Raw genomic sequence first — 131,762 nt, forward strand, 5'->3', positions numbered from 1 at the left:
CCCGCTGAGCTCTCGGCTAGCTCTCTCACGCTCTAGCCTAGCCGAGTTGAGCGCGATCGTGAGTGAGCTTTGTCGACCTCCGGGTAGAACAACCGACCATACGACCGCGGCGTATACGCTAGAGAATTATTCGTCTTCGTCTTATCTCTCCAATCGCGGACGTTAGGGGCAGTATGGATGCTCGGTTGTGTTGTTGTTGTCGGTTTTTCATTTATCATCATCATTTCTCAGCTTAGTCGCGGCATACAACCGCTCACACGGCGAATCGATCTTGGCAGCAGACGCCAACAGGAGGTTTGCTCGCTTTCCGATAGAGGTCGCGTTGTGTCCTCGCGGTTGCGCAGAATGCGCGCGACGCTGCGCGGAGGCCATTACAAAGCGCATGAGCGCTTGTGGCAGTGGGTGTTCGGCGAAGGTTTACGGCGTTATGCCGGCTTGTTTGTGTTTGATGTTGCACGGGAGTAGATGTCACAGATCAAGATAATGATGTAACGGGTGGTTTCCGACGAGACGGACGTTCGACGTCGCTAAGGTAGGTTGCTTGTGTGTACATTTCATAGCCAGGGCCCGGAGTTCAAACCGCACGATTGTTTCCTCACTCCACAGAGGTAAAAAGCGTCGATGCTTGGCCATTGACTGTAATTGACCATTTACTTACAAGACCATACTGGCGGCTCCCTGGTTCTGGGCGTTATGTGAAATGTTTTACGTTTTCCAGTCTCATGAGGGAACATGTTACATTGCGCGAGTGGACGAGCAACATATTTCGGAGGTCTTGCGCCGTCAAGCACGCGCAAGCGAATAAAAAAATCGAAAAAGAAAAAAAACTTGTAGAGGTTTTTGCGGGATGAGTTTGGCTGTGACAGCAGCACAATACTGAGACAAAGTTTTATGAAACGTACAAAACCTCGGGCATGCTGCGTGCGATCTATTTGAAATTTCGCCAATTAACTCTGGGTACCTCTTTCTACCATCTTGGGCTGATATGAGCGAATACCCTTTTAGCCACTAATCTTGGTTCAGTAAATCGTGCTTGAGAGCACATCACGAGGGAATCTGGTTATAAGCGTTCACCGCATTGGAACTCCTGGCGCGCGTCATAACATTTTGGAAGCTTCGTCGCTTTGAAAAGATCCAAAACTGTCTACGAAGGGCTGCATCTTCATCAATTGCGTGGATCCGTACTTTGCGGCGTTTCGAGGAGTTCCGAACAATAACGCGCGCAATATACACGGAACATAACTTCACCGCATAGCACGCTTATGGTTGTCACCCTTAATTTGTCGAAGGCGCGAGGCGTACGTCTTTTTGTGGCAATTAACGTAACTGCGTCACAAAAAGGCGTACGCCTCCCGTTTTCAACAAATCAAGTTAATAAACAATATTACGTGGATGGTGACTATAGGCTAGGAGCGTACTCAACTAAAAAGAAAAAAAGAAAAAGAACTTCGCCGCATAGCACGGTTGTGCGCCAACGATTGCCACGAATGATTGGATCATCGGTTCTGAAGAAAAAAAAGAGAGGGGGCGCTACGCCTTTTTATGGCATTTGGATATATGATACTTGTCGTAAAAAGGCGTACGCCCCCTCTCTCCTCGAATAAGAAGGGATAACCCTATCATCCGTGGCAATGGTTGCCGCACAGCGTGTTATGCCGTGAAATTCTGCTTTTACAGTGTACGCGGTGATGTTCTGAGTTTGCTTTAGTTGGGGTGCAGCCGGCCATACCCCTGTCGCGGTATACCTATTTACAACAGCGTACAGTGTTCTTTCTTCTATTTTGTCGTACAGAAACTGTTCGTCACAGCATTATGCGCAGAAAAAATAACTGCACGACACTTCATTTTCAGGAGCATTTACTGTCCCCTCCCTATAGCACTTCCGTTTGTGTAATATATGTTTGTTCTACACACGCTGTTTGTACTGGTCCGATAAGAACTGTTTAATCTGGGTGGGAGGGGGGATGCACGCAGAACACCCTTGTATATCTCTCCCTCCGTCACGCAGACGTCTAATTATGCTTCTCTTTGATCGGTTCACGTCATATAGATGCTCCGTTACACGCATCACCAGCACCGTATCACCTCCCTTCGCCTATACACAATAAAAACAGGACTTTACCGCATAACACGTTGTGCGCCAAACATTTCCACAGATGATAGGGGTGCTGCTTCTGATTCGAAGACAGAGAGAGGTGTATACCTTTTTGGTGGTAATTATCATTCAAACTGACACAACTGTCTCTCTCTTCCCTTCCGCTTGACGCAGACAGGAAACACAATGAGACAGTCTGTCAGTGCCCCTTGATACGCGACGTAAGAAACTGGCGCAATAGCCTTTGCGGAACATGAATGACCACCACCCAACTTCAGAGTTCCTTGTCTTCAAAATTACGAGGAGTGGGCAGTTCTAGTACGCCTACGGCATTGGGTGCCTTTGGATTGGAATTATTAATAATAACCTGTAGGTCTTTGGAAATAATGGTGGGTGCCCCGTCAGTACATAACAGTCACGCTGTACGCGTACTGGCACTGCTCAGCAGGTGGATGTAATGCAATGACCAGTGATGCTCAGTGATGCTACTACGTAGTGCAGAAGAAGCAGTGAGAGTACTAGTGTAGAAAGTAGTAGAGTGTAGAGTAGTGGCAATGAAGTAGTGGGTAGTGGGAAGAAGAGGAACAGTCTCCGTTCGAAATATCGGCGGCTCTGCAGAATACATAGTTCAGTGTTTCTCAAACTTTTCCAGTACGTGACCCCTCTTAGTAGTACCAAATCTACCGTGACCCATGACATTATTTACTTTTTCGACGACGCAGATACATTTACATTTTAATTTATTTAAAAGACGTTAACCGCAACAGAGAAAGAGAGAGATACCAGAGATTATTAATATTATTAATAACAACGAGAACAAATAAATAAATTATTAAAAATATATCAAATCAATCAATTAATCAATAATAAATTATTAATGTTTTTTAACTACGTTCGATTTAATCGTGTATTTTAATGAGAAGGATGTATTTGATTTCTTGATACAAGCAAATCAGTACATGAGTCTGTGTGGTTCAAGACACATGACGTGTCTGCTTCAGCATCCAACCTGTTTCTGGAGTTTGATTTGATTACTACACTCTTAAAAATGAACTTCACCGCATAGCACGCTCCTAGCCAACCATTATCTCGAATGATATCGTTATCTGCCCTGATTTCCTGAAAACGGAAGGCGTACGCCTTTTTTGTGACCATTATAAACAGCATAAGTGTCACAAAAAAGGCGTACGCCTCCCGTTTTCAACAAATCAGGGCAGATAACGATATCATTCGAGATAATGGTTGGATAGGAGCGTGCTATGCGGTGAAGTTCATTTTTAAGAGTGTAGGAGAGCCGAAAAACCACTTTCGCAGACTGAAGTTGATGAGAAAGGAAGAATAATTCAGGGCCAATTTGGGGCTGGTCTTGGGGCAAGCGGAAAGCATTTTGGCCCAGCAATTAGAGTTGCTGAACCGTTGTTATTCCTGGAACTCTTCTTTGACTGCAGTGTTGTTGATGAGTTCCAAGAACTGCTCTTGTATGTCATCAGGAAGATCGTAAACAATGCATCGGCTTCCATATATGTATATATATATATATATATATCGAGTGTTTCAGTCAAATCACCGGGCTAAATAATTCGCGAACCGGTGCACAAATCGAAGAACTTTCTTTTTTACACGTGTCTGTCTGATACCGCCTACAAGCTGCGCACCCTGTGAGTGAGAGGGAGGCGCTCATTATTTAAATAAAAATTCAAATGAGTTTCGCTCAGGAAAAGAACGCTCTTCCGCTCCCTTATCCACCAATGGGTTACGTCCTTACACCAATGAATAACGTCCTTTTACGCTTCTTCGCGACCAGCCGCGACAAAAATATGTAAACTGAAACCAATAGATCACCGGTTTCGGGGACAGATTTTTCTATAAGAGGTGTCCACTTAAAGTCCTAAAAGGGGTAGTACCCATTTTAATGTCTACGGCGCCCTGCTTCAGAGGTTACATTTTTTCAGGAAACTAATTTGAATTTTTATGTAAATAATGAGCGCATCCCACTCATTCACACGGTGCGTAACTTGTAGGTGGTATCGGACAGATACTTGTAAAAAGGAAAGTTCTTCGATGGGTGCACCCGTTCGCGAATTATTTAGCCCGATGATTTTACTGAAACACCCGGAATATGACTCTTTAAAAAAGCATTGTTGAGAGAGACTGAAAACAAATGTACAAAACTCTGGTACGTCCAGTTCTGGAGTATGCTTGCGAAGCCTGGAACCCTTACCGCAATTCCGATATAGAAAAGCTCGAGCAGGTCCAGAGTAAGGCAGTCAGATTTATCTTGGCGAGGTACGACCCTTTGTTTTCGCCTAGTACAGCGCTTCACGATCTTGGTCTCAGACCACTTAAAGCCAGGCGCCGAGCCCTCTCTCTTAGGACTTTTCACGCGATCATTAACAACAAACTGAAGATTCCTTTTGATAAATACCTTTCTTATGCCGGAGCGTCCTCTCTCAGAAGTGCTCATCATCTTACTAAATAAATATATAAATATATATATAATTGAATTATGTAAAAATATATAAATAAATAAATCTTACTCAGTTTTCATATCGTGTAGACTGCTTCAAGTATAGTTTTTTTTTTTTTTTTCGTGTTGTGTCACCATCTGGAACACTTTGGACGGCACTGTTAGCGAACTGCCTGTAGATCGTTTTTTTTTTTTTTATGCACTCCTGCAATAGCCTCTAGTGAGGTTGCAGTATATGCAAATAAAATAAAATTCACGAGCAGAATGCACATAGAGTAGTTGGACCCTCCATGACCCCCAGAAAAAGACTCATGACCCATTTTGGTTCGTGACCCACAGTTTGAGAAACACTGATGTAGTGGTTGTTGTTGTTTTTAAGTGTTTAAGTGGTTTCGGGCAATTGCAAGGTGTTAACAACAACAACAACTTCTTTTGGAGTTGATGAACGGGGAGTTTCACCGCCAGGGGCGATGAAACTCTTGAGTAGCTAGTCAGAGAGTAAGAAAGCTGGAGTGAACAAAATTAATTAAATTAAAGCAGTTTAAAAGTACAGACGGTGGTTGTGTGGTTTCTTATACCGAGCAATTTCCACGCACGGACTCCGCGCGTCCGACATTATAAGGGGTTGTGTTCAAATATGGCCTCTGTAAACCTTCATCACATAAGAGTTTCGGGGCAAGTATTGTATCGTTGCTTTATCCTCTCGTTCGTTCGGGATCACATATTCCTGTAACGCGCTCTGCTTGTAAAGACACACCTTCATGCAAAGTGCTACAAGGAGACGAGGAACTATTATAAGCACTCCTAAAAATGAACTTCACCGCATAGCACGCTCCTATCTCAAATGGCATCGTTCTCTTCCCTGATTTGTTGGAAACGGGAGGCGTACGCCTTCTTTGTGACACTTATGCAGTTCATAATTGTCACCAAAATGGTGTACGCCCTCGTTTTCAACAAATCATTGGAGAGAACGGTTGACTAAGAATGTGCTATGCGGTGAAGTTTTGGTTTAAGAGTGATAAAAAAAAAAAAAAGAAACGAGTTGGCCGGTGGTCTGTTGCACGGTTCTGCTTTTAGAACGTCCGATCACTGTATCAAAAGCTCACACTTATACGTTGTATCTTGGCGTCGTGCTTCCGACGGTGGCCTATGTTGAGCGATAGACCTGCATGGTGAAAAAAAAGAAAAAAGAAAGCATATGTCAGCGAACTCTAAGAAGGAGACGTTCCGTTAAATAGCTTTTAACAGTTAAAAATAGTTTATAATAGTAACAGCTCATCTCATTAGCAACGTACTTAAGAAGTTGTGAACGAGCATAGTTTATAGCCTGGGTGTCATCCCAGTGCCCCCTCCAGTGTTGAGGTCCACAAATGTGAGCTCATCACTGCCACGTTACTACATACTTATTGGGCACGTTCAAACTTCACGAATTAATTACGGTATCCGCCTGCTTCTCTCTAAAGACAGAACTTCACCGCATGACACGCTGAAGGCCATTGCACAGAATGATACCTTTGTCACTTTTGACTTGTGGAAGGCGCCGGGCGTACGCCTTTTCGGGAACCTAAACATAACTGCGTAATTGTCCCGAAAAGACGTACACTCTTAGAAATCAGCTTCACCACCATAGCACGCTCTTAGCCAGCCATCATCTGGAATGATATCGTTATCTGCCCTGATTTGTTGAATACGGAAGGCGTACGCCTCCCATTTTCAACAAATCAGGACAGATAACGATATCATTCCAGATGGTCGTTGGCTAGGAGCGGGCTATGCGGTAAAGTTAATTTCTAAGAGTGTACGCCCCTCGTTTTCACCAAATCAACAGTGTATCATTAGAGTGTACGATCAGTACACTCTAATGGATTATGGACGATTATAGGATCAACCGCATCCAGAATTGGGCTTCTCAAAATAGGTGTATTTGCATGCGCACAGCTAGTCATTGTATCCACACAATCACACACATATAGAGACCATGATGAGATGGGGCTGATGCCGGCCAGCAGGCACATCCACAATCGTTACATTCGTTATGAAAGAATATACAAAGTGCACGTGTTACGTGAGAAACGTTTTTATCTTGGAGCGCACAAGCTGTTTAAACTCCTAAAACAGAGGCGGGGGGGGGGGATATGTTTATTAAGAAAAAGCTAAAACAGAGCTTCTCCACATAGCGCGATCTTTGTTCCCTCCTGATTGGTTGAAAACGAGAGGCGTACGCCTTTTTTGGGGGGGAGGGGGAACTTATGCAGTTTTGATAATTGTTCCAAAAAGGCGTACGTCCCACGTCATTGTCATTCACAGTCGTCGAATAGTTAGAATATTGTTACATTGTATAGTCAGTATAATAATAGCAATTACCATCACTGTTAATGATATTTACGTGCGCATCAGAATGGACGTTACGGTTATTAGACACGCTTATTTCGGATTCACTAAAAACACTCGCCTACGACTTGCTTAGTTGCGGATATAGTGGTGCAGACATCCATGGCGGGATATCCCCCTGTATATCCGCGTTTCATTCCGCGCGAATTTGAAGACGTTTCTACGCAAACCAAGATCCGCTGAAGATCGATTGAAGGAATAGCAACACCTAACCTTTCTTCTCCATATCACTCCCCCTGAAGATCTCGCACAGAAGTTACACCCGCACACAACCTCCATCAACCTCATCTCATCTTTCCTTTCGATTGCTTTATACACCTTCGTGCCTGCTGTAGAGAATTTTAAACACGAAGCGCAGATCAAAGGGAGCGCTCCAGCCTTTCCATTCATAGCAGTGCGCCGGCTCGAACAGAAAGACAGAAAGACACGAAAGAAGTGGACGAACACGAGTCCCGTAATTGTCGACGCAAATTTGCATGGAAATTGGTAGCGCCAGTGGGAAGGATGTGGCTTCTATTCTCGGAGTAGACGGTTTGCGCAAGTCCTACTCCGGCGGCACGGCAGGTATTTATCCCGTCCTACACCCCGCACAGCGGGGTGACCAGTGGCCGGGTCATCCGTGTCGGATTGATGCTATACGGTCATCGAGTGAATGGCTGCGTTCACTTTAATGGTGTCTTCTTTTGAAGTCGTCCGCTGCTATATAGGCGCCCTGTCGATGCTGCATATAGCGCTGTGTTGTTCTCCCATAACGACGGAGAATGCTCTCTGATGTGGAACGGGATATTGTTCTACGACGAGAAGTGGCTATTATTCGGGTCCACGTTGCGTTCACTGGTTGCGTATCGTATACGATGCGTCATAATGCGTGTCGTTGGCGATGATCATGCATCGGTGGTGACTTGTTCGCAACATGTTACAGTGATGGCAGCGAATGCTGTCTGTTACAGAGTGGTACCACATCCGCTGTCGCGAGAGTAGGTGGGGTTAAGTAAGCGGCTTTTTAGTAGCTCTGCGCGAATAAAAGCCATTTGGGAACCCAAGTGTACAGATAAATATCCGAGACAAATACGAAGTTGACCGCACTGCTACTTAGGTTCCTCAGAGAAACAAAGCTTCATGGCAAGCTATGATGGTTTCAGCAACGGTGAATAGTGAGTGAAAGGAAGGGAAGGAAGGAAACATATCCCTCCACCGCGCCCATCCCTGGATACGTATGAAGCATATCTATACGGGTCGGAGGTGCTTGTAAATCCAGCTGACTCATCATGCTCACTCACTCCGTTTGCTAATTTGCTCACTCTTGCTCGGCTTAATCGCCACATGGAGCATGAGTGGTATGCTCATGAACGAGTTTTGTCCAGGTATATGTTACGGACGTGCAACATGCATGTGGTTGTAGGTCACCGCGGTCAAGTGCACTACCGATATACCGTGATTTTCAGTGTACACAACGCGCGAGTTATACACGAAAAGAAGTTTCAAAAATAGGCTGTGCGTGTTATCTATGAGAGCGTGCTATGCATCGATACATTTCCGCATACACTCTTAAAAATGAACTTCACCGCATAGCACGCTCCTAGCCAACCATAATCTCGAATGATATCGTTATCTGCCCTGATTTGTTGAAAACGGTAGGCGTACGCCTTTTTTGTGACAATTATGAGCAGCATAAGTGTCACAAAAAAGGCGTACGCCTACCGTTTTCAACAAATCAGGGCAGATAACGATATCATTCGAGATTATGGTTGGCTAGGAGCGTGCTATGCGGTGAAGTTCATTTTTAAGAGTGTAGGACTGCCAGTGACCCTGAACAACACGCAGCGTCATGTCGGGTCAAACTCCCGTTGAAATCAACGGGTGCGTGTTATACATGATACCTGCTACACACCGAAAATTACGGTACGCCCACGGATCTTCGCATGAAGCGGAACTCACTTTGTTGTCTACCTCCACTTGTGGCGTTTTCGGGTTTATGGGTGCCGCTTTGGACCCACATTCCAATATGTACATTCGGTTTGAAAAAACCGCTCGATAGATTTGCAACTAGGATAGAATTTCACTATTGGATACGGAATTCGAACCAAATGCACAATTATTCATTTCGGTACTTTGCAAAATCGGAATATTCGCACAGCCTCACCTTCTTTGTAGACATCAGAAAGAGAGGGAGAGCGAAAAGACAGGTGATTTGAATTGGACGTAGCCCGGTAGACGTAATGCGTGATTCAGCTGCTTTTGAATGTTTTTGCGAACGAGAGACGTCAAAGCTTCCGTACGATTTCAGCCGTCTGCATTGCTCATGCAGAATCGTGCAAGATATTACGAGCTTACATTCGCTACCACACGATTGGTTTTTATCAGCGTCTATCAAATTTATCAGCGACATCATCTATTTGTAAACCACCAGTATACGTGTTCCTCCGTGCACCTGTGCAAAAACATAGATGTTATCGCGCAATCAACTCCAGCTGCGTTAAAGTGTGTTCCGACAGCCAAAGTCACTCCGTGCAACAGCTGTGCAGGTGCTATCCACCCTCAAGCGAGCCCCACCATCCGGCGGCGCCGGGCGTCAACCACCGACTTGCCGCCGCCGCTGCCGCCGAACCAAGTCGGAAGGCGGAAGATCGTGACCTTTTCCCGGTGGGGCGGCGTAGGCGGTCACTTTCTGTCTGACGGGGTCTTCCTGGTGCCTTTCTCCGATGATGCGCCACTCGATTAATTTTGCAGTTCGTTGGAACGCCCAGACAATGTGTTCGCCTTGGAAAGTCGGACCGCCTCACTTGATTGCGTATGGGTTCTGTAATAAACGATATGGCTGGCGAAGACGGCTCCCACACAGAAAGAAGGTGTAAAATTAGAGAAAACATTCTGGGAGAGAGAAAAGAAATAATACCCTAGCCACACGGCAAACTTAATGCATTAAACGGATTAGCAGTAACTTCACCTTCTAACCAGCCATCCATCTCGAATGACATCATCCTCTCCTCTGATTTTTTGATAACAGAAGGCGTACGTCTTTTTTTGTGACAATTATGCTGGACATAATTGGACAGACGAGGCGTACGCCCCCTGTGTTCCAGAAATCAGGAAAGTCAAATCAAGAAGTTATAACTTCGAGAAGCTAAAAGCCATTATGTACAGGGCCTTCAAAACAGTATGAAAAATAACCCGCACAAGTTCTGGAGATATTTTAAAGAACATATTTTATGAACAGAATAATACTGAAATAACTGAAATTGAGCACACACACACATAGAGATACGATGATGAGATGGGGCTGGTGCCGGCCAGCAGGCTGGGCGATGCCCCAGTGCCACTTGTACGTGATGAGAGATGATGATGGAGATGATAAGGGGTCCGGTAATCAAAACAGCGTGGACAGGCCTGTTGATGACAGGAAATCCCAAAGGTGACGCAGACCTTGGCGTGTATGAGCGGGACTGAACCATGGGGGGGGGGGGGATATAGGTTTATTGCAAAACAAAAAAAAAAAAAACGAAAGAGGGGAAAGGTTAGCCTGGCCCCAGCAGCCGACTTGCTATTCCCACTTACAAAAAGGAAAAGGGAGAAAGGGAAAAATAAAGAGAAAGAAGAAAAAATAAAGACGAATCGGAAAGAGCGAAAGAAGAGGCGCAGTCACAGGCTCAGCGCGAGCCCTGTGTCGGTAAGGAAGCGTACGAGTTCCCTTCCGACGCGCCACTGAATGGGGCGTTGCAGAGGGCCCAGTAGCGTTGCCAGCGTGACCTCCCTGAGCCCTAGGGCAGCTAGCCGCTCCATCAGAGTGGCACGGGGAGCGGCGAACAGGCGACAGTGGAGGAGTAGGTGGGAAGTGTTGCCCTCGGTAGAGCGGGCTGCATATGTAGGGGTGTCAAGCGTGTTGAACTGAACCATGGGCCCAGCACCTTGCCTATGGTAAACGGGCGATGGTCGATCGCATGCAGTTCGTGCTGCAAGATCTCCCGCTCCCGCTGGTAGTCCGGGCAGTCCATAAGTAGGTGGTGCAGGTCTGCACGCACATTGCATGCTGCACAAAGGTCCGAGGGCGCACGGCCAAGACGTGCCTCATAACTGGTGTAAATGCAACATTCAGCCGCATGCGGTGAAGAAGGGATGCGTAGTGTCGCGGAAGGCGATGAGGAAGCGACAGTGCAAGAGAAGGATCCACTGCGTGGAGCAGAGAGTAGGGTGTAATGTCATGCAGCCACTGTGATCTTGTCTTGTCTGCAGAGAGAGCATGGGCGAGGGCCTGACGATCACCTTTGGGCAAGATGATAGAGTGGGCTGAAGCTATATGATGACCCGCAAGGCCGCCCTGTCGGCCTCTTCATTGCAGGGTACGCCGACATGACCAGGTACCCACTGTAATACTATGCAGTGGCGCAGGTCCAGCAGCTCCTTGTAAGTTTCAAGCACGTCAGCAACAATGGACATGAGAGGACTTCGAATGCCCATTGTTGCGAGGCATTGGATAGCAGCTTTCGAGTCTGTGTAGAAGACCCATGGCCGAGCTGAACACTGCAGGATCTTGCGCATGGCAAAGAGCAAAGCATGTAGCTCAGTACATTTTGACGACGAAGATGCGAGAGACGGAAGATACCAGTTATGTCTTCGGACGGAATAATATAGGCGCATGCATAGAGCTGGCTTTTGTGGACGGGCCATCCGTAAAAACAGGAGTAAAGCCTGCATACAGCTCGCTCATCATATCCAGTGTGAGCGCCTTGGACACACCTGCAGCGACATCATCCTTTCTCTGCAGCCCGGGAACGGATAGTGAAGCAGATGGCAGAGGGAGGGTCCAAGGTGGAGTTGAACGCGCCTGGGGTTCAACTTGAAAACGTGGCAGGTCAGGCTTTAGCTGTTGAATGCAGGACCTGAACTTGTTATTCCTGCGACTGCTGAAATTCAGCATGAAGGTGTACTGGTAACGGACAATAGGGAAATCGCTAACGCGTTTAATAATTGTTTTGTGTCTATGTACACCTCGAACACGTTGGTCGTGTCCCAGGAATTAGCCACAGAATCACATGCTTAAAAATGAACTTCACCGCATAGCACGCTCCTAACCCACCATCATGTCAAACGATATCGTTATCTGCCCTGATTTGTTGAAAACGAGAGGCGTACGCCTTTTCTGTGGCAATTATGAATAGCATAAGTGTCACAAAAAAGGCGTACGCCTCCTGTTTTCACGATATTTTCACGATATCATTCGAGATGGTAGTTGGCTAGGAGCGTGCTACGCGATGTCGTTCATTTTTAAGAGTGCAGAAATTGGTCTAATTCAAAGGCAGGGTATACTTTCCCAATTGTTAACCACCGTGGAAGCAACCACAGTGCACCGCGTCCCGCTTCAGTTTTCCGCTACAGACGCGGAATACGAGCGGCTCCGTGCACTCCGGCGACGCGCAGAACGGCGAGCACGGCGCACCCTCCTACCCCATGACCGGCAGGCTGCGAGACGGATTCAGAAGGCTGTTCAGCGACGCCTCCAGAAACTCACACGGGACCGTTGGCGTAACTTTGCATCGTCCCTATCGCCCCGCACACCTCTGTCTCGTATTTGGGGTGTGCTTAAAGGCCTTTCGACACCCGTAGCGCAACGCCACCCGTTCCGCTCCTTGTCTCTGGCCACATCACGCACCGAAATTGACGTTGCAGAGGACTTTTGTGCCCGCCTCACCGCCCTGCCTGCTTCAACTCAAACTGCTACTACTCCGATGTCATCTACCAGCAACACAGTCCTGGACTTACCCTTTACACTAGAGGAGTTAGACTCTGCCCTATGTGCCTCGCCCCAACATACCTCCCCAGGTGCAGACCAGATCTCGTACAAGGCGCTCCAGCACCTTCCGCATATGGGGAAGCAGCACCTCTTACGATTCTTCACTGACAGTTGGCAGCAGGGGCGAATACCCGAGGAATGGAAATTGGCGATGGTTGTCCCCTTGCTCAAACCCGGCCAGTCGCCCCATCACCTCGACTCCTTCCGCCCGATAGCCCTTACAAGCTGCGTGGGTAAAACTCTGGAACGAATGATTTTCACCCGTCTCATCTGGCACCTTGAGAGTGCTCGTTTCTTCCCGGAAACAATGATGGGCTTTCGCTCAGGCCGTTCGTCACTCGATAGTGTCATTGCTCTGGTCAGTGAGACGCAGCAGGCTCGCGCAGACGGCTTCCTGACCGCTGCTGTTTTCCTGGATATCAAGAAAGCCTATGACAGTGTCCAACACAATGCAATCCTTACGGCTCTCCAGGACGCTAACGTAGGGGTATGCCCCCTATCATGGATACGGGACTTCCTCACAGGCCGCTGCCTCTTTGTCCGCACTGCTGACGGAGATACCACCTTGTATCCCGTTCACCGAGGCGTCCCGCAGGGAAGCGTACTCAGCCCCCTCCTGTTCAACATCATTATGGCCTCCCTCCCTGCACAGCTGCCCAGCCACACCCACATCACAATCTATGCAGATGACATTTGTATTTGGACCTCTGCTCTTCGTCGTGATGTGATTCAACGCCGTCTACAACGCTCCTTGAACACAATCTCCAACTATCTTGCCGACCGCGGCCTAGCCATCTCACCCGCCAAAACTGTCGCCGTGGCCTTTTCGCGGAGATCGTTCCACAAATACCCACTCTTCATCGACGGTTCGCCCTTAACCTTTGTGAAAACCTGCCGCTATCTGGGCTTCACAATCGACCAAGGCCTCACATGGTCATCTCACGTGAAGGCGCTTGCCACGAAAGTCTCCAGCCAGGTCAATGTCCTCAAACGTATCGCATGTGCGTCCTGGGGCCCGTGTTGCCAGGACCTCCACCGAGTTCATACGGCTCTTGTTTTGGGCACACTGCGATACAGCCTCCCGAACCTTCATGACCTCAGCTACACACGAGAGCAGGAGCTCCTGAACCTCCAAGCCCGCAGTCTCCGTGTTTGCCTTGATGTCCCTCGAACAACGGAGACATATTCCGTACTCGCCGAAGCTCATGAGCACCCTATACCCATTCTGCGGGACTCAGCCACCCTTCGCGTCTACGCCCGCTGCCTGACGCAACCCTCTCATCCTCTTCGCCGCACTGCTGTGAGCTGCCCTGCATCCGCTTTTGCAAAAGCAGTTGCCCGCTTACGAGACTGTCTCCCGTCCTCGACACCTGCCACTACCTTTGCGCCAGCAATGTGGACCTTAAAACGGCCTCCCATTCACGCCACTATACCAGACTTTCCCCGAAAACAGGCAATCAGCCCTGTGGTAGCCCAACAACTCGCTTTGGTCCATCTCACCTCTACCCATCCCCATTGCCGACAAATCTTCACCGATGCTTCCGTAATGTCTGACGCAGCGGGCGTGGCCTTTTACGTTGCCGATACAGACCATGAACAGGTCTACAAACTGCCCTACCCCATGTCGTCCACCGAGGCTGAACTGTTCGCCATTCTTACTGCCCTAGAATATATAACTGACTTGCCACCTGGGAAATGGGTCATCCTCACAGACAGCAAGGCGTCTCTCCTCCGCTTGATGTCGGCCCGCTCCAACCTCATACAGGGTATACCCAGCTTGATCATTCAGAGGTATAACGGACTCCGTGCCAATGGTCATGCTTTGTCCCTTCAGTGGGTGCCCGGTCATGTGGGCCTGACCGGTAACACACGCGCAGACGCGGCTGCTAGACGAGCCGCCGCAGCTGTTACTCCTGCCACTGCACGTCCACCACTTACACTTTCGGCTTGCCATTTAGCTATTCGCCGTCGGTGTGCAACCCGTGCCCAAGCATTTAGATCACAAGCCGTCGCCTACAACAGTCACGTGCAGTCCATCGACCCCTGGGTTAGCTTTTTCATTGCGTGTCGCTGCAGTCGTCAGGACGAATCATTGCTGCACCGCCTCCGTCTCAACGTTGCCCGCACCCCATTGCTCCTGTACAAAATGGGCCAATCCAGCTCCCCCTTGTGTTCCAGCTGTGGCGAGGTGGGCGACATTGCTCATTGTCTTCTGCACTGCCAGCAGCACATCCCGCAACGGCAAGCCCTCCATCGCCGTCTAATACAGCTGGGCTACAACACACTGTCCATGGCCACCCTCCTCGGTCCCGTCCCTCGGCCTACTCAGTGGGCCATAACCACAGCCCTGCTCCGCTTCTTAAATGACTCTGGCCTTGCGTCTGCCCTCTGACTGGACGTTCTTCGAACTTTCCTTTGTGCCTGTGCTGCACTGCACTGCGTGCCAGTTTTTCTGTCATCTTTTCCTTTCTTTTATTTCTTTTGTTTATTCGCAGTTCTTTTCTCTCTCGGAATAGCAAGCTGGCAATAGCCTGGCTGACATTTCCGTTTTCTTTTTCACTATTAAACATATCCCCCCCCCCAATTGTTAGCTTTGAATGAGAAAAAAGCGTCAGGACCTGACGAAATTCCCAATGCTTTTCTGAAAAGATATGCGGAACGGGTTTCTCACATTTTGTTCGTCATCCACAATAAGTCTTTAAGCTTGGGATCTGTTCCAGATGATTAGAACAACAACAAACAACAAATAAGTTAATGATAATGAATGGGGAAATTCGCCACTTAAGGTGCACTCTTAAAAATGAACTTCACCACATAGCACGCTCCTAGCCAACCATCACCCCGAATGACAACGTTCTCGCTCTAGATTTGTTGAAAACTGGAGGAGGAGCCTTTTTTGTGCCATTATGCACGGCACGAAATAGGCTCCACCTCCCGTTTTCAACAAATCAGGGACGAGAACGTTGTCATTCGGGATGGTGGTTGGCTAGGAGCGTGCTATGTGGTGAAGTTCATTTTTAAGAGTGTGCGGCCCACTACCCCAAGGCACAATGGGGCAGGATGTGATGTGTCCTGATGATGAGGTGATGAACGATGCTAAATAGGGATAGTCAGTGGAGTCAGTATGACATCAGAACGGTAGGCAAAACCACAGCACACAAAAATACACACACAGCACACAGGTACGCAGGCAGATCATAGGGTAGAGAGGAGACCAGTGTCCCGGAGAAAAATCTTGAAATACTCAAGAACTTGACGATGGTCAGTCTGGTTAGACCCAGGGCCGAGAATGGTTGCCAATGTGAGTGGTGCGGCCGTGATCGACTGCAGGCGACACTGTAGAGCTGCTCTTTGGGAGGTGTATAGATGGCAGTCGAGGAGCACATGCTTGGTGTCCGCCAAAACAGCACAACGAGAGCAGAGCATCGAGTCAGAGCGGCCGATCAGATGCTTGAAATGGGGGGTGAATGCAACCCCAAGACGAAGCCTGTGTATCAGCGACGCAAAATGGCGAGGCACACGAGAAGGCATGGTGAAGCCAAAGTCAGGGTCCACTTCACGCATCAGAACTCTTGATAGAACGTCTCGAGACCATTGCGCATGTGCTAGAGGCCTCACCACATCATTTAGGAAGGTTCGCCTGACGCCTTTGGGGAGGGTAATCCGCACGCTTGATCGGGAATGATACGCAGCTGCTGCAGCCTCGTCAGCCTCTTCATTGCCGCGGATGCCGCAGTGGGCAGGAACCCACTGGAAGTAGATAGAGTGCCCGCTGATCTCAAGACGGCTTAGTTCCTCCAGTATGTCCACCACCACAGGCGCAAGTGATCCACGAATACCCATGTTCGCTATACACTGGAGAGCTGCCCTGGAGTCGCAGTATATCACCCAGCTGCTGATAGCGGCTGATGCAATGTACTCGAGGAAGAACAAAATGGCATGCAACTCTGCAGACGTAGATGAGGTGCGGTGCGAGAGACGGTATGCGTGGCACGACGACATAGTCGGGATTGTAAAGGCAGCAGTGGAGCCGTGTAAGTTGGTCGACCCATCTATTCACAGATGATTAGAAAGTAGCGAAAGTAATCCCAGTATTTAAGTCCGGGAATAAGTTCAACGTGTCCAATTATCGTCCAGTTTCTCTAACCAGTCAAGTGTGTAAAATAATGCAACACGTATTGTGCAGTTATGTGAGTCGATACCGTGAAAGCATTAACTACTTCTATTCTAAACAGCACGGATTCAGGAAAGGTGTGTTCACGGTAACACAGCTTGTGGAGACTTTTCATGATTTGAGTTCCATTCTCAAGGATCGTGGACCAGCGGATGTAGTATTTATCGACCTTAGGAAATTTATTTATTTATTTGTCATCACTAAAAAACAAGGAACACACAAATCATTTGACAAGGTTTCCCACTCAAAAACACAAACTTGCACAGACCAGAATTGATTCAGCGGTTATTGCCTGCACTCTTAAAAATGAACTTCACCGCATACCACGCTCCTAGCCCACCATAACCCCGAATGATATCGTTATCTGCCCTGATTTGTTGAAAATGGGAGGCGTACGCCTTTTTTGTGACAATTATGAACAGCATAAGTGTCACAAAAAAGGCGTACGCCTCCCGTTTTCATCAAATCAGGGCAGATAACGATATCATTCGAGGTTATGGTTGGCTAGGAGTGTGCTATGCGGTGAAGTTCATTTTTAAGAGTTTGGATCTCATCTTACTTACACCTGCGAAAACAGTTTGGAGTAGCTTCTGGAGTAGCTTGGAGTAGCAATGGAGTAGCTTCTGGAATTTATCTAGTAACATCCGGTGTGCCCCAGGGGTCTGTCCTTGGACCTTTGTTGTTTTTAACTGATGACTCAATGATCTTCCATCTGTAGTTGATCCACGAGTGTGTATGAGGCTGTATGCTGATGACTGTATAATCTACATGCACGTAAGAAATAATAATGATCAGAACATTTTAAGTCAGTCATTACAGGAAATATCATCTTGGTGCAAAGTGTGGCAGATGGAGATGAATCATGATAAAACAGTCTATTCGCGTATTACAAACAAGAAAGTAATTTTAAAGTATCACTATGTAATCGATGGCTACCCACTGAATGAGGTTCAATCTTTTAAATACTTAGGCGTTACACTTACTAGAAACCTAAAATGGGACATTCATATCGATGGTATATGCAAAAAGGCGTGCACAAGCTTGTGGATGTTGCGATGTAAATTAAAGCTTGCAACAAGAGATGTCAAATTAGCTGCTTATAAGTCTCACGTTAGGCCATGCTTAAGTATGCAGCGGAGGTATGGAATCCACACACAAGTACACTGACAGAGAAAATAGAAAAGGTACAAAGGTTTGCCGCTCGTTTCATTTTGTCACGCTATTCCAGGACAAGCTCGGTCACGGAGATGCTCCAAGAATTAGAACTACATCCCCTGCGTGCTCGTAGAAAAGCAAACAGACTAAAATTATTCTTTTTGTGGTAGAATAGGTCATTAAACACAGAGGTGGACAAATTTATTACTAGGTTTGCGTCTCGATCTTTAAGACATACACACTTACAAATGGTGAGGCCCTTAACAGCACGAGTAGACAGTTTTAAATACTCCTTTTTTCCAGAAACCATAGACAAATGGAATTCACTGCCTTCTGTTGTGGTTGAATGTAACACTGTCACTGAATTTTTGAGTGCTTTATCACAGTGTGGTATACTGTACGTACTTGCATATCCCACTTGTCTTTGTGAATATTCCCTCTCCTGTTTGGTCCCATAGGGACTGACAGTATGTATTACTTAATTAATTAATCAGGGGAGAGAACGATGTCAAGATGACGGTTGGCTAGGAGGTGAAGTTACTGGTACTCCGTTTAATGCATTCAGTTTGCCGTGTTCACTACACTCTTAAAAATGAACTTCACTGCATAGCATGCTCCTAGCGAACCGTCATCTCGAATGATATCGTTATCTGCCCTGATTTGTTGAAAACGGGAGGCGTACGCCTTTTTTGTGACGCTTATGTTGTTCATAATTGTCACAGAAAAGGCGTACGCCTCCCGTTTTCAACAAATCAGGGCAGATAACGATATCATTCGAGATGATGGTTTGCTAGGAGCATGCTATGCGGTGAAGTTCATTTTTAAGAGTGTACACTCTAAAAACACAACTTCACCGCATAGCACACTCCTTGCCAACCATCTTATCTAATTGTGTCGTTATCTGCTGTGATTTGTTGAAAACGGGAGGCGTACACCTTTTTTGTGACAATTATGGACAGCATAAGTGTCACAAAAAACAAACGCCTCCCGCCTACGCGTACGCCTCTCGTTTGCAACAAATCAGAGCAGATAACGATATCATTCGATATGATGGTTGGCTATAAGAGCGTGCTATGCGGTGAAGTTCATTTTTAAGAGTGTAGGGTATTAGTATACTGGGTTTACGGTGTATCCTTATTGGCTTCAGCTTAAGACAGCTATAAGGAATGTTTCGTCTGATCAGAGGTGTATCGCTGTTGCCCCGTGGTTATGCCTAAGGCGGGCGGCATCGGTGTTCTCATCGCGGTTTCTCTCTGAGGTAAGGGCGAATGGCGGCAGAGTTACTTTCTGTGGAGGCCCGCAGAGTCGCTGCCGTCCGTCGTTCAGCCTTCGTTGCATCGCGATGCTCATGCATGAAAGAGTATGGCTGCAAGAGAAAACGACACGCCGAAATAATGGGCGAGCAAGGAGGCTTCGCTAAAAGGAAACGAGCGATATAAAGTGATAGAAAAGGCTGTGAATATATCGCCGGAGATTGACATCTTGATGAACGTGTTTCAGGTATTCAGAGGAAATTCTTGACGTCGAGAAAATGAAAGAAGACAACCTGACACTTCCCAACAGTTAATAAGTATAAGGTGACAACACTCGACTTTGTCATATTGTCGAGAAAAATGTTTATTAATTTATGAAGGCCGTCAGGAGTCTTCCGTTTTAAGCTGGAAATCTCATTGTGGAAGCTGTCATTACATCACGCGATCCATATTCAGTGTCCGACATGTTCTTTCTCTCTCTCTCTCTCTCTCACATTGGACAGTTTTATCGAGCTTGGTTATTTGAACATTATAAGCTATAGGATATAATGTAATGTGCAAATAACCGAGCTCTATAAAACTGTCCAATGTGAGAGCCAATGTTCAATGCTGCAGAGATAATCTGATTATGCTGTCATTACAACTTCAGCATGAGAGAAGGATATCCAAATTGCTTCGGACGTAAGTGATAAGGTATTTCGGAGTACGAAAAAGAAAAAAAGAAAAGAACATGTCGGACACTGAATATGGATCGCATGATGTAATGACAGCATTCCAGCATGAGATTTTCAGCTTAAAATGGAAGGCTCCGGACAACCTTCATCAATTAATAAAATTTTTCTTATTATATTATATGGTATATTATGTCATTTATATGCTATATATATAACAGTATATGCTATAGGACAGCTCTAATGCTCGATGGCTGACCGTTCCGAAATAAACGTATATCCCCCCCCCCCCCCTCTAATGCTCGATACCAGCTCCCGTGGTTCAGTGATTAGCGTGCTGGTCATGCCACGTCGAGACTGGGAGGTACCCGGGTTGGAATCCAGGTGCGCGCTGTGCTGTCTGGTGTTCTTCCTGGGTTTTCCTCAGACGCTTTCAGACGTATGTCGGCACAGTTCCCTTAGAAGTCGGCCATGGACGCACATGCCCCTCAGGCCGTCAGTCGTGACGTCGCTCCACCTCCGTGAGGCCGACAACGGCTAGCCCTTTCACCAGCATCCACCACCATTCACTCCTAATGCTGGATCATGGCGTCAGAAAATGTATCAAAAAGATGAGGACGACAATCGAAATAAGGACAAGACCAGCATGTGTCAATATGCTTTCCTTGTAGACACCCATATTGGAAGAACGTAATAAAAACGAGAGAGTCGAACCGAACCGTTATTTTTGGCCGAACCGCAACTGAACCGTTAAACAAATACTAGTAACCGGTTCAAATTACGGTTCATGCGGAACTAATGGCGAAACTTTGCATGTCGTTCCTGAGCATCAAAACTACTTTTTTCTTTCTTTCTTTTTTATTTATTTTTTATTACCTTCTTAGCCTTCCTGTTCGAAAAAGTCGTGCCCTGCAGGAATGCTCTGGATTTTCTGGAGTCACGAAATAGAAACGAGAAAGATAATGTCAGAAATATAATGACTTGAATCTGTAATGACCACATGAGTATACAAGGGTTAGGGAACAATGGGTTGCGTGCATGAAGTGACATATTGCCTCAGCTATACAGGGTGTGCGTAACTGATCGCTGACACATAGCGCGCGTGAGCTTACACGAGCCCCCTTACAAAGTAAAGGGCCAGCCCACCTCATGCTGACCAGAACGAAAAGAAAATACAAAGTATTCGCGACTTACTGACTGGTACTCAATAATTTCAATGACTTAACTGACTTAGGCTGATGTAGCAGGCTTGGTTGACCGTTATGTTCCTGCCGAGATTCTTCGAACAACCCAGTGGGTACGTTCACCACCGCGACATGAGCTACGTGCTGTGAAAGTCAACCCAAACTGGTAATCCATGGTTATGCTCCATATTAGTTCCATATTCCATTAGCTCCATATGCTCCATGATTAATGTTATTATTCATATCGAGCAAAATCTTCAAAAATCCTGAACGATGCCTACCTGTCAACTTCAAGCACTGTACCGCACAAACGGAAATGTGCTTTAAGCTGCCTGTTATGCTTCATTCCCTCATGTGACCCCTGAACCGGTTCGTGAGCCGAACCGTTTGGAGAAAAACGGTTCGAACCATCATAGTTGCCTGCCGGAGTTCAACCGGAACTGAACCCTTATCATCGAACCTGAAGGTGAACTGAACCGGTAAACGTTTTGGGTTCGACTCTGATAAAAACACATCGACGGGCTACACGTGAAATGCGTTCAACTATATTCTCATTTATTTCACTTTTTGTTCCGCTACAGCTCACGCATCGATCATATAGGCAAACTTGCCCCATGCTTAACAAGGTCATCTCACGATTCTTTATTTATTTATTTACTTTTTTTACTTGGAACATAGTCTGAGTGGAAATGCTTTCCTGGATCTATCGCATCGATCATTGATATCAGAGCTCAAGGATGGCTTACATGGCTACTTTCATGTTTAAACAATCAATTCTTAGCGCCGCATATATTTTATATGTACTGTGTATGTACGTCTCCTCATAATGCCTCATGGTCTCGAGGGCACAAAAATAAGTAAATAAGTAATCAACCGATGTTTATTACCTGTCACACCGCCGAACATTATCCAGGATTAGGAATCCAGACCCTCCACCTGCTAAGTATACGAACTAAACCAGGAAAGCATCTCGATCTCGATAGTCTTGATTTGACCTACACCATGAGGGGAGCAAAAAGTACATCGGGAAGTAATTGCAGCTTGTAGTCTCGTAGATTACTGTTATCCCTCATTACACGTATAACGTAGTCCCCTATGCCTAAAATTTAACCCCTCAGCACTGCAAATAGTCCCTGAATATAGTCCCGAAATTGGGAGTAATGGTTGTGCGAATGCATCTGTAGTCCCAAAAAGGACAAACATATTGCTCTCTCTTCTTTTTCTTTTATTTATTTTTTGTTAAGCGTGCACGTGTCCTTGACATGTTGGATTTTCTCCAGATGTGACACCAGGAACATGCCATTATATGTATAGTGCGCGTCGAGACTGGGAAGTGTTCGAACCTCGGCGGCATCTGCGCTATCCCGGTGTTTTTCCCTGGGTTTCCTCCGACGCAGAGTTCCTTAAACAGTCGGCCCAAGAGGCGGAATCGCTTCCAAGTATCCTGCCGCCGAATCGGCGGGCAAACACATAACTCCATATCGACACTATACTTTTTCATGCTGACCACTTGTTTCGCGGTCCTAACACGGAGCTTATAATAATATTAATAATTAAAAAAAAAAAAGATACACTGCGTAATTCGGTGATCGCAGATGCTTCCACGGAATCGATGTATCGACGTATTTGTGGAAGAGTCGATATGGACCACATATATCAAAACAGCCGTGTGCCCACTTCTTTCTTTTTTTCTTTTTTCGTTTTCTTTTATCCGCGAGTGTCCTCGCCAGAAACCCCTAATTAGCGTGGGCGACCTCTCCGCAGACTGCGTCACGGAAGTCGGGGCGCCGACCGACCTGTCCCCGACACACTGGCCTCACCCCTCTCTTCAGTCACTGATATTATACTTCTTTATACCTACAAAAACGAGATAATCACGTTTCGCAAACTGTCGTGCCAGTCGTGCACCCTGTTAGCGGTCATCTTCGTCACGAATTCACTACTAAACTTTGACTTTCTTTCCCGGGGCACGAAAAAGACTCCTTATAGCCTGTTGCGCGAAATGTGAAGCATGAAATGGAAGTATGAATGAAAGCTGCATGGTGGCGTCTGTGAAGCTTTGAATGAAGCACACTGTCGACGTTCCCGTGACAATCTGAAAAAAAGAAAAAGAAGGAATAGGCGGACGTCGTACCGAACGGAAACCACCCCCTCGACACCTGTAACATGAGACAATTGATGTTCTGAGGCTCGAACACATAGAAAGGACAAATACATACAAAGCCTCAACTGCCTAAGAACTTAATGATGAAAGACGGAAGTCACTGAAAAGGTTAGCCAGCTGTAGGACACGAACCCACATCCTCTGGATTGCCGGTCCAGGGATCTACCAATTGAGCTAAGCTAACACACCTCCCCAGCGACTTCCAAGGGCGCGTCATCTGAAGGGACAAACCAACCACTCCCTCTCACTCATCCTCCTTTCAATCTTACATTTTTCTCACACATACACACATTCATATGACGGGATCGATCGACGGCATCGACGGGACGGACCGGATCGCCGATCCCGTCGTATGAATGTGTGTGTGAGTGAGAAAAATGTAAGAGTGAAAGGAGGATGAGTGAGAGAGAGAGAGGTTGGTTTGTCCCTTCAGATGACGCGTCCTTGGAAGTCGCTGGGGGGGGGGGGGGAGTGTTAGCTTGGCTCAATTGGTAGAGCCCTGAACCGGTTATCGAGAAGATGTGGGTTCGAGTCCTACAGCTGGCTAACCTTTTCAGTGACTTCCATCTTTCACCTGTACCGTGTAGCATTATGGCGTCGATTTCAACGTAATAGAGCTGCATGTGCTTTAAAAATAATATTATTTTCTTCCAAAACACGGCAAGTGGGACCAGGGTGTGACCATTTATACTGGGTGTTCAACCTAAAATTATAAAAAATTCTAAGTGGCGACGTACTCGCCGAAGGATTGTGGGACTTTCGGCAATTACATTCTGGAAACCTTTGCCGCCGTTTAGGAAGGTATGGACAATTTTTAATTTAGGGGAATTTTTTTTTTCAATCCAACTTTAAAAAGATGCCCGAAAACCTCACTGTTTTTTTTTACAGAAATATGAAGTCCTCCACGGATAACCGCAGACCCAACCAAAGCCATGCACAGTATAGCAATAAAAAAATTGTAAAAGTGTTGCTTTAGCCCCGCCTGCTTGATTGTCGCGAAACAGCGCGCGTGGAAGGTGCGGCGAGAGGAGGAACTATTCCCGCTTCTTGTTTTACCTTTCTTTCCTCTGCTTAGAGCTATGCTGGTGACTACCGTCGTATTACAAAGAAAAGAAAACGACGCCTTATGAAAAAGAAAGCAAATGAAGGCAGGGACACTTCCTCCTCTAACCCTTTCTAATTGCTTTTCGACTATTTCTGTTGCTATACTGTGCATAGTTTTTGTTGGGTCTGCAATTATCCGTGGAGGACTTGATATTTAAAAAAGGGAGGTTCACTTGGCAATTTTTAAAGTTCGATTGACAAAAATAAATTTCCCTCAATTACAAAATGTCGGCGGCAAAAGATTCCAGAAGGTAATTGCAGAATGTCCCACAATCCTCCGGCGGGTACGTCGCCAGTTAGAATTTTTTATCATTTTAGGTGAAACGCTGAAACACCCAGTATACCTTACACTCTTAAAAATGAGTTTCACCGCATAGCATGCTCCTAGCCAATCATAATCTCGAATGATATCGTTATCTGTCCGGATTTGTTGAAAACGGGAGGCGTACGCCTTTTTTGTGACACTTATGCTGTTGATAACTGTCACAAAAAAGCGTACGCCCCCCGTTTTCAGCGAATCAGGTCAGATAACGATATCATTCGAGATAATGGTTGGCTAGGAGCATGCTGTGCGGTGAAGTTCATTTTTAAGAGTGTACACTGTGGGTAGGACAAATGAAGCAGTGCCGGAAAAAGGCGATTGTGTTGTTTCCAGAAGCATCTCGCTTAACATAGGTGGTGCCCCGCCCCCGCTTCGTAATAAATCAATTGGAGTAAAATGTGCGCAGTTTTGGTGGGAGACATTTCGTACACATGATCCTGACAGCCTAAACGTTACAGATTGTAGTGATTTTGTGGCGGTGTCGCACATTAAGGGTGTCATGAAAGGGTGTCGCACATCCCTCCGCCTTAATATATGCCGGTTTATAGCTCTTGAGAGAAAGAAAGCGTGTACTCAATGTCTTCTTTTTTTTAACGGTTTGTTTCACATCCAAGAAAATTGGTGCAATACCAGTACATATTGAGGAGACTTACGCGCATTTATGGCGGCAACATTTAGACTCCGTTTTAGAAATAAGAGGATTTTTGTAAAAATGGGATGTCCTATCATGCGCCTGTGATCTCTCCTCGGATGCGTGGCTCAGTAATACTATAACACGAAATAACACCATGCTATTTTATGTACGTGTATATGATAACAACCTTGATAACTTGCACAACCAAATATAATTTATTAATTTTTTATTTATTTAAAAATTCTGGCAGCTTCCATTGGAGCTATGGCTCCAATGAAACATAGGTGTGGGGTAAATTGAGACAGAAATTGCGAAAAGACACAAGTGCTGAATACAGCAGATATACGGAACACAGCACATATGCGTAATCACTGAAAACAAATATGCACAAACTCAATAATACATCAGATTCAACTATTTTTTCTCACTATTCAATTATCTATATTTACGCTATTTCATAAATATCCCATTATAACTTGCGATTCCTGCCCTTCTCTTGAAACTGATTGATTGATTGATTGAAAAAGATAAAAACCACACCAACAAAAACAATTTCCTCAAATACGTAACATTCATTCATAACCATTCGCGACGTTTGTGTCCTGCCTTCTACTCCTAATACCGTCTCTGTGTTTGCTTTAATTTCGATTCCTTTGTGCTTAGCTGGTTTGTGTACTGTTGTTATTCAAGCTCTCGGGGCCTGGTATGCATGACCCTCCAATAGTAATGCTAGTTTAGTAAATAATTCATTTAATGATCCGCAATAAGAACGGCGTTCCGTGACCTGGTGGCTTTCTAACGCAAATCTGTGTGGAAGCACGATTTCCCGAGGTACTGTCATTCTTCTATTTCCTTGGCCTAGTTTCGTTGTAAGCGTCGAACGGGGCACTATTTGTCTGCTTCTCCGCAACGAGAGGTAATTTACTTTCAAAAGAGCTCACGTCCCAAGTGTGCAGTAACGGCAGCGCATAATATCTTGGGGTCTTTAATAATAAGGGTGTCAGAGGCACGCAATGTCAAATGACTAAGAAAAATATAGGCGGCCCCGGTTGCGGTGTCCAATTCCCTTGGGCTGGGGCGCGCGTGCGTTTACATCGCTACGGGTTAAACATTCATAGGCGCGCACTTCGACTCCTGTGAGCTCCCAATGCGTTACTGATTCAGCGTAAGTGACCGTGCTCACTAGTAGAGGTGCAATTTTAAGCTGGTTGTAGGCGTGCGCCAGCGTGGTGTGGGTGTCTGTTGATCCCTCGTGAAGTACAGCAGCGTATGGTAATGCTTAAAAACTTGAGTATATCAGTGGAGTGCTTCGGGTACACATTTTAGGTCCGTGTATTTGATGTAAGTACTCCAACTAACTGTACAGAATGTATGAGAAGGGTACGTACAGATGCATCGCGGGTTATCTAAATTCTATGCACATGTATATACCCATGGCAATGCGCTGTGGTACCTCCTAACTGACTAACGCGCGTGAGAGATAAAGGAATACCTGTTTTCTCTGTCCGGTTTTGTCAGTTCCAAAGCGAACAGTATCCATCACTCCCATATTTCCCGTCCCTTCAGTACGGTTAAAACAGAATTTCACATAGTACGCTCTTAGCCAACCACCATCTCCCCCCCCCCCCCCGGGAAGCGCACGCCTTCTTGTGTCACTTATGCAGTTATGTTAATTACTTGTCCCAAGAAGACGTACACTAGGCGCTTCTCGTGCATCAGGAACGGTAACAGTATCGTCATCGGCATGGCCGAGCCCCGCTCATCGGTAGTATAGCCTATGCAGTCAAGGTCGTGCTGAAGACTGGGAGGTGGTGGGTTCGAATCCTACCACCGGATGTGCTGTCTGAGGTTTTCCCAGGGTTATCTGAAAACGAATGTCGGAACAGTTCCCCCCTGAAGTCGGCCCAGGACGCATACTAACCCCCTGTCTCCCACTACTTCCTGCTGTCCTCTCTCCATGTGTCCATATCTGTACGTCGCTCATAGCCACTGTTACTTCGCGGCGTTAACACGGAATGGAAAAAGAAAAAAAAAAAGACAGCATGATTCTGTGCAATGATTGGCCTATAGCGTGTTATGTCGTGAAAGTCTGTTTCGAGAGTGCGAAATAGTGTTCCCTGCGTAATACAAAATACACCGTTTAGACAGGTGTTTTGCAAGACACCCGTGACACACCCACAAACACGTACGTATTTCATACGTCAAAACATTCACACTCGAAACCGTTAAACATTCAGTTCTACGTTCCTTTTTTTTTTTTTTTTTTTAGAAAATCACATTTGCTTAAATAAACACTACGTGACTGTTTGCATCAACCTCATGAACGCGAAACATCCTACAGCACTACACGCCCCATCGTGTCTGTATGCATGATGCAACGGTCCCTGATGTCTACCTCGATACTACTTGGACACACGCGCAATGCGATTCAGTCTTCCTGACACGCGTGTTGTCTGTCGGGACCCCTCAACGTCAGAGGCAGTCAGCGGGTGACTCGCCGTTCTACTGGATAACCTACTTGTTTTTTCTCCTGACACGTATACAGTTCACCATATGGCGTGTCCGAGGCGAGCATACACGAAGTTTGATGTAGGGCTTCTTATTCTTTACGTATAAGCGCACAACCTCCCCCTGAGTTTTGGCGTGCGTATTTCTAGCCTGCACAAATGGGCGTATATTGTATAAAGCAGGGCGGCCGTCGTATATGTATACGTACCAGGAGAGACTCGCTGTTACCGCGATTTTTGAAAGCTTGAGTGACGTGGATAGTTTACTGGGTTGAAACGTTGCGAAACGCCTCGTCCGAATGTTTCGAAGTGCATGGGATTCCGAAGCGTGTATCAGCATTTTTACCAGTCTGAATTGGCGCGTACGTAGCGTAGCATTCTCTAATCCGCAAATTTGCCGGGATGTGGCACCAAACACGCATCCATTGAGGCCTATACAGCGACTCCTAACGCGGGAAAATGAGCTTCATCCGTGCTGCAGGCCTCATATATTATGCAATGCGCTCGCAATCTCGACTTCGTATGCTCTCCTGTCTCTCCCATGATTCATGCGCAGTGCCGAAAAGTGTGCAGCCAAATGAAAAGGAGTTCAGTCACTTCTTTCTAAATAATAAACGAGATAGAGCCACGGTAAATATGGTAGGCGTACCCGACACGCAACAACAATTTTCGTGTTACTCGTTGGAGGCGGTATAGCGTACATTTCTACTATGGAAGGCTCCCAAAGCAGCTATTGCTGTTTATGTCTTAAGACGAGCCATCTCTAACACTATACGAACGAACCCCTGGCCCCAGGGACAGGTGTGTCAGCGTGCATCTCTCCCACGAGATCTATTCAGCTCGCCTGATGGGTTTTACGCGCTCGTGCTCGCTAAAGGTCGTTAACGACTTGTAACAATGTACCGATAGTGGGCGTTGGAACAATAGGAGATGCGCTTCTCCGGAAATTCATCCGCGAATACCCGTGAAATGCGCTGCCGTTAGCACATTGGCGGTATTTTATTGTTTGATGAAAGCAAGCGCTTTTTCAAGTACTGATTAATTTACCTCGAATACGCGACGGTTTCGTTAAGGCGCTGCTGGTGCATCTTTTGCAGTGAACGCTGTAGCCCGTAAATTTTCGTCGGAACAGCAGGGCGGTTACCTGCGAAGGTGTTTTACTACCCGCCCATAACCCCCCGTCGGTTCCCGGGTAACGTTCCTCCGCATGAGTTCTGAATTTGTTCATTTCGCTGCAAACGAAGATGGGGTACTTGAGGCCCTGCAAACGTCGCCAAAGAAGATGCAACTGAGACTGCTGGAGTGAAAGAACGCAAGATCCGGCGTTTATTCTTTCTTTTTTTTTTCTCTCTCTCTCTCTCTTTCAGACTCTGTATTTCGCAAAAGTCACCCACTGCGCAGCCAGCAGCCCCACGTCCTACACTCTTAACATAGAACTGAAAATTAAACGGGAAGTATCCAAAATAGGCGGATCCGTAGAAGATGACATCAATGCAGGCAAGGTGGCGGATGAACGTCCGAGCAACGCACAGACACAAGCACACGGTATTCACTCAAACACTCAACACACCGGCCCATATACGCAAACGCAGTGGGAAAGGGAAGGAATACTTCCTTTTTAGTTTTCATTTTTATTTTTTTCGCCAATATCACATCCCATCAACTTCTCCCTTTCCTTGTTGCGTTTGCAGGCATATGTGTGTGTCTAGGTTATAAAATTAAACGTTTGCTGGAGTTGAGTCTTGAGTGGTGCGTCTGTGTCTGCGTTGCCGAGTGGTGGTGTACATGATGGAATAGGCGGATCCACCCTATATTAGACAGAAGGATGATCATCCTGAACAGCTGTTGGCTCCATGCAGTGTCATGTGGCGAATCCAGTGCCGGAGCCTGTTATGCGGTGAAGTCCACCAGTGATTATGGACCCTGACTAATCAAGCTAAAGCAAGCGTTGAAGCTTGTGAACGTGCGCTCGTCTCCGAGACCCGATAAAGTCACCGATGCCGCACCGCGGAACCTTGACGGCCGGTCACTCCAAGCTCTCTTTCATGTCTATAATACATCTTGGCAACAGCAACCATATAGCTGGAAGGAGGCATTAGTTGTTCCTATTTTGAAACCAGGCAGGCCCTCTAAATGCCCTCTGGTCTTTCGCCCTGTAAGTAGGACGAGAGGTATGGGAAAACTTATGGAAATGATTATTTTGCACCGTCATGACTGTGATACGAAAAACAAGGGGTGCTTCCTCACGAAATCGCTGGATTCCGTCGCCCCCGGAGCTTTCTGGATCAAGTTCTTGACCTGGTCTCTACAGTTCAGCATGCTCGTGATCACCGACAGATCGTGGTATCAGTTTTCCTGGATATCAAGCGCGCGTATGATATTGTTTCGTACATTTGTATACCGCACGCCTTGCGCATTCTTTGCGTAACCGGCCGGCACTTCAACTGGCTCCAAGTCTTTCTTTCGGACCGAACTGTCGCTGTCGGTCCATCCCAAGGCCAAATCCCTAAGCAGCATGTTCGTCAAGGAGTTGCGCAAAGCAGAATCCTGAGTCCGATCCTCTTTATGTGGCGATGGTCGGCCTAAAATCGATAATCCGCGTTTATGTGTTTTACGCGTATGCACAAGACATTGCCCTTTCGAGAATGCCCTTTTCCTTTTGTTTTCTTCCCCCTTTTCCCTTTTTTGGAATAGCAAGCCGACCTCTGTCTGGCTGACCTTTCCTATCTTTTTCTTAATAAACATACCCCCCTTTTTTTTCGAGAATATGAAAATCACGACTAGCCGTGCAGCGCCACTTGCAGCTGGATTTAAATAACATCGTCAAGTGCTTCACGCAGCTTGGAATGGATGTCAGTTCGCCCGAAAATCGCGTCGGGCTCCAATTCACAAGCAAAGGACAAACCTCCCTCTGTGGGTCGGTACCAAGAAGCTTGACCTTGTACCTTTCTATCGCTTCTTTGGCGCAGCCATGGACCGGGACCTATACGCTGGACTCGCCACATTAAACGCCTTGAAGCATACACTGCAGCGATGGCTCCCTGCTATTCTACATATCTTTCTCGCCCAGGATGGGGCTGTGATCAGTGCTCCCTTCTTTCAGCACACAGCATTGCTGCTTGCAACTCTGCTTTACAGCCTTCCAGTTCTGCACAGGATTTCCACAACACCATTAAATACTCTTCTGAACCTGTTCGCTCGTAGTCTTCGTCGCTGCTTTGGAGTTTCAAGAATGGCTGAAACACGGGTTCTGGCTGGAGCTGGTGAACTCCGGATTGAGGTTCTACGCGAACGTGAAACAGCTCGACACTTCGTCCGTTTGTGTGCGCACTATCGCAGACACCCGCTCCTCAGGAAAATTCGATACCGCCCTGAAAGCGACTTTCATCGAGTGGCTCAGATGACACACCAGTGCCTCACTGGCTTCGTAGCTAAGGACGTCACATCGCCGGAGGCCCCGTCGTCTCTATCGGTCCCACCCACCTTCGGGAACGAAGAGACCAAGTCTGCCCCAGGTCCTTCGAGCCTATTTTTATGTTGCGGTAAGAAGAGAAATTTACCACTTCTGTAGCAATATATGCATGGATAGCGTTTCCAGAAATAGCAAGTCTGCCTTGTAATTTATAATACCATCTGAAGGCATATTCAAGGACGACGCCTTTCGCGTCCAACCTCAGCCTCTCCTCGCCTCTCTGCAGAACTCTATGCCGTTCTACTCGTGCCGTTCTGCAGCGCATAGTTGATTTTCCCCACGAGAGTGGACATTGTTCACCGACTCAAAGTCTGCACTGCAAGCTATTGAGAACACAGGTATACGAGGCTCGTCCGTACCACAAGTGACGAATGTGTTAATGGCTAACCAGCATGTCTACGAAGTAGAACACAAGCTGGCTTCTCCAGTGGGTTCCAGCTAATTGTGATGTCGTAGAGGAATGAACAGGTTGACAGCGCCGCAGCAGCAGCTCTCTCATCTACGAGACGGGCGAGTATTGTGCTGTTGAGAGGAGGCCGGCCGTCGTTCCTTTCTTCGACGTCTTGAGGCACCTCTGGCTTCAGTTGACAACTGACGTTCTTCGTCCATCCATGCTTGCAAGACGCTGCATTAATTCTTCGGATGCGACTCAATGTGGCTGTTACAGCTCAGTGACGTTACTGCTTGAGACAAGTTTACTCTCCCAGAAGCGGTGATCACTGCGATGGTCTGGAAGATCTAGTGCACATCCTTCTCCATTGTCCGCACTACCAACCTTCCCGAACAACCCCTTTTCATGAAGCAAGGGAAAGGGTGAAAGCTAGCTGGTGTAGATCTATGAAGAAGACTGAGAGACACGGACACTGAAGACGACACACGCAAGTTCTCTTGCGTGTGTCGTTGTCTGTGTCCGTGTCTCTCGGTCTTCTTCATGGAACCCCTTGTCTCTTAACCAGCTGGACTCTGGCCTTTTCACTATGTCAAAATTTCTTGGTTCCTGACCAAATCCAGCCCACGAACGCTCTGCCCTCAAAGCGCTTGTGACCTTTTTGAGCACCATAGGACTTCGGTTCTTACTGCGAGCGACTCAAACATTACCACAGGCAACGGGGTAGAGTACCGCCCCTGGCGATAAAACTCCCCGATTCATAATCACCAAATAAAAACGACGATACCAGCTCGCCTGCTTGTACCAGCTCGCCTGCACTCTTGCACTTCTACCAAATAAAGTTGTTGTTGTTGCGGTGTTCTGATGCTGATGTGACAAAAAAGTTACGTTTTAGCAGTATATGGATTCGTTGAAGTCCTTTTTTAACCGTGTATAGATGATGCGGTGAGGTTTCCTTTTTATGCAGTCGGTATAGGACCATGCTATGCGGTGAAGCTCTTTTCACAATGTATTTCGCCGCTCCCGCTGTGCTAGCTGCACGAGGAAGTCCGGTATACGCTTTCTCCGTTTCCTTCATCGGGTTTCCTTCCCCATTCTAATTGTTCCCTTCTACCTTTGCGCTTTTGTGCCGTTATGCCACCGCGATCAAGGGAAGAAAGCGGCTGTGTAGCTCGGCTGCGTGTGCAGATACGGAAAGCTGGTAGGATATTAAAATCTGCGAGCGGAAGGCACACCGGTGATGGCGTTGTCTTCCCTGTCAGTCCTTCCCTGTCTGTTCCTCTCTCCTTTTTCTTCTTTTTCTTTTTTGAAGGGGAGATGGAAAGGGGATGTTTTCTCCCTCCAATTTCCGCTGAAGAATGAGGTCGTTTCCTGCAACGTCTCAAGCGCGGAAGAGCGGGGTAGAGGGAGAGGGTGGCCATTGTGTTTTTACCGTTAGTTACTTCTTCCATTTTATCTCCTCATTCGTTCCAGTAAAATGAGGGAAGTGGAGGAGGGGAAAGGAGGTTGAATTAAAAGGAGGGACGGATCTCTCTTCTCTGGATGGATTAAGACGAGATGGGGTTGCCGAATATGAGGGGTTAGCACAAAGGACAGAGGGGCAGGGAGGCACAAAATCATTAGTCAGCCGAGTAGTATGTTTCTGTCGTGCTTTTTAGGTAATTTACGAAAATCGCTTCCTCATCTTTTCTTTTTTGACAGTTGAAGGAGATGGGGTCTCGAGAACGGCTGCCTTCTTTGGATAACTGCAAAGAAGACATCGTCCGCTCTTACAGTTCGTAATATTTAATGCCCAGGATCGTTTGCTCCAGTTGTATAGTACAGAAGAATAGTGGATGTTTACTTAATTTTATTCCTTCTTGGCAGCTACCGTTTTGTGTTGGTCGGGTCGCTTTCAGCGGCCAGGAACATATGCTGTTGGGTTGGAAATGACACGTACCACTGGCACGTGGCACTGTTCAGAGAGGTTGTAAATTATGTACTTGTGAAAAATCCTAGCACGGATCCCACTTTTAGTCGTCAGTGCAATCAGAAGTAGCTTGATGTTTCAAAAATACGACGACGAAGACAACAGTATAGGTATGGTTCCGCGCCTTCGGTTTAAATAAAAAACACCGAAAAACATACGCCGGGTAAATTTTCCTTTATTCGGTTTTAATCGAAAAACACCGAATACATAGCGACATTCCAGGACACGACAGAGATAAATTGCTGCACGTGCCCAGTAAGTTGTTGATGCAGATCAGAAAAATATACAGAAATACGACGGTTGTGAAAAATGTAAATGTGTAAATCTACTCCCAATTTGAATTTTTTATTTTTGTGAAAAATGTCCGTTTACTTTTTCGTGAGCCGTAAAACGCCACCGCGGCGAACAACGCCAACATGCGTCAAATCCACCCAAAAATAAAAGCCGCAAACACGGAACCCTAAGTGTATGTAAACTTGGAAACGGACACACATTGCTTCCAGCGCCGTGTTACGTGTAACATCACCGATACCATTACCATTATGCTCCATCTCTAAAGTAGAAAAACATGCATGCGTTTGCCACATGCCTTTCCTAGTCATGTGCGTTTGTGTGTAAACCCGGCCGTGAGACTGCTTGGAGTCTTGAATCGAATGACACGTTACTTTAAAGGTTTTCATCGTTTTATTCATTTGTATTGTACTATTGTACGGTCAAAGCTTGAGTTTGCTTCAGTGGGTTGGAACTGTTTTTGTCGAAGTGCTACGAGATGGAGATGGAGAAGGTACAAAAGGTATTGTATATGAGAGATATTTTCAGGGTAGGTGTTACTATGATTACGTATATATTTTGTCTCAACTCGGTCTTAGTACACACTTTATAGCCGCAGACAAATGCGGGACGCCTTGCGTTTTTTCGAGGCTGTGAACGGCATTACTTCGAACGAGCACTTCGTTGTCGCTCTAAATTTTCATGTTCCTTGTAGACGTAACAGGAGTGTTTTACTTTTTTATCTGGCATATCACCGTCGTCTAGGATGCAGATTGAGTACAATGCATTTCCCCAGCATTTTTTTTTACCTTTTTAATGCTTTCTCTTTATTTATAAGTGTTGTTTCTCGTACTACTTGACACGGTGTCTATCTATAAGTTGATCGTTCTTAAATGTTAGTGCAACATATATCTGGCTCTTGTGCTGTTATCTGCACTTTGAATAAAGCATCTATCTATCTATCTATAAGTGGGCGGACTCAGCTTGCGCTCTTAAAACAGAACTTCACTGCATAGCACGCTCCTAGCCAACTGTCATAGAGAAAGATGTGTTGAAAACGAGAGGCGTACGCCCTTTTTTTTATGCAGAAAAAGGCGTGCGTCCCGTGCTTTCTACGAATCACCTACGATAACGGTATCATTCTGGGCAGTGGTTGGCCTTCAGCATGCTATGTTTTTGAGAGTGTACGTATAAATCTATCACGCTTAAAACCGATGGTGGTGGTGCTGACGAAAGGGCTCGCTTAAAACCGAACTTCACCGCATAGCATGCTCCTAGCCAAGCGTCATCCCGAATGACATCATTCTCTCCCCTGATTTGTCGAAAACGAGAGGCTACGCCCTTTTGTGACACATATGTAGTTATGGTGATTGAGATAAAAAGGCGTACGTCCCGTGCTGTCCACAAATCAGAGGTAGGTATCATTCTGGTTTACGTGTCATGGGGTAGTGAATCACTCCATGTCATAGTTACGATTTATTTGTTGTGGTTATTCTGTGCAATGGTTGGCCTTCAGCGTGCTATGTGGTAAAGTTCTGTTTTAAGAGGACGACGCCCACTTCTGTGTGGCCAACAACGGCGAGCCTATCCTGCCATCACCCCCCCCCCCCTCTGTTTTAAGAGTATACCCCCAATTGTTGTTATTACTACTGTGTATATGCGTACACCTACGAAAAACAACGTGGCTTTTTCGTTACCTTCTTCACGTATCGTACACTCTTAAGACATAGCACGCTGAGGATCAACCATTGCACAAAATGATACGGTTGGCTATGCGGTGAAGTTCTGGTGTGTGCTAGCGAATGTGTCCAAAGCAGACAAAATCCCTCCCGATACCATTCACTCGTCATCGGATGGTGACCTACTTCGTCACTCGTCCTACCTAGAATCTAGTCCTACATAGAGTCACTAAGTAAGCTAGTCCTACTCAGCTTTGCATGTCAATCACAAACTGAACGGCAGAGTGGATAAAGCCCCTGCTAGCTCATGGCATGGCTTTCGCCAGGGTCGCGCTAAGGACTGCGATGTTGCGGGGTCAGGTCCTGGCAATGACCAACTAGATTATAACGACCATATCATAATCGGCAACCCCTATGAGGAGTCCGCCCGGCCCAGTCTCCGGCGCCGTCTCGCTCATATTGGCTTCCGAGAGCTTTCCCTGGCGGTGCTACTTGGCCCTACTCAGCACTCTGAAGTCACGTCTGCGCTGACACGATTCCTTCGGGAATCTAAACTCTTGGGCACTTTCTGATACCTCCTGTATGACCGTCCGCACAACGATTAGTGAAGGGGCTGTCTTTTCCTGTATTTCTTCATAATTTTCTGTGTCGCTGCTTTATCTTTCGTTTGTTGGGATGTGTTTGCTTTTGGGAATAGCAAGCCACACCATGGCTAACCTTTCCCCTCTTTCCCCCTTTTTTAACAGCATTAAACATATCTCCCCCACCCCTCGTCCCCACGATCAGCTATAGGCCCGCGAGATCTACATAACGATTGGACAGTGGAAATTTGAATTTTGATGGCGCGGAAGCGGGCAACCGTAGCAGACGACAGCAAGAGCTCCTACGAAAACGCGTACAATGATCATGATAATGAACTTTGGAAAGAAGTATCTCCCGTGGGACATCCGCCGCTTCTTCGAAAATATTAAGGTGAGCTGAAGTGCGAAGTATTGTAGAGATTTAGGAAGCAATAACTGGGCCAATGAGTATAGAGAAACTGCTGGCCTCCAAATGCGGCGATGGGATAGGGTGCCTATGACATGGTCGCTATAATCTAGTTCGTCGTGGTCCTGGCTGTGCTGTTTCCTGTGGGGTTTCTTCTGCTGCCTGCTTTGCGCCTTCTTTCTCATGTGACACGCACTCTAAAATCAGAGCTTCACCGCATAGCACGCTGTGAGCCAACCATTGCCACGAATGATAGGGTTATCGCTTCTGATTCGAGGAGAGAAGGGGGCGTACGCCTTTTTGTGGCAATTTGGGTATATGGTAATTGCCACAGAAAGGCGTACGCCTCCCTCTCTCCTCGAATCAAAAGCGATAACCCTAACGTTCGCGGCAATGATTGGCGCACTACGTGCTATGTGGTGAAGTTCTGTTTTTAGAGTGCGGATCAGTAGGCGGATCGAACTGGGACAGTCTGCAGCATACATTATGCTTATATGGGACCCCCTGCAGTTCGAAGTCCGTGAACCTGCTGAGGGATGGCGAGATAATTCGATAAAAAGCATTAGGCGAAATGGGAAGACACTGCCCTCAGTAACCCGTATCTCGTTTGGGCACCTACACTCTTAAAAATGAACTTCACCGCATAGCATGCTCCTAGCCAACCATCAACTCGAATGATATCGCTATGTGCCCTGATTTGTTCAAAACGGTAGGCGAACGCCTTTTTTGTGACACTTATGCTGTTCATAATTGTCACAAAAATGGCGTACGCCCCCAGTTTTCAGCAAATCACGGCAGAAATACGATATCATTCGAGATGATAGTTGGCTAGGAGCGTGCTATGCGGTGAAGTTCATTTTTAAGAGTGTACACTCTTCAAGATGAACTTCACCGCATAGCATGCTCTTAGCCAAACATCATCACGAATGATATCGTTATCTGCCCTGATTTGTTGAAAACGGGAGGTGTACGCCTCCCGTTTACTACAAATCAGGGCAGACAACGATACCATTTGAGATGATGGTTTGCTAGGAGCGTGCAGTAAGATGAAGTTGATTTGTAACAACAACAACATAGATGAACGGACGATGATGATGACGTGGGATGTTTCCCTGCGTTGAGTGCAGGACCCTACCCCACTCCAAAAAGGTTCACATGAAAGGATGAAGAAGGAAGGAAAACATTGTAAGAGTGTATGTGACGTCTGCAAAAGTGCGGCAGCTCACTTTCCGCACCGTAAGTGTCCAGTAAGATGTTTTTTTTCTTTTTTTTTTTTTTGCCCTGTTCTACCCAAAAGGCTGCGCGGTTCTATTAAACGCTTTATCGTGCGTATGACATCTCATTCAGCTTACAGAAAATACATAAAAAGCTGACTCGAAAACCACCCCTTCGACTCCATGCCCAACACACCTACTAAGTCAGTCCCCTGCTACGCGGTTCTTCTTCCTGCTGTGCTCCCCTCATATGCGTTGCTCACAGCCACAGTTGCATCGCAGTGTCAGAATTAAGCACAGTTAATCGCAGAAGTAACCACCGCACTGCCCCAAACCGTTCGCCCATCACACGACTGTAACTGTCGAGTGACCTTATTTAAACAACGCTCGAGTAGCTTCCTATACCTGTATCGATTTCTCACCCGCGAATCTGTCGCGGACATGCGACACGTCGCCGCATTGTTTCCCCGACATTGTTTCCCGAAAGCGTCCCCGCTGTACAAATGTTGAGCGTACAAGAGACGTGCGTAGGAACGGACAGATCGGATGGCATTTATGTAGACATTCACCCAAGAGAGGATCATCTGTCACCTGGAGCGTGGGCATCCCTTCAGCGGCCGATGTCAGGAGGATTAGCGAAAGAGAAATTGCTCAGCGTCCTCTCACGTATATATGAAAGCCCGGCAATTATTTATGGCTGGATGAATGAACGCGTGCTCTCCCCTCCCGTGGACTTTCACTCTCGTCGCTGACAACGCGGTGAAGACCATCATAATAAGACCCGCCTCCTTTCAGATGTCTTTTTTTCTTCTTCTTTTTTTTCCCCGTCACTTTGGTTGACAAATTCTGCTCCCGGCCCTGCAGAAGGAGGAGGGCGCTGATGACAGTTAGGGACTGTTTTTTTCGCTCGCTTAGCGTCGTATTTAACACACAACGTACTCACAGAAGATATATTACATTCTTATATTTACGAATAAGGTTTTATTATTTATCTACTTCTCGACAAATACCATCAAAATATTCGTGGCACGCTGTCGTATGCCCCTTTTGATCTTATTACTGCAGTACGAAGTGCTTAAAGTATTACCTCCTTCAGCTTTCCAAGGTGGTCGGGTGGTGTGGATGAATGACTATTTAGTGGGGGAAATATAAATGTATATTAAAGCCATAGAATGTCATGGAATATATGTATGTATGCGTATTACCTTATATGTTAATATAATATTCTAATACCAATTTATATTTAAAATAAATAAAATTTGAAAATAAAATTTATTGCTTTCCGTGCTCTTCTGAGAAGACCAGTGGCGGTCCTCTGGGAATTTTACCTGGGTCTTCCCAGACCGCTTTCGGAGAAATCTCGACGCACTGCCCTATGAAGCCAGCCAGGGGTGCACAACCGCTAAAGCTGGATGTCTGAACAATAAATTGATAGTGCTCACACCTATATAGGGTAAGGTGAGGGCAAGATGAGACATAAATTCGCAATTCAATATGAAATTTTTATTCTTCCTGTTTCTCAAAAATAAAATAAAAAATAGCCACAAGCGCATTCTCAGTGGTCCAGAGTTCCTGACCTGTAAATGCAGAACGGACGTAACCCCTGCAAGGTAAACACATAGCAAGAAACTCAAAAATGCAGATTGTCTCGTTTTGTCCCAACCCTCGGGGCAAGAGGAGACGTCGCACGGGGCAAGATAAGACACGCCCTGGTAAATGGACTATACAAACTAGTTTTTGCAATCCAGACAGACAAAGTAAAGCCTGTGGGACCCTACACAACCCCCTTGAGCCCACCGCCCACATGCTGCGCATTGAAACCACGCAGAACCCGGTGCTATTTTGCTCCGTCGTCCTTCGCAAACAAGGCACCGCAAGTCTGATGTGTCGCTGGTCGCTCGCTTTTGCGTGCGCTTCTGCTTTGCTGGAAATAGACGTCTACCCGAGAAACATCATCATGACGTTGGTAGGCAGACTGAAACCGAAACAAATCGGAAGGGCTGGGTTCCACGAATGGGCGCTTGTTCGCTGCCTCCTATTGAAGGAAAAGTGGGATCGAAGGTCTCGTCCCTTTCAGGGACCATCGTAATCCTCTCAAGATCCTGGCTCTCGTGCGTGACCTTGTTCGCCCCTATAGCTTCGAGCGTAGTTCAACTCTACCAAATTGGTGGCGCTGTGGAACATTGTAACGTCATTCGTTTACAAACAGTCAGTATGCAAAAAAAGAAACATCTGAGGAACAAGCATATACAGCCGTTTCTAAATTACATTAAATTTAAATTACATGAAATTTAAAGTACATTAAATTGTCGCTTCTTGGCCCGCGCATATCTTCAGATCAATTAATTTTCCTGTTCAACACCGGAAAACCAAGAGTGCCCATATTTTGCATATATGTAGGTGAATGAATAAAGAAATAGAGTCTGGACCTACATTGAGTCATTGACAGAATCCTGCGAAACGCTGCTAATGACGACAACAGAAATTCGCGTCTTTTTTCGTGTCTTTACATTCCAGGCAGAGGTAACCGATTTTTTTCTCTTCACCGCATACACCAATTCGGACAACTCTCACGTTGAATAAAACGGACATGCAGCGCCACCTATATGTAAGGTTGCAAGCGCATGGAGAAACGCGTCTCTGAGACAGGCGGCGTCGAGCAAAAAATGTCGCGTCTTGCCCGGTGTCTCATCTTTCCCCACGTTACCCTAGCTTTTTATTTTATTTTTTGAAGTACATAGATTAGGAAGAATTAATATTGGTGGGTCACTTTATGTCGTGTCAAAGCTTAACAAGAACAGCCAGAACTATATAGCGATGATGGACTACACTATATAGTTTACTCCGTGCAGGTGTGTTTTATCCGTTGAGCTTGCGTAATAAAAAAGGTGCTTACTTACACAAACATCTTCTACGCGCTGGAGGATGTAAAATAAAATCGCTGTGAATATCAACCAAGCTGTTGTAGCGGTGGAAAACGCATCGGGGGGGGGGGGGGGGGTATAGTAATGACATTCAGGCAATGGTAGAAAGCAAAATAGCGACGTTTATCAACTCTCCTAAGAATTGTTCACTTCGAAATACGCAACGCAGAATATAAAATATTTTCTCAGTGTGACTTATGCAGGTTGCACATTAACGAGGGTACGCTTTGTTTTGCTGTTCGCAGCGGAAGCTGCAATTTGCTGTCTTCGCGTGCAGTTCATGGAGTATACTCTCCAAGGACTGCTTTAATGAGCACGGAAGAACAACAGCTCAGTCCAGCATCACGCAATATAGCGAGCACGTAAGGAAATTGAATGCACATAAAGGGGCAGTCACTTTTGGCGTTTTTGCGTGTCTGCACAAGAGATAACGAGTTCGTTTTGTGATGCTGACTTTTCATATCGTTGAATTACAATGAACTTCCGCCCCTTTTGCTGCCCATAAACTCCATATGCATATAGCAGCCGTGCCCACCATTCAAATAATGCAGTAGCAGTGAGGTTAGATATGCGGTCGCCTTTTTTCCGAGTAAACACGCCACGTTGAAACGGCTGCTTCATATACCCTATCCCTCGCAATGAGATGGCGTCTCATTCGCTGTCACTTTTCTTTAGGCGCTAGGAACGCTCCACTTACGTTGATGCTTCTAGACCATCTTTCACGGCAGTATATATCAACGACGTCTCCACAGAAGAGGCTTCCATTGGTGAGAGTCTGTATCGACCTGCAGTGACATTTCTTTTGTTGCAAAAAATGAAGCATTTCAGCCACTTTCGCAATTTAGTTAGCGTTCTTTCGAGGGTGTCTTTCGGCACTTGACGATATTGTACTATTTTCGAGTATTTGTTGCGTTTGACGTCGCCAGGATAACTAATAAGCCCAACGGCCATGTCACACGCCGCTCGCCGTTTTGGTAAAGTTGGTAACGACCGCGCATGCGTCGGTTTCTCTTTGTCGTTTCCATGCCTTCGTTCGTGGACGTACCGAGAGGGGGCAAGGGGGTCTGTGGCTCCCCCTGGTGCTCCAAGGCCGCCTGTGAAAATAGTGCACTCTTTAGTCATAGGTCGTAATGATTATTCTCAGGTGTCATAATATAGGAACATCTGAACACCCACACAGTTCGCAACGTCCCGCCCTAAAAAAACGTGTGTGTGTTGGGGGGGCGGGGGGTTGCACGCTTGCACCCATGAAAGCACTTTGCCCCCTCCCCCCTCTTGGGAAAAAATCCTGGAAACGCCTATGCCTTCCTTGTGTTGTATATACTGCCAGAAATAAGGCTGTGAACGTTGTCGTTTGTATTTGACCTGATGAACTACAGGCTCTTTATTAAAAGAAACTTCTGTCGAGTGCTTCATTTCTTGTATTTTGCACCACCACCCGAATCGCGCCTCTGCGGAACAACACTACTATAGCGCGGCATTCATCGCGAGGTATTCTTGATCGAGGACATTTATTGAACGTCAGCATATTCTGTATAGCGCACAGACTATCTGCGAGCTATCTTCACATAAACTTTCCTTCCATTGCACTTGTTCTCACTTTGCTCCTTTTCCTACATGCTGGACCATCTCCTGGTCAGCATTATCACTAAATAAATAGATAATAAAACGTTGCATGTATCTGTCAGCAAATTCAGCTTCAACTTTCGCTTCGCCATCATTTGTTACGCGAGAATGATACGTTTCGTCGCTGACGTTAGGCCTAGCGAGGACATCGACCCCAAGAAAATAGCAGGAAATACGACACTGATGCGTAAAATTTTGCGTGCTTTTGTCGAACTTTATTTACATATACATTTTTGTCTGTTTCCGGTTCCATCTGCTTATGTTACGTAATTAAAAGTTCATACCGGCAGCCGCATGCGTACGAAGAAGCGATTTGTGCAGCTCTGCGTCTTCCCGAAATGCCTCACTCCATGCAGATGGCGTTGATAAAAGTAGCAGCAAAATCCATAGTTTTCGTATGTCGCTAGAGTTATCCATTTCAATCCAAACCAATCCAGTTTCCCCAACGTGGTGGCGCCCAGTAAATAATGGCGAAGCTTAACTTTGGATAGCCTGTATAAATATACCGGACTGTATTTCGACCGGTGATTGGCCACATACCCCAAAAAGTGTGTGGAGCTCCAAGTATAGACAGGTCGCATTAATGTCCAGACTCCCTTTTTTATACACGGCTCACGGCTCTATGCAAGGGGGATACTCTCAGGCAATTCGCCTCAACCTGTGACTTAGAATATGCGTGCGCCTTCTCCTGCGTTCCCATATTGCGTCACATCGTCACGTGTGCGCCTCTGACCGTGTATTCACACGAGCGACATTCCCGAGACAGCGGAAGATGCGATAAACGTCATTGCTTTCTGCTTTGACGCGGGCGCTTAACGTCGTGTATTCACGTGCAGTGCTAACCGTGGGGAATATCCTGGGACACAGCCACAAGATATTCCGTAGCAGACGACAGGAAAAGACGCTGACGGTGTCGTCTGCTAAGTGCGCGCCGTACGCGTCATTCCCGATATTCCGGCACCATGTGAATGCTCACCATAACACATGCAGGGCGGAACTTCTGCTTTGTGAACAGTGTTTTCGCTGTTTCTTCCACTAGAATATTGAGTGAGGACGCCGCTCGTGTGAATCTACGGTGAGTGTGCAGGAAAGCTCGCTTCGTGCGTTGGAGTTGGAGTTGGACGGACTAAAAATAATACGGAGAGGTTGAACTTGTCACCTGACAAGTTTTGCTACACCAAGAAAAAGCTACGAAAAACAACAACAAGGAAAGAGAGATGACTATAGGCTAGGCTATACGGCGCACTGTTCACGGGCATACGACCGTCAGAGGATCGCGTCACACAGGAACCAGGACGTCACGTACAGATGAATTAGTACTGAACATCAAGAGAACAACTTGAGATGAATCATATGAGAGCTTTGAATGCGGCGTCTCTCTGGTTGGCGTCCCACGTCCCCAAGACCTTCTCTATGGAGAAAGCTCTGTTGTCCGGACGAGTTAGTGCGGCCCGCAATGTCTTGCGTTGGGACTGATGTCTTCTGCACTCCATAAAAATATGTTCAGTATTTTCTTCCATCCCACACACTGGGCGATCCGGGGAATCCGCCTTGCCCACCATATGCAGGAAATGCCGGCCATGCAGGACGTTCAGGCGTGCACGATGTAGAAATGTTTCGATACTTCTGGCAGTCGAGGGAGGGATGCTGAATTTTAGTTCCGGGTCTATTCTTCTGAGAAGAGATGACCCACCATCACTTTGTAGTCATTTGCGTTTGCACATGTCGTCTGTCATGGACCTTAGTAGAAGTTTGATGTATACATCACGACGTATTTGGTGGAAGCCAGGTGTGCAATTCCAGCTAGCTCGTCTGCAGTTCGTTACCGCGGATGCCAATGTGCCCCGGTATCAATTGGAAGAGAACGTCATGTCCCAGGTCCGTGCATCTCTTGTATTCCGTTAGGATCTCCTTCACCGTTGAAGCTGTCCAACTGTTCCCCAAGAAAGCCAACATGGCCTCCACACCAGCTTTTGAGTCGCTGAAGACAAATCCAGTGCGCAGGTCGCGCGTGCGTGGCTATGTATCTCACGGCAAGGTGCATAGCTACCAGTTCCGATGTCGTGGAGGAGGTCCTATGAGATAACCGCACTATGCCCTCCTTGGAGTGCTGCGGTACCACGTATGCCGTTGCAGATTCGGATTTCGTCGTGGAGTCATAGGTGAACATAGCAATTCTTGGTTGGTTGTTCTCCAACATGGACAGGCAGTATTGTTTCAGGGCCGAAGGCGGCAGATGGGACTTTTGATGATGGACACCTGGCACCGTGGTGTAGATGCGAGGACAGCCAAGCGACCATGGAGGATGTAAGATCGTACACGGAGAAGGCCTCTTAGGCAGAGTCTTGCGGTATGGGGAAACAGCCTCGGAGAAAGAAGAGTTTCTACGGTGCACTTTCCGTACGAGAGGATGTCTGTCGTGTTGCGTGCGCAGTCGGATGTAGTGCCGCAGAGTCTCTTGCGTCCACATTACATCCACCGGTGGTTCTTTGGCCTCCACTGTAGACAGTGTGTTGGAAGAAGCAACGGGTACACCTAGGCAGACTTTGAGACTTCTTGCCAGGACGCTCTGGAGCGTCTTCTCCGAGGTCTCGCTAATGCCATGCAGGACCGGTAGATGATATGCCATCACCTGCCGAATAAGTGCTTTATGAGGAGTGAGGAGGGACAAGGTCGACATTCCCCAGCTAGGACCTGCGAAATGACGCAGGATGTTGGTACGCGCGACGACTCTGTCCTTCAAGCACTTAACGTGAGCAGCCCATGATAGCTGACGGTCGATGACAGCTCCTAGGAAACGGCGATGTGGCACTCTCTTATTCGGCTGATTGGCGAGCTTCAGTTGGAAGTTCGTCATCTCCTTCCTAGTGAAAGGCAGGTACACAGTTTTCTCAGGGGATATGTCCATACCCGTTTCAGTCAAGAATGTGTGTGTGCAATCAAGGGCTGCCTGAAGCCGCCGCTGCTAGGCTGGCAACTGAACTCCTGATGACCATAGGCATATATCATCGGCGTACATACCGATATGCACACCCTTAGGGAGTTGCTGAGGAAGAAGTGCCATAACTACATTGAATAGTAGGGGACTAAGTACACTCCCTTGTGGTACACCGCTGGAGACGTCGTGATTGTCACTGCCTCCGTCTTCCGTGTGCATGTGTACGGAACGGCCTCGTAGGAAGTCCGCAATCCAGTGAAGGAGCCGACCGTGGATTCCACAGATGTACAGGCCATAAAGTACATGGTGATGACTAACCGTGTCATATGCTCTGCGAATGTCTGAAAAGGCCGCCACCGTGACACGACCTTCGGCTCGCTCATGCTCGACGAAGTTGACCAGATCCAATATGCCGTCCATGGTGCATCTGCCCTTCCTGAAAGCGGACATACAGTCCGGAAATAATTTGTTAGTTTCTAGAATCCACTCGATTCGGTGTTGGATCATTCTCTCCATCACCTTGCAGACACGGCTGGACAGGCTTATTGGTCGAAAGGCTGCTATATCACGAGGCGACTTTCCTGGCTTAAGGACTGGGACCAGCTTCGAAACTTTCCAAGCGGGGGAAAGCGCACCGTCATGCCAAATCTCATTGAAGATCTTCAGCAAAGCTTCCTGCGCCGCGACGCCGAGATATTGGATGTGTTTGTAGGTGTCCCCGTCGGGACCTGGCGACGATTTGCTTCGTCTTGACTTTGACGCTTCGTGCATGTGTGTGAGGGTTCTGCTCTGCCGTGTGCTCTGCGGGTGTGCTATGCTCGCGTAAACAGAAGTGGAGACTCAAGAAAATAGTAAGGGGAATTCTTTCTTCCAACACGTTTTTTTAAAAAAAAGGCAGAAGCAGAACCCTTAGCGGGAAACCTACAACATCGACTTTCTGCAGTTGTGTTTCTCTGTTGTGCCAGTCACGTCCCAGTTTGCTGCCGTTATCGAAATCTAATAGACATAAGTCAATACCGGCACAAGCACGCCCTGGCTTGTTGATTCGTTTCCCCAAAAGACGTCTGCAAAAACGGCCCAAAGTTTTTGTGTGCACAACTCTGGGATAACGTACCATTTTATAACGCGGAAAGGCAGAAAACTCGGTCCGAAGCGTTGTTGATCGACTGAATGAAAAATATATCACTGTTATTCCACGACGTGACTCTTTTTCATATATATTTGTAACCGCGCTCCGTCGCATAGGAGTCTTTGCACTGTTGGACGGTAGATTCATAGATTCACTTACTCAATGTGAGCGTAAACGATAGAGATAGAGGAATATGTTTATTTAGCTGCCCCGTATGTATGGGGAAAGGGTAGTGAAAGAGAGAGCTAGAGAAAGAGAGCTAGAGAGACGACGAGACAGACATCGCTGTATGTAAAGTCAAAGGCAATAAAATCTGCGGATGTCTGCGGCACCGTACGAATCCGACGGCTACAAGGTCGTGTGACTTTGTTTACATGTCGTTTTGCCGCTTACCGACTTATTTCCGTCGTCATAACGCCAAGAGATGAACGTATTTTGCCGGCGTAAACTATGCGGTACTTCTTCTGCAACATGGTAGACCATTCCTGCTTAGTTTAAATCGCACCGTCTGAGTCAGTTTTAACGCGCGATCATCATCACATCTTTGGAAGTCGTCAATAGTACGAGGCCTTATGTGCAAAACTGTGCGTTTTACTGAGATTATCGGATCAAAATAATTACCGTGATCGAAAGACACCCAAAATGTCGCGCAGAAACAGCAACCGCATTGTTTACAAACGGTTTGGCCGCCGATCAAGGGCGCCGCCATACGGTGTACGAGACCGGTCACGTGTACCTTGACGTTTGCTGTGACGTGTGACCAGGACCTGTCCAGGATCCACTGCGTTCGCCCAACACGCTTTTGTCTACGGAGCAATACATTGGATGCTACCACTGTGGCCAATGCAATTTAGAACCCTGCTCGGCTTGAAGCGTTTTTACGCAGCGAGCTCGACATGACACGTGGGATGAAAATGTCAAGTGAGCGCGCTTGGGCTACCTTGAACCCGACTTGGATAACGCTCCAGTACTGCAGCTTCGGGAAGCCACGTGACACTCAGAATATTGCCTTGGCTTGGCTTCACATGAGCTGATGCGTCATCAATTTGTGTACAGGGACTATGCACAAGCATTGCTGCCCGATAACGAGTGTGACACATATTATAGGTCCCGACGCTAAGAGATGTCACGTTTTCATACTGCATAGCAAAGTTTAGTGCAAACTTGAACGAAAACATCGCTCCCAGACGCACTTAAAGTTAGCAGACTGCAACATGACGAAGTAAGCCACCGGTAGGGTCCATGAAAGACGCAAACCGCCTTGGGCGAGGACAGGTCCTAGCCCAGACTTGCACTAGTCACATCGATGAATTCGGGGGTGAGCCTTGTGTTTTATCGCTTAGGAAGTTTATTGTCGCGCTGGAAATGAATTCAGTGAACCAAGTCCAGCTTCATTCGGCTCTGCCGTATACTATAGACGTAGTAAAAACCATTTTCTTTTATGTATCCCGCGAATATACGCAACGCAGAAAAGAGACTGACCCTTTGTGGCAGCCGCCCATGGATCGTTTACATTCGACCTGTAATGGTCCCGACAAAAGTTGCCAAATGATAATATGGCGCAGGTGCGTTCTTTTGTTCAGTAGGAAGTGTTCGTGAAAGGCCCGGCTATCCTAACGCTTCAGGGGAGGGAGGCATTGCCCGCGTAGCAGTGCGTTGTGTAACACTCTATAGAGGGAGGATGTTATTGTTGCACGTTGCGATTGTGCCGGTCGGTTCGCGCATTAATGTGACGGACGACGAAATCTCGTCGCAGACACTCCAACGGCCTTCGCGAAAGCGACGCCAAGCCACCAAATTCGTGGTGGTGGTTTCTCTTGGGAATCAAGCTGGCACCCGTTAAAACACGTGTCTTACTGTTGCGCGAGACGATCGGTTTTGTGAGATGGCAGTGAGAACGGTGTCTCGAGACAGGAGAAATGTAGGTTGCAGTTGGGTGTTTCATAGCTAATCTAAATGTGTAACGGAGAAGGAAAAACGGATTGTGAATCCCTGGTGGTCGAAATTATCCGCATTCGTACCCTGCGGCACGTGCAGCCAGACCTCGACAGTTTTGACTTTCGTTCACTCAAGTTCACTCACCACCCACCCAGTTCTCGGCTCGCTCACTCACGCTCACTCACCGTCTGCTCAGCTCTCGGTTCGCTCATTCACGCTCACTCACCGTCCGCTCAGCTCTCGACTATAGCTCAGTCAAGTTCACTCACCACCCGCCCTGCTCTCAGCTCGCTCACTCACGCTCACTCACCGTCCGCTCAACTCTCGGCTCGCTCATTCACGCTCACTCACCGTCCGCTCAGCTCTTGGCTCGCTCACTCAAGTTCATTCACCACCCGCCCAGTTCTCAGCTCGTTCACTCACGCTCACTGACCATCCACTCAGCTCTCGGCACGCTCAATCACGCTCACCCAACGCCTGCTAAGCGTCTTGCGGTCCTTATCTTTCATGACCCCCGTGTGTCAACCGAGCGCATGAACACGAAATTGCCAGCTGGATAGCTGATCCAAAGAGAGCATTGGTGCACTGCACCGCGCAAGAAATATGTAAACCGAAACCAATTAATTACTCGGAAAAATCACTAAGTGTCGACGCGTTTTTTTTTTTCTTGCAATATTTTTCGCTGAAGGTCCCGATGCGTAAAACAGAGGTTCGGTAAGCGTGCGAAATTAAATTTAAAAGGATGTTGATTTAATTAGTGAGCGCATGCAAATGGCCGCTCACTACTCAGTTCATAGCCCCACTGGCCACTCAGCTCCAGACTCGCGCACTCACGCTCAGTCACTGGACGCTCAGCTCTCGAATCGGGCTCTCACGTTCACTCAGTGCGCACTAACGCTCACTCACTCACTCCCATCTCAGCTCTTGGCTCGCTCACTTACTCTCAGTCACTACCCATTCACTTCTCGGCCCGCTCACTCATGCTCACTCACATCCCGCTCAGCTCTCGGACCGATCACTCACCGCACGTTCAATTCACGGCTCGCTCACTCGGGTTCACTCATGGTCCGCTCAGCTCTCGGCTTGCTCACTCAGAGTCACTCACCGCCTACTCAGCTCTCGGATCGCTCACTTACGCTCAGTTCATTAGGCGAATTGAGCATGAGTGAGCGCGCTCATGAGTGAGTTTTGAGTGAGCGCTTATGAGTGAGACTACTGCTGTGCACAATCATCCACACCTTCATGAAATCAGGTATATATACGCGCTTAGCAACATGAAACCTGTACGTGGCTTATCTGTGAGCCCCCACTATAAAGCGCCTCGTTAGTCGTTACACGTGTCACATCCGATCTGCAACTCCACACGAGATAAGCTACACGGGGGCGAGAAGTGCCTGCAACAGCCTGCTGGCATGCCGATATCATCTCTTATCATGGAATCACGATCGTCCAATCGACCGAGCTCAATGATGTAACCACTGTATTCGAGGCGTGAGACAAAGCAGTATAGGGTATGCTCCTTGTCTTTGACGTCGATACCACGCAGAGGTTGCGCACCTTTTCCTGTATGAAGAATCGGTGCAGTACGACTCAGCTTTTTCTCTAGCAGTACAGTGGCCGTGAGCGATGTACGGAGGGGGAGATGGAAACAGAACAACAAGGAGCAGGAGGATAGGGCGCCTTCGACTTTGGGGGAGGGGGGGGGAAGGGTTGTGCCTCACATTTACGCGAAAAGCGTGCCTGAAAACCCAGAAAAAGCCTGAAACTGCACACCTGGCGGTGGGATGCGACCCCACCACATCCCAGTGTCCAGCATTACAGACAAGGGGTTGCTGTATCCTTCACTTGAGAAAATATCAGTTGAAGGAAAGGCAGCTTGCAGCAGTGGGATTCGAACCCATACCCTCTGATTGCCGGTCAGATGTTCTACCTTCGCAGATATGCATTTTTTTTTTCAACTGCCATTATTAAATTGAAGTATGTAACTGGGCGTCGTGTTTGCCCTTCTATGTTTAATTGCCTCACTTACTACAACGATGCTGTATCCCCCCGGCCACACCACCACTGCTGAAATTCATTTTGAAACCCGTATTGTCTTGTGCAAGAGTGGCTTTCTGGTAATGTCTTACTGACGAGAATTCAAACGCCAGGCTAGCCAGGCCTCCAAGAGAACGAGGCGCACGTGGTCGATCCTGTGGGAGCGACAGGATGGATGTTGGAGTGAGGCATGGAAGGACAACGGCGCAACAACAACAACAACAACTAAATCATGACTATGGCCTGGGGTGATTCACCGCTTGAGAGCAGTACCCTACCCCATTACACGAGAAGCATGAGATGTGAGATATGAAAATGAAGTTATGTGCAAGTCCAACTCGAACTCCCGTCGTCTGGTTGCGCAACGCTATACGTCGCACAAAAGGAAAAAGCACATGAAAGAAGCGCCAATGGTCCTTGAGATGCAGGGGTGGACCCTACAGCGTCTGGAGCAAGCCGGTAGCCAAGAGGAACTCCAAGAACATCAGAAGTCCTCGACGGTGTTGGACATGGCTCTGACATGGGCCAAGAATTGCAGCCAGGTTGAACGTCTGCCGGCTAGCACCACTCAGCTGAGCACAGAGTTGCCGCCTCTCCGTTTCGTAGAGCTTACATTCTATTAGGACGTGCTCAATGTTCGCTTCAACGCCACATTTGGAGCATAGGCAGCTGTCACAGTATCCGATTCGGCACTTGAATTGGGGAGTGAAGGCAACGTTGAGACGAAGCCTGTGCAGGAGGGACGTGAAACAGCGTGGTAAACGGTCAGGAACTGAGAAGGACATAGTGGGATCCACAGAATACATGAGAGACCTGTCAGTGATGTCCCGACTCCACTGCTGGCGAGCTAGTGGCTGAATGAGCTCATTCAGAAGTGATCTCCTGTCTCCTCTTGATAACACCGTTGGTACAACAGCCGGAGACTGTTGGGCAGCCGTTGCCGCTCTGTCGGCTTCTTCGTTTCCGCTCAAACCACAGTGACCCGGGACCCACTGCAGGGATATATGATGACCGTGATCGCTTAGAAGCTGAACCTGATGGAGGATATCAGTGACAACTGGGGCGAGCGATCCACGTATTCCCATGTTGGCTATGCATTGAAGAGCAGCCTTTGAATCTGAGTAGATGACCCAGGCCCGCGGATCGTCACAGGGCGTCTTACGTAGAAACAACAGGATAGCATATAGCTCAGCCGACGTTGATGATGTGCGGTGTGAGAGACGGTATCCATGTGACACACCGTCAGTTGGAATAACAAATGCAGACGATGAACATTCATGACTGGAGGATCCGTCAGTGAAAATTGCAGTGTGGTCAGAATAGCGATTGTGCATCATATCCGCTGCAAGCTGTTTCAGAACTGATGTAGGCACTTGGTTTCGTTTGACATTAAGACCAGGAATTGACAATGCGATCGATGGTACTGGAAGCGACCACGGAGGCGTCGTGGGCACCAGTGATCTTGCAGAAAACGGGGGAACCTTAGGTTTCACTTCCATGAAACAGTTGTATGCGTTACATTGCTTCCGGCGACAAACTTTTGCTATTAGTGGATGGCGGCGGTGGTGTGCTCTGAGGCGCAAGTAATGGCGAATGGTCTCCCTCTGCCGTAAGACTTCAATAGGTATTTCGCGGGCTTCTGCTATCACCATCCGCGTTTCCGCGGCTCTCGGGACGCCAAGACATACCCTTAAGCTCCGTGATAGAATACACCGCAGTCGATGTTCTTGCGTCTGTGAAATTCCGTGCAAGACTGGTAGGCTATATAGCAGAGTCCCTCGGACTAGGGCTTTGTGGATGGCCAGAAGAGACTTCTCATTCATTCCCCACTTCGGCCCAGCAAAGTGGCGAATGACGGAAATCCACCGGTGTGCCTTTGTGTCCAGGTGATCGATGTGTTTCTTCCAGGACAAGTTGGAGTCTAGGATGACACCCAGGAATCTATGGTGTGCTACCAGCCTAAGGGGCGTATCGCCAAGGAAGAGCTGATACCGATGCATATGCTTCCGAGTAAAAGCCATGACTGCTGTTTTCTCAGTTGATATATCCATGCATGCCTCCGTTAGGTACCGCAAGATGTTATCCAGGGAATGCTGAAGACGGCGTAGGATTGCAGGCCTCGATTTCCCAACAGTCCAAATGCAGACGTCATCAGCATAGATAGATATATTGACTTTAGGGGCGATACAGGACTTTAGGCCTGCCATTACAAGGTTGAAAAGGATAGGACTTAAAACGCTGCCTTGTGGTACGCCCTGAGTCAAGACAACTTTCGAAGTGACTCCTTCTTTTGTGCGAACAGAGAGTGTTCTATGGCGCAAAAAATCAGCCAGCCAGAAGAACATTCTGTCGGGAACGCCTGCTTGCAACAAAAGATGCAGAACGTTGGCATGACTGACGGTGTCGTAGGCTCTCTTGACGTCCAGGAACACTGCCATGACTATTTTCTTCTGGCTCCTCGCTTGCTCGACGGTGGTGACGAGATCGAGAACAGAGTCTATGGAGCTACGATTCCGACGGAAGCCTGCCATCTCTTCGGGGAAGGTACGATGACCCTCAAGCCACCACTCCAGTCTATGCAAGACCATTCGCTCCAAGACTTTACCAAGACAACTCGTCAGGCTAACTGGACGAAAGGATGACAGGTCAGATGGGTGCTTGCCAGGCTTTAACAGCGGGACTACTGCGGCATCTTTCCAAGACTGCGGCACTTCACCGCTTCTCCATGATGTATTGAAGACATGGATCACACAGGAAACACAGCCGTCGCTAAGGTTTCGGATGGCTCGATAGGAGATTCCGTCTCCACCTGGCGTCGATTGTACTCGTGACAGGCACACCGCGGCTCTGAATTCACCCAATGTGAAGTCCATATCCATCTGTGCGTTCACCACTGGTTCTCTTCGTGAGATCGCCTCCTGTATCTCGGAAGTGGAAGCGCGGAATACGTCAGTGTTTGAAGCTTGCGAATTTGCGGATATAATCTTGCAGAAGTCCAGCGCAACAGAGTTCTCGGACCGCATGAGAGACAGCGCTAGCACTCCCAAAGGATTTTTGGGCGGGAGGGTCTCTCTCAGACTCCGGGCCACGCTCCACACTCTGGCAGCGCGGGTAAAAGGCGACAGCGTTGCGCAGAATTGACGCCAGCGCTCTCTGTCAACATTCTTTAGTTCCTTCTGTACTGCCCTGGCAGTATGCCGGGCTTCTATGATGTCCTGAAACAGCCCCGATCGTCTAGCCTTTCGTTTAGCTCTCCGCCTTTGCGCTCGTAGTTGTTCCACGCGAGGATTTGTTCCCATATGTCCTGTCGCGACCTTTACGGTTCGCGAACAGCATCGAAGAGAAGTAGTCAGCGTTTCGGTTAGATGCTCTGCTGACATGTTCGGCTGCGCCAATTCTGAACAAGACGATCGAAAGTCCTTCCAGTTAATTAACCTAACAAATTTGGTCCTGGGTTGGCCAGTATACCTGTCGCATGAAATGTAGATGGGCAAATGGTCACTTCCTTTCCCATCGACATCAGTCGACCACGAGAGACTCCTGGAAACATCTTTTGAGCAGATGGACACGTCCAGGACGTCAGTTGAGAAATCTCTACGCAGGAACGTTGGTGAACCATCATTGAGCAGACACAGGTCCATTTCGTCGATGACGTCAACCCATCTTATTCCCCTCCTGTCTGTACGTGCACTTCCCCACCGTGGATGGTGGGCATTGATGTCCCCCACTACCAGGAACGGCGGTGGTAGCCCAAGAAATATGTCCCGTATGCTCTGCTGCGACAAGGTAATAGAGGGCGGGAGATACAAACTTACAACAGTAAGTACAATGTTGCCCAGTCGAACCTTGCATCTCACTTGGTCAGCGGAAGAAATATGCGGCTCCTGTAATTGGGCAGCCGTTAGGTCCTTCCGGACACAAAGCACAGTCCTTGATACGCCTTGGCTGCCAGATGTAAATACGTTGTACCCGCTGAGTCTAAAGTCGTCCTTAATGTACGCTTCGCTTATGGCAAGTATGGGAATGGGATATTTTAGAAGAAACAACTTGAGGTCGGGGAGCTTATTGCGAATGCCCCTCGCGTTCCACTGCAGCACTGTGGCTCTCCTATAAAGACTGTCCATGCAAGGAGGTTAGCACTCCTTCCGCAGCAAGAAGGTGCTGAACTTCGGGTAAGGACGCAGCAGCAGGGAAAGAGGACACAATCGCTTTGAGTGCGGCCAGAACTAGAGGGAGGAGGACAGACATTGTGGTACTGTCACTCGATACTGCGGTGTGTGCGCGCTTCGATCGTCGGGAAACCACTGGCTTCGGCGTAGCGCATTTCCAAGGCCTTCGTATAGCCTCAGCATAAGTTGCCCGTGAAAGCTGGGGTGTATCGGCGTCAGGTGTAGGTGGTATTAGCGTCTTTTTCCCATTACTACACAGTAAATTTTTTTACGCCCTTCCCGGTGTGAAAAGGGTGTACTATGGGGACAAACCCGAATTACACTTATACTACACTCCACTAAGCACCCGTGTTGGTGTAAAAGGGGTGTAATGTACCAATACACCCCGATCACACTTCCGTTACACACAATGCTAAATTTTGGAACACTCATATCAGTGCAAAACGGGTGTATGCCGCACAATACTCATAGCTCACGTAGTTTTCTTTTTAATTGTGATAATGTTCGTAATATATATAGATAACTTAGTACAGATGGACGCGAAAAAGATATAGACTACAAGTAATGAAGAGACTTGGGAAGCCGTATAAGGATTAGAAACAATTGCTGCTTTTATTACATTAAATCTATTTCTAGTAATTCTCATTTAATTTTTTTACAGTCGTGTTGCCAACTGTAGGGCAACTGTAGTTACAGTTAGGGGTCGACGTTTCGGCTGTCAGCGCTGCCTTCAACAGGACTAAACTTGAAAATAGCTGACAGGGGCTTCACCCCTGGCTGAAAGGTTAACTGGTGCGCGTGATCACGAAATTGAAATACATATGTGTATGTAAGTAAAGGGCTAACTATTGTGGATGATTGTGAAATTAATATACGAAAAGAAAAAGTAGAAAGAACCAAATACCACGAACAGCTAGGAAAAAACAAGGGAAGCACAAGGAAGACAGCAGCAGCCTTCAACAGGGCTTGCAAATGGCAAAGGCAGGCTGCTGTTGCAGTGTCGACTTGCCCCTTAATCTTTAATAAACCCCCCTTGCATTTTCTGTTTGTAATCTCGAATTCATTCTACCTTTTCCTTCGCATATATATGCAATATACCTATATATGTATACCTATTAGTACATTTAAGCAGTGTTCATGCGGGAAGAGCGTACATGTGACATAATGAATGCTAACTTAAGCTTCCACAAGAGGTTAAAGCGGAAGCAACTAGCTAAGCTCTTCTAACCTCCCGTGTCATGCTGGTTAAGATGATCGCTTTCCACGCCGGTGACACGGGTTCAAATCCTCACACCGTCTGTGTTGCCTGCGGTTTTCCCTGGGTTTTCCGAAGATTTTCCCGACGAATGTCTGCGCAGTTCCCCTGAAGTCGGCCCAGGATGCACGCTAAGCCCCCCCCCCCCTGCTGTCCTCTGCCCACGTCTGTACGCCGCTCATAGCCACAGTTGCCTCGTGCCGCTAACACGGAAATAAAAAAAAACTCCGAAAGCCTAGATAGGTAAGATGCTCACACTAGCAATTAAATGCAGAGCAAGTGTTTTTTTTTCAAGAATTTTTAGGGTTAATACACCCAATAAACACCCTTCTTTTGGGTGTAATATGTGACACCTCTGTTACACCCATCACTGGGGTGTAGCATTTACACCCATAAGGGTGTGAGTTATCTAACACTCATTTTACACTCATAGGGGTGTAAATAAATTTACTGTGTACTGTGGAAGACGCGAGCTGCGTCGCCATCAAGCTGACGAGGGGACTTCTGTCCAATTCGAGAAGGCCGCGGTGACATAGCGGGGCCCTCAGACACATGGGGGCGGTGATGTTGCACACGAGTATCGGACGCATGATGGTCTCTCACAGGTTGGGATATGCTGATAACAGACTCTTGAAAACGCTTGATAGCTTGGCGCTTATAAGGGCATTGGGAATGCGAGACAACGTGGGGTCCTCTACAGTTAGCACATTTCGGCTGACGCCAAGCCGTGCATTCCTTGAAATTATGTGGGCAGGCGCAAATCTTGCAGCGTTGGGGCCAGCGACAGTTGCGTGCGAGGTGACCAAACCTTTGGCAGTGAAAGCACTGTAGCGGGCCTTCTACGTACTCATGTACCTTATGGATTGAAAATCCCAAGTGAACTTCCATAGGTAACTTTTGACTGGACTGAAACGTCAGGATCACACTTCTCAAAGGGACGTAGCGATCCGAGCCGTCGTCATTGGAGACGTACCGCATTTGCCGACGAGCCGCTATGACGCCTTCGCCTTCTAGGTAGGAGGTGAGATCCTCATTGGTATAGGCAAGCGGAACGTCATTGATTTTTCCTTGGTTCTTCACATATGACGAAGGGATGCTGACTTCGACGTCAATACCAGCGACATTTCGAAGTGAAAGGAGGTTGGAGACTGCGCCCTCCGTGGTGACGAAGATGCACATCGAGCCGTCCTTATTTACACGATGGTGCGCTATTAGCTCCTGCGCAGCAGACCGAATGTCTTTCGCAATCAGGTTGGGGTTCACCTTCCAGAAGGACTTGTCCGGTTGCACCGGCTTGAACAGAACTGGGATGCCTTTTTGTACGTGACAAGGGTAAAAGGATCCCCAATGTCCTGCTCCTCTTCCTGATCATTCGCGGGATCAGTGACAACAGTGGTGTACATTTGGGTCGTCTCGGACCAATCATTGTGCAACATCTGACCTTTCAACGTCAACACGCTTGTCAATCCTCCGTCGCCAGAACACGGTGATAGAGATAGGCTGGCTTGGGGTGATACAGGTGGTCTGGCGGTGGCGGAAGACGGAGGTGACGGCGGTTCCGCTGCTGGGTCTCGAACCATCGGAGAGCGACTACGCTCACGTAGAGGCGGATGATGAATCGTGGAAGGATCATCTCCGTCGGGTGGCCGGTCCATGGCCGGCATGCGACCGTCCCGTCCTCGCTCCATTGGCACAAAGGCCTACAGAGCTGAAGCCGAGGAAGGCCACAAATTTGAAAGCAATAGGGTTAGGCTTAGCAGGGAAAGCAGGAGCAACAGAATAAGCGTCCGTGCTGAGCAAGCGCGAGCACGAAGTCCCCGACAACGGCGCAGTGATCCATCAGGCTTCCCTTTTCCAATGGAACACATCTACAATGCTTAAACTTTCACTTGCCGGAGCACCGTGCATGTTTTCTTTCTTTTCTATCTCCAAGATTGGGCAGTTGCTCCAACATGATATTTTATCACTATACCAATCTCCGCAATATCGCCGTATACTGGAGCTTTTCCTCGTCGAAACTACTGCAAGTACAATTCCGCACGATCTCGGCATTAACGAAAATGTCGCTTATGAGTCATTCTTTAGTCGCCCACTCCTCCGAAATAGCTCTCCCGTATATCTGCACTATCCCTTACCGCCGGAATTATCCCCATCTCCGACCGCGATCTCTGTAACCGAACGTCTTCTATCATTTCTCTCAGGAACGGTAGTTTCCTTTCTATGCAGGGAGTAATACCGGGATTGCCTTTCACCGGCCTTACATAAAGTCACGTCCCACCGTTACACAAAGCCCTTCACCGATGTAGGCTCTCCCCTCACAGCTGCGGATCCTCGAACACAGCCTCCGTACATGTCTAGAAGCGTGTATTCCAGAGGCAGTACATGTGGTCAGAAGAAGGATTCAATGCTTCCAAATGTATGCACCCCTCCTTCCGAAAGTCCCGAAATTCTTTCGTTGGAGGCACGCCGATTGTTAGCTGCACGGTGCTGTGCTGTCAGAGGGTTGAAAGTGTTCCCTTTCGCTCGCTGCCTGTAATGTATAGTAGCATTGATGCTTGTGCTGTCCTATGTTGTAGAAAGAATCTGTTCGCTTGGAGAACAGCTGGAGTGTTTTTGCGTGCTGTATCGGTGTCCGGATAATTTTGTGTGACGCTGCATGGGTGAAATGCGCACCTTCAGAGGCTATGGTTGCCAGCGTAGTTTCGATGCAATCGTTTCTCGTTGTTTTATTACCTGCACGGCCCTCTGAAGGACTGTGAGGGCTCCATTGACTGCTGCCACTACGGATTAAAAAAATATGTAGATGTTTTATCGCATGTAAAAATCAACCTCGTTCAACGACTCGGTTCGCAAAATCTAAATGCCGCCAGTGAACATGGCGCGTTTGCACGAACAGGGTGTCGAACCGAAACGTTTTTCGTTCCGGTTTTCGTTCCGGTTACATCATAAACGATCCGGTACCGGTTCTGCTTCGGAGCAAAAAAATAACGGTTCATACCGGTTTTTAACCGGTTCCGCTTCTGCTGCGAATATTCATCCCCACAAAAAAAATCAACGTTACAAAATGTAAACCCGTTTATTCCGCATACATGGTATTTAATATTAATAGACAGCTGTGAAATTGGTAGCTCCCGGTTCCTGTAGGTTACTGTCTGCTCAAATGGGCTTTCTCCTATTTTGAAGCGCGTGCTACAAACGGACTTGTTTGTCGTGATGTCATACGTAAAGTACTTTCTTGCTGGGTTGGAGCGATCGCGTCCCATCCGAATGTCTGTTGCTACTGTCTAGCCAGCAAGCACCACCGCACGAGTACGACGCACATCGAGGAACACCTTCATTCACAAACGCGCTTGACGGCTCCGTTTTATTTTCTTCGTGTCCTGTCCACAAAAGAGTTGCCACTTCGCACGGGCTTGACCTCGCGTATACGTAAACCTATTCAACTTAGCTGCTCTCAAACAAGGGACGCGTTGCGCGACATTACCGATAAAGAAGCCGTTATGCAGCCCCCTTTGGTCGCTGTTTGGTTGAGGAGAGTTTGGGGGGATCAAATTAAAACGAACACTACGGCACATTGCTAGAGAGTCACGTGTACCTCTAAGTCTGTGTACGTGCGCGAACGATAAACCATTACAAAGGGAGCATAATGGTCATAGTATACCGACATACATTCCACCGTAACCCTGACCCTCGTATAGTATCCATGACATGACTTCAGAGCACACGATGTCTGTTTCATTCGCCTATCCGTAGTCCAAACCGGCGAAGTTTTGTCTTGGACCGAAAACCGTTAAATGTATTTTTCGGTTTCCCTCCTGAGCGAAAAAGCGTATACGGTTTCGATTCCGTTCCGGTTCGCACCAAAATAGCGGTTGTTTTCGGTTTTCAGTTCCGGTTTTCGGTTCGCTCCGACACCCTGTGCACGAATGTTCGAAAGAAGAAGCAAAATAGAGTTTCGGACAAGCTGAACGGTCTGTGATCCAGGAGCCTCAAGTTGGCGTCGAAGCGTCCGTTGTTCGCACGTGTACCGGCCACAGACCTCGATGACGTGGCGAATCGTAGCTGTATGGGGTACGGCAAGCACCCTTGCGCATCAGAGCCGGGCTGGGCTATTCGCTCCTTCTTGGTCTTCCAGCAAGCTCCCGGCCTCTTCCAAGGACTCTAAACGTCCGACCTGTAATCTCTTCGTGATCCCCCTTAATGCATTCTCTCATATTGACCTCTTTGAGGTCCTGCGATTCCAGCGGTGAAGCACTCATGATCGCCTGTTCATTTAATTATTGTTATAGTTTCGGATTCTCAAGAACAGATGACGTCATCGCGCGCCCTATCGTTTGTCTCCTAGCAACAGCACGCGCAGCTTCCTTTCGCCTGTCTTTGTGGACGTGTTGGTAGATCGGGAGCACGATATTTTGGGAGAATGCGGTGTGGTCACATGGTTTGCAATGACACATACTCGGCAAGATTTTTCGGCATATATTTTGGGGATATTTTGGGAGGTATTTGGGACGTATGAGATTTTTGGCGTATATATTCGGCAAAGATTTTGAAGATACGAGATGTAGTCCCTAGTGGCACTTTCACGAAACAGGTCGGGTACACACACATTTCTGACGTTTGGTTATGAAACTGTGATGTCGCATAGGAACCAAACGATACACTGGGTACACACTGATACAGTCGTATAGTTACATACGGCACTATTTCGTTGACACTTCAGAGGTGGCGACGACACCTTAGCTTCCAGCACCATTTTGGTCCCCTCCTGCGAGGTAAATTTCAATCAGACGTATGTCACACGTCGCGGTTTATCAACGGCGACAGATAAGGTGCACGGTAGCCAGAAGTGAACTGAAAGGAAAACTCTCATTTCTTCACCCGAAGACCAACGAATGAGTAGCCCAAAACCCCCACGGGGCTTGAACCTCCCGAGAGACATATGTCTCGTCGAGTGGAAACCACCGCCGACAAAGAAAAACACCGTCGGTGATGTTTTCAGCAGCATCGTGAACAGCATCCCGAAAATCATCCCCCTTCCCTCTCGCCCCACAGCTACACGGAGAGAGGTCATTTACAATCCACCCCATCCTCCTGTATGGGGTCTCCTGCCCAGAAACAAAAACAACGTTAAAACTCGTCCGAAAGCAGCGTTATTCGCTGCATGCGGAAAGGCAACCGTGTTCATCTTCAATCTATCTTACGGACATTGGATTCTGCCCATCTGTATCCGTGACAAGTTTTTTTCTCTCTCTCTAAGAATTTTGAAGGAGGCCACATAGAGTGCGCTTCCCGTAACGCATACGGCATACCCCTCATACTGATGGGAAAGCAATTGAATAACATTATTTTCTCCCACCTCGCATGTATGCTGAATGTTGTGGATCGATGCTGTGGAGACAGCGGGAAAGCTAAATCGATGTGCTGGCAACGTTGGTTTCTTTCCCATCCCGCCCCCCTCCCCCGCCGTCTCTATCCCCTGCTCGGGTGAAGAGTTCCTCCCCCAAACTTCTGTTGACATTTTGGAGAGCGTCGATGGTTTGGAAGAGCGCGGCTTTGGGCGGTCACGTGACTTGTGTACGTGTCTCTGGTACGGTTGTTGAACGTTGTGGGGCTCCCGGGTTGATGTGAGTTTTGAATGCAAATAAGGAGAGATTGGCAGAGCTGGGAGGCAGAGGAAGGAAATTAGCTGAATCAGGAACGGACACGCCCCAAGGAGAATGACTTGTTTGGCAAAGGGCGCCGTTATTCGAGCGAATATATGTTGTTGTTTTTTTTTTTCTTATTTAGAATAATTTCTTCTTTTTACCCAATCAGGGCGCCGAGAGCATGTTGAAGTGCACTCATATACATACCTACCCTGACGAAAGCACTGCGGGTAAAAGAGCATGCGGCCACACTGCGGCTGCATCCCATCACTAAATGTCACGCGAGCTAACATAGCTGCAGTTTAGTGTTGGTCGCCCATGTTTATGCACATGATCTTGAGTACTATTGTGTAAAAGTCAGCTACCTCTACTGGTCCACGGCGAAAACTGAACAGAACATTACCTCGTTTTTCTGACTCTTATTACAAAAGTTGCTCCACTGAAGCGACAAAAGGTATTCTCGCTGTCCTACACCAACCGTTTAATTAATTGCCACTCGAAAGGCGCGTGAGGCGCGAAATTCGCGAAGGAATGCGATGGCCTGATTCATTCTGCAGACGCGTAGTAAAGGGACGGTCTCCCACAGCCGGGGCGATTCCGAAACTTAGCCAAAACCAGGGATGGGCATAAATAAATTTTTTGAGTATTTAAATATAAATACAAAATACTTTGTTGAAAAAGGTATTTAAATACTCTTCATAAATACTTTTCAACATGAGTATTTAAATACAAAATATAAATACAGTATTTAAATACCGTAACTACTCCTATAAATACTGCGAGGAAAATGTCATCTAGAATTACAGAAATAACGATGATCATAACAACAAATCAACGAGTCTGTGGCCAGATTGTTTGGTAGAACAGAAACCAGAAAACTGACCGTCATGTCACGAGAGCCAAAATCGCTGGATATAAAATTCAATTACAAACAATTGTGAATTAATTTAATTGAAATACCCGCACTGTGACACTTTACATCGCAAGGAAGTATCTGACAGCGTTTCTTTAGCTTTCGTTCGGGTTCGAAATGAGAGACATTGAAGTGAATAGACCTCTGGCATATAGGCATCGTGACATTGGTAGACAGACTGAAACGGTAACAAATCGGAAGGGGAGGGGAGGGTTCCACGAATGGGCACTTGTTTGCTGCCTCCCATTGAAAGAAAAGTAGGACCGAGCGTCCCTCTCAAGGGCCATCGTAATCTTCTCAAGACCGTGGCCTTCGGGCGTGACGTTGTTGCGACTCCCCTAGCTTGGAGCGTAGTTCAACTCTACCAAATTGGTGGCGCAGTCGAAGAGTATGGTGTCATTTGTTTACAAACAGGGAGAGGTTTTCTAAGAGAATCCCGAACTCTATCTGCGTTGGCTGTCTTTTGAATACGTATAACAGTAAATAGAGCCACCATTGGCTAACATCCCCATATTTTCAGGCAATGCGGCGCAGGTCAACCCTGATTGCTGATAACAGTCCTATGACCCTTGTATATATGTGTGTTTCACAAACCAAAGCATAAAAAAGAAGAAAACTAGGTAGTTAGAGTAGACTTTACACATAAGGTGACTCAGCCTATAGTGTGGCGACATGCTGCACGTGACGCAGGGTAGGGCAGCGGAGAACGAACACCCAGGGATCTTCTGACGTGCGCGGGAAATCTCCGACACACGGTGCTGAAAGCAGTGTTTACCTCAGTAAACTTGCGAAGTGGGGTAGTTGGTAACGTACACTGATCTTGAAGCAGCAACGATGACAAATGAACAGGGGTACCGCTCTACTTACAATTACAGGACAACTCAACTCTCGTTTTTATACATTCTTTAGAACTTGGTGCTGCGAGTCTTGAACCTGTTCCCCTCGAGGGATGTTGACCTTCTTGGTAGCCCAGATATCTTATCTCTGAAGACAACAAATCAACGAAAGTAATACTTTACCCGCCTTTTGTAATAAATATGCTTCTTGAGCTGATATCTAAAACGTGCTTTTGTAACCGTGTCTCTGAATTGAGGCGTGCACTTGTAATTCTTGCGATGTAATGCCAACAATCCTGATTGTGTGGACGCGTGTGTTCCCTTAGGCTAGTGTTTAGGCATCTGCTTGTCTGGCCTAAGTATATTTTCCTACACGTTAGTGGAATTGAGTGAACCACTTGCTGTGAGCATTCTACATATTTGTTCTTGTGGTTCATTTGACATTGAAGGGTGCCTTCTCTGGATTATTCGCTTTGATGCATAAAGCTCGCAATTTGTGAGGAGCGCTGAAAATCAGTGGGACTTGTTGCTGCTCTGCTTTCTTGCTTAAATCACAGCCAATTTTATGTACGTATGACATGCTGACTGCTCGAAGGCAAGGCTTCTCCCTCTGTTATACACCCTTAGCTATGCTCAACGAGATGAAAACCAGGCAAAGATAATGGTCATGGTGTGGGGAAAAGAGATGAAAGCCGGGTAAAAAGAAAAGAATGAAGAACATTCTTTTTCATTTGTCTGTCCGTGAGCTCAGCAAGCCAACACGTAGTTAGCTTCTAACTAGGTAGCTTCCACCACAACTATGGTGAGCTAGAAGGATAACGTGTCAGCTATGGCGAACTTCATTTTAAAGGAGATACTGACATCTGAACGAGCTTTTTGTTTGTTTGTTTTTCAACATTGGGAATGTTATTAAACTGGGGGTTACTGAGAAGGGAGCACCAACCCTCGGTGACATACGGCCTAATGGTTATGGCACATACTTTCATCCGCTGCCTCAAATCCCTCTCGAGAATTCCATCTCAAGGCAGACATTTGCGATGACCATCCAGATACTACTACATTTTTGTCTTCTTTTTCCGAACATATACCAGGAAAGGAAAAAAAAAACGAAACAAAAACAAATGGAACGGATAACACAGAGACAGGGAAAGCAGATACAGGAGCAGGCGCTAAGCGAATCTCACTTCCGCGGTAATGGCACCGCGGAGCAAGTTGCGATACTTAATCAATAAAAGAGAGAGAGAGAGATGAGGAGGCGGGAAAGCAACCGTGAACGACGCGCGTTTCTATTCGAAGCGACATGTTCTTTCGCCGAGAATCTGGCAGGCCGAAAATGAGAGGCGGAAGCATCGAAGGCACAACCAGAATTGGGGGACCCAAAAGAGAGAGAAAAGGAAATAAAATATGTGCGTGCATCTTCGTGGATTCTTAATTGCGTTTCACCGTCCTTCTTTCATTTCTCTGCGCGACTTAAAGTTATTTTTCTCTTTCGCAAGTTCTTCCTGTAATCGATGCTACCTCGTCTCGAAGATATCTTCGGAATGGAATGTCGAGCGATAACGTTGGAATGAAAAAGAAAAGAGAGAGAGAGAGAGGAGATGACGAAGTTCAAAAAGAAAACGAAATAGGGGAGAGGGTAAAGCTCGACAAATGGCTACTATCGCGAAAAAAAGGAAGTAACTCGATTTTGACGCTATTTCCGTTACCGTCTAGTGTGTACACCTGAAACGGCAGGAGATCGAGAGAGAATCGTATAGCAATAGGAAAAGGAAGAAACTGATTTGGTGATGCGAAGAGACTCCGAACTCCTCCCCCCCCTCCCACCACCGCCACCAAAAATATAAAAAAATAACCTTTCGAATGGAAACGCAGGACATTTCCACCAAGGTTAACGCGAATATGCATCGCACGTATCGTGAACAAGACACGGGCTCCACTCTCTGCACACTCTCTGTATTTTTCTCAAACACGCACATGCCCATGCATAGACACAGCGAACGCAAAACGAACACAATACAAAGCGTATTACCATTTCCTAAACGTCTTGAGGTAAGACTGAGAGGAAATAACTGAAATGAATTCCAATAAGTTCGGAGAGAAAAACGAAGAGGCCAGTATGCATCGGACCTCCGTAGCAAAGACAACATCTGTGCGCAGTTCATGTACTTCAAAACCTTGAGAGAGAGAAAGAATCCGGGGACTCGGAAGACGGAGGGAGGGAACATCAGCTCAGATCATTGGAGGGCTAAGAAGGCCTCGCCCCTTTCATGCATGGAGATAGCACTGGACAGTGCCAATCCAGAACCCCCCCCCCCCCTAAACGTCGTTTGGCAATACCCCTAACTTTTTTCCTGTGTACTACTGTTACAATGAGCTTCCAATTTTTTTGCAACCCCCCTCCCCCCGAGGTTGCGGTTCTGGATAAACTACTGGCACAGGGTGCCTCGTATTCTGCTCTTATAAGGCACGTTCAGTTGTATAAGTATTGGTCATTGCGAGTAATTTTTAATAGGTTAGGAAATTTTGCCACTTGGAAAACGCCACATTATCTAAGTGACACAGGACGGATTTTAAACGTAAAGATGTCACTTTCTGTTACTCAGAAAGAGAATGTCTAAAACCATTTCGCGATAGGACCTGATTCGCATGTTTAGAATCATCATCCACTCAGTGTAATATTTGTCGTTCTATCACGCTTTTTTTTTCTCTCTCTCTCTCTCTCTTTCCTGTTTACAGAAAATTCTTAACGCACGAGTCCTTCAAACTTCAAGCGTTTCCTTCCCGCTGTGGGGACGACGCCCCTGAGCTGAATACAATTACGTTACGCTCGCAAACATATGAAACGCGCGAAACTCTTTCTACCAGTAAACGGCATATACTGTGCTTTTGTAGCTCGATAATTGGTACTGTCATGACACCTGACGCTGTTCATGGCTACGTTGTTCCCTCTAGGCCCGTCCTTCAATGTGGTGTGCAACACTGAAGGGACGCTGTATAAACACGGTGTTTAACGCTTCACACTCAAGGAGCATGACGAATTTCGGCAGCATTTAGTTGCATCCTGACGTCAGTTACACAACCTTATCGTGACGATGAAAACCTTGAGCTGTAACGGCTTCTTAGTTCGGTACTTTTACATTTTGTGTGGTTGGGTAGGGGGGGGGGGGAGAACTCCGAAGTTGATCTCGAATCTGGAATGATATTTTGATAATATGAAACGAAACATAAACAGGGCTGCAGGATGACAAAAGCTGCACGGAGCCAATCCCGTACCTGATGTAGCCAAAGTGTAGCCAACTCCAACGACATCACGAAGTAATCACTGTCATCACAAAGTCAACTAGTTTTGTTCCTGAAATAGGTGTGCGCGGTGGCACCGCTCATTTGAAAGTAATTTTATTAAATTAACGAAGAAATTTTGTTTAGCCGTAATAATACACATCGTGACATGCAATCCCGTTTTCCGTCACTCCTGCACAAGATGGGCAGACGCGGCAACGCAAACTGCGATGCCTGCGGCGCCATCGCTGACGTAGCCCACCTCCTGCTAACGTGCCCGACGTTCTCGGCGCCCCGTGCCGCCCTCGCCCGACGCCTCCAAGCCTTGGGCCACCACCCCCTCTCGCTCGCTACACTCCTCGGGCCTGTCCCGCGCCCTGGGCAACGGGATGTTACCAAGGCACTTTTCGAGTACCTCAAGGCCACAGAAATGATGACCACCCTCTGAAGCACAGGCGGCAAGCCTCACCGCCCGCAGCACATCGTCCCCATCGCGGCTTCTCCCGCACCTGTTTTTTTCCTCTTTCTCTTTCTTTTTTTTAAGGAGTAGCAAGCCGGCACCTGCCTGGCTGACATCTTCTTTGTGTGAATAAACATATACCCCCCCCCCCCCGTTTTCCGTGCAGTGTCTCATTGTTGAACATGGTTCAAAAGAGAGAGAGTCCGCTTGGAATTTTTTTTATTTTCTTTCTCTTTTGTTTCGTCGTATTCCTCAGTAGGACCTGGAGGGGTAGCCAAAAATACAGCCGAATAACCATCCGCGATATTAAGGCGCCATTATGAAACCGGAAGTAGCCAAAGCTGGTAACCCTGAACATGAAACACCGTGGGAATAACTTCATCCTTCTCCGACCATCCGTCCACCCATCATCTACCTTATAATATGAATTAAGAACTAGAGGCTTGTTTGCTCAGTCACATACAGTTGATAATCCTTTTCCGGTTGCACAGCTGTTGATCGATACCCGAGCTTGCGAATAAATACTACACTAGGGAGTTCTCAACCGCGGGATAGGGGGGGGGGGGGGGATTATTCCTGGAGGCAGTTCAAGGGTGTCATGGTGGGAACGACGCCATGTATAACTTTATCTTACGATCGGCCCTCCGCGCGTACTCTGTGTACGTAGTATATCATTCATAACACAAAATCTTCTCCATCGCTAAGAACTCCTCGCCGGTGTTTCACAACGGCTACTGTGTGTACATGGTACTGCAAGGGCAACCTGACAGCGGCAAGGTCGAGCGCAGCTAACAGTATTTTCCAGAAACTCGAAGGAAACAGTAAAATACGTTTAATTTTCGTGTGTGTGTTACTTTTGAGTCACTGTATGGGGTGTCACGTTTATATGAATAGCATGAATAGGGTTTTATAACACCAGCGTTTACAGTGTATCCGAAAAAGAAAAAAAAAACATAGCCATTACAAAAAGCAATCACTGGTATACGGGAAGGTTCTCTCTGACAGATCGGGCTAAGATGTCGATTTGGCCCCTTGAGTCCACATCTCAACTACATTATTCGTATTACGGTGAAGCTTCTTTTGTTCCTTCTTTCGCATCGTCACATCTATTCTATAATGCATCACATTCTTGACCGTTCAGTCGAAGTCTGTAGTCCCTATAGAGAAGAAAAGGCTTCCGCGCTTTCTTTGTCTCGTCTTCGCTCGAGCTTTCTGGCGGTCCAATCCATCTTCCGAACTGCATTTTCCTAAATCTCGGCCCTCTTTTATCTGCCTTCAGGCGTGGCTTTTTCGAGTCTCCGTCCGACAGCCTCTGTTTGAATTCGACGTCCTACCATTTTTTACTTGCGGACGACGTCTTACTTTATAGACTTTGTCTGTTGCTGGTACCACTCGCGTGTCGATTCGTGAGTAACTAAATTCAGTATCCAGCTGCTGCTGATGAGATTCTGCGAACGGCGCTGAACGCACTTGAAAGATGGGACAAACGGGGATTTTGAATGACGCCTATACGTAAAAGGTTTATTTTCTTTTTCTTTTTTTTTTAGTTCTCTTTCGGTTTCTTTTCTTTTTCTTTTTGGTTTGTTCAGCTGTATACACAGAATGCATCCGGATTGCGTGCCGTTGTTGTGTTGCTGCTGGCCGGTAACCACAGGACCTCCATAAATCGACGGCGTTTTCAGAGAGCGAAACCACACGAATACGCGTGTGTGTGTGTGTGATTGGTATCAGCACCACGATGCAACACCTGCTATGAGCGGTGTACAGACAAAGTGAATGCAGGACAGAAGGAAGGAACGGGGGGCAGAGACCGGGGTGAATACGGGTCGTGGGCCTACTTCAGGGGCAACATTCTAGAATCATTCCATTCAAAGCTAATCTTACCTATATCCGGCTGAACTGTCTGTCAGCTAGCACCGTGTTACCTCAATCTCACAGTCACGGGGTTACATTATGGGTGATTTCAGTTAACGAACAATTTAAAAAAGGTAATTAATTTCTACTGCTCAAAGGTTTTTTGGCCAATTGTTCCAGCTTCCATCCGAGCCAATGGTTCCATCATCTGTGTCACCGATAAACGCAATGGCAGAAACGCAAGGAAGCTGATAGGCCCATGGATGAACTGATACTGAGCACTGTCCTTCGATAACATACCTCTATTGCAGCAGTAACGTTTGTTATTTTGCCACCTTCGATACAAGTGACCTAAATGCGCTTACTCTAAACGGTCGAACGTGATGTGAACCTGCCCAGTGTTGCCGTTCTAGCAACTTCGTCACCATCTATAGCTGTTGTCTCATTTAGCGACTTCGGGAGCAGTACAGCGACAGAATACACTTACACGGCCTGGTGTCTACAAATCTAGTGTCTACCACCCAGCCGCTACACCTTAGGCGTATCAACGTGCTTCGAATGTCCAACTGCGGGATCATCAAGCAGAACTTTATTTGATGATGATGATGATTAGAAGGTTTCATCGCAAGAGGCGACACTCTGCTGGTTACGTGGGAAATGAAATAACCTCACAGTGAGGACCGATGTCCTACGGTGTCCAGAAAGGTTAGAAGAGCTTTGAGGATTGGTGGGCATCAAGCTATACGAATATAATTCAGTCCAGTTTCTCTTTGTTTGTTATCGTGTCTATTTTTCCCCCGCCTCCGGCTTTCACTGAACGTCAATGGCAACTTTAGTTCCAATAATATTGAAGCAGTCTTTCTCTAGCCTAAGCGATCACTTGTATCACATCATATCGACTGAAATGCAATGCACTCCTGTTGCTGTGGTCCGCCTGATATGTTTCCGGTGTTTGAGAGCAACGGTGCTGATTCTACAAGAATCACATTTAGCTCCTTGTTATGTAACCGCCACTGCAGGTAACCGCGTTTCCCCAAACGAAAGATGGGGATGGAATATATGTTGATTTTCTTTAGAAAAAGAACGTATATATAGGAAAGTTATCCAGACGCGACACTGTTTTAGTAGGCTAATCTTCTAAAAGAAAAGAAAGATCTAGATGATATAGGTCCATCACGGTGATTCATGAGTTGGACTGATTCATCACTGTACCGTGTTCGTATTGAATAAGCTCCGCTTCCGCTTTGTGACTGCAAAGGCGCGCATCCAGCTTGATAAATGAAAATGTATTTTGCTATGTGGCTACATAAATTACTTTTAGCTCCATTTGCTTCCAATAACTTAATTTCGCATTTATGCCGACTAGAAACTCCCGCGCTAAGAGTAGGCAGCATGTCCCTGAGTTTGTGCTGAAGACAAGGGGGACAAACAAATGTATAACACAGGACGTTTGTTTGTCTTCCCCCAAAACCCCAAGCTCGCTTGCATAATCGTTTTGCGCTGAACCCGCGCTAAAAGCTTGGAAACCTACCGGTCAGTTGTGCCTTCGGGTAGTGGGCTGCACCTCATGTGGCAAGTAATGTGGAGTTACTGGTCTCACACTAGTGAAACCAAAATTTCTACTTTATTTTGCGTTAAATAAGCAATCAATCGTGATGCGAATTGCCTCTTCCGCATCATAATCAATTTATCTGTTGTTGTTGTTGGAAACTTACATTTCTAGCAACATCCAAAGTTGATCTAGGGACCCCTAGCGACATTTAATGCTCTGTCTGACAAATTTTGAATTTGAGTTTCCGGCCACACTGTGTTAGGCCACCGTTATTGCCGAGTATACAGGGGCGTCCTAGGTTGAGTGTGAGCCTCTGAAGAGGCTTTGGTTGTAACCGGTCTGATATTATTGCAGTAATGATGACACAGAGATACGAGGCAAATTGGTTCTTGAACTGATTCCTGTGACAGAGTAATTAGGCCCACCTGGGGTCCAGTCCTTGAACCCGACTGTGCCGCGTTGCTTCTTCCCCAGGCGGCTTCATGCAAACGCCGGTACAGTTGTGTGAAGTAGGCCCGGGATTCCTCTCGGCCACTACGTGACCGTCACGGAGGGAATGATGTGGTTATCGTTCCTGATTTATGAAAAGCGCAGGGCGTACGCCTTCTTGTGACAATTGACATGACCGCAAAAGTGTCGCAAAGAGCGGAGGGAACGATGCCCTTCGGGATGCTGATTGGCTACAGGAGCGTGTTATGCGATGAAAGTTCTGTTTTAAAGGTATACCGTAAAACAGCGCAAGCGCAATCTCATAAAATAGTCCTCAAGACTCCAACGTGACAACTTCCGTTCCAATCACGCTGATAGCTTTACAGAAAACTGAAATTGAAAATTGTGGGCAACACTGGGCCGAAGTAGACACCAACTTGGGATTGCCCGTCATGTATATAGCGGTGAATCTACACGGCAGGCGCATATGGCACTGGCTCTAACGAGGCGACGTCTATGTTGCGCTGTGTCGAAACCAAAGTCGCAACAAAAAATGCTGGATACATGAGCGCCAGTGTCGCCCGCTGAAATGAGGGTTGCTTCACGCCAGGCGTCGGCTCGACCGACGCAGTTTTGACAAGAAAACTGCGCTCTAAAAAAATTATAACGCCGTATCGTGGGTGTGCTGTTGTGAGCTATTAAAGGCAACAAGCTCCTCAAATTACCCCAAATATGTAAGCTGCTTGCTTGTTGTCAGCGCCGCCAGGATCCATTCATTCGTGTGTCCTGTTGCCTTTTATCAGTGTAGGATATGTCCGGCCTGAGCTCCCTCGGCATAGGGTAGAGACACCATTTGTACAAGCTATGGAGGAAGAAAATGCGGCACCCTATGCGTATTCGAGAAAAAGGCGTGAGACATTAGTCATATAAGTATTAGCTTGCTTGAAGCCCCACGACCTTTAGGCGCAACCTGTCCCGTGGCTCCACCTCCGAAGGCATCCGGTCGCTATGGATGTCTGCATGGCGTCATTCCGATACGTAAATTCAGCAGCCCAGCTGGCGCGGGTTACGAAGGCGACGCTAGCTGCATGAAATATTCCCCTACGGTTCATGTAAAATATTTCGCGATAATATATATGTTATTGAGTACGCCCTTGCAAACTGTCAAACGTACTTTCCGGAGATGGTCTTCCTCCAATCGAGCCCTGACCGGTGCTGATGGAGCGGCTGCAGCGGGCAGATATTCGTGGCCCCACGCATGGATAGCACCGGCATAACCTGTTGCCAGGCGCAGTGGCAAATGGCAGAGGCACGTCTTCATTGTCGTCCACGGTCCGCCACACATCTAACGATTTTATGTTGACAAAGGAAATGCAGCCCAGTGAAACATAAACAACGTCACATGACGTCAAGATAACGTTTCCTGTGACTTGGGTGACAGGGCAAGGTGGCGATTTTTGGTAGTTGAGGTGGCCGCTTGAGGGTGGTTATAAAATCGTATCCTTGTCACCCCTGTGCTCCAAGGCAGAAGCGAACCCCGCCATTTTGACGCTATCAGGCACTGTGCCTGCTGCATGTAAGTTCTGATTTCGCCGAAAGCCTTCTAGCTTAGTCACATGCTTTGTCAGCGCAGTGCGGACTGCACTTTGGAGACAAACTTGTGAATATGGTAGCAAAAGGCGCGATTGTCTTTAATCTACAAAGAAAGAGCTAGTATACTGAAGCACGCTAACTCAATGTGTCACACAGCGACATCTACGCACATTGCTGAAGTCCGTCCATACTCCCGCTTCGCCTATAAAGTCGATGCACTTGTGATGATCAAATTGTTAATTATCGTAATGCCAAACAAAGAAGAAGAAGCCTACGTTTTGCTGCATCCGCATCTGATCGTTCCAATGTGTGTGATTTCGTTCTCCGAGATGCTGGAGGAAAAAGCGAAGCTGAGACATTTCCACCAAAGAGTTCGTAGGCAATCGATGCCTCTCCAACTCGGTCGAGTGATTTCCTGCTGTGGTATTCATGCAACTAACTCGTTTGGGAACAGGAAAGTTAAAATCCTAAAAATATGGTGACTCGAGATGTCGTCTGCTACGGCGGCCCATCGCGACAGAAAAAAAAAAGAAGAAAAAACATCCCCCTTCGCGAACACCACGCGCCGCGCAATCGAGGGTTAATTAGTACCCTCTTTCTCTCTCTCCTCTTGTGTGCGATGAGGATTTGAATGGGGACAGTTGTCTGCATGAGAAGTATTGAGGCGACGGTCCCCCGTAGGGGATTTTCTCTGGGTATTAATTGAAGCCTGGGACACAACGATTGACTTCGTTAGCTCAGCCAAATACCTTAACGACTTTTCCATGCAAATTTGACTGCGGCGAAGGCACACAATCGGCCCTGCGGAGGATTCCCGCGTCTGGGTGACGTGCCCGAGTGTGGAGTACGACTTGGTGTTCACCCGGTGCGATCATGGCTGTAAAACGTAATACTTGCTCTCTTGAGTTTTATATTTAGAAACTGTGCGAGCTTGAAGTCAAGTTATTCGAACTCCGTACCAACACGGTTATCGCTCGTATGCGTGGTGTCATGGTCGAGTCAACGATGAGGTGACATGCAGATCATTCTCATCTCGGCGATTAGCTTATATGCTTATTGGCTTTATATGCATGCTTCCAGTTGCAGTGTGCTGTGAAGGATATTAACTATCGGCTGTGGTAGAGATGACGCCAAGACCGCGATACCCATGGAAGTCTTACAATATAGAATCAGACTTTTTCTCAGAACGCTAAGTAGAAAAAGAAAATTGCCTCGTGACGGCTCCCTGTCCCGACGATGATAAGGCGCGCGTAAAGTTAAAGCCTGCACAGGGACAAAAAATTGTGGCGTCACAACTCCTTTAGAGGAGTAAGTAGCTTGTCCTTAGAAACACTCTCTTTGGGAGTAAAATTATGCTCTCCCAATGGAGTTTGGTATTTACTCCGTTCTCAAGGAGTAATTATGACACCAGTTACAGGTGTCATGCTGACACCATTAAACGGGTTCATGACACCAGAAGTTATACACATGCACTGCACTGGAATCATTCATGGTATTTCTTTTGTTTTCTTTTTGCTTTTTTGTGTGTGTGCGTGTGCACAAATGTAATTCGTTCGATGCCACGTGAAAGGGAAGCGTTATGTTATGTACAGAAGAGGGAGGGGTGTGAAGCCATGCACCACCACCTGGAGGATGCGAAATTGGGTAGTCCCTAAGAACTACTTATTCAAGAAAACATTTGAGCTTCCTTCAGTGACCTTCGAACGTGGTAAATGCCGAAATAAATAATTAAAGAAATTGGCTTGTCAGAAGGTCACATGCCACGCGATGTCATCCCGTAAGGGTGCGAAACTAATAGTTAACTAACGAAGACGATACAACAACTGAATAGATGCACAGTGGTACACGTGTTTGTAAGTCGAAAATCTCCGCACGAGAAGCAAGGCGTTGTCACTCGCAACTTGTTGATTAAAATTTGGACATGGATGGGGAGTAACTGGTTACAGTGGGGGAGCTACCTGACAAACGCAGAGAGCAAGAAGGAGTATCTCATTGACAAGCGAGTGAAAATTGAGTAAAAGTAGGAAGTTACTCCCTTTTTTTTTCTCAGAGTAGGCTATACGAGTACGCATAAGTACGCAAGATAATCGAAATCTACGCGAAATCCATGATCTTGAATTCACGTTCTCGAAACAAGGAAAATTAAGGAGAATTCTCGATTGCCTCTTAATATGACATGCCGTGTTTAAAAACACGACATCACTATTTAACCGCTCAAATTCACGAGATTCAGGTCGTTCTAGCTTACGAAAGGCACATTTTAGGGGCCGTTAGGCTTAGCAGGGCGGACACAACGGAACAGCACCTTCGTTAGTTTATTATTAAGTTAGTACAAGTTCGATGTTTGCATTTTTATGTCCGGGTTAGTCTAAGTTCGTTGTTGGCAGGTTCCCCGCGCGCGACCGTGCGTTCTATAGTCAGATAACAATTATTTAACGTAGGTTAATTTACAACGGGGATTTCGATCACTTTAATTCGGGGTACACCCGACGCAGCAGATCACACTAAGCGTAGTTTTAGACAGAAGATCTACCCAAGGTCCCTGGATTTTAACGCTATGTGCTCACGTAACTCTCTCGAACTCGAATTTGATTCTGAATCATTTGCTCAGACAAGATGGAGATTCACTTTTTCGTGAGCGTACCTGCCAGACAATGAACACTTGTGTCTGTCGAAATGACTGCGTTGACTAATATCCAGAACGCGACACTGTGTTTGTACAGTGCTGGACAAACGTTTACGGAACACGCTCCGGCTCATTCCTTCCTCAGAGTGACACGCTGGCAGCGAATAGGCTTAGGTAATAGGAACGTGCTCAGGTAACCCAGTCAATTGTTTGCAAGTCCGTACGCGGTACCATTCGCTGCTAACGTGTCACTATGAGGAAGGAATGCGCGAGAGCGTGTTCCATGAACTTTTGTCCAGCACTGTACATACATATGTGTGTGTATGGTTGAGATATCGTGCGAAAATCAAAACGCATCCCGACTTGGAAAATCTGCGTCTTTTTAGAAATTTCCGTCGCCGTGATATAAATGACGGCAGTTGAATTTTAACGCACGTGCTCTGCGTCTTACGCTTGGCAGTAATAATTCCTGTAAGAGGTACCGACGACTGCCTCTACAGTGTGACCACGGTCCCGTGGTATGACTTTACCGGCTTTTATTTGCCCACCATCGGGGATCCTCTATCCAGTTAGAGAACTCCTACACGGAATGCCCTCAGTTTATCTATGCATTTACTTTATGTAGTGAAAGGAGCTGCCCCTTTTGATGTCTTTTCTTCCCTGCTTGAGCACAATAGATCCCACTCTGTATTAGGAATACTCCCCTGTGACTCAGGGAGAGACCTTTATTGTATGATCGGGCATTGCTTCTTCTGCGAGGAAAGAAGGTGGCATTTATGTGCCCATGCGGGGGGTTATATCGAGGGCACCCCTAGATATGCGTCACTGGACTTTTCTTTGTGCCTGTCAGCCTTTTTACGTGCGAATTCCAAAGTAGCGGAGAAATAACGGGGCCTTACAGTATGTATTGAGACTCTACACGCCTGTATGTTGCCTGAAGTCTAGTATGCAGGCAGCCAGGCACCCTATAACGCCCGTTTTCTGCGCTTTGCTTCAGAGCGCTGGAAACCAAGCGCTATTCTCTGCCTTCGTGTTCTCACTTGCAAAGCTGAGCGCATAGCTCTCGGCCGGCTCGGCAACTCAAGTTTCGCAGAACCTCATTGGCGACGCGACGCAGCGCTGTTTCGCCTGTGTCGGTTCTTAATTCCCGTAACCTGTGATAACACAAAAGCTCTATTAGTTGGGCAAACAGGAAACAACAACGCGAAAACCAGGAAGCAAAACAATCCCACAGCTTCCGTCATGACGTCCTGGGCAAACCAGCATCGATTGTAAATCACAAACCAGTGCTAGAAATGAGCGCTGTAAAAGTTGACAGGAGCTCACAACAAGGACACAGCACACTGACGAGCGCTGTTCATACCAGTGCAAGGAGGAAAAACGCTCCGTTTTCTAGCGCTGTGGAGTAAAGCGATGTATGTTAGAACAGGCTCTAAAGGCTCGATGACGTCAGACGTCACAAGGTTAAAGTGATGGCAAACACACGACATGTCTAGTTTAGCGGCGCCACTCGATTTCAAACTTCTAATCTACATACCTGGATAGAATTTTGCATGGTGCATCGTAATCCAAAATAATCAAGCGGCGGTCCGTTCCACGAATTCCTCCAGAAATCAGTTTCCCCGGGAAAGTTTCGGCAGCGGCGACCATGTCATCTCCATACGCCCATTGTTTACGTATGACAGCTTACGCACACCTCGCACTCTTCCCAGCATGCATTTCGCCTGTACCCCTCTCGCTCGTTGCCAAGAATGCACGATGAAAGCACTAGATCTCGGCGGGTATCATTTGTGGTAGTCCTACGCATCAGCCATAGAGCTTGGTTTTCCTCACTAAACGAAATGTAGTGAGGTTAGGTTAGGTTAGGTCAGTACATATTACACGCGGGGGGGATCCCCCCCCCCCCCCCGCAGTTGTTCGAGACTGTGCTGGCAGAAGACAGTGCCAATTTTGGTGCGGAGCAATTGCGTGAGGAGGAAGCCGACTGTCGTCCGATAGCGGAGTTGCTGTGCGTCTTAGCAACGAACAGGCGAAAGGCATGCTGGGAAGAGTGCGAGGTGTGCGTAAGCTATCATACGTAAACAATGGGCGCATGGAGATGGCATGGTCGCCGCTGCCGAAACTTTCCCGGGGAAACTGATCTCTGGAGGAATTCGTGGAACTGACCGCCGCTTGATTATTTTGGATTATGATGCACCATGCAAAATCTACCCAGGTATGTAGATTAGAAGTTCGAAATCGAGTGGCGCCGCTAAACTAGACATGGGCCCAAATGTTGTTTCAGCTATTTCGGGGCTTGTCCATGTTGTTTCCTTCGTGCGGGTCGCTGCCATCGCCGCCGTCAGCCCGGAAGCGGCAGTTCGAGTAGCGAGAAAACGTGTGAACGGAAGCAACTGCGCCTGCGCCAACCCTCCAAGTGTGTAATCATGTTCGCGAACGGGGGACAAGTGTCTGCGTTGTTGATCTCTGTCCCCGAGACTCGCGTTGTCTGCACCTCAGAGCGATCACAATCGCTGCCTAATCACGATTGCGCGCGACATGGATTCTGCGTCAATGCGTTTTGGGTATAAGAAACACCTCCTATAGATAGTAGAAGGCCTGCCCACTGCCTATCTCACGGATGCCTGCGTGAGCTTTGCGAGCTGCTTCGAGCTTTTCTCTTGTTCGCTCTTTCATTGACGTCATAGCAGCATCCACAGCAGGCCGTCCTGTGTGACGCTCTGTCACGTGGTCGCAGGCCTTCTGCTATCTAGGAGGTGTTAGGTGTCAACGACCAGCTGGGAATTTACGCGACCCGCAAAATCAACGAAAATAAATACGACTTCAGTGTGAGCATGTATGACTGTTCGCATGTAAACATGTGTCTCGCTTCTTCGGACGTTCTTTTTCTGCATTTGTCTTATATTTTGCCACGTCTGTTTTTCCGACGATTGATGATGCAAGCAGAAATCCTTCACAACGTAAATTTGGACGAAGAGTACAAGAATAGTTGGCACAATACTGACGTAGCAACAACAACGAACGCGTTTGTAGGCTGCCGGCTTGGTTATGTGTGACAGGCTCCTGCTGGCCGCGCCTCTTTTTGAAACGCATGTGTAAGTACGCCATCCGTTTTCAGCTAATCAGGGGAATTCGGAATAGTGGTTGGCGCAGATCATGTTATGCGACGAAATTCTGTTTGAAGAGTCTGCTGTCGTTCAGTTACGGAGCGATCGCGATTGCACGACCGTCTCTGAACTGGGGCAAAGTCAGCTTATATGGAGCCGTAGCCTTAACGCTTAGCAGAGCCGTTCATAGGGCTCTGGGCCTTCTTGTACGAAACTCTCTGAGTACAACGCTCAACCAGTTTCGTGCAAGCGGGCCCTAATCACACTACATTGGGAGTACAGACTACTTCGTGGGAGGGGACGTCCTCTGTCGGTTCCATACGAAATTGTGCTGTCTGAAAGCGTCGGCTGCAGAAAGCCGTCCCACGCCTTCTAAAAGGAGGAAGAGAGAGGGTACACAAACAACAAACAGCACTGCCTTGTGCTGGGATTCAAACCTGACTGTCGTTGTGCTGAACTTCGCACTGTAACGACAGACATCACCTAATATATTCGAACCTTCGGTGGTGGTGGTTTTTGTGGCGGCGAAAAAAAAACGGCTTGCCGTTGTTCGCCTCACTGATGTGGGCAGGGTCACGACTGTAGCCAGGACGAGATGAGATGATATGATAGCAGGTGTTGGAATGATGACATGAGAAAGTTAAGATCTATAGGGCGGTCACTATTCCAGAACTGGTGACAGGTCCGAGCAGTACTCATAGTCTTGGGGCGAGTCCACACTCTTGGCAAAAGCAGACGAGGCTGCGAATTTCTGAGAATGTTTCGCACCACCAGCCAATCATGCACGCGGGAAGAAGAAAATAAGGTGAGAGTACGCTGCGACAGTATGTCTCTGTGAAGGGGAGGGAGTTAGTTCGGAGAGAGAAACCACGTGACAAAGTCTGTCCAATCACAAGGCAGCAGTAAGGGGATTGTCGTCGGCCGGCACAGGTTCAAAACGAAACCATGTGCGCTTCAACCTTGAAATATTGCCACTCCCCCAAATTTTGAAGAAGGATCAATGAGGTTGCTGCACGGACAACAGGGGAAAGATGGAAACTTAGGAGCTGCGCAGACAGCTGACCTACTTGCATAGCGTATTTACGAGCCACTTTCGAATGCGATTTATGCGAGGGCTTATTTCGGGCTATATAAACTTCAATAGGAAAAATAAAAAGGAGGGTATATCGAAGAAACAGAAGGGTAAATGTCTCTGACCCATTGTACGCCAAGTAGGCGAGGCTAAATCAACGTTATTTTCGTTCCGCTTCGTAGCAACGGCTGTGCAACGTCGTGCTGGGAATACTGAGTCAATGAAATGAAGCGCAGCCAGAATGGCTCTGGCGATAAATGGAGATGGCCCATTGTACGATCTTCGGCACGTATGACGACCGCATGCAACCAGGACCGAGTATAACCATATTCTAAATCGTCCTCTCTGTCTCTCTCTCTCTCTTTTTAAGGTCCGGTTTCACGAAACGTTATCATAAGTTATTACCGTCTGTGCGATATGCACTCACACGGCGAAAGTGCTGCGACACGTTGCGCGCTTGCGTACCGGTGAAATATACGGCCCCTGTGCAGTTGTGCTAAACTTTGTTTGTGTTTTGTTTATTTATTCTACGCTTCGCCCACCGGGTAAACGTGCTGCGCGCACCATCTCCCGCAGTCTCAAAAGGAAACTTTACTGCATAGCACGCTCACTGTTAGCCACACTCTTAAAACGGAGCCTCACCACATAGTATGCACCTAATATCATACCGAATGACGACATTATTTCACCTGATATTTGTTGAAGGCGGAAGCCTTACGCCTCTTTATGACGCTCACGCAGTTATGTTAGTTGTCACAAAAAGCCGTACGCCTCCCGCTTTCAACGGTTTTAGTGTGCACTATGGTTGGGGCCATCCGGCATCTACAACTCTGCCGCAGCGTAGTTGCGCTGTCCAACCACGTCTATTGTAGAGCGCCGAAACCATCAACAGAAAAACAAAACAAACAATAACATAATGACACAACACAACGTACACCCTAAGAACAGACATTCACCACATGGCACGCTGTGCGCCAACCGTTGCCACGAATCATAGGGCTATATCGCTTATGATTCGAAAAAAGAGAGGGGCGTGCGCCTTTTTGCGGCAATTATCGCATATTCAAATTGATTCAAAAAGACTTACGCTTCTCCATCCCTCTTCGAATCAGAACCTTATCATTCGTGGCAATGGTTATAGCGCACAGCATTGCGTAGTACATTCAGATCAAGCGATAAAGAAAACTATGTGCTCGACGTACATTCCATGCTCTGTTTTTCTTTTTGTTTGCCTTTATTTTTCCCTTTTTTCCTGGGAATAGCAAGCCGCCATACCGGTGGCTAACCTTTCCCTCTTATTTTTTTTATATATAATAAACATATCCCCCCCCATGCTCCTGTAAGATAACTCATCCTGTGCCATCTGATGCCTTGCCACCCTTCTATGAGCTCACGGTTTTCTCATCCACACCCAACCATGTTCCACCTTCCATACAGCCATCGTACCTCGCAGAAATAATCCGGCTCGGTATAAATCCCGGATAATTATCCTAATAAACATGATGACCGTTACCGCAGCAATAATAATGACCATAACGCAGGTACACAACCGAAATACGCCTCCGCGCTGTGGCCCAACTATAGCCCCGTCCTCGTACCTCCCTACATCATCTTCCGGCCCATGAAACAGAGCCTCCCTAACGTTCCCGTGCGGGGAGAAAACACAAGGTCCGTCCAAAAAGAGAACGACGCGCAAGCCCTGCTACAATCTAGCTACCAGCGCGTGAAACAAGGTGCTGACATATAATGGCCCCCAAGGTGATGCTATAGGGACGGGGGTGTATACGCGTGGCAGAAAATTGAAGCTCGGTGAAGTTAGCACGTGGCATGACGTGTCTGTGTGTTGCACGTTCTTCTGCTGCGTTTGTCAGGAAAATGTGGACTGCATGACATCGTCCGCGTGCTTGAACGGCTCCAACTCTCCGCGTGGAATGTTTTCGACAGTGTGCGTGGGCACATAATAACCGGAGGCGAGAATCAATATTATTCTGTTTGTTCAGCTATTTGAAGGGACTGTATATTCTTCCACGGGGAGGGAGTTTTTTCAGGTATGGAATTTCCAAGTAGCGAGCGTGAGACAATACGCGAGCAAGCGAGTAACAGGCTTGCCTTATACTTTCCTTTCTTTTTCCTTTTTCTTTGTTCTTTTCTCTTCTTCTTCTTCTTTTCTGGCGTCGTCTTACCAATTGATGCGCGGCCCATTTTGGTGAAACACGGCGAACAATGGAGCGGGTGCACATGAGAAAAACAAATACACAGTCTCCTCCTCAACATATCATCACATACACGGGACAAACAATTAACACGCTGAGAGAACAATGATAGAAATCAACTTATTCTCTTGATTAATTCTTTTGATGTATGAAATTTTTATTGAACGACAGATCATACCTTATATATTTTGAATGTGTTTCAGAAATCGCCCAAGTTCCCCTGGGCCCGGTGAAAATGCGGAGTGATGCCTTTACCTAGTGACTGACGCAGTATCTCTGCTTGGAAGCGGTTGGACTCTAGGTGAGACATGGACATTACCACACACGTCACTTTCCTAGGCAACAGCATCGCCGCTTTATTTTGCTGGATACGTTGATTGGCGGGTGTTTCATAGCCAGAGGCGATGCTCTACCTCGTGTTTCGTAACAGAGAGGACGATAGCGTTGAGTGGGTGACTTTTGATTTTCTGAGCGCGTGTTACTTCGTTCCGGTTTGGTTTACGGCAAACAGTTCCATCACCACCAACACCACCATCGGGTTTGGTTTTGTCATGTTTGAGATTAAACGGTTTTCGGTTGGTGTAACTTTCTGTTGGTCTGGCTCCCTTACTCATCACTCTGGTCCGAAGCCCTCGAGACGGATGCCACATGGAAGCCGAAGATCAACCGAAGGCCGTACTATGGCTCGCCTGACTGACCCGCAGGGTAAACCTTGATCCATCAAGAGAAGACATTAAAGCCGCTGTTGAGTATTTAATAACGAAGCGCCAGCAGTCTATACGACCTCGATCGGAACATCTTGCAAGAAACGCCAGAACACGAGTTGGATGTTGAACTCGGCGATGCTTTGGAACACACACGAAACCTCGAGGAAGCCATTGCACGCGCATGTCGGGTATTGAGACGTCACCAGATATCGAAGTTTCAGATACCGAAATTGTCCGGTGAAACACAGGAATGGCAGCACTTCTGGGAACATTTCGACGTGTCAATTCATTTCAACTAGTATCTCGCCAAATTCAACTGAGTTAATTAAGGCGGATACTTGGGCAAGTTAGTACATGGTTACGGAAAAACAGCGCAGAGATGGGACACGAAGAAGAGATAAGTGCCACACAGAGAGCGCTGATAAATTCAAGCATCACGTCTCCTACCTCACTGACGACGCCAAGCTCTTCATCGAAGCCATCCGCGTCAGTGGAGGCAACTATTCGTCGGCTATCGAAGTACTTTGGTACAGGTCGGTCGGCCTGACTGTTACTACCGAGCACATCGGCAACTTGCTGGCCCTCGGCCATGTTGCGTGTTCTGAATACGTCTCCTATCTCGGGCATTTGCTCGACGAGGTCACCTTCCGCATAGCAGCCTTGGATGCGTTAGGAGTCCCCGGGGAACAGTATGCCGTTATCTTGCAATGTGTCATCATGCGGTGTCTTCCGGACAACCTCTGCGTATTCTTTTGTCAAAAACTGGGAGAAGCTATGGATGCTTCCCCCGGAGGCCAAGGCCACGGCGCTGGAGGACCGCCGGAGGACGTCCATACGTTGGTGTCCTTCCTGAAAGTGCGAGTTGAGACGCGGGAAGAAGTTGCGTGAAGTCGGGCTGCCGCCCAGGCGCCACATCAGCCCAGCGGGAGTCCGAGCATGGAACCTCTTTCTCCCGGCATCGGCCTTAGCCACTACGAGCGGAAGTGCGCCATGGCCAACGGATCAATGTCAATGCTCCAGTCCTCGTTCAGCGGCTTCTCCGTTGTGATCGTCTACGGGGCACCCACTTCAAAACCCCATTATCGCCAGCCTATAAAAAGCTTCGCATACTCGAGCAGGCAGATGTTTCCGGTACGGGAAACCTGGTCATTGTTCAAGGCTGTGCAGATCATCATCGCAGTTGTCCTTCACCAACTGCCACGGACGTCACCTCTAAGTATTATGGACATCCAGATACGTGATCATCTGCCAACCGCAAGTAGTGATTGATTCCTCCCTTCCACATTTGGGTAGGTCAAAGCCAGGGATGCGCACAGCCATGCCACCACTTCGCTAGCCTCAAATGTACTCGAAAGAGGGGAAAGCGTCCAGCTACACTGCGACAGTGTATAGGCGGCAAAGCCTGCGGGAGGAAAAGAAATTCGGGTCCTCCTCAACGCTGCCAGCCAGCAGTCTTTCGTCCAGCATGACCTCTTGCAGCAGCTCTGTTGCGATGTCAAGAGCGAAGAGGACTTTTCAGTGTTTTCGTTTGCTTCGACGTATCCTAAGCGCTGTCGCTGCGAACGTGTTACGCCCAGGTCCCATAGCTTTATGCGAGCAACAGCAGCGGTGCGGCAGCGGCAACACTGCAACATAGCAGTAGAGCAGTTTTCTGCTGCCGCGGTTTTGCTGCTAGAGGCGTCCCGTAGCTTCGTTTTGAATTGGCGGCGTATAGGAGGTGCAAAACGTGTTTGCAACTGCGGCATTGTTTACGTTTCGACGGTTCCGAAGCTGTACGCGGTAGCTAAGCCTTTCAGTACTCACACGTAGGAATGCAATTAGGTGAAGGGCGTTTGTGTGTGAGACATATTGTGGATTTGTAGCTCATAAGTGGACTTTGAAATTATGGGGGTGCTGGTCTGAGCCTCATATTACCTGATAGACTCTTCGTTGATGTGTGGTCAGTTTCGTGACATTCCACGTAGGTTCCTTTCGCACTGCTGTGCAGAACAACCTTTGCTGCGGTCGTGTGGAGACTCTTGGCCAGGATGTTGTTTATTACCCATGTAGATACTACATTAAGACACTCACACACAACTAAAAGACATAACTACATTAAAACATTCACAATCGCATAAACCGACGATCGGTGATTAAGGCGGTCGGAGCTCCGTGCCGTAGTACGATGTTCTCGATGAAGAACTTCGCCACTTCTGTTGCTGTACCCCGCATCTTCACCAGAAATGTCACGAAGCGAAATGGGTCGGCGAGTCGTCGAATAAACAGCGAACGGTTTATTAGACTACTTGGTAGCAAAACACAAGAGTGATAGCTCTCTGAACACAACTGAGTCCAAAGAATGAATGCCCCAGCTTGGAGCGCACAAGCAGTTAAGCGTCGCGCCGAAAAGTCTAGAAACAGCACGTGCGTTTGCCAGAGAGCAGGCGATGTGCCTGGAAGCTTCTTGCTTCTTCTTCAGCATGCGCAGGGATGAGATGTACCGTTTCGTGCCTGCCCTGGAAGTTTCGCGATGATGATTCGTGGCAATATTATGAAATCTCAGAATAATAAGAGCGCAGATTTCCATAAGTGACATTGGAACTCCAGGGAGAGGCAACGGCCCCCCTTGCCCCCTCTCGGTGCACCCATGCATATTGTCGGGGATTAAGAGGGAGCAACTCAGCGGGGCAATCGAGAGGTTTATTCTGACCGGCAAGGAGAACCAGGCACGCGCGATCATTCAGATGCGAGCATGATCAGGGCATAGTCTTCATTATCTTCACGACATTATCCCCCTCCTCCCTCGGAAGGCTGGGCTAGGGGTTCGGCCGGCCGGACGAAGGCTTCATACGCAATACGTGAACAATTTCGGTTCCACGTGAGCGGCGGTCAGGCGGAGGTACGAGGGGTGTGACCTCATAGTTGAGAGGGGAGAGCTGCCTAGTCACGCGGTACGGGCCAACATAGCGCTTCAAGAGTTTCGTTGAACGGCCAGGCAGACGAGCTGGTGTCCACAGGAGAGCATCTCCGACGCTGTATTCCACTGCGCGGTGGCGGGCATCATACCGGGAACGGTCTTTGTCTTGCGAAGCGAATGAGCGCAGGCGAGCCAACTGACGAGCTTCTTCAGCGTTAGCGACGGCGTCGGCCACAAGGACAGGCGGAACGGCCTCTGGAGGACAAGACAGCAGGGTATCTAAAACAGTTGTAGGTTGCCTGGAGTAGAGAAGATAGTAGAGGCTATAGCCGGTAGTGCACTGACGTGCGGTATTGTAGGCATAAGTAACGTATGGTAACACCATGTCCCAGTTGGCGTGGTCGCATCGACATCACATTGGCGTGCGCGTGGTTGAACCGCTCAGTTAAACCATTCGTTTGTGGGTGGTAGGACGTCGTGAGGGCATGGACCGTGCTGCAGGCGTCAAGGAGGGAACGAACGACGGCGGACAAGAAAGGGGTACCGCGGTCGCTGAGAAGGGTACGAGGCGCACCATGACGAAGGTCTATGCGGTGGAGGAAAAAGTGGGAGACCTGGTCCGCGGTATTTATACAGGGACGGCTTTGGTGTCGACGTATCGTGTCAAATGAGCTACAGCAACCAATATAAACCGGTTCCCCCTAGCAGAAGGCGGGAAGGGTCCCAGAAAGTCAATGCCGAGCCGGCCAAACGGTTGATACGGTAGGGCAAGTGGCTGGAGGTGCCCGGGAGGGAGGGCCGGCAGGGTGCAGAAAAAGCGATCGGCGAGTCGGGAATATGTCTTGAGAAGCCCGAGGTGTCCAGCAGTTGGGTCATCATGGCATGTGCGAATGATGTCACTTTGCAAAGATACCGGCACAACAAGCAGCCAATGGTTTCCGTCGGGCCGATAGTTCTTGCGATAGAGAATGGAGTCGTGCAGGGTGTACAGCTTGGCTTTTCGCTGAAGGCGTCGTGGTGCCGGTCGATCTGGGTCCTCCAGCAGTTGTATGAGAGGGAGGAGAAGAGGGTCGCGACGCTGTTCAATGTCAACGACCACAGTGGAGAGAGGGCAAGTCGTGTACAGAGCGGAGGTGACGGGATCGTCGTTGGTATATGGATGTAGGCCAGAAAGAGCATCCGTGTCGGAGTGTTTTCGGCCAGACTTGTAGGAAATGATAATGTCGTATTCTTGTAGCTTGAGCATCCAGCGGCCAAGGCGGCCTCCGGGATCCTTCAGATTGGAGAGCCAACGTAGGGAATGGGGATCCGTCACGACACTAAAAGATCTTCCGTAGTTATAGGGACGAAATAGCAACTCAGCGGGGTAATCGAGAGGTTTATTCTTCTTCTTCTTCTTCCACCACTAGGAACAGTGGCCACCAGCCACAAAGGGCGATTGGCCAGGTTTTCGTGCGGAGTAATCTCTAGAGGCTCATGAGACCCACGGTGACAGGTTTATTCTGACCGGCAAGAAGTACCAGGCACGTGCGATCATTCTTCTTCTTCTTCTTCAGCCACAAAGGAAATGGCCCTTAGCCACACAGGGTGATTGGCCAGGAGTACGAGAGGGGAGTATAGTTCCAGGGGGACGGGCGAGCTTTGTAGAGACGGGGACGCTGGTGGGGGTTAGGTGGTCAGGCTACTCAGCTCGGGCGACACAAAAGCGGCCGCAGGTAGCTAAGAAGGCAACGACGCTGGACGGCACTTCGGGGATCCATTGCTGTGTATGTAAGGCTCCGTAGGAAAGTACGATACGGAGAGAGGGATGCCTAGCCCGCCATAGGATGCCTTGTCTAGCAAAGGGCAGGGTGAAATGGTTGCGGCGGGGCCTCTCGTACAGGCGACAGTGCAGCAGCAGATGCTCAGTGGTCTCGTCCAGCCCGCAGTGAGGGCACGCTGGCGATGGATGGGTACCCGCGCGGTGAAGGTAAAAGTTTATAGGCAAGGCGTGGCATCGAAGGCGCGTCAGCAGGACTTCAACACGGCGCGAAGGGCAGCGGTCAGTGTGCCACGCGAAGGAAAGGTGATCGTAACGGGGGTCAAGCAAGCGGCGTCCAGACAGCTCCAGCAGCCTCCTATATCTGGCCCGAGCTACTGCGGGCAATGGAGGTAAGAGGTCGATGAATGGCCCAGCGAGGGATGCCCTGGCCAGGTTATCAGCCAACTCGTTGATAGAGAGGCCACGGTGTCCCGGAGTCCACGTCAAGACGACGTCCGTGATATGACTCGGAGTAAGGGACAGGAAGGTCTTCCAGGCGTCGGCAGAGGGGTCCGACAGAGCTGCGATGACAGACAGTGAGTCTGACAGGAGCAGAACCTTGCAGAATTGAGGAGGGATCACGCGGAGAGCCAGTATCATGGCGAGGAGCTGGCTCTCAAATATTGGAGTGAAGTCCGGGAGGCCAATCGGGAAGTGCGCATCCAGCTGCGGAAAGACAATTCCAGCACCCGCCAGCCCGCCGGACACGGAAGCATCTGTGGCAACAACCAGCTGAGACTGGAACCGGCTGACGTGGTCTGTGAGGAGGGCCTCGAGCCTGGCTGGAGGAGCTAGGACACGTCCAGGGAGGAAGGCTTCGGCGATCAGCAGAGACAGGCCCCTCAGCTGGCAGGTCAGACAACGATATCTTCAGGGGTGCCAAAAGGGAGTCTGCGAACACAAGTTGGGGGTGTTGGACCTGCGCCACCGCCGAGAGACCCACCGGGTCACGTTCCTTAGGGACTCATTGTGTCTGAACGCCAGTGGGCTCTGGCAGAGGGAAAGGAAGCAGTTCACTGACAGCAGGCGAAACCGGGTCTTGAGGGGAGGGATACGAGCTTCGGCATAAAGCGCCTGGTTGGCTGCATACTTAGGGAGAGCCAAGCATAGGCGCAAGGCTTTCCTCTCAATAACAAAGAGCCTGTTTAGGCGATAGTCCGGGAGGTGGGAGAACAGAACGCACCCGAACTCCAGATTGGGCCTCACATAACACTTGTAGAGGAAGAGTAAGGCGGTCCGACGCATACCAATGCGGGGGCTGGAGCAGCGATGGAGGATGCCAGTTGCCTTTGTAACTTTTTGGCTCACTACCTCGATGTGATGGTGCCAGTGGAGCTTGTCGTCGTACCAGACTCCCAAATACTTCAGCAGGTTTGTCTGCAGGATAGGCTGTGCGCCAATTTTCAGGTCGATGGTTAGGACCCCCACAGGTTGGCTGCTCGGTTGGAATAAGATCACTGCGGATTTCTGGGCGTTGAAGGAGAGGTGAGCGGAGCGCATCCAGGCGGATAGAGCAGAGAGGTATGCTTGGAGCACCTTGTACAGCGCATGGAGAGAGGTGGAAGAGGCGAAGAAGGCAATATCATCCGCATAAGTCATGGTAAGAATGTCAGGCTTCAGAGGCATCAAGATGTTAAACAGCAGAGGGGACAAGACAGATCCCTGAGGGATACCCCTGAGCTCAGTGTGCGACGAAGATGTGAAACGGCCATCAGAGCAGAAAAACGAACGTCCGGAGAGGAACCTGCTAACCCACAAGAAGACATACGGAGGGATGTTGAGGGCAGCCATGCACTGAAGGAGGATGCAGTGCTCCACGTTATCGTAGGCCTTGGCAATATCTAGGGCAACCAGAGCGGACAATTTCCCGTTCTCACGCACAAGGCAAATCTGGCTTTCAAGGCTCGCGTGGGCCATCCAAATTGAACAGCGGGGGCGAAACCCAATCTGGCTGTCATTAAGAGCAGCAGTATTCTTCAAGAAAGAGGAACGATGGCGGTGCAGAATGCGCTCGATGGTCTTGCAGAGGACAGAGGTCAGGGCAATTGGACGGATGTTGTCCATGACCAGGCCCTTCGAGGGAATTTTCTTAACGATGACCACCTTGGCCATCTTCCAGTCGTCTGGGAGCCATGGCTGCTCGAGCGACACGTTCACAATGTTTAGAAGCTCGCGAGGATGGGAAGCCCACAGGGACCGCAGCATCCTGCCTGTAATGCCGTCCGCAGGGGCAGAGTTCGGAAGAGCACGCACAACTGAGCAGAGTTCCTCTTCGGTGACGGCGCAGAAGCCGGACGTCGATTCGTCAGGCAGCGCTTGGACACGTGAAACAGAGCTGTGGAAGCGCAGCGCAAGACCTCTGGCTATTTCTTCGAGCCGGGTTCTGGAAATGCCATCAGGCACGACGGAGGAGCCGCAGGGGGGTTCGCAGGACAGCGATCGCCGGAGGTGTGTAATATGCTGGTGGAGGGCCTTCCGATGCTTCGGGTTGGACAGAAATGAGTTGCGCTCGTTGTAGAAAGACTGCTTTGCAGCGGAGATGGTACGCTCAAAGACCGCCTTGAGAAACTGGTAATTCTTCCAGTTCACGTAGGAATTGTTTGCAAGCACTTGTTTCCAAGCGCCTTGCGACGAAGGTAGGCCCTTGTACAAGCCTCGTTCCACCACGGGGCGCAGTTTGACTGCAAGCGCTTAACAAGACTAAAAGTAGCAGCCGCTATCGAGAGTGACAAAGAGGTCACGGCATTGACCGCGCGGTCACTGGCAGGTAGGCCAACACCTTCCTGAAGAAGTCGCTCCAGGTTCTTCTCTTGCAGGTGAAAATTGCAGAGGGAGCGCGCAGAAACAGCCTGCCTTGCAGGAATGACCACTTCAAAGAAGATAGGCAGGTGGTCGCTGTTGGAACCCAAGGTGAGGGTTCGCCACGACATCAGGCGGACCGAAGAGGAGTGTAGAGTGAGGTCGAGCACAGAACGGGCGGTGTCACGGAGGGACGTTGGAGATCCGTCATTCCCAACAGAGAGGTTATGTCGGCATATCCAGTCCCACAGCTCGCTGCCGTTGGAGTCGGTCTTGAGCCCCCATTGAACGTGATGTGAGTTGAAATCGCCAGCGACCACGTATCCGTGGGACAAGTTGGAAAGTGCACCGCTGAGAGTCGAGAGGGATTGGAAGCCCGCTGGGCAGTACACGTTCAAAACAGCCAGGGACCCGTTGCAGGGAAGTGTGAGCTAGACCGCAAGAGCCTCGCAGAGAGGGGACGCAATCTGCCATACAACATGGGCGGAGTGCACAAGCTGCTGAGAAACAAGTGTCAAGAGGCCGCCTCCTTTCCCCACGGGTCGGTCCAGGCGAAATGCATGGAAGCCGGGGAAGGAGAAGCGAGCTTGATATGGGCATCGTCTTCATTATCTTCACGACAATATAAATGTCGCCTTGTTACTAGTATTCGATATTTTGATTTTCCTTGACTGTCAAATGCGTATGTTGCTCTTAGTGAAATAAACTTGTCTAACCCCTTCCGCTATAGTCATCACTAGTTTCTGCCTGTTTTCACAAGGTAACAAGTACATTGTCTATCTCTATCGAACTTTTTTGTTGTCTAAACATTGTCTACATCTATCGAACCCTTTTCAACACTCTAAGGAAAAAGGGTGTGGAAAAGTAGTAACTTTTATAGTTACCACCTAGGTTAACATAGCGTCTGATAAAGGGTGTAAAAGGGTGGTAAAAGCAGTTATCATAAATCCAAATTGCTACAAAAAGGCGTACGCCCCTCGCTCACGGTAACGGTAACCCTATCATTCGTAGGTAGCAGGTTGAACTTTGGAACCTTTTAGGCAAAACATATGCGACAACTATTACCTTCTAAAAGGTGTAACTGCTCCACCCCTTTTTCTAAGAGTGAGGGGTCAGCTGCATTTCCAACAACCTATAGCTCGCAAGTAGTCTCTCCTGCCCCCCCCCCCCCCCGGTTAATGTGTTTCGTATGGTTTTCACGCAGTATGGACGTGGAAGTAATTTGCTTGTACGTTATGAAGTCACGGGTTATGAAGTACTTACCAGAAAAGTGAGCATGTTATCTGCAACTCTTGTACAACATATGTTTCACGCAAGTTTGGTTGAACACTTTATTAGTTGCAGATTGTAATATAAATGTGCTCAATTATGTCCTGAAAGGACGCTTCATGCGGCACTGATGATTGAACACTTACTCCAAACCACTGGCAGTCACAAGCGTGTTCAGTTCTTCAGAAACAAACCACAGAACAACCAGACACAGACCTTCAGCCGTCACCGCCCTGCTATCCTTAAACACCGTCGAACGAAAACAACACCAACGGCGGCACCCCTAGCCACTACACCGTAACACCCTGGTCAGACGGCAAACCTAAGGCCGTTAGCAGCGTCAGGTCTCCGACCTCGGGTCTTCAGGTGACCCGACGAGTCTACTGGTGAGAGCAGACTGCTACTGGAAAATAGTCACCGGCCACGTTGAACGCCTTGCTGACAACCTCATAGCCGTCGAAATTGTTTTCGAATTAGTTGTCCGAAACGTCTAACATCCCATCAGAGAAGGCATCCCATCGGGCATCCCATCAGGTTCCCGTCGCATTACTATCAACATGGGATGCCTGACAATCGAACGCCAGAACAACTGCGACCTCTGCAGCAAGCTCACTTGACACAGTCCCTTACAGGGCAAACAAGCCTAGGGTCCTGCTCCCCCAGAACACTCCTTAGAAGCCAGTTATCCAAGAGCTGGTCCTATTGTTACGGCTGTGAGCGAAACGCTAAAAGACTCTGCCCAACGGGCACGACAAGGTCAACCATTCCAACGGCCCAGAGATGGAGTATATAGTCTTTGACCTGTATCAACCGTTCCATGCGGCAAAGACACAAGTTCCTGGGCTTCGTGCTCGTGTTCCGTTATGCCAGCACATTTAACCTCCACTCAGCCTTTACGACCAACACACATGAACATGTTTCACGAACCGCCATTTTCCATAGGAGGCGTGGGCAGTATGGGTGTTACAAGCAGGGCCTGTTCTGCTTGTGCGGCCGCACTAGGCCACGCGCCTTGAGTGACCCCGCGCTTCGGGGGAACATCACGGACAAAAGCGGAAAAGATAGCGTCCCCCAGAGCGTGGGTCCAACGCGATATCCCATGCGCTATCCAATGCTGTTCATCGCAAAAGAAATAGCAGAACCTGTTGGCTTATCAGATATTCAGTATTTCCGAGTTTGTCAGAAAGAAGAATTGTTGTGAACGTTTGTAACTATGTACCTAACGCTTTCTTTATATCTTTATAGTATTCTAAACAACGACTTTTGTACTCATATGAACGTGTGTAAAATAGGTCCTCAAGTAGAGTACACAAAAGTGTTGTGTAACGTAGCAAGGGTTTTGTCGTTTTGTCGCTGATAATTAGGTGTTTTATGGCGCGAACGCAATACTGGCCATGGTGCTGTTCCTTTTTCTTTTTCTTCTTTTTTTTTTTCTCGCTTCCATCATTTTTGTGTCAGACCCCGATACAGTTCACAGCATCGGGCCCGGCGCTTGCCTTGAGACGGCCCTGGGTGCAAGTGGAGTGGGAGGAGTTCCTGTTGTGGGAGGCTTTGGTGGCATGGGAGCACTGGATATGGACGGTGGAGTTCCCGGTTTTCATGGCGTTCCACGATTTCCGACAACAACATCCAGCATATCATCATCAGAGACAGACCTAAAGGCGGGAGACGTCCTCTAAGTTCACGAATATAACGTCCGTCCCTCATTCTGGAAGTTGGATCATGTGTGGAACATTATACGAATGCGAGACGGCATCACACGGGAATGCTCGCTGCGGTTAGCGAAGGGTCAACAGTCTTCTGTCCTGTTCAGAGACTCTGCCGTCTTAGTTGACGTGCCGTGGCGGGGGATGCTGTTGCATAATCGAGAGGGTGACGACGTTGAGTGGGTAATTGTTGGTTTGCTAAGCGCGTATGACGTTTCGGGTTTGGCTTCGCCACCTCGTTGTTTCAGATTAAACGGTTTTCGGTGGGCGTAACCATCTGTTGGTCCTGCTTCTTGCCACATCACCTCAATCTTGTACTTTCCTAGAAATTATCGTGAAGACATACAAAACACTCACTCTCGTTTCGGGAGGAAGAGACACAAGAACGCAGACGGAAGATTTGGAAGACTGTCTACAGATCCCGTGTCACACGAGCGACATTCTCAAGAATTAGTACTCCAACGGAAGATCTGAAGACGTCACAGCTTCCTGTGACGTCTTCTCAACGGCACGTCCTTTCTTACTCCTCTGACCGCGGGGAATATCCTACGGCTCATCAACAAGACATTCTGTAGCAGACGACAGAGCCGATGGTGTCGTCTGCCATGCGCAACTGTGTCTCCTATGTGCGCCACTCCTGATGTTCCGGTCCTGTGCGAATGCTCAACATAAGACGCGGCGGAACTTCCATCCCCGCGAGCAGTTTTTGCTTTTTCTTCCACTAGGATATTCTGCGGGAATATTGGTCGTGTGAATACACGGATTCTGGGATCGGCTCAAACGGCGCAGGTCTTAAAAGGTCAAAAGCTAAGTAAGGTCAAAAAAGCTTACGGAAACGCGAGCGGTGTATATCCTTCTCGGTGCGACACCCTACCGGCTAGCGGAAACGGGCTCGTTTACGTGGTCAGAGGGGTTAGCGAGTGCGCTGGTAGCGACACACAGGGGTACACTTTCACAGGGGTACACTTGAATGTGCAAGAAACGTAGTTTGAATTGGTGCCGCTGCCGGCGCACTCCTCCACCCCTCTGAACGAGTGAACAAGCTCGCTTCCACTTGCCGCTAGGGTGTCGCACCGAGGGGAAAATACACCGCTAGCGTGTTCCAGAACTTTTGTCCGGACCTGTACTATGCGTTAAATTCGCTGCTTAATTTCGATGAAGTGAGAGAATGAAAGAGTGGCGAGCCTGTACGCCTTCAACTTCACCGGGACACGAAGTAGAAACGTGGGAGATTGAGATCCCCTCTTCCTGGAAAATGTCTCGCTTCGAATTAAAAATGAATATTTCGTAAAGAACATTCCCAGACGCACACTTGTACATTATACGGATGACAACGTCCCATTATGTACATCCACTCTCAAGTACCGTGCGCGCACGTCCAGACCAGCGCCAGTTTCTGGATATTATCATCGTGCGCTATCACGGCCGGTGCATTGTACATGCACTGGGCGCCATTTGCATATGAAAGTGGCCTGCTTCGCAGTTACCGCATGGAGCACCGTAACGAAGTTAGCTGTGTGTGCAGGGCACGTTTACCAATTAATCCAACGACGAGGGAAAGGGGCGTTTGGTGGAGGGGGACAGAAGTGTGTCTTCCTTCACAGAGGGGCGCCGCCAGAGAAATGTCACCACATCTGTGTGGCCGAAAGTGAACCGTGCATTTTCGCTTAAGGCAGGGATGCACGTATTGACGAGAACATTGCACGTACTCGTGTGCTAAACGTAATTAGGGTGCGATTAATGAACGCAATCAGGTTGCTATAGCGACCGGTGCTTTCGAGGGTGGAATGCGGATAAGTGGGGAAGTTGATGAGGAGGGGAGGAATTTGCGTGTAAATGGGAGATGGTGAGAATGGAAAGGGAGGAAGGGAAAATGGGGCGGGTTTTTAAAAAATGTCGTACTTGCTAAGTCGTAAAAAAATCGCAAGTTAGAAACGGAACTTGCGGCCTTTCTTGCGGTATGTTATACGACCTTGCGTGCTTATTTGTTCACCGTGGATAAATAACAACGAGCCGATAACAGTGCCGTTGTACTTGAAGTGTTGAAAAAAAATGTCACCCTATGCGAATGTCATTTTCATTAAAAATGGCGTAGATACAGGAGCTGGTGGACGAACTCCATAATGAAGGTTCCTGAGCAATTGGCAGAACACAGAGAAAACACAACACGAAGCGCTTAGTGTTCCGCCTTCTGCCCATTGCTCAGTCACCTACGTTATGGAGTCATTTTTAGTATTTTGGTTAAACAGCGTTTCCATCATTTACGTTCAAATACAAAGTGATATTTCCTTGTTGAACACTGATCATGATGATGACGATGATGTTGACGTTCACATAGCCACTGTCATCATACTGAAGAGCGGTGTCTTGCCCTATTTATTTATTTTAACTGGAACTGCTCTACAGGTAAGATGCGTCCATATCGTATGTATAGAGCACCTCTCGAAGATTGCTTCCCCTGAGATGTCATGCTGATAACGACCCTTCCACGTCTCCTGACCATTCGTTGGGCCACTGTTTCGTGGATGCCGTTGCTTCCGTTTGTAGTGTTCTCCTTCCAATCGTCCAACATCCGAGGGCTCTTCTCTTCAGATAACCCCGCGTCAAACGAAAAAAGATGCCCTAGGCAAATTAGCTAACCTGGCCACAAGGCGCAAGTTTGTGCAATCTAAAGAGAATATTCTGGCACTTTGTGAAGTTTCGAATTTAGCGCCTCTCAATTGCTCACCAGATGTATTCTGCATTCATCAGATGGCGCTCGCGCGAAAAGACCTTCTATTTGGTGAGTCGTCAGCTAATATCATTATCGTTGCTGCGGAAAAAAAAAGTTTGAGTGTCGCTCGTTGAGATAAGAAATAAAATTGCCTCCATGTGTAGGTGGACGGAAATAAAATGTTAACTGTTATTTACAATTGCATGAAATATGATATCTCTCTGTTATGAAATGTTACCACAGTGGTTAGTTGTAGAGCGAGCCGTTAGCTAAAAGTAGGTATTACTTAGGAATTCTGTGTTGAGAACGAACGCAATATAAAAATTACGGTAGGATAGATTAGTACTCGTTGAAGCTGGAGCGACATCGTATAGGACGCACTTCCTTAGCGTCGTTATGAACTAATAATAACCTGGAAATATTCTAGCGCAAATGCAAACAGTGCGTTCTATCTTTTCCACGGGCTCAGTGATATATTGTATACGCAGCGCTCGCTCGCATATTACTTCTATGTTCGGCGAGAGAATGACGTCATTGGGGGGGTTGGCTTTCAGTCTCTTATGCGGCAAAGTTCTGCACGCTCTGAGCTGTAGCCCTTTCTGACTAAATCCGGACGACACCGACGGACAAACGGCCGTGAAGCATCTAGTTGAAATGCATCATCCTGGAATGGGACTTCATGCAAAATCACCGGCCCTTTCTTCACATGCGGAAGGCCTCCCCGGGACATATAAACCATGTTCCGTACAGGATCTGCATTCGCCAACTCACAACTATGTAAAATTGTTTTTTTGGGGTGCCAGCTGCGGTCACTGTCAACAACCTCAAACCATCGAACATATATCCTGAAAAATTGCCGCGCAAACAACACTATGCGGCAACCTATACATTGCACACTCCAGGACCGGCACGTTGTCGGACGTCCTATACCTCCGGGGTTCTTTTGCTGAACGATCTGCAAAAAAGATCCCAACCTCGTGAGTTTTCACCATAGGAGACGGGTCTCGCGAAATGTCCCTTCCAACGTACCCTCCCCATTCACAGTGCACATTATATTTCCCTTCACACTCCATCCCTTCGATGCACACTCGCGTCGCGTGTGACTAATAACGGCGAGCCGACATTTCCCCTCCCTTATCCCGTTTTTAGAGTGCAACCTCACGACAGCTCCAACGCTCCTGTCCACGCAGTGTCCAGTTTATGCCGCGCGCTGAAATTCTTTCTTCGGTCCAGGGGACCACTTGCGCTACTACATTATTCGGTCCTCGCTCGCAGAAACTTCCCTTCCAACGGCGCCGTAATGTCATGATAGTGAAGGCTTGGAATGCGACAATGAGTTTCGGAACGATGACTGTTTCTTCAAGCGCCCTGTGTCAGGCTGGACGTTCTTTCGCTCATATTCATCTCTGTTGGGTTTGTATAGAAGTTGCTCTGTGACAGTTTGAGTTTGCTATGTCGAGATGGTGCTTGGTCAAAGATGGGTTGGAAATCGGAGAGTTGTAATGATGAAGCTCGTAACGATTATACTAATAAAAGTAAACACAGCTGTGCGTGCCTCTGCATTTGTACGTGGAATTTCATACTCAAATGCGTATTTATAGCTTAATTAAACCGAGATAATTTGGGGAAGCGGCCACGTGGGAGGGGGCGGGGTTGTGGATGCGGATTCGCGAAGCCTTACGCGAAAAAGCGAGAGCACAACCAACCGCGAACATTATTAATACCATGCTCCGCCATTTGTCTCAGCTGTCAGGGCATGAGTAATGATTGAAAAATTCAATTCTAGAAGGCATATTTGCTAGAAGTGTAACAAGAGAAGCATGATATGTAATAGCATGCCTCGAAATTATTTAAAGGAGGTAAAGTAGATATCCTTACAAAGCCTATACGTTGCTACGAAACTAAGCATGCACAGGAGGGCAGGGGTGGGTGGGGGGATACGTTTATTAAGAAAAAAGAAAGGAAAGGGCTTAGCAGGTGGTATATAGGCATTTGGAAATAATCAGAAAACGTTGTATATCTTATTAATGGCACAATTTATCAACAACGACCTGAACCGAAAGGCAATTTTTATGCGAATTTGTAGCGTATATTTCGTCCTCCAACGTAAAAGTTCGGCCAAACATTGATTTTAGTAATTGTATGTTCATTACATATCTCGTACATTATCTATACTCTCGGGTAACGCTGTACTTGCGATATCGGGCAACGAAATTATTTTTCATTCTTGACACGAAGGTACGGTGGCGTAATGAGAACTCGCGTAATACGGTACAGCAGGGCTTTTTTTTTTGCACCTTTTATAACTTATTTGTTGAAGGCAGCCCTAATTAATGACCACAGCTGCAAGAGAACTTTCCCCTACAATGCTTCTTGCATGGATGATTCCACCACGTCCACTCGCCTACTAGAGGGGTGATTAACGATCTTGCCTGTTGCCGATGGCATGGCCTTTTCACCTGGGGAGCGTCATTTTCATCGTCATCGGCACCGCAATAAGCTTATCACCGTTGCATCGCTAAACGCATCTAACCTCATTTGCTGCTAATGAACGTAGTTATGGTTGGCGTTCCTCATGGCGTTTATTGGGTCGGTACAAGTAGAAACACCCATGAACAGTGCTCTGCGTGGTTTCCAACACCGGTAGTAAAAACTTAAGCTGAAAGTGCCGGAGAACCTTATTCTTTATGGATCAGGTGCACAGCTGTCAAATTTGGGGAGGTGCTCGTGTTGTACTTCTACTAAGGCGCTATGGACTGCAAGGTGCATGGCTGTCTCTTACCGACTTCAAAGCTTTATGTGTTTTCGACTGCGGAAACGAATTGGGGGAAATCCTCGAATGCCTATTTTTTTTACGCAAAGAAAAATAACCGTTTATTTATTTATTTATTCTTGTACCTCAAGGGCCCAGGGGCATTACACGAGGGGTGGACAAAAAAGTGGCGAGTACAGTAAGTGGTACAAAACCAATCTACAACAACACCCGCGAGCTACAATTATAGCACAAACTTAAAATTATACAATGTTTACACATACTGTTATATAACATGTTAGAAAGCAAGGGGGAAAAGAGAGACTCAAAAGACGAACTTTCCAAAAAGATATTCACTGAAAATATGTACATAGTTCATCCCGGAAAGCACTCGGATTAACAATGTCTACAATGCGCTGTGGAAGACTATTCCAATCCGATATTGCAGATGGAACAAAAGAATGAAGAAAACTATTTGCGGCAAGAAACTTGTTTTATTTTTTTAGAGTGGTCGACGCGGTTAGAAACGTAGTCTGGGTTAAGAAACAACCCGTGAGAATGTGTGGGATGATGGTAAATCTTGTGTATTACAGCTGAGCACAGCTGAGCAATTCTACGTCTACTGCTGAGAAATGGCATGTTGAAACTAGCTTTCAATGAGGATACACTGGTGGACCGTGAATATGAGGAGGAAATGAAGCGCACAGCCCTGTTCTGGATGGCTTCAATGGAAGATATTAGGTTATGCTGATGTGGGCTCCAAATGGCGGAAGCATATTCAACCTTGGGTTTTACGAAAGTTTCGTAAGCCCGGAGGCGAACGTGAGGAGGAATTCCCAGCTTTCGTGGACAGCGACGCCTTGCTCCCTCTCGCGACCATTGAGTGAAACTTGCCGCCAAGGCAATAGAAAAATGCTGTAGCAGCTGTTCTATCCAAGGTATCGTAATATTCCCGATGATACACGTTCAGACATCTATTCTAAGCTTATACAAACGAAAAATATCGCTATATATGAAATACATTTGCCCCCCCCCCCCCCATCCCACAATTCGGACCGTGAATACTACATGGGAGGTATGGGGATTTTCACGCAGGAAACGATTTCATCGCTTAATATTCCCGTGTAATATTCCCGTAACTGTAATATTCCCGTGGATATGCTTTGCAGGGTACCTCTAGAAGAAGTTTCAGAGTCACGCAATCGTCTGCGGTTCCCTAGCAAGGCAAAGGCAAGGCACTTTGCCCAAATGCAAAAATTCGGAAACAGTCAAAGTGGCTTCTCCGCGTTGCAGCGGTGTGTAGCAGGGAGGGTACCTTTACGCGTCAGTTGAACTTTCCTCTGCTTATTTAGATTTAGTAACCGCTTTTGACCTCACTTCTTGAGTTAGATATAATTTTGAGAGCATGGTTGGTACATTATGCGCCCGCGGGTGGAACACGCATTTTGAAGCGTTATCTCTTGTCATATTAATTATTAAGATGTCGCTGTTCGATGAATTCGTTTGTACTAACGTATTTGAGAAAATTTTGGCAGTATACTTTTTGTTTATCACCAATTACCGTTCGGTTTTAAGAACATCTGACAACACAACAGTGCATGTTCAACTAATTATATTGCACACACTGATAATAACTTCCCAACAACCCAGGCCCTTGGACCGCTTTCTGGATGCGAAAAAGTGGCTTAGGATGAGGAATGTGTTTATGGGCAAGCGGATTACACAGAGTTAAATATTCCTTAGGATAATAGCATTTAGGACTGAAGCTTTATTTTGTTTTTTTCTTGTTGTTTTTTGTTCCATCAACGCTGCAAGTCAACCAATAAAAAAAAATCGATCAAACGACCGCTGTCGTTTCGACCAAACGGCGTTCAATCAAATGACTTTCGACCAAATGTCCCGCGTTCGATCAAACGGCTTTCGACCAAACGACGTTCGATCAAATGTCCCGGAACCGTCACAAATAGCTCTCTCTGCTTGATATTATGATCCACTTTTTGGACGATTTACCTAGAACGACAAGTTGAAGGACCCCAAGGATTTCGGATAGATATCATGTTTTACCCGAATTCTGGAAAACTTGTTCGGGGGGAACTATCGTGAAAAATCGGGTTTAACCCGAAAACGAAGAACCCTAATTAAGCATTACAGTGCTTTCGACGGGTGAGAAAACTTGTACTTGAATCCGCGTTTTTCCTTACCGCTTCTCGCATATTATAAAGTGTCTTCATATGGGACTGCGATAACTGTCGTTGCTTGCTAGTTGAAGTCTCTTATTTCAGGTTATCAATAGCAAGCGCATAAAAGGAGTTTTAGCAGACCGTTTGTAAGGTTATCATGCTTGTCGGTGCCAATTTGCAGTTATGTAAGACACTGAGTCTTATCCACTGGCAAGCCACGTTCAGGCAAGCCACGTTATGAGCGGTTTGCTAAAAGTTTCTACCATGTTCACCCCATTCCACAATAAAGCGAATAGGACGCCCACAAAAATTCCAGAAGAATGGCAATTATCTGCGGGGAACATCGCGGACGTTTGCGCGACTCTACTCTTGGTGCGGTGAAAGGAAACTTTGATATGACGTCCGTTGCTCCCTACCATCTTATCACCACAGTTTGCGATTGCACTTTTCTTCCTTTTTTCGGTTTCTCGTACTTATTTGAGGAGAGCTTACCCAGCACCTCCAAGATAAGGAGAAGGCCCGCACTCTACGTCACACAGGAAGGCCCGCTGTTACTAATGTGGATGCAGGATGCTGCTATGACGTAAATGAAAGAGCGAACGGGAAGAAAGCTCGAAGCATATCGCAAAGTATAGGAAAAGCCTCCATGACCATAGGTGACGTAAGCGCGCAGCCCGACGCTATCTAGGAGCTGTTGGTTTACCAATCACTTTTTGTTTCGAACGTGACTCTGCTGCCACCTATATAGATGTTCTGAAAATAAGCACTCTTCCGCTTGCTTGTTTGTTTATTTTCATTTTTTAGGGTAAGGCGTTGGTAGCCGACAAGCCTTCTTGATGGTGTCGGGAAGAGACTGTAACACGCAAAATTTGGAATTAAGCATTGAAAGGTCCTCATGATAAGGCCGAGAACAAACTGAAGTGTATGATACAGTGGTAACGGAGTAACAAGGTACAAGTCACAAAGTGAAGTGCAGTTACTGAATTCGCCTTAGTAGCCTATGGAGTTTTTTTTTTTTTTTTCATCATAATGTAGGGTAATTTCTGAGATTTTCCTCCGACGCTGTCACACATACATCGGCACAGTTCCCTTAGAAGTCGCCCAGGACGCACATTTCTCATCGTCGACGGCATCCCCATTTCCCACAGAGAGAACAATATTGACCAGCCTTACGCGTGCCGGTCATCCCGTTCCACACGCTACGAGTAGTAGCCCAGAATTATGAGCAGCAGTACAGCAAAGAAAGGATTGGCAAAAGTTATCAGAACTGATTATCACGTTTTCATTCTGCGTTAGGCAATTGCTGCTGATATCTGCCGCGCGCGATATCTGATGTTCCCTTTCTTGTCTGCCCACGCCTCTTTCCATCTTCCTTCTTCCTCACCTCATACTTTTCTTTCAAGTCGGCTTTCCTACATGTTCTTCTGCTATCAGGCAGTACCTGCATCAAAGGAGGTGTCCCTGAACTCTGGTCATGAGAGGCGCAGATTCCGTTTGATGTAGCCTAAGGCTCGGTTGGCATCCGCTGTTATTGAATTCACGTGGGTGGCCCAGTGCAGATCTTTTGTAATTGTGACACCAAGATCTTTGTATGATTCACTGTGGCTGAGAGTTTCGTCACCGGTACTATAGTTGTAGGCCAGGACTTCACGCTTCCTGGAGAACTGAATTATTTTACTCTTGGAGCTATTGAGTTGCATCTGCCATAGGGAGCACCACCTTCCTATGTTACAAAGGTCCCGTTGCAGCTCAACTTGATATTGCAAATCCGACACTGTTCTGTAGACGACGCAATCGTCCGCGAAAAGGCGCATGGTTGAGAGGGATGATAGAGGGAGATCGTTGATGTAAAGTAGGAAGAGAAGGGGACCAAGAACTGTACCCTCTGGTACACCAGAAGTTACGTTCGTTAGCGGAGATGAAGAATCGTTAACTGAGCAGAACTGGACACGAGAAGTAAGAAAGAGGGGAATCCAGTTAATTAGTGCAGGATGAATCCCGTAGCAAGACAATTTGTACAGTAACTGAGAATCGGGTACACGATCAAACGCTTTGGAGAAGTCTAGAAAAATGACATCGGTTTGAATGTCAGCATTCATTGCTGCATGTATGTCGTTAGTAAACTCTGCAAGTTGGGTCTCACACGAGAATACTTTCCTGAATCAGTGTTGATGGGGGGACAGCATATTCTTGGATTCAAGGAAAGACATAACATTGGAAAATATTATGTGCTCCAGTATTTCAGAGGGCACAGACGTTAATGATATTGGGCGATAGCTTTCGACCAAGTGGCGTGGACCTGGAATTGGGAGAATTTTTCTCACTCTCCAGTCAGCAGGTACATGCCCAACACTAAAGGACTGTGTAAAGATTTGCGCCAGTAGGACTGAAACGGGCTCCTTTATATTTTCAAAACTTTGCTGTTGATATTGTCTATGCCAGCTGATGATGACAGTTTCATATTATCTATAATCTTAATTATGCCACTGACGGATATCGAGACCATAGACATTTCTGCTATGTTAGAAAACGGTAAGGATGGTATCGAACTCGGGTCCTCATGTGTAAAGTCCGTGGAAAAGTAATCGCTGAAAGCACAAGCGCTACCATAGTGGTCCAGGGGCATACCATTGCTTCCGGAAATTGCGAGGTCGTTATTTGACGAAGTCGGAGAGATGATTCGCCAGAACTTCCTTGTATTTGATGTGAGTAAGGAAGGGAGGTCTTCAGAGTAGAACTTACGTTTGCTTATTTCTAACTCCGTCTTGAATTATCGTGCTGTTTCATAATACCGTCGCCGTTCTTCGGGAGTTCTTCATGGTACGAGAACCTTTCTCTCCACCTTTCCTACGTTCAAGAGCGAAAGGCTGCATACTATAAGATGTCCTGATCTCCTGATGTCCTGCACTTAAAAAGCCTTTGACAGGTGAAAAATAGGGATAAGCTGAAGTACGGGAAAACAGTTCTTTACGCCGGTTATTTTTCTCTTTCTCTGTGTGTTGTAAACGCCGCGTACAGAGCTCCTTCCGATGCGTTTTAGTGCATACGGACGCCGCTCCGAAGTACAACTCTGACTTCGTGCCGTTGTCTCGACGTTGTCGCCTATACGTGCGATGGAAATAGTAGAATCGGTAACGTGTTTTGGTGCCGTCTGCTTCTGTTCCGATCTGCGTATAGTTACCTCGTTCTTTGCGTTCCACGTTCATTTCACGAATGTGCAGCAAACCATCGTCCGACCATGAAGCTTCCGCGCGATATTCAAGAGGTTCCCGAAAGAGTGGTCCCACCTCGACACCATCTTCACCTCATGAGACGGATGCCGAAAGAGGCTCTCTTTCATGTTGTGGGAAACTTTCCACCATGTGGTCTCGAACCCTTTGCCAAAGCCCCCGCAGGAAGGAGGGCATATCACATCCGGGTATAATACGAACAGAAAAGTCGATTGCCTTCAAAGACACCAAGGTCCACCCAAGCTCGCCGTCTGCCACCAAAAATACGCAGCTTGCTTGTCCTTGTTCTGCTCGTGTTCCAGGCGCTCTGACATCGCGGTCCCTACCTCTCGCCCTTTTGTTTCGCCTTCGAAGCTTTTGTCTTTCTCTTCATCCCACAACGTTTTGGGGTCGTTTACTAAAAGTTTACATGGGCCTCCGACTCAACGAGCTGTCTATCTGAGTTTCGGACAGCAATATGAAGCCGTGAACGGAGGGTGCTTACTATTCTCTATACAACTCTGATCCCGTCTGTCTCGCACTCTGCTCCGTGATATAAGGCCCCTGGACGCAGAAAGGACGTGAACCTGGACCTCCGAAGCGAACCCAAATGAACCTGTTCCAAATGTAAAAGATGCGTATTGGTGGGGGTCAGTTATAGAAATACTGTTTGCTCTACTTATATAGTCATGCTCTCCCACTTACAAACAACTTACTCGAGACGACAAAAATGAAAGCTAAAGATGAAAACCTTGCCATGGGCCAGCACATGGAGGAGCGATCAACGCATCCGTACGGTATCACGTTACGAAAAAGAGCAGCCGTGAATCTGCTCACACTTTAACCAGGGCGGATCCAGATCCTCGTTTTCTTTCTTTTTTCTTTTTTTTTTTTTGGTGGAGGAGGTGGTTTCGCTGTCGGAGCGCGTAGTGGAGGAGGAGAGAGAGAGAGGGAAATCCAATGTATAAACTGACGTTTTGGGGGCGATCGCCCAACCGCCCACTTCCCCCCGCGTGGATCCGCCACTGACTTGAACTCGCCCCACGATTATTCATCGCATTACCTGCATTGATGATTAGATCGGTGCCGTCACAGAGAAAAGTGACGCGGAAGAACTGTATCTGCTGACATTTAGTGATACTGCTCAGACGCGTGCCGTTTGTTGTAATACTAGGCGTGTTCGAAGCAGGGATCGGAACCGAAACTGAACCCGAACCGAAAACCGGGAAAAACGTTATTTTCTGACGAACCCGAACCGAACCGAACCCGAACGATGTTTTTGCTTGTCCTGAGCCGAACCGGAACTGAACCGAAAAAAATTGATACGGTTACCGGTTCAGAAATCGGTTCAGAGGTGAATTAATTGTACTACTGACCGACCTTTTTTTTTTTGCTCACCTGAACGGTTATCTCACACCTTTCTCTTACAATCGTGTACGGTGAGCGTAAGCTTGCTTGCGTAGCAATATTACTGCCCGTGGACCGGTTAAACCGAGGCCGGAAAAAGTAACTGTTCCAATCCCTGTAAATGCCCCGACCGCTGACAGATTTTTTTTTTTTTTTTTGTCTGTGTATGTGCGGGGGTGGGGGGGGGGGTTCTCCCTGAGCCGAACCCGAACCGAACCGATATACCTGAACCGGTTCAAGCTGATAATTTCGGTTCAGCGGAGCTAAACCCGAACCGAACCAATATGCCTGAACCCGAACCCGAACCGGACCGAAAAAAAATACCGGTTCCGATCCCTGGTTCGAAGTGCGAGACATTCCTATAGTGGACCAGCATCGAAGGGGTGTGCGAGCGGTGCGGGTACGCAAAACGTAAATTGTTGTTGCAGCCGATGCAGGCGCAAAACGCGACGCACAACGTGCGTCACAACGCGACGCTCACTGCCTTCGTGGCGCTGGGAAAAGCCTCGTATTGTCACGCATAGAAAAGGCTACGTCTCCTTTTCTGAATATTCGGAACGCAGAACGATATGATTCTGGATGTCCGTTGACCTTGAGTGCTGTTCCGTTCTCACGGTGCGGAAAGAAGATATAAGACAAAAGAGAACGAAACGAAGACCGAAGGCGATCCGCAAACTCTTTGTTCTTTCAGGCAAATGCGGCACCGCAGATGGCAACCGATCGACTCACTCGGATTCGTGGGTCTGACGGGTTCTCAACTTTCTTTTGTAACCGCGTATCACGCGAGCAGTATCACGTGTACACGCAGCACACGGCAACAGCGGACCTTCGTGCAGAAAGATAGACATTTCACTTGAAAACAATCTCCGTCGCGAAACGGATGTGTCTTGCTTCCGCCTTGTGCAGGCGTCGAGTTCTTACGGAGAAGTTCTCCGCTTTTATGTGGAATTGAAACTTCCGGTGGTGGACAGGACGCAGTCTGAGATGTGGCTCGACTCTACAGATGGCTCTATGTCGTCGCGTGCGCCAAGGTCGTCTTGTGTTGTCTGTTCAAGATTCGTTGCGACTGCAGCCGCGGTGCGTTTTGCATCTAATGTGTATTTTGGCATTTCAACGAACGTGTCGCAGCCTTCGGATTGATGCGTACACACGTAAACTTCTTCTGCGTTCGCCTTAGAAGGTCGATACTAAAGGCATGGAAAAAGGGCAGAACGTCCGTTGCAGAACAGGTGGGTTAATTATTTGTTGATGTGCAGTCAGTGACAGGGATTGGTGGTGACACGGCCTGTATCTGTGAATCTTAGTACTGAGATCCAAAAGGACGTCGAACAAGAACAAGCAACTTAGATGGAGTACATTTTAAGAATTTTGCATTGATAATCGTCGACTGGGCGTTAGCCTTCCAGAGCGTTGTTTACACCATGGCAGGTTTGAAGAGGAACAGTAAAAGCGCTTTATACGCTCTCTTTGAAGCTCTCGATAAAGTGGAAAATATCGGGTGACAAACGAGCAAAAAACATCGCACGTTAAAGAACCCTCAGGTGGGCAAATGCAATCCACAGACCGACCGCTGTGGCGTCGCTCATGATCTCAGTTGTCTCGCGACGTAAACCCCAATTATGAAACTAACGAGCAACAAAATGGGAATGAATCTTGCAGCTTCCAAACCGATTTCAGTTTACTTTGCTCTTTGCTCGTTCTCTGTTTCTTCCCTGTTTCTGCGTCGTCAATGCTCCCCTTGTTTACTTATGCCCCCCCTCTCTCTCTTTCATTTTGTTTTTCGTGTAAAGCGTGCCTTTGTGTGCTCCAAATGTAGGTACATCTACCATAGCTGGGCGAACTCACTCATGAGGGCCCTCATGAGTGCCCCTCACCCTCACCTCACGCCTTATAAGTGGAGGTGAGTGAGGGCAAGCCCGCCATCAAGCAGGCCAAGCAGGCCATCCGTGAGTGCACTCATGAGGTTCTTACCCTCATGAGGTCTCCCGTGAGTGCACTCATGAGGTCTTACCCTCACGAAGTCTCTTGTGAGTGCACTCATGAGGTTTTGCCCCTCATGAGACTTCCTGTGAGTGCACTCATGAGGTCTGAGGGGCGCCAGGTTTGTGTGAGTGAAGTCACTGGTGAGGCCTGAGGGGTGTGAGGTCAGTGTGAGTGCATTCAGAAATGAGGTTAAATGACACTTACGAGACGTGGGCAAATTATGAAGGCACTAGTGATATGGTTCCAGCGATCCAGCTACCGGCAGGGTGCACTTTAAAGGGCTGATGTGCCCGCTTTTAGGAATTTCGTCTACGTCGCGCTGGAAACACAGCCAAGCGTCCTGAGCTGACGGATTAGTTGGTGATATGGTTCCATCGACCCACGTACACACAGTGTGCACTTTAAAGGGCTGGTCTGCCCGTTTTTAGCAGTTTCGTATATGTCGTGCTGGAAACAGAGCAAAGCGTCTTGGCTGACTGATTACTTGGTGACGTGGTTCCAGCGACCACTACACGCAGTGTGCACTTTAAAGGGCTGGTGTGCCCGTTTTTAGCAATTTCGTCTATGCCGCGCTGGGAACACAGCCAATTGTCCTGAGCTGACTGATTACTTGGTGATATGGTTCCATCGACCCACCTACACGCAGTGTGCACTTTAAAGGGCTGGTGTGCACGTTTTTAGCAATTTCGTCCACGTCGAGCTGGGAACACAGCCACGTGTCCTGAGTTGCCTGATGACTTGGCGATATGGTTCCAGCGACCCAACTCCAGGCATGGTGCACTTTAAAGGGCTCGTGTGCACGTTTTTAGCAATTTCATATACGTCGCGCTGGGAACACAACAAAGCCTCCTGAGCTGAGTGATTACTTCATGGTATGGTTCCAGAGACCCAACTACAGGCAGGGTGCACTTTAAAGGGCTGGTGTGCATGTTTTTACCAATTTCGTCTATGTCGCGATGGGAACACAGCAAAGCCTCCTGAGCTGACTGACTACTTCGTGATATGGTTCCAGCGGCCCAACTACCGGCAGGGTGCACTTTAAAGGGCTGATGTGCACGTTTTTAGCAATTTCGTCTACGTCGCTCTGGGAACACAGCCAATAGTCCTGGGCTTTGTTGTGTTCCCAGCGCGACATAGACGAAATTGCTAAAAACCGGCACACCAGTCCTTTAAAGTGCACGCTCTCGGTAGTTGGGTCGCTGGAACCATATCACGAAGTAATCAGTCAGCTCAGTAGGCTTTGCTGTGTTCTCAGCGCGAAGTAGACAAAATTGCTAAAAACGGGCACACCAGCGCCTTCAAAGTGCACACTGCCGGTCGTCGGGTCGCTGGAACCATATCACGAAGTAATCAGTCAGCTCTGTAGACTTTGTTCTGTTACCAGCGCGATGTACGCGAAATTGCTAAAAACGGGCACACCAGCCCTTTAAAGTGCACCCTGCCGGTAGTTGTGTCGCTGGAACCATATTGGCAAATAATCAGTCAGCTCAGGACGCTTTGACGTGTTCCCAGCGCGACATAGACTAAATTTGTAAAAACGTGCACACCAGCCCTTTAAAGTGCACCCTGCCTGTAGTTGGGTCGCTGGAAGCCTGGAACCATATCGCCAAGCAATCAGTCAGCTCAGGACGCTTTGCTGTGTTCCCAGCGCGACATAGACTAAATTTATAAAAACGTGCACACCAGCCCTTTAAAGTGCACCCTGCCTGTAGATGGGTCGCTGGAACCATATCGCCAAGTAATCAGTCAGCTCAGGACGCTTTGCTGTGTTCCCAGTGCGACGTAGACGAAATTGCTAAAAATGGGCACACCAGCCCTTCAAAGTGCACCCTGCCGGTAGTTCGGTCACTGGAACCATATCACCAAGTAATCAGTCAGCTCAGGACGCTTTGCTGTGTTCCCAGCGCGACATAGACTAAATTTATAAAAACGTGCACACCAGCCCTTTAAAGTGCACCCTGCCGGTTGTAATTCGGTCACTGGAACCATATCACCAAGAAATCAGTCAGCTCAGGACGCTTTGCTGTGTTCCCAGCGCGACATAGACTAAATTTGTAAAAACGTGCACACCAGCCCTTTAAAGTGCACCCTGCCTCTAGATGGGTCGCTGGAACCATATCGCCAAGTAATCAGTCAGCTCAGGAGGCTTTGCTGTGTTCCCAGTGCGACGTAGACGAAATAGCTAAAAACGGGCACACCAGCCCTTCAAAGTGCACCCTGCCAGTAGTTGGGTCGCTGGAACCATATCATGAAGTAATTAGAGTCACTAAATAAGTGACTTATTTAGTGACTCTAGAAGTAATCAGTCAGCTCAGGACGCTTTGCTGTGTTCCCAGCGCGACGTAGACGAAATTGCTAAATACGTGCACACCAGCCCTTTAAAGTACACAGCCGGTGGTTGTGTCGCTGGAACCATATCATCAATGCCTTCATAATTTAATTTGCGCACGTCTGGTATGCGTCATTTGACCTCATTTCTGAATGCCCTCATACTGACCTCACACACCTCAGGCCTCACCAGTGACTTCACTCACAGAGACTTGGCGCCCTCAGACCTCATGAGTGCACTCACAGGAGGTCTCATGAGGGGCACAACCTCATGAGTGCACTCACAGGAGGTCTCATGAGGGGCACAACCTCATGAGTGCACTCACAGGAGACCTTATGAGGGTAAGACCCTCAGGGCTTGCGTTTGTGAGTGCCGTGAGGGTGAGGGCGAGTGAGGGCATGAGCCCGTGAGGGCCGTGAGGGTGAGGGCGAGTGAGGTTTCACCAAAATGCCCACCTATGACATCTACACATCGTACTGCATTTTCCCTGTTCGTTACAGCAAGAGCGCAATAGGGTTTTAGGGACGGTCTCGTACCCCCTGCCCCTTTCATAAAGTGTACCATTGGATTGCCCTTTGTTGAATATGGAATACTGCTAATTTACCCGACAAAACACGCCACAGTTATTAAATAACCGAATTAAATTGATAAAGATTGCGGAGCACGCCGCGATCTGTGTTGGCAACAATAAGAACGGCCACGTCGCCCTGCGGGTAAATCCGTGATAGGATACAGAAATCGTTTGCTTTTGCGCGTGCTAGTGCATCGGCGTGAGCAGACGACTTTCAGAAGTTACTGGGCACCGCGGCAACTCTCGTACATTTTCTTTCAGTTCTCAGATGAAAAACGCACATTCTAAGTAGTGGCAAGCATGGTGGTTCAGAACAACTATGTTAATCCTCAGAAACAAGTTAAAAGTCGCAGAACAACCCCGTCCCCAATCACAAATCTGAAGTCGCTGGCCATCGGCGCGCGCGGTCGCATTACAGCTCCGACCAAAAATATATTACGCGCGCTTCCATTACACTCCCTGTTGTACACTGATCACGCTTCGAAATGAAGTGTCGCTGACGACGTACATGGAGAAGGAGAACGTGTTTATTTAAAAACCGCATTAAATGCTCGCGGAAAGAAAACATGTGACTTAGCTTCCACGTATCCGATTGTGCGCCACATTATGGGAGACCCCACAGTCAATGCTCGGGCTACATTCTCCGCTCGCGGAGGTATATGCCTGAGTGTCCCCATTTCGAGAGCAAAGGGGATTACTCAAACCAAGGTGCTTCTGCAAGTTAGAATTACCATGACAACGACGACGCACCCGCAGGCCGACGTCATACGTGACGTATGCATGAGAGAGGCGCAGCTTTCGTCGTCTGCTCTTACGGCACGTTTCGACAAATTCCTCGAAACGGCTTGGTTATTCCGAATGAAACTTTGACGGTTGTATGTGTACAGTACTCGTGAAACTGGTTTTGGCTAAGTTTCGGAATCGCCCCGGCTGTACGAGACCGTCCCTTTAAGCACTACTTAGAAGGTACCGCAGTATAGTACTTCGGCGAGCCAAGCCAGCTGAAGAACGGCTGGATAAATAGGTAAACACGATGACAACGTACGAAGGCGACCTGGACATATGACACACAAACAAAGAACGTGCGATTCTTTGAACATGCATATTTCAAACGCTGAACATTATTTGAATAATTGCGGGCTCAGAACTGCTGAGCGTTGTCTACTGTCTACAGGGGCGGATTTAAGGGGCGGGCGGGGGGGGGGGGGTGACCGCCCTTTCCCATACGGTCGTGTTCCCTATGTAAAAACCCTATCTCCTGGACGATGCTGCGCCGCAAAGCACGAAATTTCCTTAAGACCCCCCCCCCCCCAATGACAGGCCCTTAAATCCGCCCCTGACTGTCTATTCAGGAATTCCAATCCTTAATTGTTGTCACAGGGAAATTTTGACGATTACCACGTCAGCAGAGAAATAGCGGAAAAGAAGAGAACAGGAAAGAGAGAGAGAAAAAAAAATTGAGAAAGAGACACTCATTACGGGAGCCGGCAACTACAGATCACTTACAAAACAAAATGGCTAACTACAACGACAGGGACACTCAGTCACTCACATAGAAATTCACACTGTGTCCATTAACTTGGAGTCTGCGCAAAATCGCACGAACGCCTGCATGACGTGGAACTAGTGGAACTGATGCGTGTGTGTATGCCTAATCTTTTTCATCGTCATCCCACTCATATATTACCCCACTTACACTGAGGTACGGTACCACAATTGTTGCGGTGAGACACCTCATCTCATCGTCATTCGTGTATAGCTGTTGTTGTGGAGCTGATGGTCCGATAACCAAGGGCCCACAACCTTAACAACATCGAAGGGTCTGCCATCCAGCCGAGCTACATAATGTAGTAGATACAGTCGGTGGTGCTGATACCGTGGACAGGATAATAAGATATGTTCAGTGTGCTGTGCTGTGAACCAATGTGGGGCTTGATATAAAAATGATAGAAGCAAGAAAAAAACTGCATCATGGCCAGAGCGGCGTTTGTGCCATAAAACACTAAATCATCAGCGACAAGACAACAAAGATGCTTGAGCGCTACAACAAAACATTTAGTGCGTTGTTTTACTTTTATGCACTCTTCTTGATGGCCTGTTTTATACATATTCATAGAGCACAAAACTGTTGGCTAGCAGCGTTAGTTACATAGTTAGAGACTTGCAAAGCTGTTTTTCTTTCTGCCCAATAGTTTCTCAGAGTGGTCTAGGAAATTGGATACGTGATGAAAGGGGTGAAAATAGAGAGTATCAGAGAGTTATGATAGTAAAATTTATGAAGTAAGGAAAGACGAGCGATGATACGGCGAGTAGAAAGAAGCGGGAGAGAGGCCCGCTCTTTGAGGAGAGTTACGCTAGAAAAACGGGAATAGTCAGAGAAGATGAAGCGGGTGGCGCGATTTTGTAGCGCCTCTAATTTGGAGGACAGATGATCATGGTGAGGGTCCCATATAGAGGGTCTGGGGTTTTTCCTGGGTTTTCCTCAGACGCTTTCAGACATATGTCGGTACAGTTCCCTTAGAAGTCGGCCCAGGACGCACATTTCCCAGGGCGTCAGTCGTGACGTTGCCCACCTCTGTGAGGCCGACAACGGCGAGCCCTTTCATCATCACCACCACCACCACCCATATAGACGAAGCATATTCAAGTTTTTTTGCGGACTAATGAAATATAGAGCTGGCGTTTCAGGTCCGAAGGGCTTTTGAATAATTACGTTAATAAAACCGAGTGTTTGGTTAGCTCTGGTTACTATGGAAGTAATATGAAAGTCCCATGAGAGGTTATTTCTAATATGCGCACCTAAATACTTGTAAGTATTTACATTATCCAGTTTGCTACTACCAAGGAAGTAGGAATTAGTGGGGCTGTCATTACGACTGATCGACATATATTTACACTTATTAGTATTAAGTGACATGAGCCAAGTTTGACACCAGGAAGTCAGAGCGTCTAAATCCTTCTGTAAGGCTGAGACATCAGATTGAGAAGAGATTACACGGTATATGACGCAGTCATCAGCAAAAAGATTTATATGTGAGGTTATGGTTACAGTTGGCGATACTAGATCATTGATATAGATGAGAAATAGAAGTGGGCCAAGGACGGACCCTTGGGGAACCTCTGATGTGACGGATGTAACAGAAGAACAGGTGTTATTGACGCAGACAAACTTATTTCTATTACGCAGGAAGTCGTGAATCCAAGCTACGATGTTGGGATCGATTTCAAGGGAAGATAAATTGAGAAGAAGAAGATGGTGCGGGACAGTGTCAAAAGCTTTACGAAAATCTATGAATATGGCATCAATGTGGGACCCCTCATGGACAGAGCAAAATAAATCATGAGTAAAGCGAGCCAACTGTGTTTCACGTGAGAGTCCTTGCCAAAAACCGTGTTGTAAAACATAGAAAATGGAACTGGACTCAAGAAAGCGGATGACACCAGGATAGATAATGTGTTCGAGAAGCTTGCAAGGGATTGCTGAATGCACTCATGAATCTCATATTCACATGAGCTTTGGTGTACCCAGTGTTAACCAGCGATGTAGAATTCTTCGTTAGACCCACCTTTCTAGAAATCTGAACTCTTTATCAGAAAGCAGCGTCGATAGTGTGCCTTTAAAGCTGAATAATTTCTTTGTTTTCTTCTTCTTTCAGGACGCATGATGAAGTTAATCCGCTGGGTCGAGGTTCACATAGGCCGCTCTCGGAAGAAGGCAAAGAAGACGCCAACAAAGACCCAAAATCCTCCCGCCAGCACCACGGTCATTGCCAGCCCGGATCTTAATACTACGACGCGCGATGAAGCGAAACAAACCCCGCACCACGACTACGACGAGCTCGTTTTCGAAGCGACTCGAAGCCCCCGAACGCCCGAGAGCTCATCTCGCAAAGCACCTCCCCACATCCGGACAAGCTTCCTTGACCAGGTGTCGCCGGCCGACGTGAGCTCCCCTCGACAGCGAAGTCGCATCAAAACCAACCCATGGCTCCCGTCGCCGCGCAGCCCCTGTGGAAGCACCTCCGCGGACAGCGGCTGGACCGGCTCGCGATCGTCCACGGGCTCCGAGGGCTCCGAACCGGGAGACGCTGCCTCGGACGCCTCCTCTTACCACAACTGGACCTCTATGTCCTCGCTTCGAAACTCGCGCGAAACCATCCCGAGTCCATGGGCGTCTCTTAAGCCTCGCACGTCGACGTTAGAGCCCTACCGGAGGCCTTTGCCTTCGATATCCTCTAGCGCCAGCGACGGGTTCTTGCGCCGGAGACACCCAGAATCGGCAAGAGTTTATCGACGAGACTTCGATACTTATCGCAAAGGCATCACGCACATCAGCGATGACAGTTGCAGCAGTGACGACGAGGCATACTCGGAAGATTTCGTGCAGTCTGAAGACAGTGATGTCGCGTCGGTTCTTAAAGGGCAGAAGGTCCTTGTGAGTCCGCAGACAGACTCTGCTTGCGATTCGGCTGGAAGCTGCATGACGACGCCCATGTCGGAGACGAATACATGCTCTGCAATGCACAAAGAAAGCCTCGGTGATAAAGTACAACGATTGAGAGCCGAAAGAGTTGTAGTGGAACAGAAGATACGTGAAGCCAGGGTTGAAGAACAAATACGAAGGGAAGAAAGAATTATGCTTCACCAGGAGATGGTACAGTTCCGAAGGTTGCTCCTACTGAAGACGCTGCAGGGACTACGCGTTGACCTGGATGAAAGAAGTCACGGTCGTGAGGTGTGCACGACGACGATGCAGACCAGGGCAGAGTGGCGATTGGAACGGAGGAAGCTGTAAATGTTCTTGAACTGGCGCGGCTTCGGCCAGTCTCAAGGCTCTTCCGGAAGCCGTTCTGTGTGGGTCCGTCTTCTACGGTGTCGCTGGGGAACACTTACGTTTCTATTCAAGTGCAAACAGGTTGTGGACGCTCAAGAACATTACAGTTCGACAATGAGGCATGCACCTACAGCTGAGTTATGTTATTTGACGTCGTATCGCAAACATTAGTCAAGCATACATCTTATTAACAGCTATACATCCACATCCTCTTGTTTACACTCATCTAGCACACGGCCACGCTACACCAAAATACATAAGGTTGTTAAGAAACATCTATCGCATTTGCAAGTCTGCAGAAGATCAAACGTTTTGTGAGGAGCAACCTCTGCGAACATCTGAACGATACTTACTTTGCGGTGTTTTGATTTTGGTTTGTTGCATGTGCTCAATATGAAGACGAATCCAACAGCAAGAAAGGATATCCCAGCATCAGTCCTTTGGTTGTGAACTGGTACTTTCGTAATCGCCCCCTGAGGAAAGGCAAAAGCCAACGGCTTGCAACAGGATGGGTATTGCATTGGTGCTGTCCTGACATTCTCACGCTTTGTTTTGTCCAGCAGTGCAGCACAAACTTCTCCGTTTATGTACATGCAGATCAAGTGGAGGGAAGTAAGGTTTATTGACCGCAATTATGAAACACAAGTTAGTCACCAAAACATTCCACTCTCCTGAGCGTTCCACGCACTCGTGAGTCGTGTCGCCATATGTGTCACACACCGAGTTTTGTCATACTACTATTCTTGGGAAGAAATCTCTCCGTTGTGGGAACGAGGTCCGGAAGCGTAGATGACATTCCACTACGACATTCCAGTTACAATGAAACAAAGTATAGCAGCATTGCGATGAAGCACAATCTAAGTGTTATAATTCATCAGATGAAACGAGCACGCGACCAAATAAAATACCTCCAGCTCTTGTAAACCGATCACAAAACGACAGGGGAGTCTTGACCGACCGCCAGGTTGTGCGTGTAGCCTCCGCGTGACGTGTGCCAAATCGCTATTCACACCTTTTCAAACAGTATTATGCTATAGGCATACGCCGAGAAATTACATGATAGTTTTTCGACCGATCCTGTCGGCACGATCTCAATATAAATTATGTATTTTTTTCAACATTTCGATCAGCATCTGTCGAATATATTATTTCGTTATAGTGTACACCAGGTTTAGTTCACTCGTGTAGCTAACTCCTGCTACTCAGAACATATAAAGTACACATCTGGAGAGCGCGGAAATTTCTTTTCATATTGAACATTGAAGAACGTCTCGGTGCATTCCATCTAGTCATTTCACGTGTTTCTCATTCAGCTCTTAGGTGCTCCGCATTGTGTTGTGCAATCCTGTAATTACGTCATACACACGCGCGACGTTTTCTGTTTTGACGTCACTCGCAATTCTTCAACTCCGATGCTGTCGCATCGAAGCGTCTGGTTGAAACTTACGCATTATACCATGCCTGTAAATTTCCTATGTTTGTTGTTGTAAGTGTACTAGTGCTTCATGCTTTCATGTCCTCTGTTATGTCCCCCAATGAAGTAACTTTTCAACTATGTCTACCTCCGCTATGTGTGGAGGATACTTTAGTTGCGCGGAAGCTGAGTTACTCTTGAATATCCCGTTCTGCAGTAACGCACTGAAGGTTCACACCCACTTTCCCCATCTAATATTACCTGGTTGTCGCTCAGCCGAGTTTCGGTCTTATATTCGTATTCACGCGGTAATGCATTAATGAAACAAGGAGGCGACAGGGGCGCGACGAGCGTCTGACCTGAGGAGTGGGGTTGGACCTTAAGAATTCTATCCCTTCCGTCACATTACTGTGTAACCTGGGCAATAGTGCAATTACATATATATTCGTGTGCTTTGTAACAGTAAGTAACACACAGTGCGGGTTATGATGCGTATCTAATGGTTATACAGTTTGATATGACGAGCGCACTTTTTAAAATCACACATCACATTCCATTTTTCTTAACCATATGTACAAATGGGATATGTCCTTCATGTTGTTCCTGTATTTTTTTTTTTGCCATGTTCATAAAAGCGATAGGGAGGGGGAGCCCACCGTTTGCGCGGAAAGAACTGTACAAATCTTGAAGGTAACCTCTGTTCCATTTGCGTCACTTCTGCAAACTACCACAAAACCAGTTCGGCACCTTTTCGGTGGGACGAGCCCACAGTCTAGGGTGGGCGACCACAGGCAACCTGTCGTCGCTCACCCTTGACTCGGAATGTTGGGTAACTTGGAAAACGATATTCTATGAAAACAAAAGTTTTGTTCCATCTGACGTCAAGATTGAGGAGCATCTGTTTGAAAGAAACCATGCGTCAAAGGCCACGCAGTGTACACACTCACCAGGGGCGGACCTAGGATTTTGTGCAAGAGGGAGGCCCATCCAGTATGGCAGATACACGATCTAGGTTAATTAAACACTAAGGAGTGGGTCAGGACAACCCGACGTCCCTCCCCCCCCCCCCTCTAGGTCCGCCCCTGACCCTCACGCCGGACGTACCCTTGGCCGGCGATTTCGACTATAGGCAGACATGTACAAGATACTCAAAAATGTATTTAAGATAAGATAATAAATACTAGCGTTAGAATGTAATTAAGATAGGGTATAAATACATGAAAATTAAAGTAATTAAGATAGAGTACAAAATACTTCAAAAAGTATTTGAAATACAATTAAGATACTATTTATCCTTGAACGCAAAAAGTCACCGGTCACTGGTCAATGCGGCAAGTCGCCGCTATGCGACATGAATCACCGAAACCCCGCGCACTATATACGCTTGCCGCCGCAGTGTGATAGGAGTCATCTAAACACAAGTCCCAAAAAGACGACAAAGAGATACCACATCATTCCACTAAGTATATCTGTCCCAGAACAAAGCGAACTTCTAGCAAGTCCCTGCTCGGCGAGGTCAGAATTCGGTGTCATCGCGTCAGGGCACACATAATAGAACCCTCACTGGCCAAGGATTAGTACACGCGGGGCAAGATCTCTAAATGGGGACTTCCAAGAAGGGCCAATGTCCGGGTCAAGTCCGAGGGACTCAGGAAATTTCCACTGAACAAGCAAGATAATGGAAAGACGAGACACAGAAAGTTTGAGAGGGACATCCAAAATATGTAATTAGAGCATTGAGTAGAAAATACCATAAAATGTATTTTCAATAGAGTACAAATACACAAAACAAAAAGTATTGAGTAGAGTACCAAAATACCGCAAATTGTATTTAAAATACAGTATTTTAAATACAATGCTCCAAATACGCACAAGTCTGACTAAAGGACACTAGGCTGTTCCCCGAACTGAAAAAACAAGACACTGCATTGCCCTGTCTCGTAATTGAAGCACTCTGGTACCGAAAGACCCACTGCACCAAAACTCCGGAGGGGCATGGACGTGATCATGGACTTGCATGACGTGAGGGGCATGGACGGGGCATGACGCATGGACGTTCGGATGTGATTTTCGGTTTTTAACTTTTATTACATTACTGCTTTGGCTAAGTTACGCTACCAATAAAAAAGATGAAAAATTATTTCGTCGCTGAAGCTTGTAACTCTAAGAATGAAATAGGATAACTGGATGGCGTGAGATGTCCAATTATTTCAAAGGTTTCTCATCACTTTGGGGGCGACCTACCTGAACCCGCCCTCTCGCGATTGCTGCTGCGCGATTCGGAAAGAGAGGTCGCTATAATCGCCATACCAGACGTCAACGTCTCTGACAAACGAACGAGATGCCGTTGCAATGTACCAGCCCCCGAGAGCAGTGTAATTCAACACGGCTCTCTCCCCGTTGGTACTCGTTCGACACTTCCGTCTCATACGTACACTATACGTACACAAGCACAATCCCGTTTTTGTTCCTGCGTAGCTCCCCCACAATAATCTCGCTCAATAGTGTAGTGATGATGGAGAATAGCTACCACCTTTTCTTTAGATTATAGCGCATTTTCGAGAAAATATCTGTGTTCTGGAATGTACTGAAGTTTAAAGTCTCCCTTCACGCTCCTTTTCGCTAGACGCTATGGTTGTAGTCCTCTATAGAGCGTAGTGTTCCAGACGATAGGAACCCAAACACACTGTAAATGAGCTTTGCGGGCGAGATGTAATCTTGCAAAACGACATCTGGGGCAGAGTTGTATAGTGTGTGAGAACAAAGTTGTGATGCAAACTGGACTGTGTATCTGTTATGCTGTGAATACAAGGCAAAAGAAATGTGCATTCATTTTGGAGTTATCGCGTAATAAAATCAGTACGACAAATGTGCTGAATCATCGTAATCATGAATTTCCTACGGAAAGTGTAGGAGTGTGTCTGCGTGTAAGTTTTTGTTTTACAGTACCGTTGGGAACCTGCAAGACAATAGGGAGCTTTAGTGGATCGGAAGCATTCAGGAGAGCGATACGGTAGAGGAAGCTGTCAAGTGAAAAATCAGCAACGTGATGTCAGCTAGAGTTACTAAATAGGGAACAGAGTAGCGACACTAAGCCACGCCGGCGAGCGAGCCCGCCATCTTGAGTCAGGCCGTCGTCGCCTAGCAATGGGACGGCAATCTCTCCCTTCTCCGGTGGAGAAGAATGCGCAGTTGAGCCAGCTCGCAAGTTCGCAACTCAGGAAACCGGCTTTGGACGCAGGTGACTCAACATGGGCGGTGAGTTCTTGGAAGGGGAAACCATGTGACACGATCGGCCCAATCGCGGACACCGAACGGCGGTTCCGGTGCGGAAAAGGAATACGATACTCTATCCCTATTTTGTTACCCTAATGTCAGCCACTTCAAACGAACTAAGCGATTGACCTATTGTTACTGTCCACCGTTACTTATGATATTTTCGGAACCGTAATCGCGAACGCCCTTGATCCACTAAAACTCTCTGATAAAGGTAGGTGTCAAACGAAAGATCAACAACGTGATGTCAGTTACTTCAAAGAAACCAAGAAACGGGCTTATCATGTTTTCGGAACCGCCGTCGCGAACTCCTGTCTGATCTTCTAAAACTGTAATACCTAGCCTTAGTAGATCGGAAGCACTATGTGAAAACGGCAAAGGAGGCTGTCAAATGAGAGATCAATAACTTGATGTCAGCCACCTCAAAGGAACCAAGCGATTTGCTTATTTTGTTTTCGAAACCCTTATTGCGAACACCCTCGATCCACTAAAACTCCCTGATAAGGGGAGGTGTCAAACGAAAGATCAACAACGTGATGTCAGCCACTTCAAAGGAACCAAGCAAGTGGCTTATCTTGTTTTCAGAACCGTCATCGCCAACACCTGTCTGATCTTCTAAAACTGTAATACGTAGTCTTAGTGGATCGGAAGCACTATGCGAAAACGGCAAAGGAGGCTGTCAAATGAGAGATCAGTAACGTGATATCAACCAAGCAATTCGATTATGTTGTTTTCAAAACCCTCATCGCGAACACACTTGATCCACTAAACTCCCTGATCAAGGAAAGTGTCAAACGAAAGATCAGCAACGTGATGTCAGTCACTTCAAATGAACCAAGCATAGCGATTCGCTAATTATGTTTTCACACCCAAGCAGCACAATATACTGAAAGTCGAGTGCAATAGGGGTGGACGGTATGTGTCGTATCAATGTTCTTTAGTTTCACTAGTCTGTTCAAGGCCTTCTATTTACCAGGAGGGGGAGGAATATACATTTATTAAAAGGAAATAAGGTCTGCCAGACCAAGGTCCGCATGCTATTCCATTAAAAAGAAAAAAAGAAGGGTGGGACTCCTGGAGCGCGCACCTCAGAGCTTGGAGGCCAGGCCAGTGCACTCCAGAAAGTGCAATAAAGCACTTGTGATGGCCCGTTGTTGGTGCTGAGGCACAGGGCACCAGGCTGCACCAGGCTGCCAAGAAATGCGGCCAGCGTCAGTTGGTTCTGCCCGAAACGCTCGAGGCAGCGGGAAAGTGTGGCGCAATGGTTGGTGTACTTGGGGCAGGTCAGCAGGAGGTGCGACGTGTCCGCAACCACTTCGCAAACGTCGCAGAGGACCGAGATCTGCCTCTCCATCCTGCGCTGGACCGGTGGCGTATATGCCAAGTTGAGGCGCAGCCGGTGGAGGAGTGTCTCTTGTGGTCGTTGAAGACGTCGTGGCGGGCAGAACTCCACCGCCGGGTCGATGGAGCGAAGAAACTCGTTGGAACAGACGGATTCGCGAATGAAGCACCGCGCTTCTTGGGCGGCCCAGCGGCGGAATTGGATGCGGCAGGCCGACCGAGTGAGCGGTATGTGCACCGCGGCGTCGGGATGTTCGTGTGCACGCCTGGCCGCAGCATCTCGATCGTTCCCACCGAGGTCAATGTGGCTCGGTATCCACTGTAGACATATATTATGCCCGGAAGCAAGGGCGGTGTTGGCTATGGACATTGTTATTGTGTGTAGGTCGATGGTTGTTTTGGTGCAGTGTGAGTCGAGTGTTTGTGGTGCCGCCTTGCTGTCCGACAGGATCGTCAGGGTTCCTGGGGGCGATGTTGTGATGTGCCTGAGGGCCGCGTGGATTGCGAAGATCTCGGCTTCGGTGGAGGAGGTAGTATGGGAGGGTCTGAAAGCTTGCTCGATTTTACTGTGGGGACGTAGATGGCTGCAGTGGCCCCATCAAGCGTAACCGACCCTGTACGTATAGATCGCTTGACGCTGTTGATGCTGCGCCGATAGGTGTTCGAGAACGAGCTGGTGCGCAACGGCTAACGGCGTCTCCCTCTTTCGTCCGAGGCCAGGGACGCTCGTCAATACCTGGTGCTTGGCGAGGGCCCATAAAGGAGGGGCGTAGCATACACCCGAGGAGCGATCCGGGAGGATAGCCTTAAGCCTGCGGACGGCGCCGCCAAAGGCCGATGCGGGGCGGGCATCCTCAATGGACAGCAGGTAATGGCATGGGTGCTGCGTGAGGAAGCGCGCAAAGATGCGGAGCGTCTCTCTGTTCCGCAGGATATCCACGGGCGTCTCTGATAAGTACCGTGTTAGTTTCAGCCGTACGTGGCAGTCCGAGGCGTCACGGAGGCCGCGCGCCTGGGCGTTGAGAAGGTTCCGCTCACCCGTTCTGCTGATTCCGTGGAGCACTGGGAGGTGGTACCGTAGCAGCCCTAGCACAAGCGAGTTATGGACGTGCCGGAAGTCGTTGCACGAGGGACCCCACGACGCTCCAAAAATGCGTCGTGGCACGTTCACGAATTTCTTCGTCTTGGTAGAAAGGGCCTTGATGTGCTGGAACCATGACAGCTTTTTGTGTACGATGACGCCGAGATATTTGTAGCGGGGGCCGAAATAGAGTGGCGTTCCCCCGACGTACAGTGGGTAGTTCTTAAATGAGCGGTTGGTGAACGTCATGGTGACTGTTTTGCTTGGGGAGACACGTAGGTGGGGGGGCTCTGTCGGCAAGATATGATTCAATGACGTCGAGGGCTTGCTGCAGGCGCCGCTGAATCGCGACTCTCCGGTTGCCTGAAGTACAAATGCAGACATCGTCAGCGTAAATTGTGATCCTGACGTGGGCAGGTAGGTGTGCGGGGAGTGAGGCCATGACAAGGTTGAACAGCAATGGACTCAACACACTGCTCTGCGGCACCCCGCGGCTTACAGGGAAGGGAGCTGTATCGCTGTAAGCAGTGCGCACGAAAAGGGTGCGAACAGATAGGAAGTCCCGGGCCCAGGAGACGGCTCGGGCGCCTGCACTAGACTCTTGCAGAGTTGCGATTACGGCGCTGTGGAAGACGTTGTCATATGCTTTCATGACGTCAAGGAAAACTGCTGCTGTGAGCTGCCCTTCAGACCGTGCTTGCTGGACATTGGAGACGATGTCTATCACGCTGTTGATGGATGGCCTGCCCTGCCGGAATCCCGCCATGACCTCCGGGAGGTACCTCAAGCTTAGGGGACGAAGGGACGAAGCGAAGCTCCTCCAGTGGTCCCTAGCCAGTTTGTAGAGGTGCATCTGAACCGCTTTCTGTATTCGTTTGGCCTCTTGGTTGTGGGAGGGGACACGGGAGCGGCTGCGCGTCTTTCAGCCCTACGGCGTATAGCACGCAGCCTAGCGTACTCTGTATCGACGACGGAAAATTTCACGGGGAGTTGGAAGACGCTTCTGGCACTGCGAGTGGCGTCGACCACCGCGCGGTAGAAGTCGTGGTGACTAGCGTGCCCTAGCTCAGCGGAGCTAGTCTCGAAAGCAGCCCTATAGTTGCTCCAGTTTCTTTCTGATGGTGCGCTTCAGCTGAGCCCCCGGCGCGCCGCGGACGTTGATTAGCAGTGGAAGGTGATCGCTTCCAAAGGAGTCAGCGTCGACCTGCCAGGTGAAGCGTTGTGCAATCGAGCCAAACACTGCTGTGAGGTCCAAGCACGATGATATCAGCGGGGACTGTACAAATGTCGGGGAGCCATCATTGAGGAGGTGAAGGTCCATCTCCTCGAAGAGCACAACGAGTGCACAATCACAAGAGGCCGACAACGGCAAGCCCTCTCGCCATCACCACCACCACCACAAGAGAAAATTCACACCCTCCCTGACTTTGCTGTGTGCAAGGTGCCCTGTGCCAACAGCGCAACTCTATGGTGATCGCGTGAGTACGATAATGCCTAGATATCACACGAAAGGCATTTGCCTGATATCGTGCAATCACCGTCATGATGATCGCTGCATGCTCGATCAACTCATTCGTTCGACGTTCGGATTGCGATAAACAGTGGCGCGAGGATGAGTGCGATCCAGTATCGCGCTCATGGTGCACAGCGATCACGCGCCATATCAGCCTGAGCGTGGGTCGGCTTCAGCCTCACGCTGGCCTTATCAGATTATCGTGATCGTGAGTTCTTTCGGGCCGAAATGCCAACCTCTGACCAAAATCGTGACTCAACCCTCTAGTAGGCAGTGCAAGTGGATGGCGAGCACTATCGGAAAATGATACGATAAGGGAAGCTGTAAAATGGGATATCAGCAACGTGATAACACCCACTTCAACGCAACCTGATCAGCTGAACCAAGCGATTAGCTTATCATGTTTTTGAAACCGTTATCACGAATACCTTCTCATATATTAAACCTCGCAACTAAACCCTCTACTAGAGTGCAAGTGCACCGCGAGGACTGTGGGAAAACGATACGACAAGGGAAGCTGTAAAGTGGAAGATCAGGAACGTCATGGCAGCCACTTCACCGGAACTAAGCGATTTCATGTTTGTGGAACCGTTATCACGAACATCTTCTGATATGCTACAACTCGAGACTCAACCCTCTAATAGATAGTGCAAGTGCATTGTGACGACTATGGGAAAACGATACTATATAAGGGAAGCTGTAAAATGCAAGGACCGCAACGTAATGGCAGCCACTTCAACGGAACCAAGCAATTATCTTATCATGTTTGTGGAATCGTTATTACGAACACCTTCTGCTATACTAAAACTCGTGATTCAACCCTCTGGTAGATAGGGCAAGTGGATCGCGAGGACTATGGGAAAACGATACGATAAGAGAAGCTCTACAATGGAAGTTCAGTAAGGTGATGGGAGCCACTTCGACGGAACCAAGCGACTGGCTTATCTTTTCGGAACCGTTGTCGCGAGCACCCTTCTGATACAATAACTTGCGATCACAACCTTCTAGTAGATAGTGCAAGTGCGCCGCCAGGACTATGGGAAAACGATACTACGAGGGGTGTTCAAGTCAAACCGGGACATTCTGTCTTCTGAGTGTACAAATGGCTCGCGCTACTCCTTTTTCGTCATTTTCACACGCGACAGGCCTCCGCGTTCACCACATGGTGGTCCAAAGTTTGTGCAAAACAGAAGACACGTGCTGGACAAGATGGTCGACAACGAGGTGAGCGCGCACATCGAACAGCGAATTGTCATGAAGTTTCTCTTGAATGAAGGCCTAAAGTCATCTGAAATTCACAGAAGACTTCATGGCCCCGATACACTTAGGCGCAGCAAAGCGTTTGAGTGGTGCAAACGGTTCCGAGACGGCCGTACATCAGTGCAGGACGATCCCGGCCGGGACGGCTCAGAGCTCAGTGTCAGAGTTTCTGAGAACATCCAACTTGTGGAGCGCCCGACCCTCAAGAACCGACGGATAACATGTCTCGAACTGGCTCGAAAGACGGACCTTTCTGTGGGAACGTTGAACACTATCATTCATGAACACTTCCAGTTTCGGAAAGCCTGGCCTCATCACCAAATGAATCCTCCTCCTACAGGCCAATGTACGCTCGCATACCGCACATCTCACGATAGGCACCTTACAGGAACTTGGCTGGGAGTTGCTGCCACATCCCCCTTACAGTCCAGACCTCGCCCCCAGCCATTTCCATCTCTTCGGTCCACTGAAGGCGTTCCTTGGGGGCTGCCACTTCGGTTTACGACGATAAGGTCAAGAATGCGGTCCGATCATGGCTGCTATGCGCCAGTAAGGATTTCTACGCTGCTGGCATCCAAGCCCTCGTGAAACGCTAGGACAAGTGCATTAGTGCCAGCTGGAGATTGCGTTGAAAAATAAAACTAATTTCTCGCATCCAAGTTCATTTTACTTTTGCGAAAAATGAAAAGTCCCGGTTTGACTTGAACGCCCCTCGTATAAGGGAAGCTGTAAAATGGAAGATTGCAACGTGATGACAGCAACTTCACCATAACCAAGCGATTAGCCTATGATACTTTCGGGAACGATATCGCAACTGTGATCATGAGCGACGCCATAGTACAGTGGTCCGGTCTGTGTATTAATTTTGCCCACCTGAGGGTTCTTTAACGTGAGCCGAAACCTGGACACTTTCTGATATTACTAGAACTCGCGACTGAATCCATCTAGATAGCGCAAGTGGATCACGAGGACCATGAGAAAAACGATAGGATGAGGGAAGCTGTAGAATAGAAGATTGCAACGTGATGGTAGCCACTTCACCGTAACCAAGCGATTAGCCTACGATCTTTTCGCGACCGTTATCGCAACTATTATCATGAGCGACGCCATAGCACAGTGGTCCGGTCTGTGTATTAATTTTGCCCACCTGAGGGTTCTTTAACGTGAGCCGAAATCTGGACACTTTCTGATATTACTAGAACTCGCGACTGAATCCATCTAGATAGCGCAAGTGGATCACGAGGACCATGAGAAAAACGATAGGATGAGGGAAGCTGTAGAATAGAAGATTGCAACGTGATGGTAGCCACTTCACCGTAACCAAGCGATTAGCCTACGATCTTTTCGCGACCGTTATCGCAACTGTGATCATGAGCGACGCCATAGCACACTGGTCCGGTCTGTGTATTAATTTTGCCCACCTGAGGGTTCTTTAACGTGAGCCGAAATCTGGACACTTTCTGATATTACTAGAACTCGCGACTGAATCCATCTAGATAGCGCAAGTGGATCACGAGGACCATGAGAAAAACGATAGGATGAGGGAAGCTGTAGAATAGAAGATTGCAACGTGATGGTAGCCACTTCACCGAAACCAAGCGATTAGCCTACGATGTTTTCGCGACCGTTATCGCAACTGTGATCATGAGCGACGCCATAGCACAGTGGTCCGGTCTGTGTATTAATTTTGCCCACCTGAGGGTTCTTTAACGTGAGCCGAAATCTGGACACTTTCTGATATTACTAGAACTCGCGACTGAATCCATCTACATAGCGCAAGTGGATCACGAGGACCATGAGAAAAACGATAGGATGAGGGAAGCTGTAGAATAGAAGATTGCAACGTGATGGTAGCCACTTCACCGAAACCAAGCGATTAGCCTATGACCTTTTCGCGACCGTTATCGCAACTGTGATCATGAGCGACGCCATAGCACAGTGGTCCGGTCTGTGTATTAATTTTGCCCACCTGAGGGTTCTTTACCGTGAGCCGAAATCTCGCCGCTTTCTGATATACTAAAACTCGCGACTGAACCATCTAGATAGTGCAAATGGATCGCGAGGACTATGGGAAAAACGATACGATGAGGGAAGCTGTAAAATGGAAGATTGCAACGTGATGGCAGCCACTTCACCATAACCAATCGATTAGCCTATGATCTTTTCGGGACCGTTATCGCAACTGTGATCATGAGCGGCGCCACAGCACAGTGGTCGGGTCTGTGTATTAATTTTGCCCACCTGACGGTTCTTTACCGTGAGCCGAAATCTCGCCGCTTTCTGATATACTAAAACTCGCGACTGAACCATCTAGATAGTGCAAGTGGATCGCGAGGACTATGGGAAAAACGATACGATGAGGGAAGCTGTAAAATGGAAGATTGCAACGTGATGGCAGCCACTTCACCATAACCAATCGATTAGCCTATGATCTTTTCGGGACCGTTATCGCAACTGTGATCATGAGCGGCGCCACAGCACAGTGGTCGGGTCTGTGTATTAATTTTGCCCACCTGAGGGTTCTTTACCGTGAGCCGAAATCTCGCCGCTTTCTGATATACTAAAACGCGCGACTGAACCATCTAGATAGTGCAAGTGGATCGCGAGGACTATGGGAAAAACGATACGATGAGGGAAGCTGTAAAATGGAAGATTGCAACGTGATGGCAGCCACTTCACCATAACCAATCGATTAGCCTATGATCTTTTCGGGACCGTTATCGCAACTGTGATCATGAGCGGCGCCACAGCACAGTGGTCGGGTCTGTGTATTAATTTTGCCCACCTGAGGGTTCTTTACCGTGAGCCGAAATCTCGCCGCTTTCTGATATACTAAAACTCGCCACTGAACCATCTAGATAGTGCAAGTGGATCGCGAGGACTATGGGAAAAACGATAGGATGAGGGAAGCTGTAAAATGGAAGATTGCAACGTGATGGCAGCCACTTCACCATAACCAATCGATTAGCCTACGATCTTTTCGGGACCGTTATCGCAGCTGTGATCATGAGCGGCGCCACAGCACAGTGGTCGGGTCTGTGTATTAATTTTGCCCACCTGAGGGTTCTTTACCGTGAGCCGAAATCTCGCCGCTTTCTGATATACTAAAACTCGCGACTGAACCATCTAGATAGTGCAAATGGATCGCGAGGACTATGGGAAAAACGATACGATGAGGGAAGCTGTAAAATGGAAGATTGCAACGTGATGGCAGCCACTTCACCATAACCAATCGATTAGCCTATGATCTTTTCGGGACCGTTATCGCAACTGTGATCATCAGCGGCGCCACAGCACAGTGGTCGGGTCTGTGTATTAATTTTGCCCACCTGAGGGTTCTTTACCGTGAGCCGAAATCTCGCCGCTTTCTGATATACTAAAACTCGCGACTGAACCATCTAGATAGTGCAAGTGGATCGCGAGGACTATGGGAAAAACGATACGATGAGGGAAGCTGTAAAATGGAAGATTGCAACGTGATGGCAGCCACTTCACCATAACCAATCGATTAGCCTATGATCTTATCGGGACCGTTATCGCAACTGTGATCATGAGCGGCGCCACAGCACAGTGGTCGGGTCTGTGTATTAATTTTGCCCACCTGAGGGTTCTTTACCGTGAGCCGAAATCTCGCCGCTTTCTGATATACTAAAACTCGCGACTGAACCATCTAGATAGTGCAAGTGGATCGCGAGGACTATGGGAAAAACGATACGATGAGGGAAGCTGTAAAATGGAAGATTGCAACGTGATGGCAGCCACTTCACCATAACCAATCGATTAGCCTATGATCTTTTCGGGACCGTTATCGCAACTGTGATCATGAGCGGCGCCACAGCACAGTGGTCGGGTCTGTGTATTAATTTTGCGCACCTGAGGGTTCTTTACCGTGAGCCGAAATCTCGCCGCTTTCTGATATACTAAAACTCGCGACTGAACCATCTAGATAGTGCAAGTGGATCGCGAGGACTATGGGAAAAACGATACGATGAGGGAAGCTGTAAAATGGAAGATTGCAACGTGATGGCAGCCACTTCACCATAACCAATCGATTAGCCTATGATCTTTTCGGGACCGTTATCGCAACTGTGATCATGAGCGGCGCCACAGCACAGTGGTCGGGTCTGTGTATTAATTTTGCCCACCTGAGGGTTCTTTACCGTGAGCCGAAATCTCGCCGCTTTCTGATATACTAAAACTCGCGACTGAACCATCTAGATAGTGCAAGTGGATCGCGAGGACTATGGGAAAAACGATACGATGAGGGAAGCTGTAAAATGGAAGATTGCAACGTGATGGCAGCCACTTCACCATAACCAATCGATTAGCCTATGATCTTTTCGGGACCGTTATCGCAACTGTGATCATGAGCGGCGCCACAGCACAGTGGTCGGGTCTGTGTATTAATTTTGCCCACCTGAGGGTTCTTTACCGTGAGCCGAAATCTCGCCGCTTTCTGATATACTAAAACTCGCGACTGAACCATCTAGATAGTGCAAGTGGATCGCGAGGACTATGGGAAAAACGATACGATGAGGGAAGCTGTAAAATGGAAGATTGCAACGTGATGGCAGCCACTTCACCATAACCAATCGATTAGCCTATGATCTTATCGGGACCGTTATCGCAACTGTGATCATGAGCGGCGCCACAGCACAGTGGTCGGGTCTGTGTATTAATTTTGCCCACCTGAGGGTTCTTTACCGTGAGCCGAAATCTCGCCGCTTTCTGATATACTAAAACTCGCGACTGAACCATCTAGATAGTGCAAGTGGATCGCGAGGACTATGGGAAAAACGATACGATGAGGGAAGCTGTAAAATGGAAGATTGCAACGTGATGGCAGCCACTTCACCATAACCAATCGATTAGCCTATGATCTTTTCGGGACCGTTATCGCAACTGTGATCATGAGCGGCGCCACAGCACAGTGGTCGGGTCTGTGTATTAATTTTGCCCACCTGAGGGTTCTTTACCGTGAGCCGAAATCTCGCCGCTTTCTGATATACTAAAACTCGCGACTGAACCATCTAGATAGTGCAAGTGGATCGCGAGGACTATGGGAAAAACGATACGATGAGGGAAGCTGTAAAATGGAAGATTGCAACGTGATGGCAGCCACTTCACCATAACCAATCGATTAGCCTATGATCTTTTCGGGACCGTTATCGCAACTGTGATCATGAGCGGCGCCACAGCACAGTGGTCGGGTCTGTGTATTAATTTTGCCCACCTGAGGGTTCTTTACCGTGAGCCGAAATCTCGCCGCTTTCTGATATACTAAAACTCGCGACTGAACCATCTAGATAGTGCAAGTGGATCGCGAGGACTATGGGAAAAACGATACGATGAGGGAAGCTGTAAAATGGAAGATTGCAACGTGATGGCAGCCACTTCACCATAACCAATCGATTAGCCTATGATCTTTTCGGGACCGTTATCGCAACTGTGATCATGAGCGGCGCCACAGCACAGTGGTCGGGTCTGTGTATTAATTTTGCCCACCTGAGGGTTCTTTACCGTGAGCCGAAATCTCGCCGCTTTCTGATATACTAAAACTCGCGACTGAACCATCTAGATAGTGCAAGTGGATCGCGAGGACTATGGGAAAAACGATACGATGAGGGAAGCTGTAAAATGGAAGATTGCAACGTGATGGCAGCCACTTCACCATAACCAATCGATTAGCCTATGATCTTTTCGGGACCGTTATCGCAACTGTGATCATGAGCGGCGCCACAGCACAGTGGTCGGGTCTGTGTATTAATTTTGCCCACCTGAGGGTTCTTTACCGTGAGCCGAAATCTCGCCGCTTTCTGATATACTAAAACTCGCGACTGAACCATCTAGATAGTGCAAGTGGATCGCGAGGACTATGGGAAAAACGATACGATGAGGGAAGCTGTAAAATGGAAGATTGCAACGTGATGGCAGCCACTTCACCATAACCAATCGATTAGCCTATGATCTTTTCGGGACCGTTATCGCAACTGTGATCATGAGCGGCGCCACAGCACAGTGGTCGGGTCTGTGTATTAATTTTGCCCACCTGAGGGTTCTTTACCGTGAGCCGAAATCTCGCCGCTTTCTGATATACTAAAACTCGCGACTGAACCATCTAGATAGTGCAAGTGGATCGCGAGGACTATGGGAAAAACGATACGATGAGGGAAGCTGTAAAATGGAAGATTGCAACGTGATGGCAGCCACTTCACCATAACCAATCGATTAGCCTATGATCTTTTCGGGACCGTTATCGCAACTGTGATCATGAGCGGCGCCACAGCACAGTGGTCGGGTCTGTGTATTAATTTTGCCCACCTGAGGGTTCTTTACCGTGAGCCGAAATCTCGCCGCTTTCTGATATACTAAAACTCGCGACTGAACCATCTAGATAGTGCAAGTGGATCGCGAGGACTATGGGAAAAACGATACGATGAGGGAAGCTGTAAAATGGAAGATTGCAACGTGATGGCAGCCACTTCACCATAACCAATCGATTAGCCTATGATCTTTTCGGGACCGTTATCGCAACTGTGATCATGAGCGGCGCCACAGCACAGTGGTCGGGTCTGTGTATTAATTTTGCCCACCTGAGGGTTCTTTACCGTGAGCCGAAATCTCGCCGCTTTCTGATATACTAAAACTCGCGACTGAACCATCTAGATAGTGCAAGTGGATCGCGAGGACTATGGGAAAAACGATACGATGAGGGAAGCTGTAAAATGGAAGATTGCAACGTGATGGCAGCCACTTCACCATAACCAATCGATTAGCCTATGATCTTTTCGGGACCGTTATCGCAACTGTGATCATGAGCGGCGCCACAGCACAGTGGTCGGGTCTGTGTATTAATTTTGCCCACCTGAGGGTTCTTTACCGTGAGCCGAAATCTCGCCGCTTTCTGATATACTAAAACTCGCGACTGAACCATCTAGATAGTGCAAGTGGATCGCGAGGACTATGGGAAAAACGATACGATGAGGGAAGCTGTAAAATGGAAGATTGCAACGTGATGGCAGCCACTTCACCATAACCAATCGATTAGCCTATGATCTTTTCGGGACCGTTATCGCAACTGTGATCATGAGCGGCGCCACAGCACAGTGGTCGGGTCTGTGTATTAATTTTGCCCACCTGAGGGTTCTTTACCGTGAGCCGAAATCTCGCCGCTTTCTGATATACTAAAACTCGCGACTGAACCATCTAGATAGTGCAAGTGGATCGCGAGGACTATG

At 47.9% G+C, this 131,762-nt stretch overlaps 1 protein-coding gene and 1 long non-coding RNA gene across 5 annotated transcripts; one reads left to right on the forward strand and one right to left on the reverse strand.

Annotated features, from left to right (window-relative positions):
• Positions 1 to 380: 380 nt before the first annotated feature.
• On the forward strand, positions 381 to 118,193 carry LOC135388363 (uncharacterized). Of its 3 annotated transcripts, XM_064617881.1 has the most exons (3): positions 381 to 532; positions 81,687 to 81,784; positions 113,462 to 118,193. In XM_064617881.1, exon 3 carries the CDS (start codon positions 113,467 to 113,469, stop codon positions 114,598 to 114,600), a length of 1,134 nt encoding a protein of 377 aa, XP_064473951.1. In that variant the 5' UTR covers positions 381 to 532; positions 81,687 to 81,784; positions 113,462 to 113,466; the 3' UTR covers positions 114,601 to 118,193. The 3 variants fall into 3 exon arrangements, with proteins under 3 accessions (XP_064473951.1, XP_064473952.1, XP_064473950.1); XM_064617882.1 differs by lacking the exon at positions 81,687 to 81,784; XM_064617880.1 differs by lacking the exons at positions 381 to 532; positions 81,687 to 81,784 and adding an exon at positions 105,925 to 106,151.
• Positions 70,807 to 72,186, reverse strand: LOC135390144 (uncharacterized). Of its 2 annotated transcripts, XR_010421731.1 has the most exons (4): positions 72,047 to 72,186; positions 71,830 to 71,956; positions 71,598 to 71,759; positions 70,807 to 70,977 (listed from the first exon to the last, which is right to left on the reverse strand). It is a non-coding gene; the product is annotated as an uncharacterized LOC135390144 (long non-coding RNA). The 2 variants fall into 2 exon arrangements; XR_010421730.1 differs by having other exon boundaries at positions 71,598 to 71,956.
• Positions 118,194 to 131,762: the final 13,569 nt, after the last annotated feature.

Source organism: Ornithodoros turicata, chromosome 3 (genome assembly GCF_037126465.1).
Source record: "Ornithodoros turicata isolate Travis chromosome 3, ASM3712646v1, whole genome shotgun sequence".
NCBI lineage: Eukaryota > Metazoa > Arthropoda > Arachnida > Ixodida > Argasidae > Ornithodoros > Ornithodoros turicata.

What these genes read in the sequence shown, in the direction of transcription:
- LOC135388363 (XM_064617880.1), top strand. Translation starts at nt 106,118, where the DNA reads ATGGAAAAAGGGCAGAACGTCCGTTGCAGAACAG. An exon ending in GAACGTCCGTTGCAGAACAG is followed by an intron (nt 106,152 to 113,461) that starts GTGGGTTAATTA and finishes TTCTTCTTTCAG; the next exon opens with GACGCATGATGAAGTTAATC.